Source organism: Dermochelys coriacea, chromosome 2, assembly GCF_009764565.3.
Source record: "Dermochelys coriacea isolate rDerCor1 chromosome 2, rDerCor1.pri.v4, whole genome shotgun sequence".
Lineage (NCBI taxonomy): Eukaryota > Metazoa > Chordata > Testudines > Dermochelyidae > Dermochelys > Dermochelys coriacea.
In genome coordinates this window covers 16,028,123-16,159,142 of record NC_050069.1, presented here as the reverse complement: position 1 = coordinate 16,159,142, position 131,020 = coordinate 16,028,123, and the positions used below count along the sequence as shown (strand labels likewise).

The window sequence follows — 131,020 nt, the reverse complement described above, 5'->3', positions numbered from 1 at the left end:
CTCCCCATTCTGGAGGGCCACAATCTAAAGGGGAGGACACGTGACCGCCCCATGTGTCTCCGCTGCCCAGTGACGCACCCCCCCGCTCTATGCCTAGCCCGGGGCTGCCACAGTCTCCTGGCCCCATGTTATTGGGGGGGGGGGTGGCTCTGTCCTTCTCTCCCTGCGCCTTCCCCTACTCTTTCCGGCAGCCGGGCGGGGAGTGGGATGGGGCCACTTCTGCCTGAAAGAACCTGGCTGAGAGGCAGCGGCAGCCCACTCCCTGCCCGGGCTCAGCTGCTTGGGATAGGAGCTAAGCATGCCAGGGGGAGGAGGAAGTGGGGGGGCCCTCCAGCTCACTTGGCCCCTCTCCTGGGCATCTCAGATCTGGGTCACGACACCCCCCCCCAGCTCAAAGTGTAGACATACGCCTAGAGGGAGTGCCTTACGAAGCAGGTGTGCCTAAGAGCACTGCCTCTCCTCCCTCCAAAGCTATGGTTGGGGCCAAAGCCGAAGCAGAGTCAGGACCAAAGTCAGAGGCTGAATGCCAGAGCCGAGGGTTGTTACAGAGTTGGAGCCGGAAATCGGAGCCAAGGGTAAGACCCAGACTACTTGGAGTCAGGGAGGGCAGGAGCGAGGCTGGGTGCAGGGCAGGCGGGAGGCTGGAGCACAGCTTGGAGCCAAACACAGGAAGGCAGAGAATCCATAGGTGTGGGCACTGAGCAGCCACTGACCTTCTGCAGCTGCTGGGCTAAGAGCAACCACCTGACTGCCTTAGCCAATCAAGTGCTTCTGCAGTGGCCCAGCTGCTCTCGTTGGCTGCCTGACGACTGGGCAGGTACAGCTGCTGGCCCTCATTCCTGACAGTTGAATAATATCTGGGGCAGCTAGCCCATCCCACAGCTCACGCTGCAGTGGCTGCCCTCTATTTTTAGCGCGCTCACTCGATCAGAGCTAGGGCGGGTATGTCTCCTCGAGCTGGGAATCACACCCCAGCTTGAAGTGTAGACATGCCCTAGTTCTGTAGTGTCGTCATTCCCTAGCTCCATCTGCTCTGCCGTTGCCCAACAGCCTGTGAAAGCTCATACTGTCTTAGGGTTGGAACTGCTCTTGTGTATCAGAGCTTCTGAAAACCAGGTTCCAATAATGAACCCATAACACTAAATTACATACCTCCATTTTGTGGAGATTCATAAGTTGTAAATGACCCTAATTAACTTATTCTAGACACTATAATGACTAGACCCACCTAGCTGGAGTTAAGCAAGTGCATGTAGGGTTATTTGACTCTAAATGACTGTGTTTTGCAGAGGTTGTGTCTGAGCTAGAGCATTAGTTCAGTGTGTGAGTATGAGAGACACAAGTGATATATATTTTATTGTTTCCTAGTTCTGCAGCATCTGAGGGGGGTGAAGCTACATTAGAAATCCCATAAACCATCCATAAAAGACAGTTGGCAGAGAAAAGTCACAGCAGCAGCCAGTGCACTTGGATAATGAAGGTGTGTGGCTGACTTGTGGAAAAGACAGCTTCTGTTGATTTCTTCTTTTGTTCCAAGATGCTGCACTTCCTGGTAAGGACTCACACAGAAGATCACTTTTAGCCTGAACATGAAATTCCTGGGTTGTGCTTTGGGCCATGAAAAGGAAGAGAGGCGCTTACATTGCATTAAAATCCCACAACCTCTTAAAACCTCTTACACCACCCCAGTACTGATTGCTTATATTATGTGGGCCTTAGGCCTTTTCTATACTTCAAAGGGTTTGCCAGTATAGATATACTGGTAGAGCTATACCGGCAAACCCTTCTAGTGGAGATGCAACTTGTATCTGTGAGAAAGTTCTTTGGCTGGTATAGCTTAAACAGTTCCCTGAATAGAATCAGCTAGGCCGGCAAAAGACCTTTTCTGGAATATAACTGCGTCAACATTAGGGCTTTTGCCAGTACAGCAATGTCAGTTAGGGGTGTGGGTTTTTCACACTCCTAACGGACTCAGCTATGCTGGTAAAACTTTCTAGTGTAGGCCTTATTCTCCACTGTTTTACACCCTGGGTAGCCATTCCCATCTGTGCTCAGTGGGTATAAAATGCTACTGTTCTGATTAGGTCGTGTTTGACATTCATTTTGTACTAGTGTACACGGTTACACAGGAGGGCACTACAATTTAGGTGACCACAACCAGGATGCTGACCTAGGAAGCAGACGCTTACAATGGCTGTGCCTTTGCACATCCTCTGGACCTAAATCTAATAATATAACAATGCCTGTGTTATATGCATATGGGGGTGGGAGTAGATGGGTCATTACATAAAGTAAAACTATTTCCCCATGTTATTTTTCCCCCCACCCCACCCCCCACTGTTCCTCAGACGTTCTTGTTAACAGCTGGAAATGGCCCACCTTGATTATCACCACAAAAGGTTTTCCTCCTTCCCCCCCTCCTTCCTGCTGGTAGTAGCTCATCTTAAGTGATCACTCTCCTTACAGTGTGTATGATAAAACCCATTGTTTCATGTTCTCTGTGTGTGTATATAAATCTCCCCACTGTATTTTCCACCAAATGCATCCGATGAAGTGAGCTGTAGCTCACGAAAGCTTATGCTCAAATAAATTTGTTAGTCTCTAAGGTGCCACAAGTACTCCTTTTCTTTTTTACTGAATCGATTAACTGAATCGATTTTAAAATCCACCTTTAGTTAAAACAGCATAACTTGTAATATAGACAAGTCCACAGTCCATATATGAGACTTTCACTGGCCTTTTAAATGTGATGCAAAGCAAAAGTAAGCACTGTACAAAAGAAATCCTGAAGAATGACTGCAAAGTATTATGCACATAGAATAATACAAGAACTGAAATATTTTCCAATATTTTGATACTCATCTTTATTTAGCAAAGATAACCCCATAGTAAACAAAACATATAAAACTCTCAGTCTTCATCCTCCTCCCCTCTTTGACAGTTTATTATTTGGACTAAAATATTATTATAATCATTTATTTGTGACATCACACAAACATCCCCATGACAATTGAAATAATACTTCATGGAGGATTAAGGGAATTTTCAGAAAGAGTGAGTGTTTCATGTGGGAACAATCAAATGTTCACTCCAGGCATCTCTATTCTTTGATCTTAATTTATTTGTGCCAGTATCTTTGATTTGTTTTACAAATTTAACATAGATGGGTGGGATGGAAAGCCACTTAAAAATCTAAAATGATAATGTGACCAGATGGAAATATTAACTTTAGAAAGTCTGAGCACTAAAACTAACTGTTCTGGGTATTTGCCTCTTAAAGTACTTACATAAATCATATTAGTCTTTATGAGGATTATTTTTTAAGTGTGCAGACTTTCAGAAGCATCTTCATCTCAAAAGGTAGCACATAGAGCAGATGAGCATGTGACTGTAAACTGGGGACTCCAGAGCTCAAATTCCAGCTCTGACTCTGGCTTGATGGGTGGTGTTGGACAACTCAGTTGCGGCCAAATTTTCAGAAATAGCCTCTATATTTGGGTGCCTAGTTTTAAACAGGCTGATTTTACAGAAGTGCTGAGCACCCAGAACTCAAATTAAAGGAGGCTTGCCAACTTTCGTGAGCCTTGTAAAATTTGGAGTTTTTCTTAGAGCCCCAGCTCCTGGAGGCAAGGGATTATGTGAGATCTCAGCTTTCATTTAAAAGAAAAAGTAAGTTTCTTGCCCTTCTAGTTTCTGATAAAGTCCTGAAAACATGAACTGAGTACACCTAAAGACTCAGAAACCAGAAGGCAACCAAAAAGAACCCAACATTTATTATAGGAGTTGCTGCACTCTATAAGTTAACACAGCATCAGCAAGGCCAGGAAGAAAGAAACAATGCACAACAGAGTTTCAGTCTTAGCCAAAACTCAGTGTAGCTTCAGCCAGATTTTAAATCCAAGGCCTTGTTCCTGCATTGTGATCTTTGTAAGTAGACTGCCATGAATGCATGGAACCCCCTTGAAGTCATTGGCTGCAATGGGGTTCCATGGAGAGTTGGCAGTAGTCCACCCATGCAGATCACAATGCAGGATTAGGGCCCAAGAAAATATTCCTGACATCCAGACTGCAGGAAACAAAGACAATGATTTCCCTAAATTCAAAAAGTCAAAAAAGTCAAAAAAAAAAAAAAAAGAATTGGAGGTTCTTGCAGCTCAAACATCTCAAAGAGCAAAAAACAAATTCCTTCCTGGTTCCTTTGGTGCTGACTAGACTCACTCTTTCTGCTCAGTTTCTGATACTGATTTATGCTTATCTAGATTTTCTTCTACTGCAAGCCACTGGGGGTATGGATTGCATCATACTCTATGTTATGTACAACTCCAAGCACCCTGCATAACAAGATCCAGTGCTTGGAAGATAGCCAAATTTAGAGTAAAACAAGGTTCAAGTATTTTTACAGGGAGGGTAATTAACCATTCAAACAACCTACCTGGCTATGTGGTGGATTCTCTGTCTCTTGAAGTCATTAAATTAAGATGAGCTGTCTTTGCAGAAGATATCTTCAAGCTCAGCCACGGGCTTGATGCAGGAACCACTTGGTGAAAGCCGCTGGCCTCTGCGATGCAAGAAATCAGACTAGATGATCCTAACCTAAAGGCCTCTTCTGGCCTTAAAAATCTATTAATAACATTCAAGTCCATCAGACAGTCATCAACAGCGGGGATCAAACCTGGGATCTTTGCATCTTAATGCATGAGCCTCTATTGCCTGAACTAAAAGACCCATGTTTCTTAGACAAGGCTGTAGCATCCTCATCGATCTATAGTTGGCCTAGCCACCACTACTGGGGGACAGAGTGCCCCACTGAGTAGGCATAGTTTACAACATTCCCTACATATCTTTAATGAGATGCCTGCTACTAGTTAGATCATCTGGGAGCCAGATCCTCTTTTGGGTGCTTCACTTCCACATTCTCACATGAAGTGACAGGACCTTATAATTGCCTTAATCAGGGTTTTAACATGCTTGCTTGCTAGGCAACGGACAGGGTTCCTCCACCCCACTCTGAGCACTTATATTAAGCTGAGAATGTCACGCCTGTGATGTGTTTTGAAATGGATCTGCTAAAACAATCAACAAGACCAAGTTCTATCTGCCTGAATAGGGTTGGGCTGAAGATCAGTAAAGTAAAAACAACAGGCCCATCTGCATGTGAGCAGTGAATTCTTCATGTAGCACTTTAACTCACCCAACCAGTGTAAAGGGTGTTACAGAGAGATAAAGGGAGTGAGGTGTCTGTTCCATCTGCTATGGCAGAGATTAGTGCATTGGCTTGTTTTTCCTTTCAGTCTCCACAGTGAGAGGAAAATGATGAGAGAAGAAATATTTCCCCTTCCCCTCAGATTCTGGCTGCAGCCAGAACCTTCCCCTGTGAGATGTCGTAACCAATTAATTCTTTTGGAACAACCACTTTAGCAATGTTGACTCCCAAGTTTTAGATGCTTATCTCTATGCTCTTGTTTTTACTTTTTCAGTTTCATTTGGGTTTTTCAGAACATATTTTTCTATTCATTAAGGAAAAATGGATACTTTCAGTCCAAATGGCATTTTTTAATCTGAGATTAAGGGAAATACAAACAAGGAATTTTAAAAAAGAAAGAAGAAAAGCAGCCGTGTTAGTCTGTATTCGCAAAAAGAAAAGGAGTACTTGTGGCACCTTAGAGACTAACAAATTTATTAGAGCATAAGCTTTCGTGAGCTACAGCTCACTTCATCGGATGCATTTGGTGGAAAAGCTGTAGCTCACGAAAGCTTATGCTCTAATAAATTTGTTAGTCTCTAAGGTGCCACAAGTACTCCTTTTCTTTTTGCGAATACAGACTAACACGGCTGCTACTCTGAAACCTGCCATTAAAAAAGAAAGACTCCATGAGAGAGCACAGCATATGTTTCCTCATTAACATGCTGCATTTATGCTGCATCACAAAATAGAGAGCCTCACCTCAGACAAAAAGAAAAGGAGTACTTGTGGCACCTTAGAGACTAACAAATTTATTAGAGCATAAGCTTTCGTGAGCTACAGTTCACTTCATCGGATGCATTTGGTGGAAAATATAGTGGGGAGATTTTATAGACACAGAGAACATGAAACAATGGGTGTTACCATACAGACTAACAAGAGTGATCAGGGAAGGTGAGCTATTACCAGCGGGAGGGTTGGGGAGGGACCTGTTGTAGTGATAATCAAGGTGGGCCATTTCCAGCAGTTGACAAGAACAGTAGGAGGGGAAATAAACAAGGGGAAATAGTTTTACTTTGTGTAATGACACATCCACTCCCAGTCTTTATTCAAGCCTAAATTAATTGTATCCAGTTTGCAAATTAATTCCAATTCAGCAGTCTCACATTGGAGTCTGTTTTTGAATTTTTTTGTTGAAGAATTGCCACTTTTAGGTCTGTAATCGAGTGACCAAAGAGATTGAAGTGTTCTCTGACTGGTTTTTGAATGTTATAATTCTTGATGTCTGATTTGTGTCCATTTATTCTTTTATGTAGAGACTGTCCAGTTTGGCCAATGTACATGGCAGAGGGGCATTGCTGGCACATGATGGCATATATCACATTGGTAGATTCACAGGTGAACAAGCCTCTGATAGTGTGGCTCAGACAGACTCCTTAGACATTTAAAGGTGCAGTACAGAGAAAAGTGTTACATAAGTGCATACAACACAGTTTTCCTGTTGCAGGATCTTATCCTGAGGTTTCCCATGTAGAATTTTTTTAAACAGCTAGTTATTTTGATGCCCATGGAAGGTTCAGCTTGATGGTGGTGGAGAATGCAGATCCAACATGTTACACAGTCCTCTAACTGCCTAATAGGTCGAGCATGGCTTCCTCAGCACCAACCAAACCGCCAGGAAGCCCTTGTAGTCTGTATATCCATTCAGTCTGAAATCTCTCTGTAGCTGTCATGCTGTATTTTATAGGACAGACAGGTCTCCACTGAGAATTTGAAGACCTCCGCTCATTTCACAGAGGCCACCAAATGGCCCACAGTAACATTGCTAACTGCTGCCCTGAAGTGGATTTGCAGAGGCAACCAAAGATGAAAGATCCCACGAGTGAAATTTGCAAACGCATTTAAGTGACTCAGCAGCCTAATAGGCCAGATTTCCAAAAGATATTTAGGTCCCTAATGATGCAAAGAGGCACCAAGGGGGATTTTCACAAGTGCCTAAAACAGGTAAAACACCTAACTCCCACTGACTTGAAAAACCCAGTAGGTGCATTTTAAGTGCCTAAATACCTTTGTAAATTGTCCCTAAATCCTATTTTCCAAAGTGACTCAGCCCAGTCCAGTGCCCTATCTACTAGGTAACTATTCACATATTGGTATGGTGCCTTTAAGAACTGTCTGCCAAAGTGGACTGTCAGTAATACATTCTTATTGCATAGGAAGGTCTGTAGATGTTCTCTAATCTCTGCTCAGAGCAGACGTCACTCCACTGTAACGGCGAGACTTAAATCAGGGTTTCTTTGATATATGATAAAAAGTTGGGTGAACTCAGCACTGTTTTGCGAAGACACAACTTTACATATGCTGCCTAGACAAATTAACCTTTTGGCTATAAGAGAGCCTTGGATATAAAGAAAAGGAGTACTTGTGGCACCTTAGAGACTAAAAAATTTATTTATAACAAAATAAATATAACAAAATAAATTTGTTAGTCTCTAAGGTGCCACAAGTACTCCTTTTCTTTTTATGGATACAGACTAACACGGCTGCTACTCTGAAACCTTGGATATAAAGGTTTATTTCCAAAGAAAGAGTTCTGCAAAACAAAATCCCCATGGCAATGGACAGGTATCTTATGGCTGAGAGATTCTGAACAAGCAGCAGATTAGAGACTGACATCATCCTGAGCCGATCTCGTAATTCACAAGAAATCATTTATTTGATTTCTTTCACCTCTTTTTTTCTTCTGAGCACATGATGTCCTTGAATTAACACTATTTGCAATTACTGGTGTACAGCTCTTCAGCAAATTATTCAGGATCTGCATGATGGGCAGAATTCATCCCTTGTGCAGAGGGTCTCTGCAAGGCTTATGAATCCCGTAAATTTCACATAAGCCCCAGAGGCATAGGTGAGGGCTCAAGCCGGATTTGTGTTGTGCTGGATCTCTGCACAGGGGTGAATTTCATCCATTCTGCAAATTCAAATTTTTCAGTTGCATATACAGCTCCTAAATAAGTCTCTAGCACTTTTGCTTGTAGAGATAGCCTGGAAAAACAAAGCCAGTATAAATTGATACAAGTCAATTGCTGCAGTAAAAAAAATTGTCACTAATTTCTCTGTAAAGGTCACAGGCTATTTGTGGTCACCTCCTGTAACCATATTGCCATGTAGAGCTGGCACTTGGGTCCCAAAGAACAGTCCTCATGTGGTAATTCCAGATCTCTTGCAGAAATAGATGCAGCCCTACTCAGGGTGTCACTACGCTCATTATCAATGTATTTTAGGTGCATATATGGCCTCCATCATTGTAGTATCTGAGTGCCTCATCACAGCTTTCCTGAAATGTAAGGAAATCCTAGTACCACCATTTTATTGATGCATAACTGAGGCACAGAGAGGCTAAGTGACTTGCCCAAGACCAAATAGAAATTCTGTGGCAGAATTAGGATTTGCATGCCAGACTCTGGCCAGCATCCCAGCCACCGGACTATCCGTCCTTCACTTTCAGCCAGATCCTCTGCTGAGCTGCTTACCAGGCCTCCAATGGCAAGCAGGGGCAACTCAGAAATGCAATATGAGTTAGCTTTAACAATAAACAATTAATTTAAATAGCTAGAGTGGGAGCCAAAATTCTGCTCCTAGGTGCATATGACTCAGATTAATTTTTGTGGAGGATCCAAGGGCAGAAATCAGTCCTAGAATTATAAATGCACCCATAAGTGCCGACTTCCTCTGTTCCTGGGGGATGCTCGAGCCCTGCTCTGCCCCAGGCCCCTCCCCCACTCTGCCTGGCCTACACTCCACCCATTCCCCCAACTTCCCACCCCATTCCTGCCCTGTCCCAGGCCTCACCCTTGCTCTACCCCTTCACCCCAGCCCCTGCCCTGCCTCTCCTCACCCCTGCTCCACCCATGTCCCACCTCTTCCTGCCCCTGGCTTTTCCCCCCATGCCTCCTGCATGCTGCTGAACAGCTGATACGCGGCATGCAGGAGGCACGGGGAGGGAGGGGAAGGAGCTGATTGGCAGGGCCGCTGGCAGACGGGAGGCGCTGGGGGGAGGAGCAGGTGCTGATCCGCGGGGCTGCTGGTGCGTGCTGAGCACCCACTATTTTTTTCCCGTGAGTGCTCCAGTCCCGGATCACCCAGGAGGTCAGTGCCTGTGAATGCACCAACCTCCAGGTTGGTATGTAACAGAGTGTGGAGGGAGTGCATCATGTGACTTGGACCCATCACTTCCTCTCCCTGATGAAAAGCAGCAGAAAGAGAGAATCCACCTGAAAATCTGCACAGCTTTGTTCAGCAGGCAACTCTGTTGAACCTTCCCTCCTGAGACAAGGGGCCAGTGCACTGTGGAGTAGGTAGGGAATGAGGTCTCCAAATCTTGAGTTGGGCCCGGATCTAGAGAAAAATTTGCTGGGGGCCTAACTGATTGCTGATATAGAGATCCAGTGCTTCGGTGCTTCCCTAAGTGACCTCCCTGGCTTAGTGGCGATGCTGTGGTTGGCTGTTCCACGACTGCCTGTAGTTAGTGACTCATCTGTGGAATCAGAGCACACCGAGCAGCAGTAAAACCCACATGTCGTTGAGTAGAATATGCTGTGAAGTGTAGCTGCACCTTGGGCGTGTGTCTCCTGAGCAGGCTGTATTAGTATTAATACATCTATCATGGGCCATCAGCATGGCTTGAACCTGAGATTTTCAGCACCAAAAAGACAGGCCTCGCCTACTCAAGCTAAAAAAGTATCTCCATATTCTAGTGGCAGTACCAAACTGTTATTGCCTCTGTGCACCAATCACTGATGGGAGACATGCCACACTTAGCCAGTATGAAACACACTCCCTAGCCAGGCAGATCTAAATGCCTGCAGTTTGCATGAGAGAATGTGTCTGCAGCAGCCATTATTTGACCCAGAAATGACTGGAATGATTACAACTTTTCTAAAAAAAGAAAAGGAGTACTTGTGGCACCTTAGAGACTAACAAATTTATTTGAGCACAAGCTTTCGTGAGCTACAGCTCACTTCATCAGATGCATTCAGTGGAAAATACAGTGGGGAGATTTATATACACACACAGAGAACATGAAACAATGGGTTTTATCATACACACTGTAAGGAGAGTGATCACTTAAGATGAGCTATTACCAGCAGGAAGGAGGGGGGAAGGAGGAAATTCTTTTGTGGTGATAATCAAGGTGGGCCATTTCCAATAGTTAACAAGAACATCTGAGGAACAGTGGGGGGTGGGGTGGGGGGAGAAATAACATGGGGAAATAGTTTTACTTTATGTAATGACCCATTCATCCCAGTCTCTATTCAAGCCTAAGTTAATTGTATCCAGTTTGCAAATTAATTCCAATTCAGCAGTCTCTCGTTGGAGTCTGTTTTTGAAGTTTTTTTGTTGAAGGATAGCCACTCTCAGGTCCGTAATTGAGTGACCGGAGAGATTGAAGTGTTCTCCGACTGGTTTTTGAATGTTATAATTGAAAATGGGTGTTCTGATCATTGTGCTTCTTCTAATTATCATCTTAATTCTCAGGCTTGTTCCTTGTAAAAATGATATCAATACTGGCTGTGGATATTTCTGTAAAGGTGCCCACAGCCCAAGTACAAAGACACAGAGCTGGCACTTTACCTATCCTGAAAATAGCTCTGTCTCTGGGGTTTTTTTCTTTTCTTTTCAATTTATTTTACTCTCTCCAATTTTTGTGCCTTCTGAATGTAACTTTATCTAGTATCTTATTAAAATGGCAGGACTCTAATAGCACGACAAAGAGATTTCTAAACCATTTACCAATGGCTATGGTTTATTAAAACATACCAATTCCTAGGGTATCTAGCGCTTTGTTCTCTGCCTTCAAAATGTTGCAGCAGCTGCCTTTTTAGCAAACATTCTGCATTGCTTGCAATTAGTCTAAAGTTGGGCAGTTAGACCAGTGAAGGATTCAAGAAGTAGAGGATGATAGATGAGCTGTAGCAACTGACAGGGACATTATTCCATCTCAATGTTTCAAATACATCATACAGCGCTCGAGCGATCATGTTGTGGCTTCGGTCTCTCGCTCTCTCCACACAGCCTAGAAAAAAAAATGTAAAGTATTAACACCTCATTTTGTGGACTTACAAAAGGTGTCAATGAATAGATCAAGCATGCCCAAGGTATTGACATATTCACATTGTCTATGGATTGACAATAAGCCTGGATAGGAAGAAAGTTACTAGTGGCATCATGGCAGACTTTAATGTATTTCCAGTCCACCTCCTACTCACCAGTATAAAGCTGGCAATGTCTGGACTATGTAAAACACACCAGGGCAAAATCGGACACATCACACTCAGCTGAGAACAAATATTAAACTTCTGCAGCTGTCACCTCGGTGTTGCTATCTTGTGGTGGAATGATGTCACATGAGTCTATCAGAACCACTGTCACATCTGTCTCCATTTCTCATAGACTCATAGATTTTAAAGCCAGAAGGGACCATCGTAATCATCTGGTCTGACCTGCTGCACATTGCAGGTCGCAGAACCTCACCCACCCACTTGTGTAATAGACCCCAACCTCTGGCTGAGTTACTGAAGTCCTCAAATCGTGATTTAAAGACTTCAAGTTACATAGAATCTATTTACTGTAGTTTAAACCTGCAAATGACACGTGCCCCATGCTGCAGAGAAAGGTGAAAAACCCCCAGGGTCTCTGCCAATCTGACCCAGGGAAAATTCCTTCCCAACCCCAAATAGGGTGATCAGTTAGACCCCGAGCAAGTGGGCAAGACCCACCAGCCATACACTTGGGAAAGAATTCTCTTGACCTTGGTATCTGTCTTCTGACTCATTTTGGTAATTAATTTTGACTCCTGCCTTTGACACCTTTGACTGACCCAGCCGCATACACCTTGGCAATTGCACTTCATCTTGAAAACTTTAATTGGAATTCCCTGGAACAGGTCCAGCCAACAAGCTTCCATTGCCAGTGGGTTCGAACTCTCCTTACGGTGCCTAGACATGGGAACAGATTAACCACAGTCCCTGAGCTCAAAGAACAAGGAATAAAAAGGAAACAAGAAAAAGCCAAGAATGGAACAGGACTGATGAGAACTGAGGACAAATCCCCCATACATTTCTGAAGCATTTTAGCTGCACCATTCCAACTGGCTTTCATGGGAACCCACGGGCCTCAGGTAATGGTTTGAGAATGTACCCATGACTGTCTAATGCAATGTTATCCATCCTAGTTACAATCCTGCCTTTGTTGTGGTCTGTACCATGAGGTAATTCACAATCGTGCCATTAGCCAATCAACTGGGAAAGAATTCTCTTTAGTAACCCAGAGCCTTCCCCAGCTACTGTCCCATCACCGGCCATTGGAGATATTTGCTACTAGCAATTGCAGATTGGCTACATTCCATTGTAGGCAGTCCCATCATCCCCTCCATAAACTTATCAGATTTAGTCTTGAAGCCAGTTAGGTTTTTTGTCCCCACTGCTCCCCTTGGAAGGCTGATTCAGAACTTCACTCCTCTGATGGTTAGAAACCTTTGGCTAATTTCAAGCCTAAACTTATTGATGGCCAGGATATATCCATTTGTTCCTGTGTCCACATAAATAACTCCTCTCCTTCCCTGGTATTTATCCCTCTGAGTATTTATAGAGACCAATCCTATCTCCCTTTAGCCTTCTTTTTGTTAGGCTAAACAATCCAAGCTCTTTGAGTCTTCTCTCATAAGAAGAAAAGGAGTACTTGTGGCACCTTAGAGACTCACAAATTTATTTGAGTATAAGCTTTTGTGAGCTACAGTTCACTTCATCAGATGCATTCAATGGAAAATACAGTGGGGAGATTTATATATACAGAGAACATGAAACAATGGGTGTCATAGTCATTCTGTAATCAACCAATACACCTAGGTTTTTCTCCTCCTTTATTGCTTCCAACTGATACATCCCCAGCCCAAAATTATTGTTGTTAGTCCCTAAGTGCATGACCTTGCACTTTGCACTATTAAATTTCATCCCATTTCTATTACTCCAGTTTTCAAGGTTGTCCAGATTTTCTTGCATGATCTTCTTCTCCTGTGTGCTGGCAACACCTCACAACTTTGTGTAATCGGCAAATTTTATTAGCACACTCCCACTTTTTCTGCCAAGGTCATTAATAAAAATGTTAATGAAGATTGGTCTGAAGATTGATCTCTGAGGAACTCTACTAGTGACCTACCATCAGCCTGGCAGTTCATCTTTCAGTGTGACCTGTTGTAATCTCCTCTTTAACCAGTTCCTTATCCACCTTTCAATTCTCATATTAATTCCTGTCTTCTCATGTATGGAACTGTATCAAATGCCTTGCTGAAATCCAGGCAGATTAGATATATTGCATTTCCTTTATCTAAAAAATGAGTTATCTTCTCAAAGAAAGAGATCAGGTTGGTCTGGCATGATCTATCTTTGTATACCCATGTTATATTTTATCCCAATTACCATTACCTCTGTGTCCATAACTACTTTGTCTTTCAAAATTTGTTCCAAGACCTTCCTTACAATTGAGATCAAATTAATAGGACCATAGTTTCCAGGACCACTTTTTCCCCTTTCTTACAAATGTGTACTATATTAACAATTGTTGAGTCATAAGGTATGACCCCTGAGTTTATGAATTCATTAAAAATCCTTGATTTTTTGTTTGCAATTTTATGTGCCAGTTCCTTAATATTACTGGATGGAGATTATCCAAGTCCCTCCATTTCTGTACCATCTCTTCCCTTATGTCTTTCAAAACCTACTTAAACATCTTTCTGAAACATGTATCTGGCACCAAGACAACATCCTTAGTCTCATATACTTGTGATGGGTGGGAAGCTCTGTTTGTGAGAGATACAACCACATGATTTGAGAGTGGATATCATTTCTTGTCCCATATCTTCAAGCTTCTGCTGTGTGAGACACATCCAATATGACTGGCTGTGCTGCTGGGCTTACATGCTTTCTCATGAGTATTGCCAGTAGGAGCTTGATGTGTAGACTGGTATGTGCATTTCCAATACAAGTCCCCTATCCTATTCATGCTTTTAATTACTGTGCACAAAATATGCTGTGAAATCCTGGCCCCTTCGAAGTTAATGGCAAACCTCCCATTAATTTAAATGGAGCCAGGATTTCATTCGTGTCCCATTAAGCTGTCATCATAGACTTGATATTACCATGCAGTCTGGGGAAAGGAGAATATTTGGATAGGACTTTGTTCATCATGAGTTCCTTTGAGATGACCCGGAGTGTTTTATCTGTCTTGCTGCTGCCAGAAATGCTCAAAATGCCACCAGTAACTTCTGCAGCAATTTATGTCACTTCTGCAGTGGAATAATTTATTTGGACAGGGGTTTCTCAGTGGGATTGTTTGTATTATGATAGTGCCAAAAGGCCTCCTCCAAGTTTGGGGCTCCATAGCACTAGGTGCTGTATAAGTACATGAGAACCAGTTCCTATAAAAGAGTTTCTGATCTGAACAGAATAGTCAGACAAAGGGTGAGAGCAAGCCTCCTAAGCTCCACTTTGCAGATGGGGGAATCTATATTTAGACATGTAGGGTAACATTTTCACAAGCACCCACGTGATTCAGGAGCAGAAATCCCACTGAAAATCAAAGGGGCCTATGTTCCTAAGTCACATAGGCATTTTTTGTTGTTGAAAATTTTAACAGTAAATAGGCAGCCTGAATTTAAGCACGGCTAAGCACCCATTGCTCCTTCTGAAGGTGTGTCTACACAGCATCTGGGATGGTGCCTCCCCATGCAGGTAGTCAGACATGCATTGGCTCTGCTTGAGCTAGCTTTGAGCTGGGGGGGGGGGACGTGTCCCAGTTGTGGAGAACAGGGAGATGGTTTAGAATAGCAGTGTAAATCCCAGTGAGCCCTTTTTAGGCCTTGGGTCAAAAGCATCTAAATGAATTAGGAACCTAAGTCCCATTTTCAAAAATGACATAGGTACTTGGGTACAGATCCTCAAAGGTATTTTGGTGCTTAACTCCACTGAAATTAATGGGAGTTAGGCATCAAAATACCATGGATGATCTTGGGTCTATGGGACTTAGCCTCCTAAATGCTTGTCACTTTTGAAAATGGGACCTAGGCTGCTAAATCACTCAAGCATCTTTGAAAATTTTACCCCTAGTCTGTGCTGGAGATTAGGCTGGTTACAGCAATTTGTGGTCGGTGAACTAGTGCAGCCCCTGCAGAAGACAGACAAAGGTACTCCCTAGTGGAGTTTATGCCAAAGTCAAGCTACAGTAAACTTCACTGCAGCAAACTGCACTTTATAGCACTAGGGGCTTGCATTGGGGCAGTCACACTGGCTGCTGGCCATTGGTTGCTGAGATCAGACTAATCCCTATTGTAGGCACAGCTTCAGCCAAATACAGTGACACTGAAGAATCAAACCAAGCACCAAAGGGAAAGAAAAACAGGTGAATGCCCAGCAATGGCAAACTTCAAAGTTGTGTGATGAAGTGTGCCAAAATCCACAGAAGGAAATGTGTTTGGTTTACCAAAAAGAAAAAAAAAATCCCTTGTGAAAACCAGTAACAATATTAGCAGAGTCAACAACATCTACAAAGGGGAAAAAAAACCTTGCTGTGATATCTCTATGAAGGACAACATCTTAAGAGAAATTCTGATGCTTGTTAAAGTCAGAGTCCGATCAGCATTCCAATTTACAGAAGCACAGGGACAAAAACGTTACAGTAGAGATACAGCTAAATCTTTGAGTTTTAATGACTATGTTCATCAGAGGAGAGAGTGAGCCAGAAAAAATCCTCTTTACGATCCTATAAATTTAACAGTGCTTGCGAGATGAGAAATGTTGACTTATAAGTTAGGATGCATAAAAGCAAGTATTCATTTTGTATTTGGAAGTTTTTATTATTTTATACTGCATCTATTTCTTAATCTCTGCCTGATGGAATTTATCAAAGGATGTTTTATCGCTGCAAATCAAAAGCTTGAAAAACCCCCCACCAACCAACCAAACACTCGCATTGTCCCACCATTTACAACATGTGTTTAGAACGATGCATTGCTGTGACTTTCCTGGGCTCATTTGAACTGACTTCAGCTTTGAGGTCAATCCCAACGGCTGCTTTCAAGTGTGTCTTGAAATAAATCCCCCTCTTATTTGGTACTTTGAAATTGTTCTCTCAGAATTCAAATCTCTGGTTTCTTCTGTTACGTTGAAGAGATACCAGGCAGGTGTCTGGTGGCCATATGCTACTTTATGTCTATCCAATTCTGTTTTAGCTAGGTTGGGGCAGGTGCATCTTAGAGCAACCTCAGAGCGACTTTACATTGCAGCCAGCCACAATGACCACCAAAGGGCTGTTCTGGCAATGGGGATCACTGAGGTACAGCAGCACTCTGGTGACATCCCCTTTCCCTGACCTTGACATGCTCCCTGCATTGGGGATTAGAAGGTAGTTGACGTGGGCCTGGCTATATACTGCCTGGGGATTCCATAACATTAGTGAAATCCCTAGATAACTGATTACATTGTCTTGTCTGGCTATTTGGCTCCACCAGAGCAGTATATAGCAGCCTTGGGGCAGAGGGAGTGCAACATTCTCTCTTTATTTACTTTGGAAACAGTCCTGGTTTGGGTTTTTTTTCAGCATGTTGAAACAAGACCTGTTCTTGCCATTGTGCATTTTTAAGCAACAGCTTCATGGTGTCTTATTCTGACCAGAGATTTTGACATATCCACCTTGTTAGGCTGAACTACCTAGCACTTGCTGATTGATAAAATCCAACCCAGTATCCTTTCTTCTCTTTTGATCTACCTTTTTTCACAGCCCACTTGTTTACTGCGTCATATAGGTGCTGAATCTTTATGCATACAAGATGAGCAATTTTCAGATGTGGGCAGGCATACATGACATTTTAACAAGCGTTAATCAAAGGCAATGCAATGTGATTTTGTACCCTAATTAAACATAGTTTTACACTAATAGCCATTTTACAGCTTCTTCACTTGCTACAGAGCTGACTCATCAGTGGATTCATTGGTTAAGTTGCTTCTCACTGTTTCTCACTGATTTCTGGCCAAATCGTCTCCGATGAACTGGAAACCCTGAAAGTTTGCAGACAGCAGTTTTCATCTCTCTGCCTTAAAAGGCCCCCAAGCACCAGGAGGAAGGGGAACCCAAGTCAATTAGGGTAGAGAGGCAGCTTTTGTATGCTATGCTTGGCATCATCAGAAACAGGACAGAGGAGAAATCTCATGAGGCAGCCTGTTCTCACTGGCAAAGTTGTGGACCCAGTAATTTGGAGACTTTGTATAAGGTAAGAATTCTAATCTTTGGGGGCTTATCCCATTCAAATGGAAATTTGGAATCTGAGGTTTGCCATCAATATGGAAGAAAGGAACACAGCTAGCAGAAAAGGCTAGCACATGATCACACAGGATCCTTAGCTGTGTTTTTAATCTGTTGTAAAATAGAGCAACCCCAGGGCTGCTCTGACATGCCACAGATAGTACAGATTAGCAGCAGGATCTGGGGAGTGCAATGGAGAGATGTAAGCCATATTTGTGCAGTACCCCTGACCTGCAGTCCATGGCAGCCAGCCTCTCCCTAGAAGCCAATCTGGACTTCGTAAGTGTGCTCTAATTATATCCTATTTGCTTACACATAAAATTATAAATTTTAAACCCCCCACAACTTGATTTCCTTTCCATCCAAAGCTGTCTGCTTTCAAGCGATCCCACTGCTGTACAGGCAGAAATTCAGGTCACAAATCACAAGCATTGACACATGAATCTCATAATCAGCAACTTGCTGCTAAAGAACAGGCTTGTTTTATTCCTTACTAGTTCTTTACATGCTCAGCATTGCACTAGGTTTACTTTTCACTTTAGCACAGTGCTAGAGACAAGTCAAATCAGTATGAAGTAGTTCCAGCCCCCATTGATCTGCTTGCACAGTGTTTCCTCTTCCACACCTTTAATACCATGAAGGGTCTGATCCTGCGTGGGACGTCGGGGCATGCAAAGACTGCACAATGGAGCCCTAAACATTTAGGGCTATATGGTGGCTGGAAGCCACTCCCTCCATGGGGAAGAGCAGAGCGCAATAGACTCCCGGGGGGAACTCTGCTGTATTTAGCTAGGATTCCTGAAGAGGTTGAATCAGGCTGCCCAGCAGTGGGAGCAGCATTACCCTTTCACAGCACCTTATTGGATGGGTTCCATATTCAGCAAGTGTAAGGACTGGGGATTGTGGCTGGCCTTGGGTGAGAGCGCAAGGTGGGGGGAAGACGGCCTCTTTCACAATCTGGTCACCTGCTAGGCACAATCTGGCTCCTCCTCGTGTACAGTTATCAGGATATTTTGGGGTTAGGCAATGGCAGTCCAGCAGGAGACGACCCATACCGGTTGGAGGTAGAGTGAGGGCAGCTGGCTTCAGCAGTGATACTGAGCATGCTCATTCCATGTGAGCATGCTCAGTACAAGCCAAGCAGCAAATTGGGGGGGTGGGGATATGTGACCCTCCCACATGCATCACCTTTGTCCAGTCACCCAAACCACCCCCTCCATGTAGATCCAACATTGCTTTTATTGGAGAGTAAAAATAAAAATAATTCAAAGTGAGATAGCGAGAGAGAGGTTTAACTGAAGTAATGCGGGTGCACAAATTGAGTAATACAGTGGTGAATCAAGCCCACAAATAGATCTTTGTGGTGAGTCAAATGCTGCTTTCAGTTTAATCACCGTAAATCGGGCATATTTCCACTGATTTGAGTGAAGCTATTATTGGATTTACACCAGCATGTCTGCGAGCAGAAACGGACCCTTAACACAGGGCCCGAACAGGGCCCAGAACTGAATCCAATGGGAGTTTTGCCATTGACTTTGATGGCAGCAGGATAGGGCCCACAGTGCAAAAATATAAAATAGCATAAAGACTGTACCAATTATATACCAGCCGGGCTTGATCCCTCACTCGTGTGAATTGACAGAGCTTTACGGAAATCAATGGAGCTATGACAATTTATACCAACTGAGGATCTGTCCTTTTCAATGTTATTTTGATAGAGAAGTGTTTGGGTACACTGTAATAATGGTATTTTAATTTGGGTTTGTTCCTGGACAGCATATGCCTTGCTTAGTAACATATTTTCACTGGACAACGTAGCCCCCAAGACTCTTTCAGGAAGAAACTGACTTAAAAACTGGCAGAAATCAACAACTCGGGAATGCCTAAAATCCTTCCTCTCTGAATGTGCTGCTTGGAGCAATCCTGCACGGCTCCTGAGGCAGAGATACTAACCCTACCAGGCTTTTCCATCTCTGATCTCTAAGCACCTGTGATTCTAATGTCCACAGCCCTGAGTGGCTGCTATTACTCTACCTAACAGACAGCATTCATTTTTCATTCTCAGTGGCTGCAGAACTAAGCAACAAGATAGTTGCCTCCAGGACTGTACCAAAGTTCAGCTTCAGAAAGGCACATCCATCCATCTTCATTTGGTGGCAACAGTGGATATAGGAGCGTTATCACAGATTAGCAAATCTCTCATAGATGGTTAGATTGTGCCAGTCAGGCAAGGCAGAGAGAGGCAATGTGCAGCCATATGTCCCAGGGAATGTTCTAGGTGGAATTATACCTCAGGGAGACATAATTCTTCCCCAGGCTCCAGAATGTACATAGGGAGTGCATGGGCTCCACTGTGTTTTTGGAAAGTGTCAACTGCGCCATCTGCTGCTCTTGGCCAACTCTCCATGGGGATGGGGCCATGTCCCCTCCATACACAGACTCTGGGCCAACATATGCTGGTAGGAATGTACACAGGGAGAAGTCCCTATGTTCCTCTCACTCAGGAACTGCAATTGTCCTTGGTCATTGCACAGAGGGAGAGAATAAAGGGGCCTTGTTGTTCCCACAGATCTGTGCAAGGCGTAGGGTAGTTGGGCCCCTGATATTATTGGAAGCATCCCCATGAAAGGACTGGCTGGCCATCTGTCATCATCAAGAGGAATAAAGGTTGTCAGAGTGAATGCTGCATAATGTGGAGGATGTAGACATAACTGTGACCCAGATGCCTCCAGGGGACGGTAACCGTATGTTTACCTGGATGCAGGATGTCCCAGCCAAAATGGGATATTAAAATCTACTGTAAACCTGCTGGGGGCAGTAATGATGCTCATGCAGATCTGCTGCTCAGCAACAATAACTCATTGACAGGGACCTTGCATAATTGTGCACCTAAAGCAAACGGAATGATGTAACAACGCGGGTGTTCCGAACACAGCTGGCTGGGAAAAGGCTATTGTTTCCTGTGGAAAAAATTGACAAAACCAAAAATGTTTTTGTAAAAAAATTCTACCAAAAAGCTGGGTTTTCACTGAAAAACTGAAACTGCCAAACTTTCAGTGTTCAGCAATTTTTTTGTTTTTCAGGGTTTTGTGAAAATAATTTTTTGTGTGTTTTTTGACAAAACTACATTTTTAATGAAAAAAAAAATGATGACAATATGTTGACCAGCCAGCCTGTGTGAAACCAGTCAGTGCAGTGTGAAAGGAGGGAACAGAGGTCAATGAAATTACACTGATTTACACCTGCTGAGAAATGGGCCCTAGATGGTTAGGCAAGCTGCCCAGACCTCTTGGGACTCCGCATGACTTCCCAGGGCACTTCTGGTATATGTCTTGCTTGTGATCAGGCTAAAACTACAGAACTGGCTCTCATAATATTTCAGCACTTCAGTTTGTGCTCAATAGTCCTGAAGGTGCTCAGTGAAAGGAAAAAAATTAAGGGAAATTTTTATAAGAAATTATTTTTGAACTTTAAAATGGTTTGTATTCCATTCCTTCCTATGCCATGGCTATCATCCTGGTATCTGAATGGTTTGGGCTCACAGTCAGGAGCTGCTGCTTTAATTCAAACCAGTTTTTCCACCCCCAGATGGAACTTCCTACTTTGGAATTGTAGCCCAGTTGGGATCTATTATCTTAGTCTGTAAATCTTCCTACAGTTTGGAAAGGTTAGAAAGTTATTGAAGCTAAAGAGGAGCACAGATCCAAATCTTGGAACTGAACAGCTCTGAACTCCGAGAGAAAGCGAATGAGCATGGTATCACTATTTAGACTCTAGACAGATCTGAACATCATAGCTGTCTTCCTCTCTGTATAATGGGATGATACAAAATCTGGAGCTGACCACCCCTACATTCAGATTCAGGTCTGAATTTTGTGCCTTGGGGTCATCTTTAATCATAGCAGGTGAAACCACAAATGGTGGGCATAAGAAAGTCCCAAACCCTTCTTCTCTGGCACTTGAGTAGTGGCTATGTCCTGTGACACCACCAATGACAGCAGTAAGACTATTGTGCATTGTACTAAGACACCATTAACTTTTGTTATTTTGTGTCATTGCAATATGCACAAGTGCTAAGCAGAGGGTGCAGGTGCAAGTTTCTGGATATGCACCTATTCCTTCCCGGACCCAACATCCCCCATGTCAAAGGCTGTATCCCAAATCCATATGATATGCATATAACCCCTTTGTAAAGTGCTTAGAGATCTATGGATGAAAAGCCCGATATAAGAGCTCTGTATTACATTATATAAAAGGCACAAGTCAAAAATTAGCATAAGCAGGTGGGAGCAGGGCAGGGAAATGGAGGCAGCAGCCACACCCAAGAAAGGAAAGTAGAAGTCCATATGTGGGACAACTCTAGATCAGGCATATGTAACTTGCAATGCTAACTCAGCACTGAAATCAAGCTGAAAAGTATTTAAAAGCCATAAAGACTGATGCATGTGCTCTTTCAGACGGGAAGGCAAATTGTGATTGAGCTCAAAACATTTTTTTTTTAATTCAGGCATTACACATTCAAAAAGACTTCAAGTTCCTTCCAGGTTAACAGTTTGTAATTACAGTGCTGTGGCATTTAATGCCTCTGTCGCATATTTATTTCCTCCCATATTTCTTGCAAGTGTTGCTGATGCACAATGAATGGAGCAAATCATTCTTATGAAAGCAAATTAAATGGAAAACACAGTGATAATAAGGTTGGAGGAAGGTGTTTTGTTTTGTTTTAAACTCAGTTGGCATTTAACAGCTAATTTCTCAAAGATCATAGTTTTATTATAGGTTGCAGCAAGCTAAAGTTAGGACCTGGATTGATTGAGCCTTATTTTTCACTACTTGGTACAACACTTATCCTATTCAGTGCATAAAAAGAGTTTTTGGCCATGAGTCTTATTCTGCTGCATCTTTTCAGTGTGTAATTTCTCTTATTAGCTGCAGGCACTATGAGCAATGATCATGTGGGCAAGACAGAAGAGATTTTAGTGAGAGAATAAGGAGTTGGCACGGAGTAACATTCTTTCTCATCTACACAAAGATAGGTCACAGTGTTACCAGCTAGTATGGGCACAACCTTCCCTATAAAACAGGGTATGGAAAGTGGTAAGGATAGGATCGTCATACACTAATTGAAATAAATCATATTTCAGGCAATCCTGTCTTTCCACGGGTTTGGTTTAATGACTTAGGGCCTGATCCTGAAAGTATGGCACTGCATTATTATTAATCTTAATAATACTGAGCTGACAACACCTACTGGGCTTGATTCTGATGGCATGTACAGCTGTGGTGTTCCTGGCATACACACAGAGAAGTTAGATAAAAACATAATTAAACTTGCTGGAAGGTTGCGATGTAAATCTACTTTATTTGTTAGTATTCAGAATGATAACACACAACAACCCAAAAACAGAGAAAGACAAAGCAGGCTGCTCCCTAAAACAGAGGTGCAACTCAACCCAGTTTACTCTTGACTATCTGCAGACAGACAGCAGCTAGGTCCCAATTGCACTGTTCTCTACGGAGACCGCTTGCCTACAAGCAAGACCTGGAAAAAACCCTGAAATGTAACAGAATTTACAATACACAACAACGTAATTAAATTGAGAATAACTCCTCAAACTTCAGTGAAGTCACCTATGTAAAACCGGTATGAGATCAAACATCACTCCCATTGCCGTCTGTGCAAGTTGAGACTGTTCAGCACTTCCTAGAATTGGGCCTAAGGTGCTTGAGTAGAGGATTGCTATGGCAACAAGAGTTACTGATGCAAAACCTCCCAGCATGAAACTCTCCCTCACCCAGACAGTTGTCAAGAGCACTGGGTGGGGGCAAAGCAAGAGAACTTTTGTGTTTCAGAGCAGCTGCAGAAAGGAAGGGTTAAGTGCCAGACTATGTGGTCCTAGGTGAGCAGCTTGGACTAGTGGCTTTCCCAGATGGAAAGTACATGAGCTGAGGCAGGAACAAGGACCAGTGTGTTTTCTGAGTGACAATCCAAGAAAAATAGAGGCCTAAGAGCTTGTCTATACTAGAAATGCTTTGCTGGCATAGCTCTGACTATGCTGGCAGAGCTCCCTAATGGAGATGCAGTGTAAGCTGACAGAAAGAGGAGTTCTGCTGGCATAGCTACACCACTTCCTCAGATGATATTAGTTAAGCCAACAGAAGCACTCTTCTGTCAGCATGGCTGAGTCTACGTGCTGGATTTTGCTAGTGTAGCTGTGCCAGAAAAACTCTGCAGTGTTGTCTAAGCATAAGAGAGCTGCTTTACAGGGACAGGGTTATCTTAGCTAAGGTTTGTGCAAGAGAGTTTTGCTCATGTGCTGGTTGACACCACCCATGTTGAAGGAAACAGGACTCATGTACAGTCCATACAATAACAAATCACACTAGAAAACACTCTTACTCTACAGCACTGATTTCTGCTTCAAACTAGACACTGACCTGGCAGGCCCAAAATCCAGAACCACTTGGCAAACAGTTTTATCAAGTGGCAATAGCTGTTCCATAGTTAAGATTGACACTTGCTTCCTATTATAAGCCTGATTTGCATTTTTTTTAAACCTCCCATTTCCCCAAAAGGAAACTGATCTTCCTGAAACCTCACATGCTACATAAGGAATTTTCAGGGAAACTGGATAAAAATCAGAAAAGGAATTTGTAACAGTCAGAGGGAATTGAATTTTTGCTACTATTCTGCACTTATTTTTTTTACTTACTGCCTGAGCAGCTTGTCCTAGACAGTCCTCTTTTTCTGTGGTTTTCTAACCTTGCTGTGGCAAAGTTCCTGGTAGTGTTTCAAGGAGGCTAGGTGGGAGGTATGGAGTGTATAGACCATATAATTCTTCATCTTTTCTTCTTGCTTTTCCAAATTTCCACTGCCCATCCCCACACTGGACCTTGCCCTCTAAAATTTGCAACAATATATGCAAAGGTCGAGAGGACAAGTTACTTGGAGAAAATCTTATTCTCCGGGGAATCTGAGAAACATATAATTTGTCCCCCACTAGATCAGTGGTCCCCAAACATTTTTTCCCATGTCCCCCCTTACTTGGTCGACACACCCCTAGGAGCCCTGGTTGGGAGCAGGAGCAGAAGCAGGGCTGCGATTGTGGCTGGGGGCTGCTGTCAGGAGTGGGGCCAGTGCTACAGCGGAGGCCTCAGCTGGGAGCTGGGTCATGGTTGGGGCCGGGAGCAGAGCCATGATTAGGAGCTGGGCCAGGAGCCTGTGGCCGAAGCTGAAGCCTGGGCCAGACCTGTGGCTGGGGCTGGAGTAGAGTGGGGGCGGGGGTGAAATGGAGTTGGGCGCAGATCAGGATTGGGTAGCGCTCCCTCCTCGCCCCTCATGAGGTCTGGCCCAGGGCCCACCACACCCCTCTGAACATTCCTCCATGCCCCCATACAGGGGTGCACCCCACAGTTTGGGGACCACTGCACTAGATAGATGTGAGGTCCAGCTAGCTCAATATCCTGTCTCCAGCAGTCGGCCAGCACCCGATCTCTGTTCACTTCTTTCTCTTCCAGCTAGGAATTAGCCCACTCCAAAAACAGCTCAGAAGCCTGGACAACATTTGGCCTTTTGCCAGTGTCTCATGATAGCAAGGCATAGTTATATCAAAAGCCCGCATCCTCTCTCTCTCACTCACATACATTACCCAGATGTTCGTAAATCCAGATTTCCCTTCCATCTCTTTACCTTTTCCTGTTTATAGAAGCTGTTGGTGTGTACAGTCAAAAATGCAACAGAAGCCAACTTTCCTATCAGAGTAAATGAGTTGAAATGATGATTCACAACAGGGGGAAAAATGTACTTATTAAAATCCAGCTCTCTTTTTCTATAGAAAAAAGTCCCCCTGGAAAACCCTGTGGTGGCTGGCTGGGTGCAGAATGGAGGGTATCTGCTGAGTCACGGAGGGAAAGGTAATTGCTATGTGCTTTGGCAGATGCTGGGCTAACTTCACTTTTTTACTTGCTGAGCAGCAGAGTAAATAGAAGCAGAAAAGCTGCCTAAATTGCCAGTGTGTATACACAGACTTTTTGTTTGTGATGGTGAATTCATTAATCAGGAGGCTCAGTTGCAGCTGCCCCCGTGCTTTCACACTGCAAGGAAAAGATACCAGAAGAGATACCTCTTTCCCTGCTTTAATTCCCTGGGGAAGAGGAAGCAGTCAGAATATTAGCACTTTATGAGCACAAGGAGAGCTGCTTAGTGCAGCTAGTGGTGCTGTATGTGAGAAGGAGGTGAAGTGGGAATGACTGTGAAAACAGGGCCAATGTCTTGTCCCTGTGCTCTGCCCTCCTCCAAACACTCCTTTTCCTTGAGCCCCTCAGTTCCAAGCCCATGGTGCATGTCTCCCCAGTGCACACTTGCTGGCTCCAGAGGCTGGTGTGCTGTACTTTTGTAAGGTCCTTATCCTACAAGGTGTTAACAAAGGCTCTAAAAGTGCAGTAAGCCCTCCTGCTCAACATCCTCCCCACGCTGAGCCATAGGCTTGGTCCACCTCTCACACTGTTTTTACTCCAGGGAGTTCAGTAGAACAGCTGGTTTACACTAGTGCGGGGTTTATACTAGTGCAGGGTCAGCGTCATGCCCTAGGTGCTTGCATTTGCACCTCACAGGCAGCATGGCTCTGTCACCCTGACCCAGCTCTTCCCTCTCAGCACCCCTCTGACTCTACAAGACAGAATACAGCCCTCAGAGGACTACTCTTTAACCCTTTAAGCACCTTCTTGGATCTGCACAGCTCATCCCATTTGAACAAGAGATGATCACTCAAGTCAAAAGATACCCGCAGTTGTATGTGAAGCTTGAGAGGAGACCTGCTTCCTGTTTGGATCATCTTGAGCTCGGGTGACCAGATGTCCTGATTTTATAGGGACAGTCCTGATGTTTGGGTCTTTTTCTCACATAGAAACCTATTACTCCCCACCTCCTGTCCCAATTTTTGACACTTCCTATCTGGTCAGCCTATCTTGAGCATTGGTAGGAAAACCCTAATACAGTGTGCACAGATGAAAAATAGGGACACTTCCCCCTGCAGCCCTCTTATTCTTTATCCTTAATGCAGTTTTCATGTTTCTATGCATCACTTTGATTCCTGAGGAGGCCCAAGATTCCCTTGTGCTCCCCTGTCTGTTTGTTGTATTCACCTGTTGTCTCTTGTCTTACACTTCAGTTATAAGCTCTTTGGGGCAGGGACCATGTTTCTATTAGGTGTGTACAGCCCCTAGTGCTGGGGTCCTGATCCCAGACTGAGGGCTCTAGGTGTTAATGCAACAAAAATGATAAATAATACTTAGTGATGGCTTGTGACAACCACAAATTATAACCTCCCGCACCAAAGAGATATCTGACTTGTAGCGAGGCATTCACGAGGCTGGGTCCACAGCAGCTGCTTCCTGAGCTACACAGCCCAGCTCCTGATTATTAGAGGATGTCCCCACAACAGGAAAGGTGGCCCTGTTTTTGGGTAGCCTCTGTAGCACAGATGTCACGCTGCTACTTCTTTCAAGGGTACTTATCTGGCTGCCATCACCTTAGTATCCAAGCACCTCACAGCCATTAATGTATTTATCTCCCAACACACCTGTGAAGTAGGGCCCGGCTATTATCCCCATTTTACAGATGGGGAACTGAGGAACAGAGGGGCTGAGTGACATGCTCAAGGTCACACATGAAGGCTTTGAATTGAACCCTGGTCTCCCAAGCTAATATTCTAAGCACTGGCCCATCCTTCCTTTCTTTATTCTCACTTCTTCCCCCCTCCAGTTTGTCCTTGAAGAGGGATGAACAGCCCGCCCACACCATACATACACTCACTCCTCTGCATTTCTTTTCTTTCCGAGTTCTCTATACCACCTTTCAGCCATGACTTTGTATTGCCCCAAACCATACAGTGAGACAATAGGCTTGTCTTCACTGCTGAAAAGGTTGTGTTTTCCCTCAGGGTAACCGAGGGTGTGTCTAAAATGCAATTAGACACTGGCCCATGCTATCTTACTCAGGCTCATGAGGCTAAAGCTAAGAGGCTGTTTAGTTGGGGTTCGGGCTGTAGCCCGAGCTGTGGGACCCTTCTACTTCGCAAGGTCCTAGAACCTGGCCCTAGCTAAACCCCAATGTCTACACTGCAATTAAACATCCCTTTAGCCAGAGCTCCTTGGCCTGAGTCAGCTGGTTTTTAATCACGACGTAGACATGCACTAACACACATGAACTAATCCAACGTAAAAACACAATGAAGACCAGGCACTTTAGTTCTAACATGAGGTAAAATTACCGAGGTCAACCCTATTCTACTGTCTGGGGCTAACCTGGGTGTGTTTACCTGACGATAAAACAAAAGTGCCTAGTCTACAGTGTGTTTTTACCTTAGGATAGCTCAGGTTTGTTACTTATCCTGAGGTATTAGGATATAGATATTCAGGCCTGTCTGCAAAGGCCTAGACTCTAAGAATTTAGGTGTATTCTTATCACTTGGCTAGTTACAGAGGTATAAAAGAAAGAATCAAAATCACTGTCTGCCAGTGTCAGAGCCTTCGCTCACTGTGCCAGTCTGAGGCCCTGTTCTTAGGCTAAGATCTTTGGCTAAGCAGCAGAGGCAGCCATAAGCTGGGAAGCGGACCGGTCACATCCTCACATCCCAACCTAGTCACATTGAAATAAGGTGCTATTGGGCTGTTAGGATACAATCCTGTCCTGATCATGCCTATCGCCTCCAGAGGAAGGGAAGTGCCTAGAAGATGTAAAAGGAAACTTAGTTTGATAGCATCCTGTCTGGCAAGAACTCACTTATCAATAGCTGGGATGTGAAATCCTCATTTCTGTGTTTGTTCTATCACTGTAGTCCCCATTTCCCTATTGTTTGTCTGCATAATCTCTGTCTGGTTCTGTGATTGTTTCTGTCTGCTGTATAATTAATTTTGCTAGGTGTAAATTAATTAAGGTGGTGGGATATAATTGGTTAAATAATCATGTTACGATATGTTAGGGTTGGTTAGTTAAATTTCAGTAAAATGATTGGTTAAGGTATAGCTAAGCAGAACTCTGGTTTTACTATATAGTCGGCAGTCAATCAGGAAGAAAGGGGGGGCATGGGACTAGGGAATTGGAATCATGTTTTACTAAGGGGGAGGAAATTGGAATCATATTTTGCTAAAGGGAGGAATGGGAACAGGGACACAGGCAAGGTTCTATGGTGTCAGAGCTGGGAAGGGGGACACTAAGGAAGGAAACTGGAATCATGCTTGCTGGAAGTTCACCCCAATAAACATTGGATTGTTTGCATCTTTGGACTTTGGATATTGTTGCTCTCTGTTCATGCGAGAAGGACCAGGGAAGTAAATGGGAGAGTGAAGGAATAAGCTCTTTTGAGGTAAAAACACAGCTTTTTTAGCAGTGAAGTCAAGTCCAATTGCACAGAACCCGGGATTCCTGATCCCCAGTGCCCAATCCTATAGTTTTTACTTGGGGTCTAGTCCTACTGAAGTGAAGGGCAGAACACACAGACTGAGGAGTGAGTATGGACTATAGCAGGCCCTCTGTGAGCTGTTGGCAGGGGTCCATGCCATTCCTGTTCTTGGAGGTGCATTTTTTTGAACAGCATGGCTTGGAATTAATTGTTTTAACTCACACATAGTTAGAGCATGGCAGGTGAAGTGTTATTTCCCCTCCACTGAACAACAGTAATCCATGGTAAAGATAAGAAAGGGTCATATCTCTCTGCTCTAGGTCTTGTTTTGCCTTGTTTTGTGGAGCACACTTTAGCTTGCCTAGTAGATTAAGCAAAAAAATGTCATTTATTTTATCAGTCGCAATTGCACCTGCAAGGCAAAAAGGCTGAAGCAAAGCAACAGACCAAAAAAAGTCATTTACATTAAACTAGAGATGGACCCCAAACCAACCTCCACAAGCAAAGACCCTCAACTTGGGGTATTTCCAGTCTGGTTTGGAATTTGGTGGCATTGGAATATCAATCTCACAATCCCCTGCTCTAACCACTAAATTAGACAAACTCCCTCCTTAAAACAAAACCTACTGGGCCAGATTCTTGGCTGTTGTAAATTGGTGTAGCTCCTTTAGAGACAAGGATCTAGATGACTGTTCACTAGCGGTGGAGCTGCAAATTGACAAACAAAAAAGGAATGAAAGAGCCTGCAACATTCTGACGGGAGTTCATCAAGACTGTGCAAGTTGCATTTCCTCCCATGGAAAAAGCTTGGGCCAAAATGTCACATCCATCCTACCTTCCAAACATATCTCCTTGTGACAATTTCACTTATACAGGCTTAAAGATATGCAAGTATGCTGGGAAACATTGGATTCCACATTCATTATTTCTCACCATGCACACTGCTGTATCTCCTGTTACCGCCTCTTTGTATTCCACTTTTTAAATGTGTGGTGAAATTCCTCTTTGTGAGCATGTCATGAATATATCGTCCATAGGTTTCCCTTTTCTGTTACTATAGCGTAGAGGGAAATATATTACAGGGAAAGAGAAATATTTCCCTTCTCCTGAGGATTTTGCAGGCAGTCTACTTCATTTGACTCAAATCACTACCCTCTTCATTACGTGGATATATGCAAACCCCACTGAAAAGCAATGCTTCACAAAACCCCGAGTTAGTCATTCTGCTATGTGCTTTGTGCGCTAAAACTCCTGATGCAGATAAATCCTTTGAAATCAATGGATCAGGTCTCTTAGTAGTTTTTCTAATTTATTTTTATTTATATTACAGTAATTCCCCCCTCCCCCCGATGAATCTGGACCCCATTGTGCTGGGCATTCTACACACATGGAATAAAGAGATAGTCTCCACTGTGAAGCATTTACACTCTTCATGACTATGTCTTTAAACACTACGCTCACCATGTGAATTCCTGGTTGATTTGGTTCCATGCACGTTCATACTCTGAGTCATACATAAGTGTTTCAAAATATTCAGAAGCATGTTTTTCCTCTAGACCCGCATTATTACATTTTTCAACAGTTTACTCTCGGAGTCAGTAGCATGAGCAAATCTTACATCAACCCAAGTGGCACATGACCTTTAGCTTTTTAAAATTAGACTTTCTATCAGTGTGATCTTTAAGAGGCAAAAAAAGTTGTTCAATTAAACTTAATCTCCCAGTTAAGCTGTTGCTAGGGTCCCTTTTTCTGCTTCAGTGCTGCCCTGTGTCTGGCTGATTGTGCTTTGGTCTAGGCTCCCAAAACAAAATGAGCACATAGTTGGACAGCAGAGTAGTCTGGCAGAGTACTGTGCTGTCCAACTATGTCCAACTGTTCAGCACTAACTTAATATTTTGGATGGTTTTCAAAACATCTCTTTATCTTTGACATTATGAGCCTGATCCACAACCCAGTGATTTAAATGGGAAGATTCCCAGCGTACATCTACACTGCAATAAAACACCTGCAGATGGTCTGTGTCAGCTGACTTGAGTTTGTGGGGCTCGAGTTGGAACCCCTCTTGTGGGATCTCAGAGCTCAGGCTCCCGCCGGAGCCTGAGTGTCTGCACTGCAATTTTATAGCCCCGCAGTCCAAACCCCATGAGCCTCAGTCAGCTGTCCTGGGCCACCCACTGATGTTTTATTGCAGTGTAAACATACCACGTTGTCCTTGGAGATCTTCGAATCCGACTCTGGGGAAGTGACCAATCAGACAGAAGCATTCTGAATGACAGCTCCCTCTCAGATTTCTATTGAAACATGCTCTGTAGGTAGCATTTTTTCCCCCATTTTGGTGCTGCATTCAGAGGTGGAGTTTGTTTCTCTGATTCCATGATGAGGCAGTGTGAACTAATGATCATAGCAGGAGAATGAGAATCAGGAGAGCTGGATTCTGGGAAGGAGCAATTCCGGAGGAATAAACACAAGCTTGACACTCAGCCAGATAAGTGAACCGTTGGAAGACAAAGCCAACAGCCAATTATAATAACCAGCAAGATTCAATGACCAAGTGAACATGCAGACCCCAAACACCATGTAGTTGTAACATGGGCAGATCAGATGTACCTTGACATACATCCGTGGTCGGTCTGTCTGTCTTTTAAATACTTTGGCAACAGCTGTATAGCATTTCGTGCCAATATGTCTCGTTCGTCTGAACTGAATGAACTATGTATTCTCTTAAGGATTGTTTTCTTATTTGCTGCCTGAATACTTTAGATTAAAAAAAAAAATTGAAAAACAGAAGAATTTGATAAACAACAGCCAGAGATGACATAGAATTAAATGATATAAATAGGAGGCCATGCCTTGTCACCTTATATTAAAATCAGATATTAGACCAAACCAAAACTGCTCAGCCAGTGGAAAGGGGCTTAAAAGTGGGAAGAAATGACACCTGAGAAAACCTGCTTAACAAAGGGCCTTCCCAGCCAGTGAAGAGGTGATATAAGGGTTCTACACAGACCTGCTCCCAATCACTGGCATAGTGGGTGAATTGGGTGAATTGGGTGCTGGGAGCATGGTCGGAATGGATTGCATTACAACTATTCTTTGCTTTCCTGGGGAGGAAAAAGCAGAGTGTAATTTAGAGCAGCCTTGAGACCGCTCTGACTTATACTGGGGATTGGGCACACTTCAGCACAATCCCAAAATTTGGGAAACAACAAAGGGAATTGGGAAACACCTTTGGGCTGACAACAAAGGTGGCTTTGCACCCCTTCTTCCTGTCATCCCTGCCCTAAGTACAGGGACAGAGTAACAAAGTCTGTATGAGTCGGGGCAGATAAGGTTCCAAATCTGAATGCTTGACCCCATCTTAAAGCAAATCTCAGGCTACAACCTGCTGCCACCAAGTTTGTGGGACACCTTCAAGAAAAGTAAAATAAGAAAACACTTCATGTTAAAGGGGTTTCTACTCTCATCCATTTTACATTGTGTCCACACTGGGAAAATGCACTGTGTTAAAAAACAGTTTAACAAGATGATTCTGCCCCCAGTGTGGTCAAGGACATCTTGAGAAATGCATTACATGGTGCTTTCTTGTGACAGCTGCTATCTTGGCTAGCCCTGGGATTCAACCAGGCACCTCCAGAGCTAAAACATGAGTCTCTCTTGCACAAGCTAAAGAGTCAGGGCATGCTGCAAGGCATGTGACAGATTCATGTGCTCCATGGATGGCCATAGATGAGGACACCTCAGACACTGACCAGTGGATTAGTTTAACGTGTTTCTAAACGTGTCTTTGTCCATACTGCAGGCAAAAGTCGTGTTTAATGTTCTCTTTGTTAGAATTTTAACACAATGCATTTTCTCAATTCAGACAAGGCCCAAGAGTTCATAGCAGGACGAGAACATTCCAACCAACATGAGGCAGCCAATCTGGCAGAAGGAACTTAATTAGTTAATTAATTTTTACATGCCAATCAAAGAATAATCCATAACACTGCATGGCATGCGGCTGCATCTAGAGGCGTTTCCACCCCACCCCACCCCTGCAGATGGGAGGCTTTGTTCTCACTGCTGCTACCCCCTGAGGTTTCTACCAGGCATGGAAATGTTCATCTCAGCCAGGGTCCTGTAGGAGGCCTGCTGACAAGAGCTACTGTGAGCTTAAACTGCGTCAACACATTCCCACAGCTGCTTGGGTCATGACCCCCCTTTCCAGTCAGTGCAACACCCTTCTGGGGTCATGCTGGAACTTTGGGAGGCCATCAGTTCCCCCTTAATTTGAGCACTGTTTCCAGGGGCTAGGAAAATGAAGAGAGAGAGAGAGAATGGCTCCTGAATCTGCTGCTGGATCTCTGCCACTGAGACAAGCTGAGGTAGGCTATCCAGAAACCAGCAACTTGAATGACTCTGGCCAGAAAGAAAAATCGTACTTGATGCAGAAAGGCAAACAAAACTGCGGGTTTTGAGAAGGCAGCAGGTTTCCCCTCTCTGGAGGCTATTCTTCTCCTCCTAACATAGATGCTGGAACTAGGTGTCCTGGTGGTGCTGTGGCCGCACCCCCTGGCTTGGTTCAATGGCTCTCAGCGCCCCCAGTATAAAAATTGTTCCAGCTGTCCTGCCTCCCAAGGGATTTTTCTGACAACTACAGGATCAACGAGAACAAATCACTTCCTTGATCGCTGTAGAGAATATATCCCTCTTCAGATACACAAATCACCAGAGGGTCTCAGCACTGCACCCCAGGACAGAGCATTCTGAACCTGTTGCTAAATGGAATTTCTTCCTGTTACATTTTGCTCTTTGAATACTAACTTAACAACAGCCAAGCTCTCTGAGTTACAGCAGAGAGAGTTGTGTCTGCTGGAAAGTACCATTTACGATTAATCTGCAAGATGCTCTATAATTTAAGGGCCAAATGTTGTCCGTGCTTTCCTCTTTAAGTCAATGGAAGTTACATGGGTGTAAATCAAGCCAGAATTTGGTCCAGGCATTATAGGAATGAAGTCTAGGAAAAGAATTACAGTGATGCAGACAGCTGCTTGTAGAGCTATGATAAAGTTCTAGAGGAACTTCCACTTTGCTGAGATGTCTTCTATGATGGCCAACGTAACATCTCCCCATTTCTTGCTTGCTATGTAATTTGTATTGTGGTAGCATGTAGGGAGCTCCCATCATGTACCGGACCCCATGCTATGTGCTGTCAAAATACACAGTCTCTGTCCCAAAGAGCCTCCAATTGGATGGATTCTCTAAAGTAGAAAATTACAGTGGCAAAACTCCCCAAACCCTAGTGTGGACACAGTTAAACAGGTATGAAACTGCTTATACCAGGTTAGCTTCTAATATGAGAAGCAGAAAACTATACAGGTAGAAGGCACCTTTATACTGATATAACCATGTCCACATGAGAGGTTAAACCAATATAAATACATTTGTAATATATCACCCCCGAAATGACAGATTTATCCCTGTAGAATTTTTCTAGTGCAGACCAGCCTTAAGGCATGTTTTTTTATAAGGCACTTCAGCATATTGTATCCCAGAGTCAAAGGGATCAGCAAGAGAGGGGAAGGATGGCCTTGTGGTTAAAGCATTAGACTGAAGGTATGTCTATGCTCAAGCTGGAGGTGTACTTTCCAATTTGGGTAGATGTACATATGTTAGCTTTGGCTGAGCTAGCGACTAACTATAGAGCTGCACAGGCAGTGGGAGGGAGCTAACTTCCTGAGTAAGCACGTAGGACCCTGGGTGGGACTGTAGTCAGGGGTACATGCTGAGCTGCAGGAGGCTGGGTTCTATTCCTAGTCCTGCCAGAGACTGCCCAGGTGACCTTGGGCAATTCAATTCACCCTTCTTTTCCAATTGGGAAAATATTGCCTTACTTTACAGGGGCATCAAGGCTAAACATGTCCATATTCCTGAGGAACTCTGGTACTAAGGTTATGAGCACCATGGAAAAGTCTATAAATAAAAGCTGTATTAGATCATCTGGTCCATCTTCCTAGTAAACCCAGCACTGGATTTCATACTCAATGCCAAAGAAGCCCACTTGAGATTGTCAGTTCTCCTTCTCCTGAAGACACTTAGCATAACTATTCTGAAGTAACACAGATATGGCCATATGCTGCTCCCAGTGAAGTCAGTGGAATTTTAGGCATGAACTTTAACAGGAGTAGGATCAAATCCATGTGTAATGTTTTTATTTCAATGCATTGTTCACGATTTTAGCTAGTATTTGTATTAGCCATACTCAGTGTCCTACTCCTTATGCTCATGTTGTTTTACAGTAAGGGGAAGCTATGTGATTTAAATACAGTCAAAAAATAGGTTGCTAGAGGTGAAGGTCTGGCTTTATAGAAGTGTTATATCCCATAGCTCACAATCCTCCCATTAAAAAAGAAAAGGAGTACTTGTGGCACCTTAGAGACTAACAAATTTATTTGAGCATAAGCTTTCATGAGCTACAGCTCACTTCATCGGTTGTGTCTGATGAAGTGAGCTGTAGCTCACGAAAGCTTATGCTCAAATAAATTTGTTAGTCTCTAAGGTGCCACAAGTACTCCTTTTCTTTTTTGCGAATACAGACTAACACGGCTGCTACTCTGGATCCTCCCATTGGATTCAAGTGGGCAGACCAATGTGTCCCTGCAAAGTCCCACTGATCTCAGGTACTACATAGGGATGGGGATCTACCCAGATGATTCAGCTGCAGAATCAGGGCCTACATTTTTGAGTGTCTACTAATTCTGGGTGTCTCAATGTTTGGGTGTCCGGCCTGAAACATGTATGTGCCCTCAGAAACCAAGACACCAAATTTAGTGGACACTTCAGAAAATTAAGACCTAAGTAGCTTCTCCAAGGCCACATGACAAATTAGCTGCAGAGCTAGAAATAGAATGTAGAGATCCTGACCTTCGGTCCCCCATTCTAACCACTGGCATACACCCTTCTTAAAAAAAAAGCTACCAGGTCAGATTCTTGGCTGTTATAAATTGGTGTAGCTCCATTAAAGATAAGGATATGGTTCACTATCTACCAATTGCTGATCTGGGCCAAAGGGATATAAGTATAACCACGTATGTATCATTACAGATAATCAAATGATTTACAATGTGAATATAATAGAACAGCTCGTGGCCACCTGATAATTCATTAAAATCACCATCCACATATGATAACCACTCAACAGCATACAAATAATCCATAATGCGGAAAAGAAATTAACTCACTAAGGCAGTAAATCAAAGCAGCAGCAAGTACCCCTTTCTACCCCTCCCGAGAGCTCCTATCCTCCTCTCTGTTCAGAAGATGGTCATCTTAGTCAGTAATGTTCTGCCAATTGCCTTCAACAGCTTAGGTAGCATCCTTGCTGTAAGCCAGGAATTCTCAAACTGTGGGGCACAAACACGTTTTCAGGAGTCACAATCATGCTCCTTTTCTTTGCGGCTATATGGGAGGTGAATCCCAAAACATTTTTTATTGTAACAAATGGCCCCAGTATAGCCTCCTTGTGGAAAAGAGCCACACCAAGCCACCAGACAGCACTGCACTGAATGACAGCAGCACTAATAACAAATCGTTTCCTTTGCTTACATCTGCATTGCCTAAACCAAAGCAACACAAGGCGATAATCTGGTCCTCTAGTGGATGAAATTCCAGAGTGAAGGCAGAATAGATTATTGCCAATGAGGAAATTGGATTATTGCTGAGGAAAATAGAACACCCCTTCCATTATGCCCTGTTAGACTGAGGATTAAACGCAGCTCACACGCAATGTAGCAGCATGCACAGTTTGAGCTAATGATCAATGGCACAAGCTGGTGTAGTCTGATGTAAGATGAAAGAGTAGTTTAGTGATTTGTTTAATACATAAGAACATAGGAACGGCCATACTGGGTCAGACCAAAGATCCATCTAGTCCAGTATCCTGTCTTCTGACAATGGCCAGTGCCAGGTGCCCCAGAGGGAATGAACAGAACAGGTAATCATCAAGTGATCCATCCCCTGTCACCCATTTCCAGCTTCTGGCAAACAGAGGCTAGGAACAGCATCCCTGCCCATCCTGGCTCATAGCCATTTACGAACCTGTCCTCCATGAATTTATCTAGTTCTTTTTTGGATCATGTTATAGTCTTGCCCTTCACAATGAAGGCAGAACAGGGGCACGGATTCAAGAGATGGGCTAGGGAAGCCATCTGTAGTTTTGGTTTTGATAAACTTCATCTATCAGGTTTTGGCTTTGCCTGACCAATCCCAAAATCAGGGGTGCATCAGCTTGTGGTTCCATTTTATCCAAACCACTCATGATTGGGATGTCTCTTAGATAGAATCTTTCATTTAAAAAAGAAAAGGAGTACTTGTGGCACCTTAGAGACTAACAAATTTATTTGAGCATAAGCTTTTGTGAGCTACAGCTCACTTCATCGGATGCATTTTGTAGCTCACGAAAGCTTATGCTCAAATAAATTTGTTAGTCTCTAAGGTGCCACAAGTACTCCTTTTCTTTTTGCGAATACAGACTAACACGGCTGCTACTCTGAAACCAATCTTTCATTTGTGACCCATCTCTAATGGAGCTCAAAAGCTACTGCACATCCATGCTCTAAAGCATGTTATTAAAGACCTGGATCAAAATAACATTTTCCTTTCCAGGCCATTGACACAGCTGTGCTTGAATGTTTAGTCTTGACAGCCCACGTCACACTGAAGTGGTCCTATGAGCACTCACATAACTCTAGTAGTACAGGACAGGCAAACCCATCCAGACCACATTCCCAAGATCCAGAGGAAGAGTGTGTGCGGCTCTAGGAGACTATGTGACTGGTGTTGTATGGCTCTTCTAAATATTAATGTAGTGCCAGGATGGCAGCAGTGAAATCCTTTGTTTCAGCTGTGGACTACACACACAGCAAGGGAAACAGCAATGCAAGCTTTCTCCGAACCATGGCAATAATGTGCCTCAACTCTGAGCAGAAGGGACTACCTCTATGGGTTTATCTTCACTACAGAATTAGCTCAGGCTCTTTCTTGGCTGATGCTTCTAACTTGGCCCCTGTTCACACACAGAAGCATCTCACAGATAGGTGGTGGTGCTTTCAGCCCAAGCTAGCTGGCTCACCCAGGCTAAAACCAGAGGCTGCTTTCGTTAGGGCTGGCAACCCACCCACCATAGCTGCGAAGCCACTGGTAGACACCTGGGCCCTGCCTGTGCTCTGACTCTTCTTGTCCCTGCTCTACCTCTTCCCCGAGGCCCGGTGAGTCCCTTCTCTCCTCCACTCCACCCCCCCCCCGGAGGTCTCCGTTGCTCACCGCATCCCTCCTCTCCTCCACCCCCCCTCCGCTGTGAAACCGCCCCTCACTTGCCACGTCCCTGCAGGCAGTGGGAACCTCGTGGGGGAAGGAGAGTAGAGGAAAGGAGGGATGTGGGAGCGACAGGCGGCGGGGGCCTTGTGGGTAAGGGGGGGAGTAGAGAAGGAATGCAGTGAGTGGTGGGGCTGAGTGGGGAGGGGGCTGAGCAGGAGCCAGGGCAGGGCCGTGTGTGGAAGAGGCAGGACAGGGAGTTAACCTCCTGCAGGGAAGCTTCACTTGCTGCCCATACCACCCACTTTCCAGTGAGGATGCCACGTATGCCAGTTGAGTGTTGATAGTCTTCCAGTGCCGTCCCACAATTCCCCCATGTGACCAGAAGGACAGACAAGTTTTCTCACAATTCATTGAGAAAGAATAGCAGAGTGGCTCAGCTTACTGCAGCACAAAGAACTGAGGGATATGTCCCCAGAAGTCCCAGCAACACATATAGGGGAGTGCATCACCAGTGAGGATGTGGCCACTCAGGTAGGGCTTTGCAGCCCTTTGCAGGATGACCTGGGTCCTTAGGCCCAGGTACCAATCATCTGAGGTAACTTTGCAATGAAGACATACCCTAGATATTGCAGAGAGTAGTTCAGTCTCCATGCACTATTTGGGAGGGTATTGAGCACCTTCAATTCCCATTCACTTTAGTGAGAGTCGAGGGTGCTAAGCACCTTATAGTAGCTGCTAGGCACTTTGCACAAGACCTTAGTCCTTGGACTATGGGCTAAGACTGCCAGCCACAGAACCTATTACTGCCACCAATGGAGGTAGCTTTATGTTGTGGACACCTGTCCATGGGAACGGCGGGGCTGAGACTTCTCTCACTTCACTTCACATGGGTTATTATATTATTAAGGATGGGCGAACAGGGTGAGGTGAAATAAGAACTGCCCTCAGCTTTCACCCATCCATTGAAATGAGGCTCCAAACCTTATTTCAGTGAGTATTGCTTAGGAAGATCTGTGATCCTCTCAGGAAGCAGATAGAGTGAAAAAGGTTCCCCTCCTGGGATGCTCACTATTGTGAAGTCAGGAACAAAGTCTGTACAGTACATCCTCATTCCCACACCCCATGGTTTTCAGCCACCTTTCTTTGTTCCTTTCCTTCCTTTATATTCTACTCTGGGAAATTTGTTTCTCTCTCTCTCAAACATTTGTCAAGTGGCACAGAAAGTTTTTTTTTTCCTGCAAAGGAGGACACACACAAAGGATCAAACAGCAAAATAAAATCTCTGGGAACCATAAATTAGATTAAAAAAAAGCTCAATAATTTATCATCTAAGTCCATTCTCATAGCACATAGATGCTGCTTGGGGATGAAGAAGAAAGGGATGCAAAAATACAGCTGATGAAAGAAATTAATCAAGCCCCTTTAATGACACTCAAGCATAGTGATCTCCAAACAATGATAAACAATCATCAATCTGATGGTGTGTTTTATTAAAAGAACCCCAGCTGAGGTGGCAACTTACTTTATGTTCCAAAACATAACTTCCCTGCCCTGCCATAACTTCCTGAAACATACAAACCCCCTTTCTGCCTAAATTTGCCATGCATGCTCTTTAGCCAGTGCAGACTGCTTTTGGAACTTTTGAGGTCGCCCAGAGAAGGTATTTTAAAGTTTTGGGACTTTCAAAAATGGGATGGAATTACCTTTTTTGGAAATGTCTTCTAATTTGATCTTTTTGATTGTTTGTAATCAAAAGCCTTATCTAAATTAAAGACTTGGGCTAGGGAACTCCAAATTGTCTTATTCTGCAGTCCTGTTCATACTATAAACTACAAGGGATCACCCTTTGGTGCAATAACAATAAAGAGGATCATGGGCATCGTTCACCATGAAAGATAGAGTAGACAAATTACACAATGATATACTCTTTATTAACCCAGCAATAATCAGCTACTTCTATATTTTCCTGAAGCATCAATATGGCTAGAAAGGTGCAAATATTTTCTGTGAGACACTTACGCATTTAGAGCCAAACTGTCCCCTCAGTTCACTGGGGCTGTACAGTGCATTTGTGAGGAGACCTTAGTCTGTTGATTCTTGTGTTCTTTTCTCCCTTCCACTTGTATTTGAGCGAGTGCCACCTATCCCTCTTCTGCCCTTTCTTATCTCATTTTTTGTCACTGTGTTAATGAAATAATTTTGCACAACCTTCCTGCCATCCAGAAAGTGGTTTGGCTTAAGAACAGCCTGTTTCAGGGCTCCAGTTGCTGGATATTGTGGCTTATTTAAAGGTACCCGTAGGCTTGCAATGGGGCCCTGAGAGAACACTTTTGTTGAGCTGCTTCTGTTAAGAACTGGCAGGCTAGCCAGCAGAGCCAAAATTAACCCGTGCCCAGCACTCTCTGAAATAGGTATCACATTCATTTTATAGATGGGTAAATGGAAACATAGAGAGATTGGCTGACTCACCTAAGATCATACAGTGAATTAGTAGTAGAACTAGGAATGGAACCCAGCAATCTTGACTTCAAGTAGCCTTTGCTAACTCCTAGAACATGGAATACATTGGTTATATGTTTCCTGAAATATTATCCATGTGAAAGTATGATACATAATCTAGATAGTCAAAATTTCCCTCAAACAGCCAATTTTCATGACAAATAATAGTGTAACCAAACCCATCAGTGTGTGTGGCTTGCATCCCACGCTGTGCCAGCTCTACAGCAGATGCGAGTCTATCACAGTCCACGCAGCCCGTGAGGCTGCCTCTTTAGCTCACGCTGTAGCGACTTCAGCTTTTATCGCTGGAGTCCCTGGTTCAATCCCCAGTGTATCAGTCACCCTGGTGGTCATTACAATAGCAAGTGTCTTACATCTATTTCCCTGTGAAAAACATGGCCTAATGATGATGAAAACCTGCAGCAGTTTGATAACTTTTTGGACCCATGGGTGGCAAAGGCAGCAACTCAAATGGAGAGGTGTGGATAGGAATCACCCGACTCATGTACGGCGTGGATGATTTTTTTGAGGTTGGATAGTACGACTTCACTGTTTGTTTGAAAGGCATTGGTAAAAGGTTTATTTGGGCTGTGGTGTGCTCACAGAGCTGTTTATATAACCTCGCCTCTCAACCCCACTTGCATTTAGTTAAGGGGGTGAAGCGTTACTCCTGTTTGTTAGTATTTTGAGACACATTTGCTGTTTTAACCACCACTTGCCCCCTCACTCTTAGGTTCTTCCTGAGAAATTTAGCTCTTTGTTTTTGAACTGTGTTTGCCATAGGGTCTGGCACTGGTCATCTTGTCAGACTACTCACATGTGCTTCCCTGCTGGTTAGCGTTGGCCTTCTGACTCATTTTCACTTAACCTTGAGGTTTGCTTAATTCTTGATGGAGAATTATCTAATGCTGGAAAATAAGGGCTTCCTGGCTTGGGAACAACATGGCAGTGTTCCACTTCCATCCAGTATATTCCTCTATTCCAAGAGATCTACTCTGCAGAAAATAATAAAAAATCCTGCTATATCCTTTACTTCTCCTCAAAAAAACATTTTATTTTTCTTTGGGGAGAGGGGTTGCTGGACAGTTTCTTTCCTCCAGTCCCCTCTTTTGGAACAACATAATGAATGATGGTCTAGTGTCTAGGGGTTTAGCGTAGGGGATTTGCCACCATGACTGCCATGTCTGACTCTGCTACTGATTTCCTGGGTGACCTTGGACACATTTCTTAACTACTCTGTGCCTCCACTGAGGTGATGAAAAACTTGATGTTAAGTGCTCTGAGATGCTAAGAGGAAAAGTGGAATAGGAGTGTGTTAATATAATTTGAAAATTATATTAAAAGGAAAGGTGATACCAAATGTTGGAAATTTTTGGGGCCAGTTGTGCAATGCTTTATACATGGGAATTGGATTTTTGATGATGGGTTCTTTTTCGGATCTCCACAGGCTATTATCTTATGCCCTGAAGTATAACATGTGTTCACGCTTTTTATATTAGCTTTCAGAACTATTAATATTATTAGCAGTCATAAAATCAGGTTTTATCTGACATACAGAACACTTGGCTCTAGGAACTCTGTTAGAATATTATTACTATTCTGCAGAAGCTTAAGCTTAATTGTCCCTCTCCCTTGGAAAAAAACAAAAGGAAGCACATTATTTCCTCTTTGAAGACACCTTTCCTTCATAAGAATGATCGTCACAACACTGACACCCTTTGCTATCCCCCTAACCCACAACCAATTAAAATAGATGCCCTAAACTCAGCAGAGTTTTCACCCTGAAAATGAAGTGCTACTTTGTATTTGTTAACTGTCTTCAAAAAGTCCATCACGGACTTTTCTGTTGCTATTAATTTTACATGGAAGGTTCTCAGATACCATGGTGCTGGGAGGCAGTATAAAAACTCAAGAGAGATAGTTTGATAGATAGACACATTTAATGCACTTTCCAGTATATTTCCATTCCAAGAAAGATTATACTGTGCTGGCCAGCAGCCACTGAAGAGAATAGTATCAGATAACCCTGCCCCACAGATGTGTCCTGTTTCACTACCAGGTCAGATACTCAAGCACGTGAGCTTAGAAATTTCTTTCTAGGTGAAACTGATCCGTGTGCAGAAAGTCAGACCAAGACTTACGCGCTACTTAAGCTCTCTGCACAGAAGTGAATTTCACGGTCTATGAGTATTTGTGTGAGTCAAACATGACGGCTGGACTGTTTGTGGAGGTAAAACAAATACAAACAGGTTATGAGCCTGATTGTGGAATGTGAGTGGATACTCGCTGGAATTTGTGGGTGTATATGGACCAGCTGGAATTAGTTTTATTTGGAGAAAGGTTATAAAGGGCTGGGCAGGCCCAGTGAATTACGTGTGTTACTGATGTTCCATGTAAGTGCTACTTTGCTGCTTACAGAATACTTTATTTTAAGCTTCCATAAAAAGTGTCTTCATGTATTGTTTCTCATGACCTGGCTGTTGGGGTATGTTTGTTACAGGAGTGCTATATAAACAAGATAGACCTGTATATATTTATAGACGCAGCTAGTTTATAGAGCACCATCTACTGACCCAGAATATATAGTATTGGTCACATGACGGCATAGGCGCCGACTCTGTGGGTGCTCCGGGGCTGGAGCACCCACGGGGAAAAATTAGTGGGTGCTCTGCATCCACTGGCAGCCAAACTCCCCTCACCCCCACCCCATCTTTTCCTCCTCCCCTCCCCTGAGTACGCTACGTCTCCGCTTCTCCACCTACCTCCCAGCGTTTCCCCCCCCGGCCGCTACCTCCCAACTGTTTGGCAGAGTTAGCACGCTCCGGGAGTTGGGGGGGGAGAAGCGGGAACGTGGCGTGCTCAGGGGAGGAGGCAGGGAAGAGGCGGGGCTGGGACGGGGATTTGGGGAAGGAGTTGGAATATTGGCAGGGAGGGGATGGAGTTGGGGTGGGGACTTTGGAGAAGGGGTTGGAATGGCAGCTGGGAAGGGGTAGGAAGAGGTGGAGCAGGGGCGGGGACTCATGGAAGGGGTGGAGTGGGGGGGTGGAGCCAGGGGCAGAGGAGGGTCAAGCACTCATTGATGGTAGGATCAATAAAGTTGTTACACACTGCAGATGGCTTCCTTATTAAGCAGCTCTTCCCAAAGTCTCAACAACGTATACTTGATGTAAGTCTTTAGAAAACAAAATTAAGTTTAGCATAGCCTTGTAGGCTAATCACAACTGACCAGAAGGGATGTCCACCAATCAGTACTGCTAGCTTGCAGTTGTTAGCTGTCTAAGGCCTAGGGTACACAGTTCAGCACATCTGAGTCCACCCAATAGAATGGTACCCAAATGCATGAGCCAGTTCATTATAATCTGTTAATTAGAAAACACGTATTTTTGTTTAAGGTGATTGATAGTTTTTTAAATAAGAGGAAGATGACAGCTGGAAAATAGTGCAATGTATCCAGTTATGGGGCAATGAAAATGATTAGGGGACTGGAGCACATGATTTATGAGGAAAGGTTGAGGGAACTGGGATTATTTAGTCTGCAGAAGAGAAGAATGAGGGGGGATTTGATAGCTGTTTTTAACTACTAAAAGGGGGTTTCAAAGAGGATGACTCTAGACTCTTCTTAGTGGTAGCAGATGACAGAACAAGGAGTAATGGTCTCAAGTTGCAGTGGAGGAGGTTTAGGTTAGATATTAGGCAAAACTTTTTCAATAGGAGGGTGATGAAGCACTGCAATGGGTTACCTAGGGAGGTGGTAGAATCTCTTTCCTTAGAGGTTTTTAAGGTCAGGCTTGACAAAACCCTGGCTGGGATGATTTAGTTGGGGGTTGGTCCTGCTTTGAGCAGGGGGTTGGACTAGATGACCTCCTGAGGTCCCTTCCAACCCTGATATTCTATGATTCTATGATTCTATTAATGTGACAATTAGTTGTAGAAATGCAACCGATCATAGCTACTGCTGCCTTTTGTCAAAGGAAGATCTTGTATGGACTACATACTTGTCAAAGGTCAGGTGTGGAGAATGGAGTCACATGAAAAGAGGCCTAGTGGGTTATGTCAGATGATGTGTTCAAAGGATCTTATAGTTTAGACATTGGTCTTAATTGTTTTTTATTATTTATTGTTGTTATCCAGTTCCCAGAGCTTTGGAGGGGCACATTTTCAATAAATCATATTCAAAAATTAAAATTTAGTGGATGACCTTCTGTTTTTTCCATGTGGCACAAGAGGGCCTAGCTTCCTTCATACTTTGTACCCATGGCTCTATGGTTGCGGAAAATTCTACTTCAATATTATACTGTCCCTGCGTGCTTAAGGGTGTGTGTGTTTATCTGTGTGTGCACGCATGTTAATGTGGAAGGACTCCCTCCCTCTGACGTCACATTTGTGTTCTGACTCATCTCTATGGCTACATCTAAAGTCCAAACTAGAGGCTGGATTCCCAGTTCATGTACCAATAAGCATGCTATCTTGGTGAGAGCTGGTGCAAGCATAAATAGTATAGCTGAGACAGCACAAACAATGGCAGCTGTATGTGTACCTGAGCTGGGAATCACACCCCAGGTCATAGTTTTTGCAAAGCCTTGGTCTCATGAGATTACGCAATGCTTAGTGCAAGTCTCCAGGTGCTGGAGAATCAATTTCTGCAATGTGTCACATCAGCTCATGTCTGGCACACATAGATCACTGGGAAGGGCAAAATTCCATCAGTAGGAAATCTGCCATCCTGTGACTGGTGCACTATATTATATGAGGATATTGATATAATAGGCATAACAGACCCTTGGTGGAATGAGGATAATGAATGGGACACAATGAATGGGCTGTTCCTAGGGAGGTGCGGGGCCTGGGGCCATAGGCGTGGGAACTAGAGGTGTGGGAGGTGCGGCAGCACCTCCGGGCTCCCAGCTGCCAGACCCACCCCCGGGGTCCTGGCTGCTGGCCCTGCGCACCCAGGGTCCTGACTACCAGCGCCCCCGGGTTCTCGGGCACCAGCCAGTCACACCAGCCCACAGGGCCCCCCAAAGCACAGAGTCCTGAGCAGTCGCCCCAATTCACCGTACCCAAGGGACAGCTCTGGACACAGTAATATCAGGGTACAAAATATATCAGAAGGACAGAACAGGTTGTGCTGGTGGGGGAGTGGCACTATAGGTAAAAGAAAGTATGGAATCATATGAAGTAAAAATCTTAAATGAACCAAACTGTACCGTAGAAACTCGATGGCTAATAATTCCATGCTCTAATAATAACCATATAGCAGTAGGAGTATATTACTGACCACCTCACCAGGATTGCGATAGTGACTGCGAAATGCTCAGGGAGATTAGAGAGTCTATTAAAATTAAAAACTCAATAATAATGGGGGATTTCAACTTTCCCATATTGACTGGGTACATGTCACCTCAGCACAGGGTGCAGAGATAAAGTTTCTTGACACCTTAAATAACTGCTTCTTGGAGCAGCTAGTCCTGGAACCCACAAGAGGAGAGGCAATTCTTGATTTAGTCCTAAATAGAACACAGGATCTGGTCCAAGAGGTGAATATAGCTGGACCAGGCGTGGCGAGTTATATCTCCACGTGGTGCCTTAGCACCAGCAATATTCAGAGCCCAGGGGCCTAGCTACACCAATATTTGGTGCCGTGTGTCCCCTCCAGCCCAACCTGCCACCCCCACACCTCCCCTGAGTGTCCCCCGGCCCCCTCTTGCTGCCACCAGCCCCCCGCCCGCCTCCCCAGGCTCCGGAGCAGAGCGTCCCTGCCTCTGCCTCTTCCATGCAGCTCCATGCTGCTTCCCTGCAGCAACTGCTGCCGCTGGGTCCCAGCACCCCCCACCTCGACTGCCAGGGCAGACTGACTCTGAGCCTGCCCTTCCACCTCAGACCCTTCCCTTTTCCGGCAGGACCCTCCACCAGCACAGGGCCCCCCCCGTCCACAGTCACCGCTCCTGCCCCATGCTGGGCAAGGAGGCAGCCCCATTCCTCACCCCCAGTGAGGATACAGTCAGGGGCAACACCAGGGGAGGAGGCGCACGCAGCACCCGCCGGCACCCACCACGGGGGAGGCGAGGAAAATTCCTGGACCTGAGAGGGGCCCTAGGAGCACATGCAGTGACAGTGGTGGGGGTGAGTGTGCTGCTGGGGGGTCAGGAAAGGGGGCTCCTCCCCCAGAGCTCACTGCTGCCGGCAGGGAAAGGGCTGGGGGGGAGACCTCCTCTCTGGCCCTTGTCCTGGAGCAGCCTGCCTGCACCCCAAACTCATCCCCAGCCCTGCCCCACCCCAGAGCCCACACCCCCCGCCAGAGCTTTCACCCCCATACCGCACCCTCAACCCTCTACCCTAGCCCTGAGCCCCTCCAACACCCCAAACAACTTATCCCCAGTCCCAGCCAGAGCCCTCACCCCTCCTGCACCCCAACCCTCTGCCCCAGCCCTGAGGCCACTCCAACACCACAAACCCCTCATCTCCAGTCCCAGCCAGAGCCCTCATCCCCACACACCCCAACCCTCTGCCACAGCCCTGAGCCCCCTCCAACACCACAAACCCCTCATCTCCAGCCCCAGCCAGAGCCCTCATCCCCCCAAACCCCAACCCTCTGCCCCAGCCCTGAGCCCCCTCCAACACCACAAACCCCTCATCTCCAGCCCCAGCCAGAGCCCTCATCCCTCACACCCCAACCCTCTGCCCCAGCCCTGAGCCCCCTCCAACACCACAAACCCCTCATCTCCAGCCCCAGCCAGAGCCCTCATCCCTCACACCCCAACCCTCTGCCACAGCCCTGAGCCCCCTCCAACACCACAAACCCCTCATCTCCAGCCCCAGCCAGAGCCCTCATCCATCACACCCCAACCCTCTGCCCCAGCCCTGAGCCCCCTCCAACACCACAAACCCCTCATCTCCAGCCCCAGCCAGAGCCCTCATCCCCCACACCCCAACCCTCTGCCCCAGCCCTGAGCCCCCTCCAACACCACAAACCCCTCATCTCCAGCCCCAGCCAGAGCCCTCATCCCTCACACCCCAACCCTCTGCCCCAGCTCTGAGCCCCCTCCAACACCACAAACCCCTCATCTACAGCCCCAGCCAGAGCCCTCATCCCCCCACACCCCAACTCTCTGCCCCAGCCCTGAACCCTCTCCAACATCACAAACCCCTCATCTCCAGCCCCAGCCAGAGCCCTCATCCCCCTGCACTCCAACCCTCTGCCCCAGCCCTGAGCCTCTCTAACCCCACAAACTCCCCAGCCCCAGACAGAGCCCATACCCCCCACACTCCTACTCTCACCCTGAGCCCCTCCCACACCCCAAACCCTTCATTCCCAGCCCCAGACAGAGCCCTCACCCCCTACACCCCTACTCTTGCTCTGAGCCCCTCCCATACCCGAAGCCCCTCATCTGCAGCCACACCTCACAACCCTCACCCCTGCACCCCCTCCCTCTGCACCCCCTCCCATTCCCAAACTCCCTCCCAGAACCTATACCACCTCCCTCCGCACCCTCTCCCTCCCGCAAACTCCCTCCCAGAGCCTGCACCCTGCACCCCAATCCCCTGCCCCAGCCTAGGGCCTGCACCCAAGACCTCCTCCCCCACCCAAACTTCCTTGGGCAGGTGGGAGGCGGAGTTTGGGCAGGGGCGGGTTCTGGGCACCACCAACATTTCTACAAACCTGCCACCCCTGAGCTGGACCCCTTGGCAATAGCGACCATAATACAATTAAATTTAACATCTCTGTGACAGGGAAAACACCATAGTAGCCCAACACTGTAGCATTTAATATCAGAAAGGGGATACACAAAAATGAGGAGGTTAGTGAAACAGAAATTAAAAGGTACAGCGCCAAAAGTGAAATCCCTGCAAGCTGCATGGAAAATTTTTAAAGACACCATAATAGAGGCTCAACTTAAATGTATACCCCAAATAAAAAAAACTATTAAGTGAACCAAAAAAGAGCCACAGTGGCTAAACAACGAAGTAAAAGAAGCAGTGAGAGGCAAAAAGGTATCCTTTAAAAAGTGGAAGTTAAATTCTAGTGAGAAAAATAGAAAGAAGCATAAACTCTGGCAAATGAAGTATAAAAATATAATTAGGAAGGTCAAAAAAGAATTTGAAGAACAGGTAGCCAAAGACTCAAAAAGTAATAGCAATTTTTTTTGAGTACATAGGAAGTAGGAAGCCTGCTAAACTGCCAATGGGGCCACTGGATGATCAAGATGCTAAAGGAACACTAAGGGACGATAAGGCCATTGCAGAGAAACTAAATGAATTTTTTGCATCAGTCTTCACAGCTGAGGATGTGAGGGAGATTGCAAAACCTGAGCCATTCTTTTTAGGTGACAAATCTAAGGAACTGTCCCAGATTGAGGTATCATTAGAGGAGGTTTTGGAACAAATTGATAAACTAAACAGTAATAAGTCACCAGAAGCAGATGATATTCATCCAAGAGTTCTGAAGGAACTCAAACATGAAATTGCAGAACTCCTAACTTAGTCTGTAACCCATCACTTAAATCAGCTTCTGTACCAGATAACTGGAGGATACCTAATGTGACGCCAATTTTTAAAAAGGGTTCCAGAGGTGATCCTGGTAATTACAGGCCGGTAAACCTGATTGCAGTCCTGCTGTCAGGGTGCCAATGCCTGAGATGATCTAAACTAAGCTATCTATCTAAACTATCTAAGCTATCTAAACTACTATATGCCACAAGGGGCCACAACAATGGTTCCCGTAACCCACCCAGCAATATTGTTAATCTATCCAACTATACTCTTAGCCCAGCGGAAGAATCTGTCCTATCTCGGGGCCTCTCCTTTTGCCCCTCCACCCCCACGAACATGATACAGTTCTGTGATGACCTAGAATCCTATTTTTGACGTCTCAGACTCAAGGAATATTTCCAACACACCTCTGACCAACATATTAACCCACAGAGACCTTCCTGCCAACACTACAAAAAGAAGGATTCTGGGTGGACTCCTCCTGAAGGTCGAAACAGCAGCCTGGATTTCTACATAGACTGCTTCCGCCGACGTGCACGAGCTGAAATTGTGGAAAAGCAGCATCGCTTACCCCATAACCTCAGCCATGCAGAACACAGTGCCATCCACAGCCTCAGAAACAACTCTGACATCATAATCAAAAAGGCTGACAAAGGAGGTGCTGTCGTCATCATGAATAGGTTGGAGTATGAACAAGAGGCTACTAGGCAGCTCTCCAACACCACTTTCTACAAGCCATTACCCTCTGATCCCACTAAGAGTTACCAAAAGAAACTACAGCATTTGCTCAAGAAACTCCCTGAAAAAGCACAAGAACAAATCTGCACAGACACACCCCTGGAGCCCCGACCTGGGGTATTCTATCTGCTACCCAAGATCCATAAACCTGGAAATCCTGGACGCCCCATCATCTCAGGCATTGGCACCCTGACAGCAGGATTGTCTGGCTATGTAGACTCCCTCCTCAGGCCCTTCGTTACCAGCACTCCCAGCTATCTTCGAGACACCACTGACTTCCTGAGGAAACTACAGTCCATTGGTGATCTTCCTAAAAACACCATCCTAGCCACTATGGATGTAGAAGCCCTCTACACCAACATTCCACACAAAGATGGACTACAAGCCGTCAGGAACAGCATCCCTGATACTGTCACGGCTAACCTGGTGGCAGAACTTTGTGACTTTGTCCTGACCCATAACTATTTCACATTTGGGGACAATGTATACCTTCAAATCAGCGGCACTGCGATGGGTACCCGCTTGGCCCCACAGTATGCCAACATTTTTATGGCTGACTTAGAACAACGCTTCCTCAGCTCTCGTCCCCTAATGCCCCTACTCTACTTGCGCTACATTGATGACATCTTCATCATCTGGACCCATGGAAAAGAAGCTCTTGAGGAATTCCACCATGATTTCAACAATTTCCATCCCACCATCAACCTCAGCCTGGACCAGTCCACACAAGAGATCCACTTCCTGGACACTACGGTGCTAATAAGCGATGGTCACATAAACACCACCCTATATCGGAAACCTACTGATCGCTATTCCTACCTACATGCCTCTAGCTTTCATCCAGATCATACCACTCGATCCATTGTTTACAGCCAAGCGCTACGATATAACCGCATTTGCTCCAACCCCTCAGACAGAGACAAACACCTACAAGATCTCTATCATGCATTCCTACAACTACAATACCCACCTGCTGAAGTGAAGAAACAGATTGACAGAGCCAGAAGAGTACCCAGAAGTCACCTACTACAGGACAGGCCCAACAAAGAAACAACAGAACGCCACTAGCCATCACCTTCAGCCCCCAACTAAAACCTCTCCAACGCATCATCAAGGATCTACAACCTATCCTGAAGGACGAGCCATCGCTCTCTCAGATCTTGGGAGATAGACCAGTCCTTGCTTACAGACAGCCCCCCAATCTGAAGCAAATACTCCCCAGCAACCACACACCACACAACAGAAACACTAACCCAGGAACCTATCCTTGCAACAAAGCCCGTTGCCAACTCTGTCCACATATCTATTCAGGGGATACCATCATAGGGCCTAATCACATCAGCCACACTATCAGAGGCTCGTTCACCTGCGCATCTACCAATGTGATATATGCCATCATGTGCCAGCAATGCCCCTCTGCCATGTACATTGGCCAAACTGGACAGTCTCTACGTAAAAGAATGAATGGACACAAATCAGACGTCAAGAATTATAACATTCAAAAACCAGTTGGAGAACACTTCAATCTCTCTGGTCACTCGATCACAGACCTAAGAGTGGCTATACTTCAACAAAAAAGCTTCAAAAACAGACTCCAACGGGAGACTGCTGAATTGGCATTAATTTGCAAACTGGATACAATTAACTTAGGCTTGAATAGAGACTGGGAATGGATGAGTCATTACACAAAGTAAAACTATTTCCCCATGGTATTTCTCCCCCCACCCCCACCCCCCTCTGTTCCTCTGATATTCTTGTTAACTGCTGGAATTAGCCTACCTGCTTGTCACCATTGAAGGTTTTCCTCCTTTCCCCCCCCCTGCTGTTGGTGATGGCTTATCTTAAGTGATCACTCCCCTTACAGTGTGTATGATAAACCCATTGTTTCATGTTCTCTGTGTGTGTATATAAATCTCTCCTCTGTTTTTTCCACCAAATGCATCCGATGAAGTGAGCTGTAGCTCACGAAAGCTTATGCTCTAATAAATTTGTTAGTCTCTAAGGTGCCACAAGTACTCCTTTTCTTTTTCCCTGTTATATATTAGTTAGACGTTTGGTGGTGGCAGCAATAAAGTCCAGGGGCAAAAGGTATAATAGTTTGTACCTTGGGGAAGTTTTAACCTAAGCTGGTAAAAATAAGTTTAGGGGGGTTTTCATGCAGGTCGCCACATCTGTACCCTAGAGTTCAGAGTGGGGAAGGAACCTGGACAAGGGGTAAACAGTGAGGTGGCAAAATTTGTAGATGATACAAAATTACTCAAGATAGTTAAGTCCCAAGCAGACTGCAAAGAGCTACAAAAGGATCTCTCAAAACTGGGTGACTGAGCAACAAAATGGCAGATGAAGATCAATGTTGATAAATGCAAAGTAATGAACATTGGAAAACATAATCCCAACTATCCATATAAAATGATGGGGTCTAAATTAGCTGTTACCACTCAAGAAAGAGATCTTGGAGTCATTGTGGATAGTTCTCTGAAAACATCCACTCAGTGTGTAGCAGCAGTAAAAAAAGCAAACAGAATGTTGGGAATCATTAGGAAAGGGATAGATAACGAGACAGAAAATATCCTATTGCCTCTATATAAATCCATGGTACACCCACATCTTGAATACTGCATGCTGAGTGGTCGCCCCATCTCAAAAATGATACACCTTTACCCCAATATAACACTGTCCTTGGGGTAGAAGACAATCTTACCACATTATATGTGAAACGCGTTATATCGAACTTGCTTTGATCCACTGGAGTGCGCAGCCCCGCCCCCCCTCCCCCCGGAGCACTGCTTTACTGCATTATATCCAAATTCGTGTTATATCGGGTCACATTATATTGGAGGAGAGGTGTATATTGAAATGGGAAAATGTTCAGAAAAGGGGAACAAAAACTTATTAGGAGTATGGAACGGCTTCCGTATGAGGAGAGATTAATAAGACTTGGACTTTTCAGCTTGGAAAAGAGACGACTAAGGGCAATACGATAGAGGTCTGTAAAATCATGACTGGTGTGGAGAAAGTAGATAAGGAAGTGTTATTTACTGCTTCTTATAACACAAGAACTAGGGGTAACCAAATGAAATTAATAAGCAGCAGGTTTAAAACAAACAAAAGGAAGTATTTTTTCACCCAACACAGTCAGTCTGCGGAACTCTTTGCCAGAGGATGTTGTGAAGGCCAAGACTATAACAGAGTTATAAAAAGAACTATATAAATTCATGAAGGTAGGTCTAGCAATGGCTATAAGCCAGGATGGGCAGGGATGGTGTCCCTAGCCTCTGTATGCCAGAAGATGGGAATGAGTGACGGGGGATGGATCACTTGGTGATTACCTGTTCTATTCATTCCCTCTGGGGCACCTGGCATTGGCCACTGTCAGACGCCAGGATACTGGGCTAGATGGACCTTTGATCTGACCCAGTATGGCCGTTCTTATGTGCTTATAAAAATTTTAGACAGAGGGTAGACTTTTGAAAAGTGCCTAAGTCACTTAGGTGTCTTCACTTTCAAAGTAACTGAATCCTTGTCTACACACAAAAGTTGTACCACTACAGTGGTATAGTTAAAGCTGTACAATCCCTTTAGTGTGGATGCAGTGATACCAAGACAACTTATTCCTGTACAGAAAAAGGAATAAGTTATACCACAATAAGACATCTTTATGCTGCTTTAACTGTGTCCACACCAAGAGTTGTATTGAAATAACTGTATCAGTAAAAAAAAAAGGCACACCCCTAACCAAAATGATTTTACCAGTACAAAAACTATGTGAGGACCAAGTCTTAGCCTCCTAATACCCAAGTGACTCATGAAAACAGAATTTAGGTTGCTAAATCACTTAGGTACTTTTGAAAGTTTTACTCATCAATTTGGGTCTTCTTCCTTTTGAAGTGCCTCTCCTGTTTCTCCCCTAATCTTTGTAAACCAGCTGTTCTTTTTTGTTGTGATGCAGAACATATCCTGTGGCTTTAGCATAAAAAATTAGCATTTAACTATGGAGGACTCACAGCAGCCATGATTTTAGTGTGACTGTACCAAAAGAGCTCTCCAGAATGCAGAACAGCTGGATACAATCCAAACGCAAGAAACTGCTGAATGAAATGTTGAGAGATGATTGTGGAGAAGTGGGAAATATCTATATTATTGTGTGTGATATTGCATATGCCTTCGTGTGTTTGTCTGTGATGGGCTACTTGGTAGATCAAAGGGGCTGTTAGAGAAAACAAGCAGAACAGGTAAAACAATGGCCTAGATTAGGAGAATCCAGGTACTTGACACAATAGCCAGGTTTATAGCCATGAAGCGGGATTCCTCAGCCCCAGCCCTAGTTACATAACTGTTTTGCTAAAGCAGATGATTTGGAGATCAAAATACAATGATCTTTTAAAAGATCTGTCCTCCAGAAAGGGAGAAGCAGAAAGGAAGAGGCAGAAAGGGGTGCCAGCTGCTGCAGACTGATATTGGGCTTGTCTGCATAGCAGGTTACTGCGGGGCAAACCAGGGTGTGAATCTACAGCACATCAGGTAGCTGTGCTGTGGCATCTGACAGTGTCCACACAACAGTTATTGCACAGCAAGCTGGTGCACTGTAAATTCACACCCTAGCTTGCTGTGCATTAACTTGTTGTATAGAGAAGCTCTGAGAATCTGGGTCTGCAGCAGGATTTCGACAACTTGGTCCCCAAGATAGGGGCAGGGGAGACAAAGCTAAGTCACATCTGTCTAGGGGCCAGAGAAAGGGAAATGCCAAGTTCAGGTAAGACAGTATGTCTATAAATCTCTGTTATATTAAGTCAATTTCATGGGATGCTGTGCTTTTGGCAAATAAATCTTGTTTTGCTTTGAAGAAGCTGCTTCTGTGTCACTGCATTCTGTACAGTCCACAGGCTCCCGAAGGGAAACGCTTCCAGATGCCAAGCCCATGGGGCCTGCTAGGGATCACAGGGGATAACCCAGAGACCCACTCAGGGAGTGGTTTGGATTATGGTGTCTTACCTCAAGGAGCAGTGCAGGCACATGCCTGTCACTTTAAAGGGGTGCACTCGGGAGGTAAGAGGGTCTCAGAAGGAGCAACCTCCCCAGGGTTGATGACAATGATGCTATCAAATCTATCAAGCACTCTTTAGTAAACCACGCTTTAAGCAGATATAACTACTTTAAAATAGCAAACAACTCCTATACACTATGAAGCATGGCAGGTCACTATTAGCGATGGGTTTGAATTATTTTGACAAAAACTTTTCATTGGAAAATGCTCAGTTGACAAAACCAAATTTTGTCATGTGTGCATAAGGGATGCCTGCCCCAACATAGCCAGGTCAGGGTACAGACTTAGGATACGGGAGATCCAGGTTCAAATCTCTGCTCTGCCTGAGAGCAGGGACTTGAACCTGTTATGACACTGCACCCCATATTCTTCAAAATGATATTATTATAATATGATTATGGCATAATAATGATGCATTTTATGCAAGATGGGTCATGTAAAGTGTCATTGGAAAAGTTATGATTTGCTGAATATGATTATCCTATTTCTATGCATGTATCATTTTTGTATCTGAAGTTAGGAATATTGACTACGTCTCTGTATTTCAAGTGTAGTTACACCTGGGTAAGGTACACTAGACAAGATGCTTTCAGTCTAGATCAGTAGTCACCGACCGGTAGATCACGATCAACTGGTTGATCCTGGAGCCTCTGACAGTCGATCTCAGTCTCAATCTAGGGTTGCCAACCCTCCTGCAACCAAACCGGGAGATTGGCCACTAACAGTCTGGTAACAAAGCAGGGCTAAGGCAGACTCCCGGAAGCAGCGGCACATTCCTGCAAACCCTAGTCAGGGGGACCAGGGGGTCTCCATACACTGCTCTTGCCTGCAGGCACTGCCCCCACAGCTCCCATTAGCCAGGAATGGAGAACCGCAGCCAATGGGAGCTGCGGGGGCAGTGCCTGTGAACTGGAGCAGTGAACAGAGCCAGCTGCCCCTCCTCCCATGAGCTGCTGCCAGAGCAGTTACACTCCCACAGCCTGCCTGAGCCCCGCTGTGCTGCCAGAGCCTACACCCCAAACCCTCCCATACCCCAACCCCTGCTTCAGCCCTAAACCTCCTTCTGCACCCCAACCCCCTGCCCCAGCCCTGAGCTCCACTGCACTCAAATTCCCTCCCAGAGTCCACACTCTGCATCTCCTCCTGCACTCCAATGCCCGGCCCCAGCCCTGAGCCCCCTCCCGCACACTGCATCCCCTCTCACATCCCAACCCCCTCCCAGAGCTTGCACCCCACACCCACAACTGCACCCCAACCCCCTGCCCCAGACCCCTCCAAGATCCTGTACCCTGCACCCAAACCCACTACCTGAGCTCTGAGCCCCCTCCTGAACCCAAACTCCCTCCCAGAGCCTGCACCCTGAACCCCCTTCTGCATTCCAACCCCCTGCCCTTGGCTCAGCCCAGAGCCCCTCCCACACTCTGAACCCCTTGGCCCCAGCCCAGAGCTCGCACCCCCTCCCGCACCCCAATCCCCTGTCCCAGACTGGTGAAAGTGACTGAAGGTGATTGAGGAGCTATGGAGTGAGCAGGGCAGAGCATCAGAGAAGGGGTGTGGCAGGGGCATGGCCTCAAGGAAGGGGCCAAGTAGGGGGCAGGCCAGGATGTTTGGGTTTGTGTGATTCCTGTTATTTCTACATTTTCTTTGAGGTAGATCCTAGGTTGCCCTTCAATTCAAAAAGTGATCTTGTGCTTAAAAAGGTTGGAGACCACTGGTTTAGACAGTGAGTGGGGAAGGGCCTATTCGGGGCAATGGGCCATTGGAAAAAACAATAGGCCTTAGGAGAAGCTTATCTCCCACCTTAGGAGCCTTCCTGAGAACACTACAGACAGCAGCCAATGAGTGATAGCTGCTATGTCTCTACAAGGACATGTAGTGAGACCATCTATCCAAAATCAGTATTTTTCCACAGAACGGAAAGCTTTGGGAAGAAAGAGTTCCCACCATATGTAAAAGCTATATAAAGCATGGAGTGACATCAACTGGAGTTCTTCACTCCCCACACAAGAAGACTCCTAGAAGCACCTGAGGAACAAAGATGGAATTGGGAGAAGAGCTGGATACAGGCTAACGGGATTTTAGCCTGTGAATGAAACACTTGGGGATTCCAAGCTGTAAAGCAAGTGCAGCTTGCCCCTTAAGAATCTGCAGCCTGCTTGTATCATCTGTTAGGGTGAGAATCTGCTATTCATATCCAATCTATTTAGTATATTAAGTTTAGTTTGCATTTTTTGTTTATTTGCTAGGTAATCTCCTTTGATCTGTTTGCTGTCACTTATAATTGATTAAAATTTATCTTTTGTAGTTAATAAACTTGTTTTTGCTTTATCTAAACTAGTGAGCTGGAGTGAAGTGTGTGAAAATCATAATTTAGGGGCAATAGGCTCTCGCATATTCCTCTCCACATTGAGGGAGCAATTTTATGAGCTCACACTGTACAGTTCCCTGTGCAGCACAAGATGGTACAATTTGGAGATTATACTTCAGAGATGGTGTATGCCTGAGGAGCTGGGATTAGCCTTCTCATGCAGTGGCTGGTCAGAGAGCCTGCCTGTAACTGTAGCTGGGTGAGCCCCTACCTGTATGTGTGCTGGTGAAAGTGCAGGCTGAAGGGCTTTGTAGCTCATCACAGCAGTACAGTGTAAGAGGGAGCCCAGGTAGCTGTGTCAGGGGGCTCAGTGGTACCCCAGTTCCAGGTGGCACCCGGGGGAAACCCATCACACCTGTGTCTCCCATATCCCAGGTGAGAGCCAGCAGATTATTGCCTACACTGCTGTAGAATATTCTCTTGCACGCACATGTGAAAATTTTCAGAAGCTCTCAGTTTCATCCCAATATGGAATGGGAATTTTTTTTAAATCCCATAACTTTTTTCAGGATGAGGAAATTGTTTCCCAACTGGCGCCCGTCACAACTTCTTGGGTGGATTTCTCTAAAGGAAGTCAGAAGTCTGACACTCTTGCCTTTAAACTGTATAAGTGCAAAATGGAACAAAGTGGTCATTTATATAATCTTAAAACTCTGGAGCAGAAGTTTTCCCATGACCTGTTTATTTTGCTACACTTTGAGCAATACCAGATTGACTGTCAGTAATGCAGGGAAGCCATGTGGTGCTGTTGGTGCCAGCAGCAGTCCCCGGAAAATGTCAAGCAAATTAGGGCCAGTCACAGATTTCAGACTGCTATCATTACCACAAAGTGTGCATGGGCTGAAGCCAAAGGCCCAAAGCACCCTACCAAATAGAAGTGTTTAGTGAAAACATTGCTTGAAAACCAATTTAGCTCTTTAGGCAGTGTTCCCAATCGTGCTTCTCAGATGTTCCCCTCCTTTACGCTTCCTGTCTTCAAAATAATCCTTCCACCCCCTTCCTAGCCCTCTGCTAACCATATTATGTCCATGAACTCAACAGGGATACTGGTTTTATGGTTCATTACAAGAATTTGTCACACACCACATCGCCTGCTACCCTTAACTGCCCACTTTAAATCCCTTTGTATAACAGTCTAACTTTCAGTTGCCCACTTCATTTCAAGGGACCTCCGACAACATGTGTTATCCATTATGCTCAAGGATCTGTCCCAATCAAGGATGTCCTTCCCCAGACCTGAAGAAGAGCTCTGAAACCTGCTACCTTCCACCAACAGAAGCTGGTCCAGTAAAACATATTACCTCACCCACCTGGTCTCTCTCATGTTATGTTCATGGCATACAAACAGAGAAGGTAGAGTATTCTGGGTTTTTATCTTTCTTCACAGTTGAAACATAACACTATTTTATTTCTTAAAATTGAGAATTTTAACACAAGAACCAAAAACAGAGAAACAAAGCAAGCTGTTCCCTTAGGCAGAGAGGCACAGCTCAGTCCACCTTGCTCCAGGCTGGCTCTTTGAAGAGTGCCTGCTGCTAGATCAGGCCAGATCACACACTTCCCTATAAAGCCCTCTAGCCTGCAAGCAGGACCAGGAAACCCCTAATTCTTAAAGTGATAGCTTGTAACTTTAACGAAGTTTTATACCAAATCCACTGCTACGAAGGTTTGGTGAGACCACTAGGATGTGCTGTGCTTTGTAGGAGGAAAGGTATGTAGGAACAGAGAGGAATGCCTGAGTAAATCTCCTTTCTGTCATGAATGCCACCCTAGCATACCTCTCCACTGCCAAGAAGCACCTCCTTCTTCCTGGCCCTCAGAGTAGTTTTTTCTTGCTGCAGGTTCTTTCTCCCTATTCTTCAGACTGGAAATATGGGCCTACAGCAGAAGAAAGCGGTGCAAGTTTCCTGGAATAGATCCCAATGTTCCTTTGCGGGAAGCAGCAGCTAGCTCTGGAGAAAGTGAGGCTGGCCAACTGCTGTTTGCAAATAGCTCTTCAAAAAACCATACTAGGGCTTATGAAAAAGGCTTGGGGTGTGGTAGGAGGCCTGATTCTGAGGAGAGGAAACTGGACCAGAATAGGTCATATGCTGCATATTAGGGGGTTGGGCTGCAGTGGGTCTGCAGACCACATGTGATCATTATTAGAGCGTGGTGTGGGAGGGTTTTGGTGTCTGCTGGCAAGCGTGTCTGATCTGTGGGCAATCACAGACCTTACTGAAGCTGATGGGCATCCTAGCCACCTTTCATTCAGGCTAAATGAGTAAGCAATTAAATGCCCCTTGGCTTAGTAATAGCTGAAACCATAGTAGCCATTGCCCAAGGTATGGACCAGTAAGGCAAGGCCAAAGAAGCTGAGCCACATGGCCTGAGGGGTTTCCCTGGGACTGCAAAATACAGGGCCTGGGGAATTGATCTGATTGCAGCTGTCTGTCTGTGTGTGAAAGGGTCCAGGAGGCAGACAGAAAGTGAGACAACAAGATAAACTGTGAACATGGCCCTGGGAGGAAACCAAGACAGGCAGAGCTTTTTTGGGGAAGAATACTGACTGGAAAGGCAGGCTTGGAAATTGTGAGCAAGGAAACTGCCCCTTTAGTTGTTCCTATTGTCTTCAGGGAAACAGGACTTGATACATTCTTTGTAAAAAACAAAAACAAAACAAAAACACGATTGCATCAAAGAAATACCTGACTAGTATCCTCAATTTCTTAGGTGAGTTACCCAAAGTCATCCAGCAAGCCATTGGCAGAGCCAAGAATAAAACCCAAATCTCCTGAGTCCCAATCTAGTGCTACATCCATTAAGTCACCCTGCCTTTCATAGTTGGCAGGTACATACAGTAGAGGGGCTTTCTTGCCTGAGATATTGATATTCTAAGGTTTTTGTGGGAGAGGGGACAGAAATACCATGCACTAGAGGGAGAGAGGTTTCCAAATGGACTTCAGCCACCAAAGCAGGGGAGGTAACTCATGCTGAGGTAATTTACCCCACAATAGTAATAATTAAAAATATTGTGATACATAAAAACTCGTCACTAACACCAACTAACAACTTATACAAATTAGCTTTCTTTGTGTTCCTACCGTAATAACAACAGATGGGTCTGAAAGAAGGAAGGAAACTAGAATTCTGAGTAAATGTCCCTTCTGGGAAAATATTTCTATGAATATGAGGTGAGAGCAAAGCAGTCTCTTAATGATTCCTTTTTTACCCCTTGAATTCTTGTTTGCTGGTTTGTTTGAGGTTTCCCTTCAGAAGTGCATTGCCAGTCTTCACACGGTCTCTTGGGCTTTGATGGCATTGTCAAGGGGATGAAGCAGGCTCTTCTACAGTGCTGAAGTAACAGGCTTAATGCTTTGACACAGGCTACCTAAGTGCAGAATTAATTGTTATTGGGAAGGGACAGACATTTATACAAATATACAAAAACACCTTCCAGGCATGGTCTAGATCACACATAGTCCTCCCTCAGTGCAAGGGACTGGACTAGATGACCTGTTAAGGTCCCTTCCAGTCCTACATTTCATGATATCCAGTTTGGGCAAGGTCTTATTTGTTTTCCTCTCTAGTCCATTGTTTCCTGTACCTTTATTCCATCCTCCTCCATTCTACTTTGTCCCTTTATATTATCCTTTCTTTGATCTCTTTCCATTTAATTTCTCTGCCTCTTTCCTCTGAGCCTTTTCTTTGTCTCTATTCAATTTCTCTCTCTCCCCCTCCTAGTGCCTGCCAGTTTCTCATTCCTTCTCCTTGCCTGTGCTAACTTTCCTTTTCTTCCTTTGCTCTTCATTGATTTTTTTTTCTGTTCAATTCCTCCTCTCAGCTTCTTTTCTGCGTGTTTTATATTCTTAATCTCCCTAGACACAGCCTTTCCTGCGGATGCTGCCTCAGTAGCAATTCTGACCTCCCTACGTAGGAACCAGAGATCAGGGTTTGACAAAACACATGTAAAAGACATCTTAAATTTAGATGTTTCCACTTGTGACAGCAACCAGTTCAATTTTCTCAGGCAACTTGGCTCATTTTAGCTGCCACAGGAGATGCCAATTTACCTGCTGCTGTCCCTCTCATCTTCTGATCTGAGCCTTCAGTGTTTCCTAGCCTACCTCCTCCTATGCCATCCTATGCTGGGCTATCAGGGACAGGAGTCATTCCATTTCTTTTTACTGACTCCATGGCACAGATCCCATTCCACTTCTGTTCTGAAGTTGGGAGGCATCTAATTAGGCAAAATGGACTCCCCCCTATATGTAGGAGGGGGAAGGACTATGAATGACTGGAGGTACATATAGGGCTGGAGTCTTACATGGGGGACATGCATCTCATCGGGAAGGACATGCTTGGGATGTCATTCACAGAGAGCCTGGGCAGATGGTAACTGAACACAGAGGAGAGGGTCATGCACAGAGAGTGAGCTTAACAGAGAAGGCTCTGCAGTGAAGAAGCATATGTGGGGATGCACCTGGGGAAAGTCCAACAAGCAGAAGTCACACTATTTTGTAGCAGGCAGCTCTTAACTGATGAAAGTGCATCAGTGGCTTTGATTTTCTTCAGTTTCTTCAGTTTTTCTTCTATATGCAACTGTGTCATTTCAGCTCAACCTCAGCTGGCCCTTATTCTTCCCCATTGCCCCAACTGCTCCAAAACTTTTAAGAGCATGGGTGATGGGATGGGACTGTCTCACCACACCTCCTGCTTCTCCATGTACATCTGGCTTTCCCTTCAAGACTCTTCGTGGCATGTTTTTTTAGAGCTGCCATAACCCCTGTCAGGAATGGTCCAGGTTTACTTGGTCCTGCTTCAGCATAGGGGGCAAGACAAGATGACGTCTCACAGTCCTTTCCAGCACTACATTTTTATGAAATATGAAGTTCCTACACCAATATCATCCTCTGCTCCCATTTAATGGTCACATACATTCACCACACCCAGGAGACATTGTAAATTTGGAGATTTGATTGGAATGATAGACAGACAAACCCCTACTATCCCAGAGAGGTCTCTAAATATTGGCTTTTGGACAGCAAGCCAGCCTCCCACCTGTAAACTGGAGGACTGACTCTTACATTTCCTTCCAACATAGGGCCCCAGATCATACCAACTCTCAGTTTGTACTCCATCCACCACCTGTCAGGGCCCATACATGGGCAGTCTTATCTAATGGTCAGAGCCCAGAGTGGAATCATGGTGGTGGTCAGGAGTCACACCAAGGGTCAAACCAGAGTCAGACTTATACCAAGGGTCAAACCAGAGTTAGCACGAGGGGGCAGGAACAATGCAAGAAGGCAGGGACTTGGTCTTAGGGGTCTGATGATCAGCAACCAGCCCAATAAGTAGCTGCTCAGACCAGGAGTGTGGCAGGAACAGGAACTTTTATTCTAAAAGGTGACCAATCAGCAGTCTGTTGCTAGCCAGCTGATCCTACTGAGTTTCAGGTGTAGCCCCTGTTTGAGGGGTATCAGCTGCACTTTCCTTATCTGACCTTGCAGTATAGTGGCATAACTAGGGCCCTACCAAATTCATGGCCACGAAAAAATGCGTCACGGATTGTGAAATCTGGTCTCCCTCTGTGAAATCTGGTCTTTTGTGTACTTTTACTCTATACTATACAGATTTCACAGGGGACACCAGTGTTTCTCATATTGGGGGTCCTGACCCAAAAGGGAGTTATGGCCGGGGCGGGGAGGGGTCACAAGATTATTTTAGGGAGGTTGCGGTATTGCCACTCTTACTTCTGCGCTGCCTTCAGAGCTGGAAGGCCGGAGAGTGGCAGCTATTGGCTGGATGTCCAGCTCTGAGGGCAGCGCACTGCCAGCAGCAGTGCAGAAGTAAGGCTGGCAATACCATACCATGCTATCCTTACTTCTGCACTGCTGGTGGTGGTGGCTTTGCCTTCGGAGCTGGACTCCTGCTGCTCTCCAGCTGCCGAGCTCTGAAGGCAGTGCTGCCGCCAGCAGCAGCTCAGAAGTAAGGGTAGAAGTACTGTGACCCCCCCACCCTGCACTCCTTTTTGGGTCAGCACTCCTCCAATTACAACACCATGAAATTTCAGATTTAAATAGCTGAAATCATGAAATTTACTATTTTAAAAATCCTATGACTGTGAAATTGACCAAAATAGACCGTGAATTTGGTAGGGCCCTAGGCATAGCATGTAATGCTCTTGCTTAGCACCCTAGTGGGTCTGGGTTTGAGGATCACCCCCTCAAACACCCCCCCCCCGCAACACTCTCAACAAGTAGGAGATTACACTGTCTCCTATTCACCCACTTAAGGCCAGACATCAATTTGTACCATAGTATCATACAAATGTAAGCTTTAGACAGCTGTTTCCCCTCCAATACCACATTCACATGGAGTATGTGCTGGACTGACACTTGATATAGACTGAAAAGGTGGCTGTAGGTCATATCACTATAGACAATGCTGCTGTCATTCATGTACACAGGAAAGACTTATTTGTATCACAGTTGTCCCCCTAGAGGCCCCAACCAGGTGAAGGCCACATTGTGCTTGGCATTGTACAGACATATAGTAAAATTCCCTTCCTTAAAGAACTAACTCCGACTCTTTAAGGGAGCGGGGTGAAAGTAGCAATCCCCCTTGCCAGCATCTGGTACCCTGAGAGTAGGAGGGGATGAGAGTTGCAGCTGGTTGCTCCTCAGAGACAACTTTTCCAAATTTTTGGAGTATTTGAATGCAAGATTTTGATTGGGATTAGAGAGGGATGGAAAATGGAAAATCTGTTCCAACATTTAGATTTGCTGTTGTTGTTCCAAACTGGAACAAAAAGCCAAAATTTTGAAATTTCCCACAAAATGAAAATTCCAAACTTTTTTGATTTGGGACCATCAAACTATTTCATTTCAATAAGGTCAAAAGGTTTCATTTGCATGAGGTCATTATAATATCACATGATATATGTTACCTACATCATTAAATATAATGCATAACCCTAATATAAACATTTTAATATAAAAATTGAAAGGAAATCAATTGAAATGAGAAAGGTGAAACAAAATGCCATCGCATTACTGAAATGAAATGAGAAAGATGGGAAGATTCATTTTCACCTTTTCCCATGAAAAAAATGCCAAAATTGACATGTGCCTATGAAACTTTTTGTTGTTAGCAAATCTGCAATTTCTGACAAGAGACTGTGCCATCAAACAATGTACGATCAGCCATAGTTGGGACCTCTCTCAAATAGAAACATCCACAGCAATGGATGTAAGACAACATTCCTCTGTTATATAAACATGTCCATTCCCACATACACACACATTACATATTGCATGCCCCATACCTTTGGATAACGAAGGCATTCTCATTGAATGTATGTACAGAAGTAGCCTTCCACGTTACACACTCTGCAGGGTCTGTGTGCTGGCAGGCATGGTGGGGAGACTGACAGCTTGAATTATGACTGGTGTATAGGCAAAAATTACGTAATTTACTATGGCATGCAGGCTGGCAACAGACACAGTAAAAACCCTAAACCGACTGCAAAGAAATCCAGATAAGAAGGGATCAGAGAGACATTGTCCGTCCTCTGTTCTCTCCAGTGTTCTAATAAACAATTGCTCTCCCTTAAAGAAATGTCTGTCCAGTTTTCCTTTTAATTTACAATTTAAAACTGTAGTCTGCCCTTTTGTGGCATTTCTTGCCTGTTTGAGACATGATTTAATATGCTCATTGTTAACAGCTGGAAACAGACTGTGGCAATTTGAGTGCAACTGGCTCCATAGTCATTTCTTTTTCTTTTCTTTAAAAAAAAAGTCTGAATTTAGTATTTAAAAAAGGGGCAAGCATGACAGCCCTGCAGATTGAAATCCTCTTTCTATTCACAGGAAGAGCACAGTGCAGACAGCAGCAATACAAACAACCCTGGCCTGGAAGAATCCTCTCTCCTAAAAGGAAGAAGTAACTCAGTCATCTTGGCCTCTCTGTGAGACTCCCACAGTTTCTTTGATGTGGTCAGGTGTGTCTGCTAAGCACTGGACTGAGAGCAAGAGCTCCATATGCTAGACATTTGAATACATATTGATTAAATACAGGGGGTGGGGGAAATTGTAACAGATTTTGTTTATTGGTGCAATAAATGAACATGACACAAAGGGCCCAGTAGAGAAACACTGTGGCCAAGCCACTCCTCAGATATATTTGGAGAGTGGGTGTCCCCCTGTCCCTATCCAACTGACTGCTGATGGAGGGGAAAACCAGGCAATCCTCACTGGTATACGGCCATGTCTACACTACGGTGGCTATAATCCTATGCTGGCATAATCCTGGAATGTAGACACAGCCTGCAGTGACAGAAGAGGTTTTTCCATTGCTACAGGAACACCACTTCCCTGAGTTATAGTACCTAGGTTGACAGAAGCATTCGTCCATTGACTTGGCTGTGTCTGCACCAGGGGCTAAGTTGGCATAGCTACAGCACTCCGGTGTGTGGTTTTTCACATCCCTCAGCTGCATAGCTATGTCAACCTAAGTTTTAACTGGAGACCAAGCCTAAATCATGCCACCTTCATTGGAGGATGGGTGTGGTCAGCCTCAGCTGATATGGCTCAGCTACTAAGGAAATAGGTGCTAATGTAAAAACCCAGATTGATATAGAGAAGGAAGCTCATTCATCAATCTATCCCAAGAGGAGAACCCTCAACAAAAGGTTGGAGGCAGATGATTTCAGCAAAATAAGTTTTTATTGCCATTTTTTTTTACAGAAAGAAAACACAAAGTAAAAGCTAGTTAAACACACATGTCCTTAAGACAAAAATGCATAGATGATTAAGGCCAGAAGTGACCATTATGAAGTTCTGCTTTGAGCTTCTGAGTAGCACAGGCCATAGAATTTCCTGGGGGCATAGACAAATTATTTTTATTTTGTGGGGGGTGAGTAGCTAGAGTTAAAAAGTAATGCCTATCAAATCTCACTTCAGTGAGTAGTTTTGTAACATAATTAAATTTGTCCACATTTAATAAAATGAGATAAATGAGTTTCTGTTCCAAACTCAGTATTTCCTTTATTTATTAATGCAAGCTCTCTCTATTTGTTGGGGAAGGCACTAAATCCCCCCCCCCCCCCCCATCCCTAGCTGTTTACACCCATGATTTAATCTAGTGGCTCCTGTATATAGCTTAATAACTTGCAAACAAGTGAGTTTAGAACTCAAAACTACTAATTCTCAATCCTCTGCACCTTCCTATAGGCCAAAGGCTATTTTGACAATTTAAAGTAAGAATTATAATAGAATCATAGAATTGTAGGACTGAAAGGGACATCAATAGGTCATCTAATCCAGTCCCCTGCACTGAGGCAGGACTAAATATTATCTAGACCATCTCTGATAGGTGTTTGTCTAACTTGTTCTTAAAAATGATGGAGATTCTACAACCACCATAGGTAATTTGTTCCAGCGCTTAACTACCCTAACCGTTAGGAAGTTATTCCTAATATCGAACCTAAATCTTCTTTGCTACAATTTAAGCCCATTACTTCTTGTCCTGTCATCAGTTGATAAAGAGAACAATTTATCACTCTTCTCTTTATAAGGACCTTTTACATACCTGAAGACTGTTATCACATTCCCCCCTCTGTCTTCTCTTCTCCACACTAAACAAACCTATTTTTTTCAATATTTCCTTGTAGGTCATGTTTTCTAGACCTTTAATAATATTTTTGCTCTCTTGTGGATTTTCTCCAGTTTGTCCACATCTGTCCCAAAGTGTGGTGGCCAGAACTGGACACAGTCCTCCAGTTGAGGCCTTGTTGGTGCTGAGTAGAGTGAAAGGATCAGTTCTTGTGTCTTGCTTACAACACTCCTGCTAATGCAGCCCAGAATGATGTTCACTTTTTTTTTTTTGCAACAGTATGCTATTGTTGACTCGTAGTTAGTTTGTGATCCACTATACCCCCCACAGATCCTTTTCTGCAGTACTCCTTCCTAGGCAGTCATTTCCCATTTTGTATTAGTGCAACTGATTATTGCTTCCTAAGTGTAGTACTTTGCATTAGTCCTTATTACATTTAAATCAATTTTTTTCAGACCATTTCTCTAGTTTGTCAAGATCATTTTGAATTCTTATCCTCCAAAGTGCTTGCAACCCCTCCCAGCTTGGTAATATCCACAAACTTTATAAGTGTACTCTCTGTGCCACTATCCAAATCATTTATGAAGATATTGAATAGAACTTGACCCAGGAAATATCCCTGCAGTACCACACTCAATATATTCTTCCAGCTTGACTGTGAAGCACGGAAAAATACTCTGAGTACGGTTTTTCAACCAGTTGGGCACACACTTTGTAGTAGGTTCAGCTAGGTCATATTTCCGTCATTTACTTATGGGAAGGTCATGTGAGACAGTATCAAAAGCCTTACTAAAGTTGAGATATCATATCTACTCCTTCGCCTCACCCACATTCTTGTTACCCTGTCAAAGAGGGATATTAGGTTGCTTTGACATGCTTTGTTCTTGACAAATCCATGTTGAATGTGACTTACCACCTTATTATCTTCTAAGTGCTTACAAATTGATGGTTTAATTATTTGCTCCATTATGTTTCCAGGTACTGAAGTTAAAATGACTGGTCTATAATTTCCTGGGTTGTCTTTAATCCCTTTTTTATAGATAGGTACTATATGTGCCCTTTTCCAGTCCTCTGGGATCTCTTCCATCTTCCACAAGATAATTGCTAATGGCTCAGAGATCTCTTCATCATTCTAGGATGTATTTCACCAGGGCCTGCTGACTTGGAGACATCTAACTTGTCTAAGCCCTGGTCTACACTATGAACCTATGTCGATATAACTACATTGCTCAGGGGAGTGGAAAATTCGTACTCCTGAGCAATGCAGTTATACCGACTGAACTCCTGGTGTAGACAGTGCTATGTTGATGGGAGGGGAGGAGGACTACTTGGGAGGAGGAGTACTTACAATGACGAGAGGAGCTCTCATGTTGATATGGTAGCATCTTCACTAAGCGCTACAACGGCGCAACTGCTAACTAATTCTTAACCAAAGCCTGATCTATAATGTATTAATTATATTGATTACCTAAGAATTTCCAGTTATTACTTTGAGGGTTGACAGGTTGTTCTTTCCCTATTTAAGCCTCAGATCCTATCCCATTTACACTGTTGTTCATTATGTTTGTTGTCCGATCACTGCTAACCCTTTTGGTGAAAACTGAAACAAAAAAGGCATTTAACACATCGGCCATTGCTGCATTTTCTGTTATTGTCTTTCCCTCCTCATTGAGTAATGGGCTTACTCTGTCCTTGTTCTTCCTCTTGCTTCTAATGTATTTGTAAAATGTTTTCTTGTTACCCTTTTTTGTCCCTATCTATTTTAATCTTGTTTTGTGCCTTGGCCTTTCCAACGTTGTCCCTGCATGCTTGTGTTGTTTTTTACATGCATCTTTCATAATTTGACCTAGTTCCCACTTTTTGTATGATTATTTTTTTCCAGTTTCAGGTAATTGAGGATCTGTTGTTTAAACCAGGGTGGCCTCTTACCAAATTTCCTATCTTTCCTATGTATTGGGATAGTTTGTGCCCTTAGTAATGTCTTTTTAAATAAAACTGCCAACTCTCCTGAATTCTTTTTTCCCTTAGACTTGCTTCCCATGGGATCTTACCCAACAATTCTCTGAGTTTGCTAAAGTCTGCCTTCTTGAAGTCCATTGTCTTTATTCTGCTGTTATGCACCCTACCAGTCCTTAGAATCATGAACTCATTTCATTACCACTTTCACTCAAGCTGCCTTCCACTTTGAAATTCTCAACCAGTTCCTCCTTATTTGTCAGAATCAAATCTAGACCAGCCTCTCTCCTAATTGCTTTCTTCACCTATTGTAATCAAAAGTTGTCTCCAGTGCATTCCTAGAACTTGTTGCATAATCTGTGCCCTGCTGTATTATTTTCCTAACAGCTGTCTGGGTAGTTGAAGTCCCTCATCATCACCAAGTCCTGTGCTTTGAATGATTTTATGAGTTGGGTTTTTTTTAAAAAAAAAAACCCTCATCCACCTCTTCTTCATGGTTAGATAATCTCTTGTAAACCGCCTCCCATGACATCACCCTTGGTTTTTTACCCCTTTTAATCTTACTCAGAGATTTTCAACAGGTCTACCTCCCACTCCTATCTTGACCTTAGTGCAAGTGTATACATCTTTGATATACAAGGCAACACTTCCTCCCTCTTTTCCCTGCCTGTCCTTCCTGAACAAACTGTAGCCTTCTATACCAATATTCCAGTTGTGAATTTTCCCAGCCATGCATTCTCCTCCAGGATGTGTCTGTCTCTACCTGGGCCCCCACCCTTGACCAGAGGGATCATTGAGAATACTACCTGCACCCCCAACTCCCTCATCCATACTCCTAGAGCCCTTTAATCACTTCTGATATCATCAGGTTCATAACTGCAGTATCATGGAGTAGTAGTCAGAGGGGTTGATGATCCTCTGCCATCCTTCCATAATGTTTCAGATACAGGCCCATGGCAGGCAGGACACCTCCCAGAATGCCAGGTTAGGTTGGCAGATGGGTGCCTCCATCCGCCTTAGAAGGGAGTCACTGACCAACGCCACCACCCCCTTTTTTTCTCTGGGGAGTGGTGGCTGCAATCCTCCCAGCATTGGGGGTACATGGCTTCTCTTCCTTTGCCTTTGGGGGAGATTCCTCACCCCTCATTTCCAGAGCACAATACTGTTTCTTTTATTTCTATGGATGGTGGGCGTGGAGCAGGGGTGGCGCACTGCCTACTGCCAGTAGCCAGCAGCTGGCTTCCATCTTGTGAAGGAGCCATTTCCTCCCACTGGTGCTGCTACTGCAGTCTTCTCCAGCTGGACTGCTTCCTCAACCGTGGCAGTCTCCATATGCAGATTTTCAATTAATTCCTTGTGTGCATGGATGCTTCTCAGCCTAGCCACATCCTTCTGTAGCTCTCCCATTGGCAGAGCCGTCCCTAGGGTATGGTGAATTGGGGCAACCAGCCCAGGTCCCACGCTTTGGGGGGCCCCGCAGAAGGTGGGCGGGCGGGGTGAGGAGGCGAATGGGGAGCTGAGCGGCAGGCCTGCAGGTGGGCATGTGGGGAGGGGCAAGGAGGAGCCCCCTTACCAGAACCTTCCCCTTCTCCCAGTGCCTCCTGCCCACCAGTGGGCCCCACTGATCAGCGCCTCCCTCTCCCTCTCAGCACCTAGTGCGGATTAGATGTTTCACCTGTGGCATCAGGAGGCGCTGGGGGGAAAGAGAGAGGAGCGAGGGCACAGCGTCCTAGAGGGAGGAGGCAGAACTGGGCGAGGAAGAGGCGAGGCGGGAAGAGGCAGGGCTGGGACAGAACAAGGGTGGGAAGAAGCAGGGTAGAGGTGGGGCCTTGGGGAACGGGTGGAGTGGGGGCAGGGCCTGGGTGGAGCCAAGAGGGGGGAGCCCTCCTCCCGGTGAATTAGAAACTATGTCCCTGCACACTCCCTAGGAATTGCCCTGCCCATCGGCTCCCTGAGAGATTCTACCGGTCGGCACCTTTCACACAGGATGGTCTCTACAGTCTGGCTTTCTGTGACAGGGAAATGCAGGTCACAGTCTCTGCAAATCCATACCAGGACCTGGGCAGAGGCATCCATGGTCCAGTTCTGTCTGGGTGCAGGTACAAGTGGAGGAGCTCGGAGCAACATTGACCTTTCTGAACCATGCTGATTTTATTCTTTCTCCTTCCTACAAACTCCCTGTCTGCTGCCCCCTCTTCGCTAGCTCCCTTTGCATGCTTAGAGTCTGGCTCTTAAGCCCTTCTTTGCTAGGTAAGTCCTGCCCCCTCATTAACAAACGGGAAGCGTGATTGAGGATGATCAAGGGTGATGAAGGATCAAAGGACAGGAGGCTAGAGGTTGCTAATGCATACTCAGCTAGCAGGCTTCTGGCCCCCACTCCCACACAGTCCCCAAGAACACAATCCCCAAAAGACTACATGGTAAACTTTAAGCAAGCAAAAATAAATTGCTAGTCTAACACTGAATTGAAAGTGACAAATTTTGCAAGATCACCAGGATTTACAATACAGTGAACTATGTCTAATCTATCATCTATCTCACACCTTCCCATCTGTTGGGCACGGTGAGGTCATGTCCTTCTCAGAAGGAGAGACCAAGCATTTGAATAACCCCATTCCCTTAAATTATAACTTATCCCCTTCTTATGTAGTGATGTTCACTGTTGTATAATATGGTTACTGCCTACATGAGACATTTGCTTACGAGTGAATCATAAAGAATTCATCTGCCTTCTAATGTCAGTTTGTGCTAAACAATATAAGTGCCTGCTATCAGCATCCAGTATGACCTTTTGAGCATATTAAATTGTCTGTAAATATCGCTTTCTCCCAAATGTTAATCTGTCACTGTTTTGTGTTAGTAGAGATTCTATTAAAAACACATTAAAGAGAGCCAGACAAAAAATGTAAAACTATTTAATAAAAACGTTCAAAGTTTTGAGATTGAATCCTTGGTAAATGAAAACAAAGTGGATCCATTTAATTCACTATTTTTTTTCATTCCTACCTCCCACAAATTACTATTGAAAATGTTATCAGAATGAGGTGATTATAGAAATTTTTAAATGTATGGAAAACTGGGTTTTCTGGAAATGACAAATATTGACAAACTTGGAAAAAATATTTTAAAAGAATGAAATTTTTGCAAAAACATCTTGATACCTTTTTATGAAAAACCATGTTTTTTTTAAAAAAAATGAAAACATTTTATTTGAAAAAAATGTGGCCAGCTCTAACACTGAATCCTTCCTGATCATGCAAATGGTGATAAACACTATTACATGCACCATACTTCAAGACAGGGAAGTGAGCGGGAAGGGCTTCAGAGCTTGGGCTCCAGCCTGAGCCTGAATGTCTACACTGCAATATTTAGCCCTGCAAGCCCGAGTCAGCTGATCCAGGCTCTGAGATTTGGTTCCACAAGTTTTTTATTGCAGTGTAGACATACCCTGAGTGATTAGTCCTATTACAGACCTGCAGGATCATACTTGGTTTTAAAAAATCAAATGGTAAAAAAAACCCTCTAATATTCCTTGAGCTGAAGCCTATATACCAAATTCCAAGCCAAAGACTTTTAGCATTAGCATATACTCTTATAGCCAAGACTTTTCCAAATTCACTTGGCTACTGATTTTGGGTGCCCAACTTGAGAAATCTTAAAAGGGACCTGATTTTCAGAAAGTGATGAGGACCCACTCTCTGAAATCAGAATTCTTGAAAGTGTGTCATCAAGTGAGGCGCACAGAATTTCTAGTCACTTTTGAAGACCTTGAGATAGCACCTGTTATCCTAAATTAACCCTGTGATGAGCTATATCAGATGTTTGCTAATCCCTACTGGATACCCTACTGCCATGGCATACCCCACTGTCTGAAGCTGGCTTTTTGGATGAGAAGAACATTGAGGTCAGACCTCCAGGGGTTGCTTAGAGAGGCTTCCAGGATCAGCAGCTGGCAGAACCAGAGAGATTTGGGTCCTCCAGTGGCTAGAAGGGATGGAAGCAGGCAGAAGACAATCAGGCAAGATAAAAAAGGCAGGCTGTTTCTTTCAAAGGACAGTTCTGGGTGAGGCTGTGTGAAGGAAGGATGGCTCTACTGGTCTTAACTGAAGAAACCTGGCTTAGTCAGAAACATACCAGACAATATTTTGGGTTGCATCAGCAAAAGACAATGTGGACTTTAATGCCCACGTGGCCATTTTGAGTTATGTCCATTTATTTTCTGTAAAATGAAGGAAAGCCCATTTCATGGGATGCTGGAGCTAAGAGGAACCTGTGACAAACCCAAAGTGATTTTCAAACTGTATACTGAACGCAAACAAACTCACTCTGCATTGAAATACAGCCACTTCTGGCCTGGAATTTGGCATCTGCTTAACAGCAAGCAAAATTAGAAACCTTGGAAAATATGTAAAGATTAATAATGGAAACACTGAATTATTCATGAAGTGTCATTTCTGATTTGTGTCAAATTACATATTTGCTTTCATTCTTCCTAATTACCAATACTTCTTTGTGAAATGGAATATCTGGGTATATTTACTGCATGTCTAATGACATATTTACGTCATTCCACATAATTATCAATTTGTGCGACTATATTACTACCCCTGGAGATGTTTCTTTGAATTATTTGGAAGTTATAAGTCTGTAAAATGCAATGAATTTCATCAGTACTATTTTAATTAAACAATTGAGTCCAGTGGGTGATTTTTAGAGTTGTACCAGACATTTTGAAATTTTTTCAAGACAGGCAAGTGATTATTTTACAGTATGAATCAGCCTGCCAAATAGATTCTAAGTTTATGCTTTTACTTGTCTGATAAGGCCTCAAATCTGTGGTTTGAGTCAGAAAAATTAAGAGGGACAGTTGAAGCCATTTTTCTGTGAAGCCCCGTTCCACAGCCACTACTTCTGCTGAATAATATCTTACTTTGCAAATAGTCCAGTTGCAGTACTGATAACCTCAAGTGTTCAAAAATCATGAGTCGGGCCTCAGATAATTTATGAAATTGATTTAACAACTATGAGATTTTCAAAAATAGTAACTGTAGGGTTCTGTTTATTTGCCTTCTTGTTTTGAGCCTTTCAGGCTCACATTTTTAAGCTTTTCTCTGCAAACCAGTAAGATTAGAAACTCATTTTAAAAAAAAACTGAAAGCTGAAATGTTCACATAATCACATGACTTCAGGAGAAGGGGCTGTAAGTGACATATCAAATATCATAAGACGCACAAAATCATGAGTTGACAATGTTGCCATTGAAATCACTGGCTCTGACATTTTGTTTGTTACCACACAAATCGCAAATAAAACTCGGATGCAGAAGGCTGCTGAGCAAGTGTCATAGAAGAGTGGTTTGTGGTTCCTTGATCTTAGATCTGTTTTTTGGTAGAACTGGATGGGAATTTTTGAAATTCTCTGCACAATGAAGTGTTATGTTCCCCTACGGAGGGGAAGCAGATGTCTGGATCTTTGAGATTTTGAAAACTTTTCCCATCCCGACTTAGGGGAAAAAAAAATCAAAATCTCAAAAGTTTTTGTGAATTGATAACTTCCCCCCCACCCCCCCTCAGATTAGGTCAATCAAAATGTTTAGTTTCAATAAAAAGTTCAAAACACTTTGATTCAATTTCACCTTTAAAAATTGTGTTGACCCTTCTTTTAGTATAAATGAACTAAAATTTCAAAACAAAAAGTCATTTCAAACCAAAACCAAAACTTTTCATTTCAAAAATGTCAAAATGGGACATTTCAATAATTTCAAAACCTCTTCTTTTTCCAAAAATGTTTCAGATCAAGAGATTCATCGAAACCGCCCCCTTCCTGCAAACAGTTTCAGCTACAACGAATCATTTCATTGGAAAATTCCCAACCAACTTTAGTTATTTGCCATCCCCAGCATAGTCTATGATGTCTATTGTTAGCTCATAATAGCCCCCAAGAAGCTGTCATGCTGGTGGGCATCACATTCGGCCATGTCAGTGCACAGCCTGATACAACCCCTCTGCCACGGGGGGGTCAGAAGGGAGTTGTATAGAGTCAGTCATGGCAGTGTTCCCCCGTGATGGAATTTCCACCAGTCAGAGAGCTGCCCTCAGCACAAGGACCAGGACCTACCCCCCCACTCCCTATACAAGCTAACAAACATTTATATTGATCAAATAAACAGCTTGCCTGATTTTAATCTTGTACAGTTTTTTTAAAAAAAAGCAATTCTTTTTGTATAACTGTTTGCAGCCTGCAGCAGATTTTTAATGTTAAAGTGTTTATAATGGAAATCCCGAGACCGACACCTAAGTGCAGTATAATGGGTGACTCAGTGCTGCTCTAATTAATGCATTGAAAGACCTTTTCTAAAAACACTTGATACATTGCCCTTTGGAGATGCTGAAGTATGCACAGACTCCTAGGCTTCTCTTGGATTCTAGTTTCCCCACACCAGCAAATCTCCCATTGTTGCTCTACTACCAGTGCATCTTCCTCAGTGGCAGATGTGGTGGGAATACAAGGGCTTAGGCCTTCTACTGCTGCATCATCCAGCACTTCCCAAAGCAGGTCCAGAGGTCACAGTGATAAAGAGGTGTTAGCTACCAGTGGTGGTGCTGCTGCACTGGTGCTAGACATGCTGGAAATGCTAATGCACACAAAGCCCTGGGGAAGAGGAACTTCTCAAACTATTTAGTCCACATTTTCTCTTTGCCTCCACTCTCTCTCTCCCAGGCTTCATCCTTGAGACTGACTTTGCTCCCATTCAGCCCCCCTGCTTGGAAATGTGTCCAGGACCAGCTCCACAGCATGACCCATGCATGCCACCCCTACCATGGCACCACCTTTGCTGGAACCCTTATCTATGCTGTCAGCTCCTGCAGCCTCTTTCACTATGGCCTCCCCATGTCTCAGCTCCCTGGAGCCCAGCACATAGGCTCCTGCCAAGCTTCTAATATGTACAAAGAAACATGACTACATCAGTCTCATTCAGAAACAACTTTCCTGACTCCTCACTCACTTCAATATCATTTAAGAATTGCCCTTCTTACCACTGTTTCAGCTTCCTCCTAACACAGCTTGAGGGGAACCCTGGCCCTGGGGATGTCAATGGCAAAACACTCCATTTCTGCTGGTCACCTTGTTCCCTTTGCTGCTCTGGCATCTACATTCCTCCAGTCCATTCATACTCTCTACCCACTGGATGCCCAGTAGTCCCTGCAAGGTTCTCTGCCCCAGGCAGTATCACCTCTATGAGGGGAAGGAGCACGAGTAAAGCAGCAGCTGTGTCAGGGTCTTTGCACCTTGTGTGTACTGGGGAAGTGGGCCCTAGGTTAGCTCCCAATATGGAAGGGAACTTAGGGGGCAGGCTAGGGATTGGCTATAGGCAGGACCACTGAACTGTTACCACTGCTTTGGGTAACTCAACTGTCTCTCTCCAGGTACAGTCAGGGATAAATCAATGGGAACGCAGCACTTCCGTCTGATAAATGATTGATAAAGCAGGCATGCTCTTATCTAAAACTATTCATTAGATATTAAGCACATTAACCTCCACTCTCTCTCTCCCAGGCTTCATCCTTGAGACTGACTTTGCTCCCATTCAGCCCCCCTGCTTGGAAATGTGTCCTGGAGCAGCTCCACAGCATGACCCATGCATGCCACCCCTACCATGGCACCACCTTTGCTGGAACCCTTATCTATGCTGTCAGCTCCTGCAGCCTCCTTCACTATGGCCTCCCCATGTCTCAGCTCCCTGGAGCCCAGCACATAGGCTCCTGTCAAGCTTCTAATACGTACAAAGAAACATGACTACATCAGTGTCATTCAGAAACAACTTTCCTGACTCCTCACTCACTTCGATATCATTTAAGAATTGCCCTCCTTACCACTGTTTCAGCTTCCTCCTAACACAGCTTGAGGGGAACCCTGGCCCTGGGGATGTCAATGGCAAAACACTCCATTTCTGCTGGTCACCTTGTTCCCTTTGCTGCTCTGGCATCTACATTCCTCCAGTCCATTCATACTCTCTACCCACTGGATGCCCAGTAGTCCCTGCAAGGTTCTCTGCCCGAGGCAGTATCACCTCTATGAGGGGAAGGAGCACGAGTAAAGCAGCAGCTGTGTCAGGGTCTTTGCACCTTGTGTGTACTGGGGAAGTGGGCCCTAGGTTAGCTCCCAATATGGAAGGGAACTTAGGGGGCAGGCTAGGGATTGGCTATAGGCAGGACCACTGAACTGTTACCACTGCTTTGGGTAACTCAACTGTCTCTCTCCAGGTACAGTCAGGGATAAATCAATGGGAATGCAGCACTTCCGTCTGATAAATGATTGATAAAGCAGGCATGCTCTTATCTAAAACTATTCATTAGATATTAAGCACACACATGCAATAGGTTACATTCCAGATATAGCTACCCACAGTATGAGATGGTTTTGAGTCATCACCAGCTGGACTTTCAGGGGCCCTTTTTCCATCGAGCTGATGGGGAGTTTAAATGTCAGCTCCTTGCCCTAAGGAAAGCTCCTTTGGGCTGCTCTGAGGTATTTACTTTCACCTAATCTTTTATAGCTAATGCTAACAAAACGCATAACAGGTGGACGCTTTTTCCTTTGCCCGGGGGTACTCAACCCCAGGCCCTGCCCCCACTCCACACCCCACCCCGCCTCTTCCTGCCCCCACTCTGCCCCAGGTTCCACCCCCACTCCACACCTGCCCCCAAGGTGGGTGGTAGGTGCTGGGGGGAGCTGGCTGCTGATGGGTGCTAAGCACCAACTAATATTTTCTCGTGGGTGCTCCAGCCCTGTATGTAACCTAAAGTGCCTATGTAACCTAAAGTGACTCTTAGTGGGTCAGCATAACAACCTCCTCTGGGTCACCAATTCTAATTTCAGCGAACTACTCATTATCTCAAAACATTGCTCGTATTTCTAGCCAAAACAACAATAGGTCAGAGACACCTAAAACCAAAGGTCACTATTCACTCACTCTCTTCCATAACTTTCTGCCCCTCCTCCCATTCTAATTAACAAACTGCAAGTATGCAGCTGTCTGATCTTGTCTCACAAAGGCCTAAGATTATTCCTAGCTCTATGATGTTTGGTTTTCAGCAGGCAGTGGCGGAACAGACAAAATGGCTGACTGCAGTACGGTCAAGTTCTGGGGTACATGCAGGAATGTCAAAACCAGCACTTCTATGATTCCTGTGGTCAGGAGCCTCTGTGTAACTATTCTAGCCCACACTTTGCTATAACATCTGTGGAAGGAGTGAGCTTAAGCCTCAGGGGCTACATCTGTTCCACCCCCCTTAGCTCTCTTCATAAATCCTGAGTAAGTGGGCTTTGTCCAAGATTGTGAATTTCACTCTTGTTGCAAGAGCATTCTCCTCTGCAGCTCCTGCTCTCCAGAGCATCCTTCCTGTATGTCCCCTTTTAAAACTGTATCTGAAGATACAGCTTTTCTTTCTTACCTGTACTTAGAATCATAGAAGATTAGGGTTGGAAGAGACCTCAGGAGGTCATCTAGTCCAATCCCCTGCTCAAAGCAGGACCAACCCCCAACTAAATCATCCCATCCAGGGCTTTGTCAAGCCGAGTCTTAAAAGCCTTTAAAGATGGAGATTCCAACACCTCCCTAGGTAACCCATTCCAGTGCTTCACCACCCTCCTAATGAAGTAGTTTTTCCTAATATCCAACCTAAACGTCCCCCACTGCAACTTGAGACCATTACTCCTTGTTCTGTCATCTGCCACAACTGAGAACAGCCGAGCTCCATCCACTTTGGAACCCTGCTTCAGGTAATTGAAGGCTGCTATCAAATCCCCCCTCACTCTTCTCTTCTGCAAACTAAATAACCCCAGTTCCCTCAGCCTCTCCTCGTAAGTCATGTGCCCCAGCCCCCTGATCATTTTTGTTGCCCTCTGCTGGACTCTTTCCAATTTGTCCACATCCTTTCTGTAATGGTGGGCCGAAAACTTGACAGAATACTCCACATGTTGCCTCAGCAGTGCTGAATAGAGGGGAATAATCACTTCCCTCGTTCTGCTGGCAATGCTCCTAGTAATAGGAGCAGCCCAATATACCGTTAGCCTTCTCGGCAACAAGGGCACACTACTGACTCATATCCAGTTTCTCATCCACTGTAATCCCCAGGTCCTTTTCTGCAGAACTGCTGCTTAGCCAGTTGGTCCCTAACCTGTAGTGGTGCATGGGATTCTTCCATCCTAAGTGCAGGGCTCTGCACTTGTCCTTGTTGAACCTCAGATTTCTTTTGGCCCATTCCTCCAATTTGTCTAGGTCACTCTGCACCCCATCCCTACTCTCCAGTGTATCTACCCCTCTCCCCAGCTTACTTCTTAATGTTTCTCTTCACCCAGCTAAGCATTTTGGAATACAGTTGTGTGAAAAATGCTCTGCACAATGAAGTGTTATGTTCCCCTACGGAGGGGAAGCAGATGTCTGGATCTTTGCAGGCTGGCTTCTCAGTGAAGGAGAAATCAGCAACCCAGAGTCTGAGTATATTCCATTTGTTTTATTTAGCCACATTCATCAGTCTTGGAACAGAGGTGCTCAAAAATAGCATGCAGGCAAGCCCTTCTTTCAGGAGGGTCAGGACCAATGCTAAGTTCCCAGGGAGCACACCTTCCTGGCAGAGAGCAACCCGTCTTGCTTTTTGCACAGCTCCCTGAACACCAAACTTTGCATAACCAAACACCACATAGCACGTCTTCCTGAGACTGACCATTTGCTCACACACAGAGAAAAAACAATTTGAAAAACTAAATGGAACTATGCCATCTGCTTACACCTTTTGATAAAGTATTTTAAATTATACTGTTCACTTTGAGATATTTAGAGAAAGAGCTATCAAAGAGTTTACAAACATTAACAAATTAATTTCCATTACCTTTCTGTGGAGTCAGTACAATAAATGTTTAAACTCATTTTCAGTATTGCCAACCCCAAGCATTCAAAAAAAAAAAAAGTCAGGCTTCTCAATACCATAGGATTTTTGGCTTTAAAAAGATGAGATGGAGTTCTATTTGTCTTCTTGTTTTTGACCTGTTATGGTTCACATTTTCAAACTTCTCTGCCACTACAAGAACTAGAGACTTTTTAAAAAAATTAAAGCCGAGAGTCCCACATAATAGCATGACTCCAGAAGTTGAGGCTTTAGGACAAAGGTCACGAGAATGCAAATAGGGAAACTGAGGCAAATAGAAACTAAGGCCCAGATCTGCAAAGGGGTGAGCACATTTTTGTACATGCTCATTTTGCACCCATGCAATGCTGGATACATGCACCCAAGTGGGAGAGTTGCATGCACACATACCCCTGTGTAAATTAGGGGCATGCAGAAACGTGTATGTGCTCACTTCTGAAAGTGTGAGCTGACTGATTTGCCCAAGGTCACACACTAAGTAATCTTCCTCCTGTTATTGGCAGTATGCAAAAGGCCAGCATGCTAAAGGGTGCCCCTTAAGCGTTCTTCAGCCTCAGGAATTAATTGATTGTTTTTGTTGCAATAAACTATTTTCTTTGCATTAGTGGAAGTTAATAGTATTGTCTCAGTAGTGAAAGTCTGTTGTGTAATGGTTGTGGTATCTGTCTCTTCTGGAAGCTAACCCCTCTGTGACCTTCCTGTTTGCCTCCTCTGGTACTATCAGAGCATAAGCAGTCCCTTCCGGACAGCCCTGAGCCAAGTAGGGAGTCGCTCCTGTATTTTCCACTGAATGCATCCGATGAAGTGAGCTGTAGCTCACGAAAGCTTATGCTCAAATAAATTTGTTAGTCTCTAAAGTGCCGCAAGTCCTCCTTTTCTCCTGTGAGCAGTACACTTAAATAAGCCATATTCCAGTCAATAGCCAGCAGATCCAGGTTTCCTTCCTGGCACTCGTGTTAAGTCCATGCTGAGCCCTCTGATCCACCAAATGCACAGCGCTCTGGTCCAGATCCTCAGCTAGAGTCTCTCAGGCCAATTTACTCCAGCTGAATTCCTGGCCCCACGTGTCTCCAGAATCACAGAACGTTTGGGTACAATTTCTTTCTCCTCCAGGAGCAGGAAGCACTCTAAGCAGAGGTGAGCACAGGCCATTCAGAATGAGCCTGTGAGAAGGAAACATTCTCCTTCAGTAGAAAGCTGAAATTATTCACTATGACACTGTCACGTAGCTACACTTTTATAATGGGTGCTATATAATGAGTGCTATTCAGGAGAGCTGGTTATTATAGCCTAGCTAGGGGTTAGACACTGGTATACACAGAGCCAGTAATTTGTGCACTATGAAAGCTCCACTACGCTTTGCTGTTTTCCTAAGGGATTCAGAAAGGGAGTATGTTAAAAACGGGGTGCATCACGCCCAGGGGTGACTGGCAAAGTGCTGCTGGGGGTAATCAGCGGAGACTGAGGGCCTGATCCTGCAGATGCTGGCTGCTCAGCTTCTCTCAAAAGGCAATTTGTAGGAGTACAGGGCTCAATCCTCCTCATTACAATCAGTGAACATTTTGCTATTGACATCTATGGGAGAAAGATCAGGGCAGTAACAAGGCACAGTACAATGGGTTTAGCACGAGGAAGGTCCTGGACCATGTCTGGCTGAAGACTCAATATTCCTCAGTTCCTGTGCTTGAAGTGGGGATGGGGCAAAGGTAGCTTCAAGCCACAGCTGCACCCAGAATTCTCAGCTCTGCTTTAAGGCAGCTCTAAGTTACTCTCTCACTGCAATGGCCCTCTAAGAGCCATGAGCCAGCTGAAGATAGCTGGAACACACTGGACTCACTCCTCTCATTCTTGCCCATGGGTATGGAAGGCAGCATAGGTTGGGTCACCCCTTAGGCTGGGGGTAACTTCTGGGAGTTGTTCCTCCCCCTGGATGCTGCCAGTGTGGTATAGAGGGGCCTGGTTAGAAAAAGGGAGTCAGGCCCAACTAATGCAGCTTTAAAAACAGTGAATCCCACATTAATAAGGATGCATCCGAGGGTCCAGTGACTGCAGTGGGCAAAGAAATGAGCTTCCAGATTGCCTTCTTGGGGAAAACAGCTAATTAGTGATAGTTTGTGGTCCAATAAAAGATATTATCTCACCTCACCCACCTTATCTCTGTAATATTCTTGGACCGACACGTCTACAATGACTCTGCATCCTCCACCTTGTGTCTTAAATAACCAGACTATGTATGAAATTAAAGCAGTTACCAAGGAAAATACTGTGCTTCCCCTTCCAAACAAAAACCACATCCTGGTTCTCGGCAGAGCCATGCACGCTGACAGATTAAACACAAAGGACTTTGTCTCCCTGTGTGGCATGGGGTGCCCTCCTAGAGAATAGGGTCACTGGATCTGACATTTCCAAAGGGAGATAAATCCAAGTAATGGTAGACCATGCCTGCAGTGGCTGGCTGTCTCATCCCGTGTGGAGGTTAATAGTCAGGATAGGTAGGGGACCTGGCTGCTGATGTGCCATGCCCCGTGATTTAGGGGTGGAAAAAGAAACTTTGTTGTCAGCCTGTTTTTTTTGTGGAGCAACAGCGTGGTTTGGAGAGTCCTGGAGCAGGGTGCTCTGCAGGCTTCCTGGAATGACTGCGGCAAGGACGAGAACAAGGTCATATTTGTTGTTATAACTGGAAGGGAAGCGAAAAAGGACTGCGGAGGGGGAGAAAGGAGTTTGGAAAGGAAAACCTCCTCAGGTGAGCATAAGCTTTCATGAGCTACAGCTCACTTCATCGGATGAAGTGAGCTGTAGTTCACGAAAGCTTATGCTCAAATAAATTTGTTAGTCTCTAAGGTGCCACAAGTACTCCATTTCTTTTTGCAAGTACAGACTAACACAGCTGCTACTCTGAAACTCCTCAGGTGGAAAACACAAATACTGCATTAAGAAGGATTCAGAGAGGAAAGGATCTGAAAGTGAAGCTGGGAGAAGGTAACTCACTGACCCTCTAGGAGAGTGGTGACCATCATTTACACTAAGGCTTATCTAGACTGGTCTAAACACACCAGTTTAGTTATACAGTGCACCAGTGCAAAATGGGGCTTGCACTAGTACAACTGACCCAGCAACATATTGGTTCAAGCTCCATGTGCAGCATATCTACACTGGGGGGTTGCATCATTGCTATGTTAGTGTAGCTACACTAGGGGTTTGCACCCCATGAATGTAGGAGTAAGGTCTAGTGGATGGAGCAGGCATCCAGGTTGGAGAACAAAGCCAAGGGTCAATACCAGAGTCAACTGCCAGTGACCAAAGCCAGGGGACAAGCTGGAGTCAGAAGCTGGGGTCAGAGCCAGGACTAGTAACTGATTATTGGAAATGAGGTGTAAAGGCAGGAACCGGAGAAGAGGCAAGGCTCAAGTACAGAGGGAAGCAGAGGAGAGGCAGGACCTGAGCAGGAATCAGGAAGAGTTGGGTCCAGGAGGCAGGCACAAGCAGGGCCCACTACAGCCGCAACAGGGAGTCACCATGTCACTCAGACACACTTCCTGTGCCACCTCCTGGTTTAAATGCCATGATTGGACCAATCAGTGGAGCAGGGAGATCGTCCAGCCAGGGGTCCTGAGTGTGGTGCCTTGGCCAAGGCTATAGTTCTACTAGCTTCTCAGTCCACCAGGTTTCAGCAGACATTGGGTGGAGGCCAGGATACAGCAGCTGTCTGGGGACTTACAGACCTGAGCCCAAGACATGGGATAGTACAATGCAAACAGAGGCTGCACCTGCCGACTCAGCAGGATCAGCTGACTAGTAGCAGACTGATTGGCAGGCACAGGAAGCTTTAGGCTAAGAGGTGACCATTCCCCCACACCTTGTCTGAACAACTAGTTGTTAGGCCTGCTGCTGACCAGACCCTGAAAGCAAGGTCTGCCTCGGGGGAATTCTGTGCACAATATTTTAAAGTTCTGCATATTTTATTTATCAAAACACTATATAATCATACCAGTTTTGATTATTTTGGTAATTTATTTCAAAATACCTGTCAGCAACTATGCCTGTAGAGCAGACAAAAAAATTCCCCCAGGAGTAGAGAGTTAAAGAAACCCCTATGACAACCCAGTTCCTATCTCTCTGACCCCTCCCCTCCAGAGCCCAGTGGGAATGGGGGGAGGGCAGACACCCACACCCCCTTCCCACCAGAGCCTAGCTGGGGGGCCCCCCACAGCCCAGACACTTACCCTATTCCCCAGACCCAGTCAGGGGGCCAGACACCCACACCCCTCAGAGCCCAGCTACAGCCTCCCACCCCTAGCTCAGACACCCACTCCTCCTGTCCCCCAGAGCCCATCCATGGGGTGCCCCCCAGTCCAGACACCCACATCCCCTACCCCCAAGGGATCCAGAGGGGGGAACAGCCTGATGCTGGGTCCTAAGCTTGTGCAGAGATTCCTGCCTGCCGCCTCCTTCCTTCAGGATGTGCCAGGAACTGCAGCTGCTGGGAACCCTCCAGCTCCCTCCCTTCCCCAGGCAGGGTCTTCTATTTGCGAGCTGAGGAGTTGTGCTCTGCTGGGTCCAGTGGCCCCTACTGGCAGCTAGCCACTCTGCAGTCTATTTCTCTAAGAGAGAAAGAAAATTCTGAGCAGAACATTAATTTCTGTGCAAATTCTGATTGCACAGTGGCACAGAATTCCCCCAGGAGTAAAGCTGCTTGTTTCTGTTACCTCGCTGGTACCTAGTGCCAACTCCCTCACCCTAATTCTAGTCCAACTCTGGTTTGATACTTGGCATGACTCTCATTCCAGCTTGAGCCTTGGCATGGCTCCTGAATCTTACCTTTAGTTTTCTCATATTCAGCCTGGAGTCACACCAAAGGTCAAACACTTTCTAAACTTAAACTGGTTTCAGAGTAGCAGCCGTGTTAGTCTGTATTCGCAAAAAGAAAAGGAGTACTTGTGGCACCTTAGAGACTAACATATTTATTAGAGCATAAGCTTTCGTGAGCTACAGCTCACTTCATCGGATGCATTTGGTGGAAAAAAACAAAGGAGAGATTTATATACACACACACAGAGAACATGAAACAATGGGTTTATCATACACACTGTAAGGAGAGTGATCACTTAAGATAAGCCATCACCAGCAGCGGGGGGGGGGGAGGAGAAAACCTTTCATGGTGACAAGCAAGGTAGGCTAATTCCAGCAGTTAACAAGAATATCAGAGGAACAGTGGGGAGTGGGGTGGGAGGGAGAAATACCATGGGGAAATAGTTTTACTTTGTGTAATGACTCATCCATTCCCAGTCTCTATTCAAGCCTAAGTTAATTGTATCCAGTTTGCAAATTAATTCCAATTCAGCAGTCTCTCGTTGGAGTCTGTTTTTGAAGCTTTTTTGTTGAAGTATAGCCACTCAGGTGCAGCCTCTGTTTGCATTGTAATATCCCATGTCTTGGGCCCAGGTCTGTAAGTCCCCAGACAGCCACTGTATCCTGGCCTCCACCCAATGTCTGCTGATTGGGGGGCTGTCTCTAAGCAAGGACTGGCCTGTCTTCCAAGATCTGTGAGAGTGATGGGTCGTCCTTCAGGATAGGTTGTAGATCCTTGATGATGCGTTGGAGAGGTTTTAGTTGGGGGCTGAAGGTGATGGCTAGTGGCGTTCTGTTATTTTCTTTGTTGGGCCTGTCCTGTAGTAGGTGACTTCTGTGTACTCTTCTGGCTCTGTCAATCTGTTTCTTCACTTCAGCAGGTGGGTATTGTAGTTGTAGGAATGCATGATAGAGATCTTGTAGGTGTTTGTCTCTGTCTGAGGGGTTGGAGCAAATGCGGTTATATCGTAGAGCTTGGCTGTAGACAATGGATCGAGTGGTATGATCTGGATTAAAGCTAGAGGCATGTAGGTAGGAATAGCGGTCACCCAATCTGAAGCAAATACTCACCAGCAACCACACACCACACAACAGAACCACTAACCCAGGAACCTATCCTTGCAACAAAGCCCATTGCCAACTCTGTCCACATATCTATTCAGGGGACACCATCATAGGGCCTAATCACATCAGCCACACTATCAGAGGCTCGTTCACCTGCGCATCTACCAATGTGATATATGCCATCATGTGCCAGCAATGCCCCTCTGCCACGTACATTGGCCAAACTGGACAGTCTCTACGTAAAAGAATGAATGGACACAAATCAGACGTCAAGAATTATAACATTCAAAAACCAGTTGGAGAACACTTCAATCTCTCTGGTCACTCGATTACAGACCTAAGAGTGGCTATCCTTCAACAAAAAAGCTTCTAAAACAGACTCCAACGAGAGACTGCTGAATTGGAATTAATTTGCAAACTGGATACAATTAACTTAGGCTTGAATAGAGACTGGGAATGGATGAGTCATTACACAAAGTAAAACTATTTCCCCATGGTATTTCTCCCTCCCACCCCATCCCCCACTGTTCCTCAGATATTCTTGTTAACTGCTGGAAATAGCCTACCTTGCTTGTCACCATGAAAGGTTTTCCTCCTTTCCCCCCCCCGCTGCTGGTGATGGCTTATCTTAAGTGATCACTCTCCTTACAGTGTGTATGATAAACCCATTGTTTCATGTTCTCTGTGTGTGTGTATATAAATCTCTCCTCTGTTTTTTCCACCAAATGCATCCGATGAAGTGAGCTGTAGCTCACGAAAGCTTATGCTCTAATAAATTTGTTAGTCTCTAAGGTGCCACAAGTACTCCTTTTCTTTTTGCGAATACAGACTAACACGGCTGCTTCTCTGAAACCTGTCATAATTCAGGAGTTATTCTAGCCATTAAAAACACACTCTCTCACAATAGCCCCAGATGAGCGATAAGGCACAGGGGAAATGACACCATGCATGATTAATAATCCTTCTTGACATTTAGAAAATACATCACATTTTTAAGTGCTGCTCAAATATTAGGCCCAATAGTGCATTTCTGTAGGGCCCACAGATATCTTTAAGTGAAGCTGGAGTGATCTGGAAATCAGCTGTAAATCTTGCAGGCAGACACAGTCCAAACGTTCTGTCGTTCCTTGTAAGATTTACAAAGTTGGTTGATTGGCGCTTTCCTATAAATGAGGTTGTAAGTGACACACTGACACACCACTGCATTTTTTGACTTCAGAGAAGTTTCTCTATGTCTTCCCAGTTGTTCCTATATCACACTTACCTTGCCATCTTGGTCACTAAGTGAGAAACTGAGGGCGCTCTCTTTATCACTGGAAAAAACAAATCCCAGACTAGAATAACAGAGGAAAAAATAAATCCCTTTTTTCCTCTTGTCTATTGAGAGTTTATTATTGCAACAAATAGATGTAAATAATTTGACCAATGGTTTTGCTGCAGAATGCAGACAAAGGAGATTTTAATAATATTTTTCCCAGAGTGATTACCTATTATTGAACATAAGAACAGCCATATCGAGACATATCAATGGTCCATCTAGCCCAGTATTGTGTCTTCCTACAGTGACCAATGCCAGATGCTTCAGAGGGAATGAACAGAACAGGGCAATTATCGAGTGATCCATCATCCCCTGTTATACTCACCTAATATCTAGCAGTCAGAGAATAGGGACACCCAGATCATGGGGTTGGATCCTTGACCATCGTGGCTAATAGCCATTGATGGACATATCCTCCGTAAATTATCTAATTCTTTTTTTGAATCCTGTTATAGTTTTGGCTTTCACAACATCCCCTGGCAAGGAGTTCCACAGGCTGACTGTGTGTTATGTGAAAAAGTACTTCCTTTTGTTTTAAACCTGCTACCTATTAATTTCTTTGGGTGACCTCTGGTTCTTGTGTTACGTGAAGGAGTAAATAACACTTCCTTATTCACTTTCTCCATACTATTCATGATTTTATACATCTCAATCATATCACCCCTTAATTGTCTCATTTCCAACCTGAAAAGTCCCAGTCTCTTTAATCTCTCCTCAAATGGAAGCTGTTCCATAACCTTAATAATTTTTGTTGCCCTTCTCTGTACCTTTTCCAATTCTAGTATATCTTTTTTGAGATGGGGTAACCAGACCTGCACACAGTATTCAAGGTGTGGACGTAACATGGATTTATATAGTGGCATTATGATATTTTCTATTTTATTATCTCTCTCTTTCCTAATGGTTCCTAACATTCTGTTTGCTTTTTTGCAGGGCTGTCAATTAATCACAGTAAATGCATGTGATTAATGCAAAACAAAGATTAAAAAAAAGTCACTATTAATTGCAGTTTTAATTGCACTGTTAAACAATAATAGAATACCAATTTAAATGTATTATAAATGTTTTTGGATGTCCACTTCTTGTTCAGCCAATCGCTAAGACAAAGAAGTTTGTTTACATTTAAGGGAGATAATGCTGCTCGCTTCTTATTTATGTCACCTGAAAGTGAAAACAGATGTTTTCATGGCACTGTTGTAGCCGGTGTTGCAAGGTATTCACTTACCAGATATGCTAAATATTCATATGCCTCTTCATGCTTCGACCTATAGGCTCCAAAGATTCACATTGCTTTGTTGTTGAGTACAGTTATGTAAAAAAAAAGAAAATAATTCTACATTTGTGAATTGCACTTTCACGATAAAGAGATTGCACTACAGTACTTATATGAGGTGAATTGAAAAATACTATTTCTTTTTTTATCTTTTTTACAGTGCAAATATTTGTAATCAAAATAATAATATGAAGTGAGCACTGCACACTTTGTATTCTGTATTGTAATTCAAATCAATGTATTTGAAAATGTAGAAAACCATCCAAAATATAATAAATTTAAATTGGTATTCTATTATTAACAGTGTGATTAAAACTGTGATTAATCATGATTGTTTATTTAATAGTTTGATAGCCCTAATCTTTTGACTGCTGCTGCCTTGAGTAGATATTTTCAAAGAATTATCCACAATGACTCCAAGATATCTTTCTTGAGTGAAACAGCTACCTTAGACCCCATCAATTTATATGTATAGTTGGGAATGGGATTATCATAGAAGATTAGGGTTAGAAGAGACCTGAGAAGGTCATCTAGTCCAACCCCGTTTTCCAATGTGCATTACTTTCCATTTATCAACATTTAATTTTATCTGCCATTTTGTTGCCCAGTCACCCAATCATATGAGATCCCTTTGCAACTGTTCGCAGTCTGCTTCAGACTTAACTATCTTGGCTAATTTTGTATTGTTTGCAAATATTGCCATCTCACAGTTTATTCCTTTTTCCAGATCATTTATCATTTATAGTCTTATTCAGTGTGTGTACATTTACATTTTGGTGTGTGTACATTTAATTACTAAAAAAGAAAAGGAGTACTTGTGGCACCTTAGAGACTAACAAATTTATTTGAGCATAAGCTTTCGTGAGCTATAGCTCACTTCATCAGGTGCATTCAGTGGAAAATACAGTGGGGAGATTTATATACACAGAGAACATGAAACAATGGGTGTTACCATACACCTTGTAACCAGAGAGATCACTTAAGGTGAGCTATTACCAGCAGGAGAGCGGGGGTGGGGGTGGGCGGGAGAACCTTTTGTAGTGATAATCAAGGTGGGCCATTTCCAGCAGTTGACAAGAATGTCTGAGGAACAGTGGGAGGTGGGGGGGGGCGGTAAACATGGGGAAATAGTTTTACTTTGTGTAACGACCCATCCACTCCCAGTCTCTATTCAAGCCTAAGTTAATTGTATCCAGTTTGCAAATTAATTCCAATTATCAAGCATTCTTACAACTACAATACCCACCTGCTGAAGTGAAGAAACAGATTGACAGAGCCAGAAGAGTACCCAGAAGTCACCTACTACAGGACAGGCCCAACAAAGAAAATAACAGAACGTCACTAGCCATCACCTTCAGCCCCCCAACTAAAACCTCTCCAATGCATCATCAAGGATCTACAACCTATCCTGAAGGACGACCCATCACTCTCACAGATCTTGGGAGACAGGCCAATCCTTGCTTACAGACAGCCCCCCAACCTGAAGCAAATACTCACCAGCAACCACACACCACACAACAGAACCACTAACCCAGGAACCTATCCTTGCAACAAAGCCCATTGCCGATTGTGTCCACATATCTATTCAGGGGACACCATCATAGGGCCTAATCACATCAGCCGCACTATCAGAGGCTTGTTCACCTGCACATCTACCAATGTGATATATGCCATCATGTGCCAGCAATGCCCCTCTGCCATGTATATTGGTCAAACTGGACAGTCTCTACGTAAAAGAATAAATGGACACAAATCAGACGTCAAGAATTGTAACATTCAAAAAGCAGTTGGAGAACACTTCAGTCTCTTTGGTCACTAGATTACAGACCTAAAACTGGCAATACTTCAACAAAAAAACTTCAAAAACAGACTCCAATGAGAGACTGCTGAATTGGAATTAATTTGCAAACTGGATACAATTAACTTAGGCTTGAATAGAGACTGGGAGTGGATGGGTCATTACACAAAGTAAAACTATTTCCCCATGTTTATCCCTCCCCCCACTGTTCCTCAGATGTTCTTGTCAACTGCTGGAAATGGCCCACCTTGATTATCACTACAAAAGGTTCCCCCGCACCCCTCCTACTCTCCTGCTGGTAATAGCTCACCTTAAGTGATCTCTCTGGTTACAGTGTATATCGTAACATCCATTGTTTCATGTTCTCTGTGTATATAAATCTCCCCACTGTATTTTCCACTGAATGCATCTGATGAAGTGAGCTGTAGCTCATGAAAGTTTATGCTCAAATAAATTTCTTAGTCTCTAAGGTGCCACAAATACTTCTTTTCTTTTTGCGAATACAGACTAACACAGCTGCTACTCTGAAAAAGATCAAAGATGTGGGTGTACCATGGATTTATATAAGAGGCAGTATGATATTCTCTGTCTTATTTTCTATCCCTTTCTTAATGATTCCCAACATACTGTTAGCTTTTTTGATTGCTGCAGCATATTGAGTGGATGTTTTCAGAGAACTATCCATAATGCCTAGAAGATCTTTTTCTTGAGTGGTAACAGCTAATTTAGATCCCATCATTTTATATGTATAGTTGGGATTATGTTTTCCAGTGTGCATTACTTTGCATTTAGCAACATTGAATTTCATCCACCATTTTGTTGCCCAGTCACCGAGTTTTGTGAGATTCTTTTGTAGCTCTTCACTGTTAGCTTTGGACTTAACTGTCTTGAGTAGTTTTGTATCGTCTCCAAATTTTACCATCTTGATGTTTACCTCTTTTTCCAGATCATTTATGAAAATGTTGAATAGGACTGGTTCCAATACAGACCACTGGGGGACACCACTATTTACCTCTCTCCATTCTGAAAACTGACCATTTATTCTTACCCTTTGTTTATTATCTTTTAACCAGTTACTAGAAAAGGAGTACTTGTGGCACCTTAGAGACTAACAAATTTATTTGAGCATAAGTTTTCATGAGCTCATGAAAGCTTATGCTCAAATAAATTTGTTAGTCTCTAAGGTGCCACAAGTACTCCTTTTCTTTTTGCGAATACAGACTAACACGGCTGCTACTCTGTAACCAGTTACTGATTCATTAGAGGACCTTCCCTTTTATTTCATGACAACTTACTTTGCTTAAGAGCCTTTGGTGAGGGATTTGTCAAAGGCTTTCTGAAAATCTAAGAACACTATATCCACTGGATCCCCCTTGTCCACATGCTTGTTGACCACCTCAAAGAATTCTAGTAGATTGATGAGGCATGATTTCCCTTTACAAAAACCATGTTGACTCTTCCCCAATGAATCATGTTCATCTATGTGTCTGACTATTCTGTTCTTTACTATAGTTTCAACCAGTTTGTTCAGTACCAAAGTTAGGCTTCTGTAATTGCCAGGATCACCTCTGGAACCTTTTTAAAAAACTAGCATCACATTAGCTATCTAGTCATTTGGTACAGAAGCTGATTTAAATGATAATTTACAGAAGACAGTTAGTAGTCCTGAAATTTCACATTTGAGTTCCTTCAGAAATCTTGGGTGAATACCATCTGGTCCTGGTGACTTATTACCGTTTAGTTTATCAATTTGTCCCAAAACCTCCTCTAATGACACCTCAATCTGGGACAGTTTCTTAGATTTGTCACCTGAAAAGAATGGCTCAGGTTTGAGAATCTCCTCCACTACCTCAGCTGTGAAGACTTATGCAAAGAATTCATTTAGTTTCTCTGCAATGGCCTATCATCCTTAAGTGATCTTTTAGCATCTTGATCATCCAGTGGCCCCACTGTTTATTTAGCAGGCTTTCTGCTTCTGATACACTTCTGATACAAATTTTTTTGCTATTACTTTTTGAGTCTTTGGCTAGCTGTTCTTCAAATTCTTTTTTGGCCTTTCTAATTATATTTTTACACTTCACTTCCCAGAGTTTATTATGCTCCTTTCTATTATCCTCAATAAGATGTAACTTCCATTTTTTAAAGGATGCCTTTTTGCCTCTCACTGCTTCTTTTACTTTGTTGCTTAGTCATGGTGGCATGTTTTTGGTTCTCTTACTATATTTTTTAATTTGGGGTATACATTTAAGTTGAGCATCTGTTATGGTGTCTTTAAAAAGTTTGCATACAGCTTGCAGGGATTTCACTTTTGGAACTGTACCTTTTAATTTCTGTTTTACTAATTTCCTAATTTTTGTGTAGTTCCCCTTTTTGAAATTAAATGCTACTGTGTTGGGCTGCTGTGGTGTTTTCCCCGCCACAGGGATGTTAAATTTAACAATATTAGGGTTGCTATTAGCAAGCGTTTCAGCTATATTCACTAAATCAAGAATTGCCTTTCCTCTTGTGGGTTTCAGGACTAGCTGCTCCAAGAAGCAGTCATTCAAGGTGTCAAGAAAGTTTGTGTCTGCATCATATCCTGAGGTGACATGTACCCAGTCAATATGGGGATAATTGAAACCCCCCCATTATTATTGAGTGTTTTATGTTTACAGCCTCTTTAATCTCCCGGAGCATTTCACAGGTGGTCGGTAGTATATCCCTACTGCTATATTCTTATTATTTAAGCATGGAACTACTAGCCATAGAGATTCTATGGTACAGTTTGATTCATTTAAGATTTTTACTTCATTTGATTCTATGCTTTCTTTCACATATAGTGCCACTCCCCCACCAGCATGGCCTGTTCTGTCCTTCCGATATATTTTGTACCCTTGTATTACTGTGTCCCATTGATTATCCTCATTCCACAAAGTTTCAGAGATGCCTATTATATCAATATACTTATTTAATATGAGGCACTTTAATTCACCCATCTTATTATTTAAACTTCTAGCATTTGTAAATAAGCACTTAAAGAATTTTCACTTTTTAGCTGTCTGCTATTACGTGAGGTAAGTGAATGGGACTTTTTTTCATTTGCCTGTTTCTCATCAGGTCCTACCCATATTTTTTTTCCATCCTCTCCTCCTTACTAGAACATAGAGAATCTCCATTAATAGATCCTCCCCTAAGGAATGTCTCTGTCTGAACCACGTGCTCCTCCGCACCTGTCAGATTTCCCCCAGCCCTTTGTATAAAAACTGCTCTACAACCTTTATAATGTTAAGTGCCACCAATCTGGTTCCATTTTGGTTTAGGTGGAGCCCATCCTTCCTGTATAGGCTCCCCCTTTCCCAAAAGGTTCCCCAGTTCCTAATAAAGTTAAACCTCTCCTCCCTACACCATCGTCTCATCCACACATTAAGACCCTGCAGTTCTGCCTGTCTAACTGGCCCTGCGCATGGAACTGGAAGGATTTCAGAGAATACTACCATGGAGGTCCTGGTATTCAATTTCTTATCTAGCAGCCTAAATTTGGCTTTCAGGACCTCTCTCCTATCCTTCCCATGTTAATTATTATAAAGTTTTTTTTATATAGCTCTTTTAATCAAAATGCTTTACAATAGTTAGCTAACCATACAAACAACATTTGGAAAGATAATTAAGTGGTTCACTAAGACCCTCACCAATTTTCAAGTGATCCATGAAAAAAAAAGTTTGAGAACCACTGGACTATGGGTTGGACTGCTGTATTGTGTCCCTAAAAGTCTCCTCTCTGTCTCTCTTAGCCTCTCCAGTTTAGCCACTCTGATCTCAAGAGCCTGTGTTGTGTCCTTGAGGGTCATGAGTTGGTTGTACCACATGCACATATATATCACCTGCCCAAGAGGTAATCATACAAGCTGCATCCAGTGCAATAAACTGTTCGTTGGCTGGTAGAAGGAGAGCAGGCTGTTGGTTGGTACAGGCGGAGCGGATCTATGCTGTTTGAGAAAGCTTCCTGAATTAAGTAGGAAGTGAAGTAGGATGATGGTTCTTCCCAGCATATGGTGTTGGGTTCTGCTGTGGATTTGTAGGCACTCAGGTTTAATGAAGTGGCATACTACCCTGCATAGCTCCTTTAGATGGGATTATGTGGCTTCTCTGGAGGCCCAGAGGAAAATCCTTTTGGCCTGTAGTACAGCCTCAGCTGAAACTCCGGAGAAATTCACTGTGTTTCAGCCTGTCTCTTTCAGCCTTTGTGTTCTGCCATTGGCACTTCAGTTTCCATCTCTCTCGGTTCATCTGGTCCAGGATGTCAGAAAACCAAAGACGGCGATGAGTAGGCCAGTGGGCTTTATTCTTTCAATGAGTCTACTTGTGGTAGCAAGCACAACCTAGTACTAACTGTTCTCAGGATATGGCATTAAAATTTAATCTGCAGATCTGAGAAATCACTACTGTGATAATCACTAAAACCTAATTCCACAGTAATCAGATTCTTGCTCTATTTGATCAGTAGGTCTTCTGGTTGTGATGATCAGAAAGGATAGGCTAAAGGGCAGTAAGACACTGGACCAGGATTTAAGAAACCAGGCTTCAATTTCTGGCTTAGCCACAGATTCCTTGTGTGAGCATGAGCAAGTTACTTAATCTACCTTGTGCCTCAGTTCCCTATCTTTAAAATGGGATAATACTTCCTTCCCTCCCTCATAGGGAATGTTGTGAGGATAAATCCCTCAATAATTATGAAGCACTCAGTTGCTACAGTGATGCACACAAGTACCTACTAGGATAGGTTTTCCCCCTCTCTATAAAATATTGGTTACTGAACTTTCTCATCTTGTGCCTTGAGAAGAAGCATTATGCGTAAGCAGTCCTCCCAATTCTTCATGTAAGGATGTGTGAGTCTAGAACCTTGGATTGTGGAGGCTTAGGTGACCAGAGCACCCACATCACCACTGGGGAGCCAAGCAAAGCAGCACCAAACAGTTACTGGAGGGTTAGGCACCCCAAGAAGTACCGCCCTAAGAAGCCAGACTGACTGAACCCTGAGGTTGCCTGATTGGTCCACAACAGTTATTTAAACCTGGAAGTAGCCCCAGGGGACTGTCTGAGCAACAATGCAGACTCTAGCTTGTTACTGCTACAGACCTTGTCTTTTGCTCCCTCTTGCTCCTGACTCCTGCCTTTGAGCCCAGCCTGGTTTGACCTTGGTACCCATCTCCTGACTCAGCTTGGTGACTAGTCCTGACTCCTGCCTTTGACCCCAGCCCAGTTTAACTCATAGACTTTAAGGCCAGAAGGGACCATCATGATCATAGTCTGAACTCCTGCACATTGTAGGCCACAGAACCTCACCCACTCATCCCTATAATAGACTAATAGACCCCTAACCTCTGATTGAGTTCTGAAGTCCTCAAATCATGGTTTAAAGATGTCAAGTTACAAAAAATCCACCATTTACACTAGTTTAAACCTGCAAGTGACCCATGCCCCATGCTGCAGAGGAAGGCAAAAAAAAAAACCCAAAACCAAAAACCCAGGATCTCTGCCAATCTGGGGGAAAATTCCCTCCCAACCCCAAATATGGTGATCAATTAGACCCTGAACATATGAGGAAAACCCATCAGCCAGATACCTGGGAAAGAATTCTCTTGACCTTGGTACTTGTCTTATGACTCAGCTTGGTAATTAATCTCGACTCCTGCCTTGACCCCTGTCCAGCAGACAGTACTGGCCTGGCTGCCTACACTTGCAATTGCACTTCATCTTGAAAACTTTAATTGGAATTCCCTGGAACCGGTCCAGCCAACAAGCTTCCATTGCCAGTGGGTTTGAACTTTCCTTCCAATGCCTGGACATGGGAACAGATTAACCACAGTCCCTGATGTCAAAGCACAAGAAATAAAAAAGAAACAAGAAAAAGCAAAGAATGGAACAGGACTGATGAGAACAAATCAATCCCTCCCACATAAATTTCTGAAGCATTTTAGCTGCACCGTTCCAATTGGCTTTCATGGGAGGTGAGGAACGCACAGGCCTCAGGCAATGGTTTGAGAATGAAACTGTGACTGTCTAATGCATGTTCTCCATCTTAGTCACAATCCTGCATTTGTTGTGGTCTATACAATGAGGTAATTGACTATCATACCATTAGGCACTGCCCTTGCTCTCAGCTCATATCACAGCCAAATTATCCCAGGGCAAAACCCTCAACAGTAAAGGATATTGTTTAATTATGTAACTTAGGAATAGTGAGGGCCTCAAGTGAAGCAAATAGGGTCCATTTCAGCCCCAAAAGGGGAACAGCTTTATTACCATTACAAATGCCCCTCAAGGGCAATTTATAACATGCTAGTGCTCCTTGCCCACAGCTATGTAATTATTCAGCTTGATCTCCCTTACCATAATTCACCTGGCTATAAGAGACCCTTCAAACTCCCACCAGAGGAAGATCACTGCTTAGACATGATGCTGCACATCATGGACACACAGAATTTCACAACAACAGCAGAGCGAGACCTTGGTCCCTCCTGCTCTAAGGAATTTATCCAATGTCTGTGGAATGTCATTGATGCATTGACATCAGTAGGTTCTGGATCAAGCCCTATAAGCACGTTTCTCCTATTGGAGCTACAGAAGACTCCCCTACAGCTGTCACCAGCAGGGTGTCTATGATGGAGGGTTGAGTCCTTCTGATTTTCCCCAATAAAGGACATTGGTACACAGTTTTTGGAAAGCGTAGGGGACAATTTCCTGGTGCAAGTGCTAGGGGAGCCAACTAGGGGGAGCGCTTTTCTTGACCTGCTGCTCACAAACCGGGTAGAATTAGTGGGGGAAGCAAAAGTGGATGGGAATCTGGGAGGCAGTGACCATGAGTTGGTTGAGTTCAGGATCCTGACGCAGGGAAGAAAGGTAAGCAGCAGGATACGGACCCTGGACTTCAGGAAAGCAGACTTTGACTCCCTCAGGGAACAGATGGCCAGGATCCCCTGGGGGACTAACATGAAAGGGAAGGGAGTCCAGGAGAGCTGGCTGTATTTCAAGGAATCCCTGTTGAGGTTACAGGGACAAACCATCCCGATGAGTCGAAAGAATAGTAAATATGGCAGGCGACCAGCTTGGCTTAATGGTGAAATCCTAGCGGATCTTAAACATAAAAAAGAAGCTTACAAGAAGTGGAAGCTTGGACATATGACCAGGGAAGAGTATAAAATATTGCTCGGGCATGTAGGAAAGATATCAGGAGGGCCAAATCGCACCTGGAGCTGCAGCTAGCAAGAGATGTCAAGAGTAACAAGAAGGGTTTCTTCAGGTATGTTGGCAACAAGAAGAAAGCCAAGGAAAGTGTGGGCCCCTTACTGAATGAGGGAGGCAAGCTAGTGACAGAGGATGTGGAAAAAGCTAATGTACTCAATGCTTTTTTTGCCTCTGTTTTCACTAACAAGGTCAGCTCCCAGACTGCTGTGCTGGGCAACACAAAATGGGGAAGAGATGGCCAGCCCTCTGTAGAGATAGAGGTGGTTAGGGACTATTTAGAAAAGCTGGACGTGCACAAGTCCATGGGGCCGGACGAATTGCATCCGAGAGTGCTGAAGGAATTGGCGGCTGTGATTGCAGAGCCCTTGGCCATTATCTTTGAAAACTCGTGGCGAACGGGGGAAGTCCCGGATGACTGGAAAAAGGCTAATGTAGTGCCCATCTTTAAAAAAGGGAAGAAGGAGGATCCTGGGAACTACAGGCCGGTCAGCCTCACCTCAGTCCCTGGAAAAATCATGGAGCAGGTCCTCAAAGAATCAATCCTGAAGCACTTAGAGGAGAGGAAAGTGATCAGGAACAGTCAGCATGGATTCACCAAGGGAAGGTCATGCCTGACTAATCTAATCGCCTTTTATGATGAGATTACTGGTTCTGTGGATGAAGGGAAAGCAGTGGATGTATTGTTTCTTGACTTTAGCAAAGCTTTTGACACGGTCTCCCACAGCATTCTTGTCAGCAAGTTAAGGAAGTATGGGCTGGATGAATGCACTATAAGGTGGGTAGAAAGCTGGCTAGATTGTCGGGCTCAACGGGTAGTGATCAATGGCTCCATGTCTAGTTGGCAGCCGGTGTCAAGTGGAGTGCCCCAGGGGTCGGTCCTGGGGCCCGTTTGTTCAATATCTTCATAAATGATCTGGAGGATGGTGTGGATTGCACTCTCAGCAAATTTGCGGATGATACTAAACTGGGAGGAGTGGTAGATACGCTGGAGGGGAGGGATAGGATACAGAAGGACCTAGACAAATTGGAGGATTGGGCCAAAAGAAATCTAATGAGGTTCAATAAGGATAAATGCAGGGTCCTGCACTTAGGATGGAAGAATCCAATGCACCGCTACAGACTAGGGACCGAATGGCTCGGCAGCAGTTCTGCGGAAAAGGACCTAGGGGTGACAGTGGACGAGAAGCTGGATATGAGTCAGCAGTGTGCCCTTGTTGCCAAGAAGGCCAATGGCATTTTGGGTTGTATAAGTAGGGGCATAGCGAGCAGATCGAGGGACGTGATCGTTCCCCTCTATTCGACACTGGTGAGGCCTCATCTGGAGTACTGTGTCCAGTTTTGGGCCCCACACTACAGGAAGGATGTGGATAAATTGGAAAGAGTACAACGAAGGGCAACGAAAATGATTAGGGGTCTAGAGCACATGACTTATGAGGAGAGGCTGAGGGAGCTGGGATTGTTTAGTCTGCAGAAGAGAAGAATGAGGGGGGATTTGATAGCTGCTTTCAACTACCTGAAAGGGGGTTTCAAAGAGGATGGCTCTAGACTGTTCTCAATGGTAGCAGATGACAGAACGAGGAGTAATGGTCTCAAGTTGCAATGGGGGAGGTTTAGATTGGATATTAGGAAAACTTTTTCACTAAGAGGGTGGTGAAACACTGGAATGCGTTACCTAGGGAGGTGGTAGAATCTCCTTCCTTAGAGGTTTTTAAGGTCAGGCTTGACAAAGCCCTAGCTGGGATGATTTAACTGGGACTTGGTCCTGCTTTGAGCAGGGGGTTGGACTAGATGACCGTCTGGGGTCCCTTCCAACCCTGATATTCTATGATTCTATGATTCTATGCATGCACACAATAGCCAGCTTATATTCTAAGGCCACCATCAGCGCTTAATTTTGCACAATCGGAGTTGTCCCATGGACTTAAATGGAACTACTCATGGGGTATAAAGTTAAGCACATTTATAAGTCACCCAGAGAACACTTTATTTCAATTTCCATTCCCTCAACCACACTACACACACCTTGTGAAGGAGGGGAAGCCCATTATAGTATTTTAAATTAAACTTTATACACACACAATAAATGTATACACAATAAATGAAAAACTTTCATAGGTTAACTCACTCTCATGTATTATCTATTTAGCTCATTAGACTAACTATCCCTTTTGATTGGTTTCAGGATACTTTTAAAGCATGTCATGTTACTTGTATTGTTGTTCTTCAAAACATGAGAGTATTGTTATGTTGGAAGTTGGATGGCTCCCAGAGAGTCTGTCTTTGATCTATGGGGTAGTTTCAAATGTCCCTGAAGCTGATGGGCATCATATCCACCTTTCATTCAGGATAAATGAGGGAGCAGTTAAATGCCCTTTTGTTCAGTAATAGCTGAAACAATAAAAGCCATTGCCCAAATCAGACATCACCAAAACAAGGCTGTAGTAGGAGCTGAGCAGGGCTGAATGCAAATGCAGAGGTGAATAATATTTGATACAGTTGTGTGTGTCTGTGAGTCAGAAGCAGCCAGGAGCAAAAAGCCATCAGGAGACAAGAGAAGCACTGGTAGCATGGCCTTGAAAGAAAGCCAAGAGAAAACTTTTTGGGCAGACTGCTGACTGGAAAGAGGCTGGGAATTGTGAACAAAGAAACTGCCTCTTGTTTGATTCCTACTGTGTTCTGGGACACAGGACTTTGATACAATCCTTTTTATTTATAAAGAATGTACACAAAGAAATACCTGATTCTATCATCTATTTCTCCTTTTAATGGAAACAATTAGCAAGGCCCCAAACACTGGCTAACCAGTTGAACAAAAAATGGGTATACGTATTTCTTATGAAATGACGGTTACCTTTTGGTTCCTGTTAGAGCAGAGATCATCATTGATTCCTCTTAAATTAGTCAAGCTGAAAGAAAATTTAATGTACTTTTCATTATTTATGGCATTTGTTTGCTTTTTGGATTTTACGTATCTGGATAGTGAAAGCAAACTGGTGATTTCCCTTCCTTCTTTCTGGTCAGTTTCACTTATTGATTCTCATCCTGATACTCTCTTGTACAATTCTGCTATGTCTGGATTTTAATTGACATATAGGAATATTCATCTTTCAGTGAAACAGGTATTTTGATTTAAACCTTTTAAATAGGAACATTTCTATCCATATTAAGTTTCCTGACCCCCCTACTTTTTTAAAAAAAATCTAACTTTGAGACCCAAAATCAGTTGGCAGTGTCTCTTTAAATTCATTTCAGTTTTGTAGTGACAGTAAAATGGTACCTAATGTACAATAGCTGCTCCTTTTGCATAATAGATTCATAGATACTAAGGTCAGAAGGGACCATTATGATCATCTAGTCCGACCTCCTACACAATGCAGGCCACAGAATCTCACCCACCCACTCCTGCGAAAAACCTCACCTATGTCTGAGCTATTGAAGTCCTCAAATCATGGTTTAAAGACTTCAAGGAGCAGAGAATCCTCCCACAAGTGACCCGTGCCCCATGCTACAGAGGAAGGTGAAAAACCTCTAGGGCCTCTTACAATCTGCCCTGGAGGAAAATTCCTTCCCGACCCCAAATATGGCGATCAGCTAAACCCTGAGCATACGGGCAAGATTCACCAGCCAGATACCCAGGAAAGAATTTCTGTAGTAACTCAGATCCCACCCCATCTAACATCCCATCACAGGCCATTGGGCCTATTTACCATGAATATTTGAAGATCAAAGATAATGATGAGGTCAAGGATTTTGGCTCCAATTGCTTCTTGATTAACATTATGTTGATTGCTTTATGCTTCTTTTAATCTTGAAGAATATTTCTTTTTTGCCACTTTATTCTTCTCTGTCCTTTAAATATCATTGCCCTTTTGTTTTCTTTAACAGTCATCATGTGATTTGTTTCCTTTTCCCCTATTTCTTCTGCTATTATGTAAGTAGGGGAATGGTCTTACTGCTGAGGGGAACTTTCCTGGCTTCTGTACTACCCCAGTGGAATTGGATAGCAAAAGGATCTGAGTCCTCATTCCAATTCTCTTTACCCGCATGCCCACCTGACTTCAAGGACTCCGCTTCCATTCTCCCATGCAACAGAGTCCTCGTAACCCTGATAAGGCTGGGCCCTGAATTCCTGGAAGGGTTAACCCCCAGTCTCCTTGTGGTCACTTAGGACAGGAGCTAGGGTGTCCCCACACTAGGGTACTCTCTCCTCACTGGCCACTTCCCTGACTCACTGATCACTACATTAAGTTGAAAACAATACAATTTATTAAACAGCAACTCTAAGAAAAGTCAGGGAAAAATGGAAAAGGCTAAAGGAACGATGGACCCCGCCCCCTGGGCATGGGGAACACCACAAACAACAGTCTCTGGGTCTTAAGAAACATTCACCATCTGTTCCTCACACGTTCCAGGTCTCCCCCCTAGGACCTGGCTGCACTGAAGTGATACTGCCAGTAAGACACCTGCTCTGGTGGCTGGACCCTTCTTCCCAGCATCAGCTCTCCTGTAAGGTTAACGTCCCCCTCCTGCCCCCTGGAGTCCAGCCTGCAAGGCTGTTTTGCTTGGCGACATCACTGTCTGCTTGGCCCTCTCTGCCCAGGGTCCCACCTTGCTTTCACCAGCAGCTCACCACACTTGGCTCCATGGTTACTTGTGGCATGGCCAGAGTCCGCTATCCTAGCTCTGGCCCCACAGCTCCCCATTGCAGCTGAGCCCTGGCTCCTCATCAGCACAGCTGGACTGCGCTGCTCCAGCTCCCTGGCTCTGGGCTCTTCCAGCTCAGCTCAGCTCAGCTCTGCCTGCTCTGGCTCAGCGCTGCTGCTGCTCTGCCTCCAGCTCAGTTTGGCCGGCTGCTCTCTCCTTAGCTCTGCCCTATTCTACCCCTGGCAGCCCCAAGTCACATGAAGGACAGGCCCTGGGCTCTTCATTCCCTCATTGGCCTGCCTGCCCTGTCAATCTGGTTGACTCAGAGGGTGGGCCTCTCTCCATTGGCTTTGGGGATTGTCATTCTCAATATCTTGATTTCTCTTCAGCCCTTCCCCTTTTTCCTGGTATTGGGAAAGGGCCAACTAAAAAAGAACCCACTAAATTTCAGTAAGGGACCAACAGCCCCCTTTCATATTCATTAATCTTGGTAAAGATGTATCAAATTGAATTTTCTTGTAGATTAGAAACGTTTGTTTATTTTCGTTGGTTTTAGAAAATAACGTTTAAAAAATTGTCTGACTTCACTAGTTCTTACAAAACCTGTAAAGTAAGAAGACATGATCAGTGGAATCTGATCAAATGGAAAAGAATGCAATCTTTGTATTCTCACAGGAGAGCCAAAACAACTCCAGGGATCAAATTTAACCCTAGTCAACCTCCTTTGGCTTCAGTGAAATTACACCAAAGTTGAATTTGGCATCACAAACACTTTTTGGGATTCCAAATGTTCTCTGAAAGCAGACAGGACTTTTTGTTTTTTTAAGAAATGAAGAAAAAAAATACAATCTCCATAAGTGTCTAAATAACATCCCTTCAAGAGAATTCGGGTTAAGAGAACATCAAAAGTCTTCTGCGTTGGGATTTACAAGGCTATATGTATGGTTATACTCTGTTCACAGTCATAACCTTTGCTAAAAGGCCTGAGTCAGTGCAGAAGACTTTAGAGACCTTGCAGATACTGCTGTCTTCCTAATCCAACTATCCAATGGCTCTTTATGACATGCATTATTATTATTTGTATTACCATAGTGTCTAGGAGGTGCTGTACAAACAAACACTGCTTTTCCTGTATTACCTCTCAAATCCTGAGATTATTGAGTTGTTTGATCCAGCTGGCCCTCAACTGAGATTTCTCCTGGGTAGGACAGACAAACAGATCTTTGTTCTTGTACAAATGTATCATTCTGTTCAAAGTCAGTCTCTCTGGGAATTTATTCCCGTGTAGGCACTTCTGTAATCTTCATTGCCATAGAAGATCCTAGGGAGGCAGAGAAATATTATCGTCCCTGCTTGTCCAGCTAAGGGAATTGAGGGGCATTAACTAAGTGAGAGCTAGAAAATGTTGGCCCAGGGGTTTGTCTAGATTGTGGCTTGTCTTGATTACAGCCAATGGGCAGCTACACAACTATAGACTTTGGTGCAGACAGGCAAGTGGAGTACACCCCAGTTTGTAGCCAGTTAAGACTGGGCTCTACTATTCTGAAGGCAGGAGCTATGCTTATTTGTATCTGACCAAGAGTATGGCTTTGTGTTGGAATGCACTCTATTGTAAATAAATAATAATTTGCACAGAAGTAGAAGGGAACAGGAGGAAACGTTACAGAGGGGAGAGAAATTTGCCCTGAAACTTCAGGGAAGACATCTTCCACAGAACCAAAGTTAAATGCTTGCCTGGGATCTAGTGGTTTCTGTCAGTGTAGATAATGATGTCACAGGGATGTGTGAAACTGGTTCTGGAAACTAGCGGCAATGTTGGAGGGAGGAACTGGCTTTCCAGGAACATCCATACATGCAAGATTTGGCTGCATGAATGTTTGTGTAAAGTGAACAAAAAGAGGTACAAATGTGATTGTGACCATTGGTGTCTGGAGGGGCCACGCTGAGATTGCTCAATCAGGTCAAACTGCAAAAGAATAGGGGAGACGATCCCTCAGACTGGTGGTTAGTCTAATAATTAGATTCACCAACCCAGCAACAAAACAGCTTCTGCAATAGCTTACTGGTTACCTAGAAGCCAAAAGCACAGCTCCCTTAAAGCAATCCCGCCTTAAACTCCCACCCAGACAGACAGCTCAAATCTGATGAGGATTACTGAAAATCTTGTTCCTCATATATAAAGTTGTACCAATCCCAAGAGATTGGACACATTACCCAATAGGTCAATGACTATTTGAGATCTTACTCAAAGATATGCTTACAGCCAATTCTTATTAAGTAAACTAAGATTTATTAAAAAAGAAAAGAAAAGAGAGAGAGTATTGTGGTTAAAAGATCATTACACCTACAGTTATGAATAGAGTTCTTAGGTCAGTTTCATAGTAGAGATGGTGAGCTGCTGAGTTGCAAAATCCTTTCCAGAATCAGTTCCATTCACTATAATCCAAATAGGCAGTTCATGTATCCTTCCATAAGGATTAGTCCAGGATACCTGGAGACCTCAGTTTTATGCCTCAAAACCTCCCCTGAGAAGGCTCAAGAAGATTTAAACTACAGGATTGGGGTCCTAGAATTCTTCTTTAGATCTCTTGCAAGCTATCGATAGCCTCTTGACAACTGGGCAAAGAACAGGTTATATAAATTGTGGCATTGAAGTAAAACTTCCAATTTCCTATGTGTACACTGGTAATTAGTTGCATTCATCAGTATAAAGTAATTGTCCATTAAACAGATTACTACTAACCTTAAAGAGACATATAGATAATGACATAGACAGTTTACTGAGCTATAGACAGTTTACTACTAACTTTAAAGAGAAATATAGATAATGATATTATTATACACAAATTTAATCTCAATGTTTATATTCCCTTTTGATCTCTGAATCAATAGAATACAGACTAACGAGATAAGTAAACAAATACAATTAGTATTACCTCTAATTCTCGAACAAAACAGGTTTGCAGTTCAAAGCTCTAGTCTATTTAACATGCCTTTGTCAGCTATTTGTAAGGAATGGCCCTAATTACCCTTCATATATTTTTCTAATATGTCTTTAAAGGTTGAATTTGGGTCATTTAGCCTGCTAGTTGCTTAACCCTTTCTGGCTCAATGTCACAGTAATGTCAAAGCAAAATGTCAATGTCAAAACAAAATCCCATTTAGAAATCCCCCAAATGCCTGAGCCAATGCCTAAAGACTCCCACTGACTTCAGTGGGCTTAAACCAGGCCTTTTATTTTTGGCAGCAGTATGACCAGCTTTAAGCTATTTAGGGCATAAGCTCTTTAGGACATGACTTTTTTCACTATGTGTTTGCACAGTGCCTAGCACAGTGGGGCTCTAAACTCGGGTATTACTATAACACAGATAAAAGCAAGTTCCAAAAGGAGACTTGCTTCCACCTGTGAGAGAGCTTGTGTTGATATTGACCTGTTTTCCAATTTTCCTAAGTGTTATCTTTCATTGCGTGGTTCATGGTTCCGAGTCTGAGCACCCCCAGTGAATTTCCAGCCCTAACATGAACAGCAAATAGCATTTTGTTCAATAAAACATTATGTTTTGAGGCTCTGAATCGCTATGCTTATATTCCTGGTGCTGTAAAATCTCTTCTCTGGTTGACTAATGTGTCTATAGACTTTGAACTCTGTGAACAGATTTACTGAAGTTTTATTATGGTTCATGAAGAAGAAAACATTAGATTAAAATGTTACTGCAGAAAGAAGATGCTTGAATGCATTGTAAACAGTAAAACCCTGGGGAGAACTGTTTCCTGGAAAGAAGGGGGATTTCTTGAATCACAAGCATACATAGAAATATTTTTCAGGAAACAGCTGTTTATTTTTCCCCTGTGATTTGGTTTAAATACTTTTTAAGGGCTTGCCCTCACTTCTCCTGAAGTCAATGAGATTGTTGCCATTAACTAGAATCAGAGCAGGATCAGGCCCCATGACAATAACCCAGCATCTGTTCACAATTGTACTTTGTCATAATTTTTTTAAGAACTAAAGGGTTCAAAATACTGAACCATGATAGCAATAGGAATTAGCCTTGAAAACGATCACAGGGTTTCACATTCCGAATATGGAATATGGCTTCTACAAAAATGGTGAACCACTTTCCCTGCTGATCGGTATTGCTATCATCGTCAAAATGACTCCCACTTGGGCAGCTTCTTGTTCCATGAAAAGCTTTTCAGGGACTTAGCAGTCTGTTGCACCCTGTAGTGGGGCGGTCACCCCATTCTGGCCCTGAAGGGGTTAAAACAGCCCTGGAAAAGGAGTGCCCCTGGGAGCCAATAGGCTAGGCTGATTGGGGAAGCAGCTGCAGCTGGGGCCACATCCCAGTCAGGCCACAGCTGACCCTATAAAAGGCCTGTGAGCCAGGAGCTGGTAAGAGTCTCTCTCTAGCTCTTGAGAGAGAAGGATCTGGTTGCCTGAGAGCTGAGCAGGGTACCTGAGTGGGGCAGGGCTGGGGAAAGGCTAGAGGAACTGGGGAGCTCCAGACTGGAGAACCCCCAGGCTGCAGGCCTTGCTAAAGACCGGGAAAGGTACTGGGGTTGCAGAGATGCAGCCCAGGGTTAGGCAAAGACAGCAGGTTCAGCAGCTTGCTGATGATGAGTGGTTTACAGACTGCAGTCTGCCCCAGTGAGCGAGGGTTAGATGGTGACTGGCAGTAGCCACTGAGGCAAGCTGGGGATAGAGGGTTGGGGCTTCCCCTGGGTGGGGAGACCCAGAGTGTGGGTGTATTGCCAGGGGGCAGCATCCCAAGGTAAAGGGGCACTGGGGTCTGGGAGGGACACAGGGCCAGCGGCAGGTGAGACACCAGCGTGCAGAGGGTGCTCTGGGCTGGAAGAGCTAATTCCTGGAACGACCAGCAGGAGGTGCTGTGCCAGTGACTCATTGCCTTGGTACGCGCCCTACTAGCTGCATTGTTGAGGACACCCCTTTTTTCCCAGTGGTGGATTTTAATATTCCCTTCCATTGACCTTGTGTAATGCTCCACAAGGCATTGTATTGGAGGCTATGTTGGATCAAAAGAGCAATGGGAGTAGTGCAAGTAGGCTACTCAGAAGTAGCTTCATGGTGTTTAGAATTTTCTTTAGAAAAGAGGACCTCAAAACAGCTGCTTGGGGGGTAGGTCTCAGGGACTCCAGGGCACTTGGAGCAGTTCTCTGGGGGGCAAAACAAAACACACACCGGGGTGGAGAGAACAGGAGAGTACCTCTGCCCCTGGTGCACTGGTTAAGTTTAGAGGGAGGCTGCCCAGCATTGGGGGAGAGAGAGGCCGGTAGCAAGTGAGGCAATCAATGCCAAAAAAGAAGAGAGACAGTAAGTGGGAAGCCAGTAGATAGGGACTCCAATAGTCAAATTGCATCATTGAAGGGTGCCAGGAGCAAGGCTGAAAGGGAGAAAGTCCAGTTCAGGAGGGGCAGGAAAGACCAAAATAGAAGGGATATCCACAAAAGGGACAGTACCTAGAAAGATGAAAGATAGAGGTATAAGGGGAAAAGTTAAAGGAAGAACTTAAATAAGAGGACAAAACTAAAGAGAATCTAAGTAAAATGTAAGAAATTATTAGAAAAACATTGTTAGAAACCTGTGAGAAAACTAAAGTAAGAATGAAATGTTATGAAAATTAGCTATAACAAAAGATAAACTATAATTAAAGAAAAATGGGTTAAGAATCAGAGATGAAGTGAGCTGTCATGAAAATAAGGAAATAGTAAGGACTGTGACACAAAACATCTGGACAGCATCTTAAGATATGCAAGGTGAGCTGGCAGGAATAGAGAAATTATGAGAGAGCAAAAGGACTGCAAATCAGAAAGGAGCAGAGTGATAATTGTTCAATCAAGAAACCAACACATTGCATCAAGGAATACAGGTCTTTAGCTGGAATTCAAAATGGTAAACAAAGATTGCACAAGAGGATTGTTCCAGATATAACTAAATATCCTAAGAACTCTTCCTCCAGATTGTTGGCTTACAGAGGCTGAAAACTGAGAAACTGAAACTCCAGTGTTATGTTCCCATTTATGTTCAAGCGCATTGTATTATCTAATTACAAATTCTGTTATTTCATAAATGTAAATTACCTCTAAAGTGAGTTTAATTAAGATAATAGTAGTTAATATACACTAAATAACAGTAGCCATTTACAGTGTAACTGAGCAATAATTCCTGCTAAAACCAACTCTGATTTACTTGTGATTATTCCCTGCTTAACTAATTTCTGTTTTACCTCAGCTGACTGAGATATAACAATTTGGCTTCAAGATTGCCTCTGCCTCTCCTCATTGTTCTGATTCAGAAGACCTCTCCATCGTGCTCATTACAACTTGCTCACTACATTTCTTAATTCTCCAAATGTGTTTTCTTGAAGTCTAACACCCTTGTACCACTGCATTTTGTGAGCTCTTTCCTTTATACATGGAGCTCAAGTAGTTTGTACTCCTAGATTCAACTTTGTCTACTCTTCTCATATTTTATGACACATGGTGTCCTAAGGTTTCACTCTCAAAGGTAAATTACTTTCAGATTACCTACCATTCTAATGTTTTGGAGCTGTTCTGCAGTCTCCCTTACTCCCTCTCAAAATTTGGTGTCATCTCAAATGTCAAAGAGGTATAAGGTACCTTTCTCATTTAAATTTCAAGGTGCTGGTATTGTTCTTAGGATTTGCTGTGCATCTTAGCAAGCTTACTAGGTTGCAGTGTCAGAGTAGGCAACAGAGCTGAGCAAAATACATTTATTTTTAAAGTTTCCATTTCAAGCTCTTGACACTTCAAAAAGCTTAAGACAACATCTAGTACAGAGATGCCAACCAGACACATAAATTAAATAGACTTATTAAACTCCACCTCATACCCCACATCCAGTCTGTCAGCACAGCAGCCCGCAGACCAACTGTCATAGTTCAGGCCAATTGCACCTGTATTTCCCCTGCATGCTCCACCCAGGGCACCCTCTCTAGGCTCCCTGATCCTCAGCCATCACCTCTCTTGGCGAGATACATGGTTTCTCTCCGTCCTGACTAGGATTTTTCCAGACTGCACTGTTCCCTGCCTACACTTTGATATTCCCAGGAAGTCAGACTGCCAAAACAGACCACTGTTTGTGTAATGCCGACAGACTCCGGTCATCATCGGGCGGGATTGAACCTGGGAACTCCAGAGCTTAGTGCACTGGCTGTTAGCTATGGCTGTAGAGCAAACTCATTAATCTCACTCTCTAAGTGGTCTTGGTGCCACTAGATGGGAGAGAACACCATACCCAGGAGGTGTTTGGGTTACATTTGCACTCTGCTTTCTGTCCAGAGGCTATGAACAGCTGTAATTGCCAGCAGTGATATGTTACCACACAACTCTTTATAAGCAAGCAATTTTATTCTTAAGATTAAAGCATTACAGAGTAAATATATTTTAAAAAACCCTAAAGAACCTAAATGCATGTTAGAAAGTTTTCCAGAGATCATGCCCCCCAACCCAACTCCAACCTTGGGCTCTGGTATGTGTGAGTCCTTCAAAACTCACAACTGGGTTTTCCCTGTAGTTACAAGTTTACAACTGTCTCAGATTCAGAACCAGAACCAACACAAATAGTTCAGTCTTTCCTTTATACTGCTTGGGCCTTTGATCTTGGCCTCATGTAACAGGCGATCAGCAGACAACAGCCCACTCCTCAGGGCATAGCTTCCAAAGGCTGGGATTTTGCATAACTGGAGGTGGGGATTTTACATTCACCTCCCTCTAGGTATTTCCCAGGAAATCCACCTCACACATATAATCCCAAAAGTCCACTCTTGTCATGACATTGTTCAATATAGTCCTTCAATCAGCCAAGCCTCACCTCACATCTCTCCCCTGAAGAGGTTACATACAATCCTGCCCACAATAATACATAAACTTTGCATTTCATACAATGGACCCCAAAAATACTTAGACTTAATTCAATATGTTTTTTCAAGAATATTGCAGGAAATTGCCTTATTTGTCAGATCAACTACTGCTGTGTTTGTGTGGCCCTGGTTAAGTTACTTCACCTCTCTGTGTCTCTGTTTCTTCTTCCACACTTTGTTTATCTTGTCTGTGTAGTCTGTGAACGCATTGGACCATGTGTTTGTACAGCACCTATTTCAGTGGTGGGAAACCTGTTGGGGAATCTAAGTGTCACAGTGTCGGGATAATCATCCTTTATTCATTATTTGCATTATTTGTCTAGAAGCCCATTAGGTTAAGTCAGTGGTGGACAACCTGCGACCTGCTCTGCTTCCCACAGCTCCCATTGTCCGGGAACGGAGAACCGCAGCCACTGGGAGCTGCGGGCAGCCGTGCCTGGGGACAGTCAATGTAAACAAACTGTCTCGTGGCCCACCATCGGATGACCCTGATGGGCCATGTGCAGCCCACGGGCCACAGGTTGTCCACCACTGACCTAACCTAATGGGCTTTTAGGCAAATAACGAATAAAAGTTGATTATCCTGACACTGACACTCAGGGATTCCCTAACACCAGGGAAATCCCCATGTAGTTGTCTAAAGCATCTTTCAAGGCTCCTTTGCACCACTACAGCAGCACGTAGGTGAGTTATCATGGGCCAAAATCTGTCCCAATGACTACAAGTCCTACAAAAAAAATCCCAGGAATGTTGAACCCCAAGTAAACTAGTTTGTAATACAGCAATGGAATTTTGAAGGTGACTCTCCCTTCCTTGAGAGAGGACAAAGGGGGAGATGAACTTGAAGAGCAAGTGTGATGTCCTTTAGCTCTTGCTCTCACTGCATTAAGACTCTGTGGAGAAGATGAAGACGACGACAAAACAGGTACCAAGAATAGGCCAGTCACTTTCATGTTAAAGATAAGACTGATTGTGCTTAATACACTGCAGGAACACTTTGAGCACAATAAATCCTTGTGAAACCATGAGTCTATTATCAGCAAGGTCAGTAAATGTTAGGGGGGAAGCTACCACAAAAGTGGCACTCACACAGGTTCAGGCTGCCTGGGGCCTGATTTAAGTTTTTCCAAAGTTTCTTTTTTAAAAAGGTGTGTGTGTGTGTGATAGGTCCAGGGTATAGCCACGCACATGCTACATCTGACAGATTGTTAAGGGTCCAGATTCCCACCTGGAATAAATTGGTGAAAACAGTGTTTCTGTTTCTTTATTGATTCACTCTAGGTGCTGAAGGGAAGTGCAGAGGGTGCTAATGGAATAAAGAAGGCTCCAGGGGAGACTTCCATGATGCTTTCTGGACTGCTCCACATGGGCAGACAGCAGCAATACAGTGTACAACACTTGGTATAGAGCATAGTCTCAGTGTTGGCAGTCAGGATTTTATTACAGAGCTCATTATATTTGATATTTTTGTTAAAGCCTCAGCTCTGGGAGTCATGTGATTACTGAAGGCTGAACTGCTCACTTTAAAAAAAAAAGGAGAAAGGATGAAATCCAGCCCAAATGAAGTCAATGATAAAACTCCCATTGACTTCCATGAGGCCAGACTTCATTCAAAGGTTTGAGTTCTCCGGGTTGTGGTATTTTGGCTCCCAGCTGCAGGTCTATTGGGCAGTGATAGTCCCAGTGCGGAGGTAGGATTTCTGCATTCTTCTTTTCAAAAACATCAGTGTAGTATTGGTATATTGAGGGGAGTCTGGATGTAGCTTCAATGGAAGGTTGTTCCTGGATAGTCACCCCCACCTGAGTCTCTCAAGGTTTGGATGCTGAAACAGGATCTACTGATCCCCAACAGTGCTGTTGACAAAACTCTAATGGAAAACAGATCTCTCGTGCTTGCCGCGAAATGAGGTTATGGAGGGCCAGCCAGGAGCTACTGAGGATCGGGGAAAGTGTGGAGACTGGATCATGACAAATTGTAACATTTCTCAGTGCCCCTGAATCACAGCCTTCAGGGGAGTTGTTTCCTCTGTTACTGGACCAGAAGACAAAGGGGAACCACCAATAGTCTCTATAAGGTCAGGAGTGGCCTTGCATTGCAGGGGAATCTACAGCATCTGGGCTGCCTCTGCATCTATGAAGCAGCCAAGTTGATGAGGACTTGATTTTGCAGGGGCAGCGCAGGTATATGCAACTGGACTGGCACCTGCGAGTGGTGAGCCTTCAGGTGAGGCTCCAATTGTATCTCAGTCAGGAATGAAGTGATGGGAAGCTCTTTTCCCTGACTCCTTGGAGTTCAAATGGGACAGGCAGAGCTGGAGTGACCTGACTTGTTGCAGTAGAAGCAGAGACGGTGCTGGCATTATCATTTCTTTTCTACGGGCGTAAGCCATTGACAGCTCACATCCATCTGCACTGGCTCAGCAGGAGGGAGTGGTGAAAAAGTCACCACTGGGTTGAGGCATTGCCAGACCCCTGTTTTTCCCTTCCTTTGCTCCTGTACTCGATTGCCTGTACAGATGGCAAGATCCACACTGGCATCCAGAGGGCATCATGGTACCCTGCCCCTGTCGGAGCTTCCTTAGGGCAGCTTCCACCATTTGAGTTTGGTGCAGGTCATCAAAGAATACCAGCAGGGTTTGGAGGAAGACCTCCCAGTTTGACAGTACTGGGCTGTCACATTCCAAGAAGGTGGAGGCTCAGTCTAGAGCATCCCCGGACAGCAGGCTGGTGACAAGGCTCACCTTTGCATGATCAGTACCATAGGACTGGGGAACAGGGTTGCATAAGCAGTGTCTGGAGTACAGCATTTTCATCACACAGCTGTGTGACTCGCTCCTGCGGTAGCTAGTTTTCTGAGGTTAGCTGGACGACCTGGGTCTGCAGAGCATGGCTGTCTGCCTGAAGGTGGAGGCCCACTCAGGCATGTCCAGTGCTCCCAATGGGTTAGCCAGGTACATTCTGCTGTCACCAGGCCCACTCTTGTGGCCTAAGTGGTCCACACAAATGGTCATGATTGGGGCATGGACAGTGTGACCTAGTGGTTGGAACAGGAGTCGGGAATCAGACTGGTCAGATACCAGGTCACAGTCTGAGACAGGCCAGAGGGAAAAAGCAAGAGTCAGGTATCAGGAGACAAGCATTGTCAGGTTGCCCAGAGATCAGGCGCTGCAGTTTCAAGCAGGGAGATCCCAGTCGCATGGACATCTTCCTGTTCCAGTGCTGGGTTTATATTGAAGCTGTGAACCAATCAGGACCAGTGTTCTGGCAATCAGATTCCAGGACTGGAGTCCTCTATCAGGACTTGACTTCTATATGGCCAATTTATCGCAGGTTTCAAGTTACTAAAGCCTAAGAACTCTGTAGACCACTGTTCAAGACCCATAGTCCCCAACATACGAGTGTCCATGACTGATGGCCTCTTAGCCACTAATAAAATGTCTAATCCTTTTGTTGAAACTTTCTATCTGCCTGAATGACCACCTTTGGAACTCACTGCTGCAGGATTTTTTTAAAAAGTCCAAAAAACCTTTCCTCCATCCATATGAAATTTTTAATTTCCTCTAAATCACTCTAGGAGAAAAGAGAGATCAAATCCTTTAATGTTTAAAAACTATGCTGGACAGTCATCTGATATCCAAGTATTATTCTTTTATTTCTGAAACAAAATGAGTTGTCCTCTCAGATCATTTTTGTTGAATACATCAACAGAAACAAGAAATGGTTCCCAAAATAGCAGCACTCTGCAACCACTGTGTATTAGATCACAGCAATGTGGCATACAGTCTGCTTCCTTTATCTGAGAACAAACACCCGCTGTTCCAAACTGACAGCTTGCGTCCTGTGTATGGACAAGAGTAAATGTGTATGCTTAATTGCAGTGTCAAATTACATTGGCTATAATAGAGTCAGGTTTTGCTACTTTGTAACTTTTTAGCTTCCCTGGTACACAGAATTGCAGAAAAATATAATATTGCAACTCAGGACGGAAGAACATAATACGTGAAAATGGCTTCTCTTCTTTCCTTGGCTATTTATAAGTTGTTTAGAACTTCCAGGTAGAATTTTAGTGCATACACAATTAGAAGTGTTTCCAAATGCTTTATTGGCAGTAGGGGCTTCTGATATTCTCAGAATAGTCTATTTCTAATCAGACTAGCACTTTTCATTCTTTGGAAGGGTAGAAAAAATAAAACGAGCTGGCCTATGTAATTAGGCCTGTCTGAGATTAAGAGCAGGGGGGGAAAATCACTAATCTGTTCAATGAATTGCTAGCTGCTCAGTCAGTACTAAGTAAATTACTTAAAAATGGAGGTGGGTCTGAACCGACCTCCTGATCCAAACCCCATGAGGTTCAAGGACATTTGGAATCTGCACCAGGGTGTCAATTCTGCAAACAGCTCTGTCTTTGTAATGGGACAAACCAAATGTTCAGGTCTAAGCACTGCTGAAATTCTGGGGTGTTTGAAATCCAGGTCTGACTTTTGTAGCTTGGATTCATCTCCTGAACTTCTTAGTTTTCTTTTTCTTGAGGCCAAAAAAAAAGTTGATGAATTTGTGATGAAGGACATGTTTTTTGTTTGGGAAGAGCAACATAAACATTCCTTTTTGTCTTATGCTAAAGTGATTTGAATCCATTAGCTAACCAGCCACAGGGGTTTGAAGGTGTGATCAGGGCAAGGTGCTATTTGTGGATGGAGATAACAAACAACAGAGACCCTTGTGTGGAAGAACTGTAGAAATGCTAAGTAATATATAATATTTTATTACCTATTGAGTCTGGCTTGTGAGCCCAGCATTGTATAAGCATGTCAAAGGCACGGTCCCTACCCCATGGACTTTCCTCTAAAAAGAAAGTACCTCTGTCATAGAAAATTGTAAAGGCCTCAGACTGGTGAGATGTTGGGTAAGTGAAGGTGGTGCTGTGCCATACGTGAAATGCATTTGCTAACAGATGCCCGGCAGTAGCAATTCCATGGAATGTACGTGTTGCACATTGAGATAGTTACTTGAATAAGCACGTTCATTGATTTATCTGGCTTGGAGTAATTAAACTAGGGTCCTTGGAAAGCTATGGTTGCATTGCATGGCTGTTAGGCTATACTTAGCAAACACCACCTGGGGAGAAATGGATACAGCCCCTCGGTCAAAATTACAAAGAAACAATGCAACTGTACACAGAAGTCTATAAAACAGCAATGAACAATTTTCCTGTGGCTATGGCTGACCGGAGAGCTGCATGCAAACAGATGCTTTTGAATAGCTCTCTTAGCATTATTGAACTTCGATCCAGCTGTTAAAAAGAACAAAGTCTTTCATGGGATTGCTTCACTCACACAACCTCTAGCAATCTGATACATCGGGACAGCTCTGGACAAGCAGCTGAGCAGAAAAGCTGCGGTTATATAAGAACAACATGCCACTGCTTTTACGTCTGAATACTCCCTGACAAGTCTGTGCAGCAGCTTCAAGACACTTCATGAGAAATCTTAAATGCTGGCAGATCTGTCTGCCTAGATTCTTGTTTTGGGCCCATCACCATAGCAGATGAATCACAAGAACAATTTACAGGTTTCAGAGTAGCAGCCGTGTTAGTCTATATTCGCAAAAAGAAAAGGAGTACATGTGGCACCTTAGACACTAACAAATTTATTAGAGCATAAGCTTTCGTGAGCTACAGCTCACTTCATCGGATGCATTTGGTGGAAAAAACAGAGGAGAGATTTATATACACACACACACAGAACATGAAACAATGGGTTTATCATACACACTGTAAGGAGAGTGATCACTTAAGATAAGCCATCACCAACAGCAGGGGGGGGAAAGGAGGAAAACCTTTCATGGTGACAAGCAAGGTAGGCTAATTCCAGCAGTTAACAAGAATATCAGAGGTTTCAGAGTAGCAGCCGTGTTAGTCTGTATTCGCAAAAAGAAAAGGAGTACTTGTGGCACCTTAGAGACTAACAAATTTATTAGAGCATAAGCTTTCGTGAGCTACAGCTCACTTCATCGGATGCATTTGGTGGAAAAAACAGAGGAGAGATTTATATACACACACACAGAGAACATGAAACAATGGGTTTATCATACACACTGTAAGGAGAGTGATCACTTAAGATAAGCCATCACCAACAGCAGGGGGGGGAAGGAGGAAAACCTTTCATGGTGACAAGCAGGTAGGCTAATTCCAGCAGTTAACAAGAATATCAGAGGAACAGTGGGGGGTGGGGTGGGAGGGAGAAATACCATGGGGAAATAGTTTTACTTTGTGTAATGACTCATCCATTCCCAGTCTCTATTCAAGCCTAAGTTAATTGTATCCAGTTTGCAAATTAATTCCAATTCAGCAGTCTCTCGTTGGAGTCTGTTTTTGAAGCTTTTTTGTTGAAGTATAGCCACTCTTAGGTCTGTGATCGAGTGACCAGAGAGATTGAAGTGTTCAGACTCCAACGAGAGACTGCTGAATTGGAATTAATTTGCAAACTGGATACAATTAATTTAGGCTTGAATAGAGACTGGGAATGGATGAGTCATTACACAAAGTAAAACTATTTCCCCATGGTATTTCTCCCTCCCACCCCACCCCCCACTGTTCCTCTGATATTCTTGTTAACTGCTGGAATTAGCCTACCTGCTTGTCACCATGAAAGGTTTTCCTCCTTCCCCCCCCTGCTGTTGGTGATGGCTTATCTTAAGTGATCACTCTCCTTACAGTGTGTATGATAAACCCATTGTTTCATGTTCTCTGTGTGTGTGTATATAAATCTCTCCTCTGTTTTTTCCACCAAATGCATCCGATGAAGTGAGCTGTAGCTCACGAAAGCTTATGCTCTAATAAATTTGTTAGTCTCTAAGGTGCCACAAGTACTCCTTTTCTTTTTGCGAATACAGACTAACACGGCTGCTACTCTGAAACCTCTGATATTCTTGTTAACTGCTGGAATTAGCCTACCTTGCTTGTCACCATGAAAGGTTTTCCTCCTTTCCCCCCCCTGCTGTTGGTGATGGCTTATCTTAAGTGATCACTCTCCTTACAGTGTGTATGATAAACCCATTGTTTCATGTTCTGTGTGTGTGTGTATATAAATCTCTCCTCTGTTTTTTCCACCAAATGCATCCGATGAAGTGAGCTGTAGCTCACGAAAGCTTATGCTCTAATAAATTTGTTAGTCTCTAAGGTGCCACAAGTACTCCTTTTCTTTTTAAGAACAATTTAGAGATTATTCACTTCTCATCTACTAAATCCCTGCAACAACCCTGGTAGTCAAAATGGCCCCCCTACTTGAGATAGATGTCTGGGATTATGGCTTTCAGATCTAGGCCCCAACAGAGCAAAGCACTTGCACACTTGTGTAACTTTAAGCATTAGTAGTCCCTTTTGAAGTCATGCGGCTCTTTACATACGTAAGTGCTTTGCTTGATTGGTCCCACAGTGAACTTGAACTTTGCCGTTTCACTTACTATTACATTAATTAAGGATGGAGGAAAGTGGAAACAGCTAAAACTTTCCTTTTCAAGGGAGCACAAGTGGAGTATGAGTATTTCCCCAAAGAGTCACCGTGTTTAGGGATGGAGAAATAGGTTTGGATAAAAAAAAGAGGCCCATTTCCTCAGAGCTTTCACTTATTTTCAGAAGCAAATCTCAGCTGATATTTCTTTTCAGATTCTGAAATATATGAACTGTCGCATTTGGAGTATTTAAGAAATATGGCAGCAAGTTACAAAATAACTGGTTTTATTAAGAGAAATTAATTCAACTGATCTGAGCTGAACCTGCATAAAGAAGCTGGAGCTAACTGCACTATTGTCTGGAGCCAGAGAAACTCCGCAGTGTTGAGTGACAACACACTTATCCAGTGAAACACATGATAGAAGCATTACATCGTTGGGACAGTTTTTATCCATGACAGTTTTGTTTTAACTACTGATTGGAGATCGATTTGAGAAATCTGGCATCTCGTGCCACACAGATAATGTGTTTTTCATTTTTGTACATCTTTGCATCTCCAGATGCTGATGAGAACTGGAACCAGAGTGCCACAATATTTGAAGAAAGGCTGATTTTGTGAGGTCTCCAGCCCACTTTTGCAGGCTCAGAGCTTGTGTATAGCTCAGAGAAGCAACCAAACTTTTGGATACTACCAAAACAGCACTAAAATGTTGCAGTTTTGCAGCTCACAAGCTATGACCCCCCTATATACTTGAGACAGCAGCTTTAAACAGAACAAGTTGATCTTCAAAGACTTCATATAGAATAACTACAAATCCTGGAGTTGACTTTAGATAAGGTATATCCCTTTCCTTCAAAATGGGAGCCTGACCCTCGGTAATGTTCTGTGGTGCCATCTGAGCATCAGAGGGGATGGAAGAGCATTTCCAAGCCTGCATTTGCTGAGTGCATGGTGGGCAGGCAGCCCAGGCTCCTAAAGACCCAAACATAAGCACCTGCCTTCATTTTCAAGGATCTTCAAGACCTAGACTCATCCAACTTATTGTGTCTCATTCACTATTGAAATGTCAACTCCTGCCCCAATTCTGGCAATGATGCAGCCTCTATCGCCCATCTGTTAAATCTTCAAACAAGCACCTTCATGCTTTCTCCCATGCTGCCCTTCACTCTTGGGAGACACCCTCGAAGGCACCTCATCCTGCTACAAATCCCTCCTTAAAACTCTCCTTTTCCATGAGGCCAAGAAAAAAACCTTGACAACAGTTTGGCTGCTGGTGTGATAAGACCAGTTCTGATCAATATTATCTCCTTGTTTCCTTGTATTCCCCCTTTGTCTGGAGCAATCTGTTTTCTCATCTTATATTTAGATTGCATGCTCTTTGGAGCAGGACCATCTTTTTTATAGCACCTAGTACCAGGGGGTTCTGGTTCATAACTAGGGTTCAGAACAGAGACTTGAAGCTGGGTCTCCCACATCCTAGGTGAGTGCCCTCACCCTAAGGCTATTGGCTATTTTACAGTCAGGTGTGTTCTCTCTCTCTTTCTATCTCTCACCTCGCTTACTACCCCCAGACCTGAAAAATCTTTCCCGACAAAAGTTTTGTCAAAACCAAACATCTGGAAAGTAGGGCTGGCAAGAAGACAAGAAATGTTTTGATTTCAATGAACTTCCATTTTCTGATTGAAAAAAACCTTTCCTGGAAGAATTCCTAACCAGCTCTAGCTGAAAGCATCTATGTGAAGTGAAAAGGGTGTCTCAGGCCTTTTACAAGAAGTTGGTAAATCTCACTAGTCCTGATATGAAACCGATGAGTTCCACTAGGTTTTGCTTCAGTTGTTCATGGAATGTTGGGTTTTCATGAAGCTGTGACTAAACTAAATCCCATGGGCTTGAGCCACTAAAACCATGCAATCTGAAATTGTTGGGTTTCACATTGCCCTGGATTGAGCTTCCTCTTACTATGGAGTTTCCTATTGTGTAGAGTAAGTATCATCATTTGCTAAATCTGTTTTAATGAGCTCTTTATCTCAGTCCACCACTTAAGATCTTCGTGTGCCTTTCTTCTACTAGAGATCACCATATAAACCACTGGGGCAGGGAATAATGAGTTTACTATTTTCAAAAAGCCCCCCATGTAGAGACAGGCCCACCTGGTACATTGGGTTCCAGCTGAGGGACCCTATAAGCAGCAGTGCAGATCTGCTCAGTCCCCATCTCTGTTGCTGTTTCCCTGGGCTCCTTCCTATGATAGGGGTATTCACCAGTGCTGAAGGGTCTAAGCTGGCAAAAGAGGCGAATTAACCAGAGGCTGCACCTGCTTGGGGACTACAGGGTGATGACACTAATTGAGAATAAGAGCAGGAACAGGAAAGACTTCTATAAAGCCTAGGAGCTGAGGCTCGAGGGGATGGCAGTGAAGTGAGCCTGCAGTCAGGCTGCCCGATACAAGGAGGAAAGTAGGCGCCTGAAAAGGGCAGTGTAGAAGCAGTGGCAGTGGATTGCTAGCAGAGGTTCAGGGCCATGAATCCTCAGTGGAGATAGGCACCTCCTTCCAGCCCAGAGTTGGGTGCCTAACTCCATTTGACAGCTACTCAAACAGAACTCCATTTCACAGACAGCTGCAGTGGCACAGGAGCTAGCAAACGGAGCTCTAAACAGGGGAGTTTGAGTGGGAGTTCTGTTGGAGGAGAAGGTAGTTGTACTTGGTTTTGTATTTTTAGTATTTGTATTTGTGTGTGTGTGTGTGTGTGTGTGTAGGGGTTTTGTGCTGGGAGAGCAGCTGAGCCTGATTAGGGGGTGGGGCTTTGTGCTGAGAGAGCAGCTGAGCCCTGCCTAGGGGGTGGGGCTTCTGACTAGGGGCCCTATAAAGGTAGCCAGCCAGTCGTGCAGCGGCACAGACAGCTGCAGCGGCACAGGAGCTAGCAAACGGAGCTCTAAACAGGGGAGTTTGGTTGTGGTGCTTGTTTGGGGTTTGCTTTTGCTGGGGTGTGTGTGGTCTTTTTGGTGTGGCTTGTGTTTCCCAGATTAACAGGATTTAGGTGGGAAGGAGATGACAGATACAGAGGCAGCTGTGGGAGTCACTCCTGCAGTGAAAGACACATTGAGGATGACTGGATGTGGAAGCTGTGGTATGTACATGATCCTGGAGGGGGGAACCGGTAAGAGTTTTGTCTGCATGAAATGCCGTTTGATAGAGCTGATGGAGGAAAAGATCCGAGGTTTGGAGATGCAGGTGGAAAGTCTGGTTGAGTTTAGGAAGGGGTTTGAGCAGATGATGGAGCAAAGATATGAGGTATCTGAAGGGAAAAGCTCAGACTCACAGATGGAACCAGGGCTGGGGAATTTTGAGGGGAGACTGGATGAGGAAAGTGGTCAGTGGAAACATGTGACTCAAAGAACCAGGCAGAGAAAAAGATGGGCTAGTGAAGGAGAAATAGAGCTTAGGAACAGGTTTGCAGAGTTGGAAAATGAAGAAGGGGCTCAGCAGGTAGTTGCTGAAGGTGGAAGGGTAAGGAAGAAGAGAAGAGAGACTAGCCCTATAGAAAAAGGGGAAGAGTGAAGGGAGACTACACCAAATATGAGCCCCAGGAGGATACAGGATGGGTTGAAGAAGATTGTAAGGGAAAATAGGAATGGAAAGAACTTGCAGCCAGAGAGAACAGGGGAGACACTGGAGAATAGCACTGTCACCAGGAAAAGGCAGGTCTATGTGATCGGGGACTCTTTATTGAGAAGAATAGACAGGCCTGTAACTAGAGCTGATCCTGAGAATAGAAGGGTGTGCTGTCTTCCGGGTGCTAAGATACGGGATGTAGACCTGAGGTTGAAAAGGATCCTAAAGGGAGCGGGAAAGAATCCCGTAATTATCCTTCATGTGGGAACAAATGATACGGCTAGATTCTCGCTGGAAAGTATTAAGGGAGACTATGCTAGGCTGGGGAAGACGCTTAAGGAAATTGAGGCTCAGGTGATCTTTAGCGGGATCCTTCCTGTTCCTAGAGAAGGGCAACAAAGGTCTGACAAGATTATGACTGTCAACAGATGGCTTAGGCAGTGGTGCTATAAGGAGGGCTTTGGGATGTATGACCACTGGGAGGCATTCATGGACAGAGGTCAGTTCTCTCGGGATGGACTTCATCTCAGTAGGGAAGGAAATAGACTTCTAGGATCGAGGCTGGCACAACTGATAAAGAGAGCTTTAAACTAGGAATTGGGGGGAGATGGATGGGAGATGTCCAGAAAATCTCCACGCCAGATTTTAGCATTGAGAGGGAAGAAGATGAAGTAAGAATGGATACAGCCGTGGGTAGGAGAATGTATATAAGGAATGAGGGCGGTGTAGATACTAGTCTAATAGGTTATACTGGATGTAGAATGACTGTGCCTAATAGGGTACAAAATGTGAGCGAGGCCAAACAGCAAAAATTAAGATGTTTGTACACCAATGCGAGGAGTCTAGGTAACAAAATGGAGGAACTAGAGCTACTGGTGCAGGAAGTGAAACCAGATATTATAGGGATAACAGAAACATGGTGGAATAGTAGTCATGACTGGACTACAGGTATTGAAGGGTATGTGCTGTTTAGGAAAGACAGAAACAAAGGTAAAGGGGGTGGAGTAGCATTGTATATCAATGATGAGGTAGAATGTAAAGAAATAAGAAGTGATGCAATGGATAAGCCAGAGTCCGTCTGGGCAAAAATTACATTGGGGAAGATAACTAGTAAAGCCTCTACTACGATAGTGCTTGGGGTGTGCTATAGACCTCCGGGATCTAATTTGGATATGGATACAGCCCTTTTTAATGTTTTTAATAAAGTAAATACTAATGGAAACTGCGTGATCATGGGAGACTTTAACTTCCCAGATATAGACTGGGGGACCAGTGCTAGTAATAATAATAGGGCTCAGATTTTCCTAGATGTGATAGCTGATGGATTCCTTCATCAAGTAGTTGCTGTACCGACTAGAGGGGATGCCATTTTAGATTTAATTTTGGTGAGTAGCGAGGACCTCATAGAAGAAATGGTTGTAGGGGACAATCTTGGCTCAAGTGATCATGAGCTAATTCAGTTCAAACTAAATGGAAGGATTAACAAAAATAAATCTGCAACTAGGGCTTTTGATTTCAAAAGGACTGACTTTCAAAAATTAAGGAAATTAGTTAGGGAAGTGGATTGGACTGAAGAACTTATGGATCTAAAGGTAGAGGAGGCCTGGGATTACTTTAAATCAAAGCTGCAGAAGCTATCGGAAGCCTGTATCCCAAGAAAGGGGAAAAAATTCATAGGAAGGAGTTGTAGACCAAGCTGGATGAGCAAGCATCTTAGAGAGGTGATTAAGAAGAAGCAGAAAGCATACAGGGAGTGGAAGATGGGAGGGATCAGCAAGGAAAGCTACCTAATTGAGGTCGGAACATGTAGGGATCAAGTGAGACAGGCTAAAAGTCGAGTAGAGTTGGACCTTGCAAAGGGAATTAAAACCAATAGTAAAAGGTTCTATAGCCATATAAATAAGAAGAAAACTAAGAAGGAAGAAGTGGGGCCGCTTAACACTGAGGATGGAGCGGAGGTTAAAGATAGGCATGGCCCAATATCTAAACAAATACTTTGCCTCAGTCTTTAATAAGGCGAAAGAGGATCTTGGGGATAATGGTAGCATGACAAATGGGAAGGAGGATATAGAGGTAGATATTATCATATCAGAGGTAGAAGCGAAACTGAAACAGCTTAATGGGACTAAATCAGGGGGCCCAGATAACCTTCATCCAAGAATATTAAAGATATTGGCACCTGAAATTGCAAGCCCATTAGCAAGAATTTTTAATGTATCTGTAAACTCAGGAATAGTACCGAATGATTGGAGAATTGCTAATATAGTTCCTATTTTTAAGAAAGGAAAAAAAAGTGATCCGGGTAACTACAGGCCAGTTAGTTTGACATCTGTAGTATGCAAGGTCCTGGAAAAAATTTTGAAGGAGAAATTAGTTAAGGACATTGAAGTCAATGGTAAATGGGACAAAATACAACATGGTTTTACAAAAGGTAGATCGTGCCAAACCAACCTAATCTCCTTTTTTGAAAAAGTAACAGATTTTTTAGATAAAGGAAATGCAGTGGATCTTATTTACCTAGATTTCAGTAAGGCATTTGATACCGTGCCACATGGGGAATTATTAGTTACATTGGAGAAGATGGGGATCAATATGAACATCAAAAGGTGGATAAGGAATTGGTTAAAGGGGAGACTGCAACGGGTCCTACTGAAAGGCGAACTGTCAGGTTGGAGGGAGGTTACCAGTGGAGTTCCTCAGGGATTGGTCCCAAAACTGATCTTATTTAATCTTTTTATTACTGACCTTGGCACAAAAAGTGGGAGTGTGCTAATAAAGTTTGCAGATGATACAAAGCTGGGAGGTATTGCCAATTCGGAGAAGGATCGGGATATTATACAGGAGGATCTGGATGACCTTGTAAACGAGTAATAATAATAGGATGAAATTTAATAGTGAGAAGTGTAAGGTTATGCATTTAGGGATTAACAAGAATTTTAGCTATAAGTTGGGGACGCATCAGTTAGAAGTAATGGAAGAGGAGAAGGACCTTGGAGTATTGGTTGATCATAGGATGACTATGAGCTGCCAATGTGATATGGCTGTGAAAAAAGCTAATGCGGTTTTGGGATGCATCAGGAGAGGCATTTCCAGTAGGGATAAGGAGGTTTTAGTACCGTTATACAAGGCACTGGTGAGACCTCACCTAGAATACTGTGTGCAGTTCTGGTCTCCCATGTTTAAAAAGGATGAATTCAAACTGGAGCAGGTACAGAGAAGGGCTACTAGGATGATCCGAGGAATGGAAAACTTGTCTTATGAAAGGAGACTTAAAGAGCTTGCCTTGTTTAGCCTAACTAAAAGAAGGTTGAGGGGAGATATGATTGCTCTCTATAAATATATCAGAGGGATAAATACAGGAGAGGGAGAGGAATTATTTAAGCTTAGCACCAATGTGGACACAAGAACAAATGGGTATAAACTGACCACCAGGAAGTTTAGACTTGAAATCAGACGAAGGTTTTTAACCACCAGAGGAGTGAAGTTTTGGAATAGCCTTCCAAGGGAAGCAGTGGGGGCAAAAGATCTATCTGGTTTTAAGATTCTACTTGATAAGTTTATGGAGGAGATGGTATGATGGGATAATGTGATTTTGATAAGTAATTGATCTTTAAATATTCAGGGTAAATAGGACTAATCCCCTGAGATGGGATATTAGATGGATGGAATCTGAGTTACCCAGGAAAGAATTTTCTGTAGTATCTGGCTGGTGAATCTTGCCCATATGCTCAGGGTTTAGCTGATTGCCATATTTGGGGTCGGGAAGGAATTTTCCTCCAGGGCAGATTGGAGAGGCCCTGGAGGTTTTTCGCCTTCCTCTGTAGCATGGGGCATCAGTTACTTGAGGGAGGCTTCTCTGCTCCTTGAAGTCTTTAAACCATGATTTGAGGACTTCAATAGCTCAGACATAGGTGAGGTTTTTCATAGGAGTGGGTGGGTGAGATTCTGTGGCCTGCGCTGTGCAGGAGGTCGGACTAGATGATCAGAATGGTCCCTTCTGACCTTAGTATCTATGAATCTATGAGGGATCATGGCATTTTTTATTGCCTAGCTTGAGCAGTTCCCACGCTCAATGTGTTGGTTTCTATTAAACTCCCCTAATAGACTGTAGGGAGTCTGGGTTATTAATTCCACTAGACAACAGCATACCTAAGTCGCATTGATGCACCTAGGTCTGAGTGGTGTAGAAGATGGCAAACTTTGGTCCAGGAGTTGTAAAGCCCTGTGCATATTAAAGCATCCCATGAATGATTATTAAGGTATGCACAACAGTGGAATAGCCATTTTTTCCCAGTGGAGATGTGCTAAGTGTGGTATTTTATCATAACTTTCAATAACCCTTGAAAGTACTGTCAGCTCCTCCACTCCATTGAATTAGCAGCAATTATACTTCAACTTATTTTCCTCCAAATAGGCTGCAGAATTTGCTTCATTCCTTTTTGTTTTCCTTAATTGAAAACTATTGTTGTAGGGTTCCCCTACCCCCTCATATTTTATATTCCTTTTCTACCTGCCTTTTTCTTATTTCAGGTTCATGCTCCCTTGCTCTTGTTCTTGACCTTGGGTAAAATAACCATGTAGCATATATTCTCTGGATTTCCTTCAGTGTTTTGCATTCCTTTGAGTCCCCTGTGAGTCTTCTCTTTTCTAAAGAAGAAATAACTTAGTTTCTCAAGACTTTTTAAATAAAAATTCTGGTGTCCCTCTACTACAGTGCCCTTCTGCAGTGTCTCTTCTACATTTCTATGTGGCGAGAGTTGTGCATAGCATTCAGATGTGGCCGGTCCCTTACACAGTGCTAGATATTTGATCTTATTGTATCTACAACTCAGTACTGGGATTGTCCCAGGTGGCTGGAAAGATGATTTAGGATGCAGTTGACTTTGCATGGAAAGGTGTAAGTTACTTGGTGACAGAAGAGCAAGTGGAAGACCACAGCCTACACCTCAACGTACTATAATTCAACTCCACCCCTTTCCGAACTTTCGGGAAGCTCAGAAACAGCTTCAAAGTGGGCTCAACTGGAACACAAGGTTGGAACACATCTCTTCAAACTCTGGCACAATGTGGATCCAGATCTGAATCTAGTTCTAAACTGCATGGTGCAGGCCTATCTGTTCTCAGAATAGAACTCCCCACAACACACAACTAGTAGGTTAGAGATTGTAAATACAATAATGTTCTTAGAGTAAAAGGTAGCTGCTAACCCACATTTTGAATACAGTGTATTGAAGACCAATATCATGCAGTGAGTGCAGCAGACAGCAAATACAATTATATCAGGTCCCGCAAGTTATCGTTATAGCCACTCTCCTAGAAGAAGCTCAAATGTATGTGGCATGTTCACTGAGTGAGCATTTCTTGCCTTGAGTTGCACACAGTCAAAGGAGAGAGAAGACACAGGGCAATAGTTTAGGTGGAGAAGAATGTGAGGAGATTTCAGGTGAGGAAAACAACGTAGCAAGAGGAATAGGTTTTAAGGAGGGAGTTGGAGGAAGATTTCCTGGACAGGTGCTGGAAGGCAACGTGAAAGCAAGTGTAAGGACAAGAAGAGTTGGAGGAGATGAAGGGAACTGGAGAGAAGACTGAAGAACTATGTGGGGGCATGTTAGGTGGTGGTGTGGGGGAGAGGAAATGACTAGAGATGCAGCTGGTGATGAGAGCTGGAAAGGCTTTGAAGGTGAAGAGCTTGAATCTGACATGGCAAATAGCCAGAAGCCAGACAAGGGACTCTAAGAAGGGCAAGAGACCAACAGAACTTTAGCAGCTGCAATCTGACTGAAGCCTGGAGAGAGGGTGGGAGTCTGGAGAGAAGAGAGGGTGGAAGTAATAAGAACAGAGGGAAAAGGGGTGGGATTTGGCAATGTTAACAAGAACTTGGCTGGGGGAAATAAGGGGAATAAAGAGTCAAATATAAATATTTCTTCCTACCTTACCCTCCTCTGAGTCCTCCACCTCCTTCTCTCCTCTCTACTCCTCACATTTCCTTCTTCACTCAGGCTGTAGCTAGAGAGAGCTGAAGGTACAGGACAGGCAGTAGGGGTTGGCATTTAGAGGGAAAGGCCGAATGGCTGTTCTTTGTTTTGCTCAGATATGCAAACAGAGTATCATTTACAGACACTACCCAGTCATCATACATCATGTAGGCCAACTCCATTTGCCATGCACTAAACATGTCACATGCATTCGTATTTGTCAGTAATCCTACCACAGAATACATGTTAACCTTTAAAAGCCAGTCATTTGTTATGAGAAGACATGGGGCTTTGGCTTTATTTTGACTTTCCCACTGTTATAGAGGCAGTCAAATTACTTCTTTATTTAAGCAGCACTGTGAACTGCACTTTATATCATTTTTATAAAATCCAAGATGAATATGTACATGCTCTGAAATGACCCCCCACCTTAATAATGATCTAATTACTGGATGTAATTCTGAAAAAGATGGCCATTTTCTCCCAGCGCATTAGGACACTCTGGCTCTAGGCCTGCTCAGCTCTTTGGCTCTCGACCAATTTAAATAAGTTCTGAGCGCAGCTTGCGCTGTCTCTTATCACTGGGTGGCGGTTCACATCGGCAGAGGATTTTCTTCTCCTTTTCTTTTTTTTTTTAAAGATAGAAAATGAAAAGAAAAAAGCGTGAAAGCCCCACGGTTGCCGTCATTTAAATTCCTGCAATGCTCCGGAAATTGATGGGGCTGGATGGGTGATATCAAGGGCAGAACTTGACCCTCGGTTTTTACTGCAGACGAGAGCACGTTGTATATATCGATTCCAGGGAGTTTACTCACCCTGTTTTTGCCAAGTGTTTGCAGCCAGGGTATGGTTAGCGGTGTAATGCCATTGCTCTCAGCCTGGAGCAAACTCATAGAGCCAGAATGTGTGATTCACATATTGCCTCGGCTTGGAGTTGTGCAGAGCTCCTGCACGGAAGCTACAGGGGTGGGAAAAGGCTTTAAGACGTGATCCAAACTCCCTCCATTCCTACCTGGAGGCTCTGCCCTAGGCACCCAGCCAGCTTTACGGGCCAGGGTGAAGGTGGGAAAGATACCTTTATCAGTCTGTCTATTAATGCAGCCCCTTCTCTTGCAGTGCTGTCTGAAATACAGTCCTAACTGTCCTGCACTATGTTAAATGAAGGCACATCTGTGTTACCACTGCCCCCACTGCTTGAGTCCATGCCTGGCAATGAAAATATTCCAATAGGAAGTCAAAACGACTGCAGAAAATGGGGACACCTACCTGCTCATTGCCATATTAAACACACCCACAATGGGAGCTCTAGTGGTATGTCCTTCCCTGCAGAGTTAGCCCAGGTGATCAAAACTCAGGTCTGAGCACTTGGCTAGCCTAGCCTGAGCAGCATCACTGCAAAGCTCTGCCTGAGTGACCTCATCCCCACTGCTGCTGCACTCCCCCAGTTGTGTATTACTAGGACTTCTGGGGCATATCCCATAGTTCTTTGGGCTGCAGTAAACTGAGCCACTCTATGAGTCTTTCCCCATGAATTGTAGGAGAACATGTCTTTCCTTCTGGGCAAGGGGAATAGTGGGAAGGCAATGGAGGACGACCTGCACTTGAGTGGCTTAACCTGCACCTTAACTGCAGACTGCAAAAGGGGGCAGGTTACCAGCCTGAGTGAAAGTGGAACCCGTGCTCTAACTTGCAGCCCTAGCTGGGCCAGCAAGTCCAGCACCACTTAACTCAGGTGTGAGGGTTTAGTGGGTGAACAGGAGGGCTTTGGGGGCAACATGCAGGTAAGAACCCGACCTAATTCTACAAGGAAGACATACACCTAGAAAATGAACCTCTGAAGCAACAGATAGGACTCTGAACACAGCTGATGGACCACACAAGCTTTCTACTGCTAACCATAGCCCTGATTTTGCAAACCCTTCTATGTGGATGCAATTTGCAATATCAAGGTCCAGACTTCTAACAAGAGAGTTACACAAGTTGTCCCAAATATTTCTAATAGACTGTACAAAGAAAGCTCCATTTCTGTTTTGTTTGCCTACATGTGTATATGCCTCAGTCACATCAATATTGTTAGTTATGTCTCAGAACAGCATGAACTTGTGGGAGATGATCACAAGCTAAACTGGTGCTGTCAGGTGGAAATGACTAAATACAATATTCCCCTCACGGCCTTCAGCAAAAGAGAGCTTGTATAATAGTGATGTGGTTTTTAACTCATGATGAATAGAAAAGCGCTTCCTTAAATGGTTTAACGGGGTGATATATTTAATTTAAGGAAGTTTTAGGGTATTATTTACTGCATGCTCAATGGGCATAACTTTCTAGTAACCTCCAAAAAAGGTAATTCATTTTAAGAAACAGTGCTCTTTCTAATTTAACTAATTCACACACACACACACACACACACACACACACACAATGCAAAAGTCTGTAATATTTAACAGAGAAGAGAGTTCTTAAAAAGGACTTTATGTTGAAGCCTCAGAATTGCTCATAATCCCCTTTGCACTCCGCACTCCTACCCCTCTTTAAATCTGGTTGTCTCTGTGCCTAAAGTTGGGGACACCATCCTCACAGAAATGGATTACAAGGACTCCTTTCAGAGCCTAGCAATTCCACTCCCTATGGTGCAATTCTGCTCTGCAAAAATGGTGTTACAGGGTTTCATATTTATTCTCTCTCTCTCTCTCTCTCTCTCACTGATTAACTGTGCTTATGCTACAAGCAAAGGACATTTTTTCTCAATGCCAGGGCTTTCCTCTCTTCCTGCCCCTAAATACAAAATCTGTGGACAATTAAAATACAACACCCTGACCACTAAACTCTACATCATTTTACCACCTAATGCAGGTGAGTTTGGACATGGTAACATTCTGTGGCACAGACCAGCCTTAAGGATGTTGTGTTGCTAGATCTTGTGCAGCCCTTTGAAAATGCAGATGAACAGGGGCCAGAGCTTCTCTACTCCTTGTTTCCTCATTTGAAATCAATAAACAGCAATCTGGCTCGCTCTATTATTTCAACCAGTATTTGTGCCTTTCAGAAAATAAACTTGTAGTTAGTTGTATCGGCTGTACCACACTAAGGGGACATGGGCTGATTAGAACTATGTTTTTTTTTAATTGACATTTCCACACTTCTTGTTAGTCCTTTGTAATCAGCTATTGTCTTTAAGAGATCATGATTATAAACAAAAATTGGTTACAAACGTATGGGACTTGCTAACTCATTACCACTAATTAAAAGCATTGTTAGTACAGGCCCAACAGCTGGCATACACCTACAGGGCTGTTTCCCATTTTGTTGCAGTTGTTTTTTTCTTTAAGTTGTGCATGGGAGACATCCAAATCTTTGGTTCCTTTAATCAATGTTTGTTTCCATTATGAAAACTGGTTTTGTTGCGGTGATAGTGTGTATAAACCCCACACTGTAGCAGTCACTGTGGGATGAATGGCTGGAACAGTTACTTCCTCAGCTGTGACTAAGTGGCTGACTAGCTAGAGAGGTTGGGGACTATCACAAGGAGGTTCCTCCAGAGTAGCCTGGCAAGGAGCTACCCAATGAATGGATCCAGAGGCCCCATGGAGTAGCAGTAAGATTGCTGGACAATACCAGAAGGGATGTTTATTTCCCTTCTTCTCTACAAGGTGGGGAGGAGAAGGCCAGACTTCTGGAAGCCCATATTGTCAGGCATTGGAGAGAGAACTATAGGGAAAAGGAGTAGCTGTCAGAGATGTAGAGAGCCATGGGCTATTAAAAGGCCATGGTACTACAATAACCACTTAGATGAGATTTGAAGAAATGGGCCCCTTCACAGTTGCCATCAGTTTAATGAATCAGGCCGGAAGAACTGGAGGGCAAGAAGTAGATGGTCTGGTGGTTAATGAGGTCAGCTGATATAGATTCTACTCCTAGTTTTTCAAACTGTGCTTTGTTCACTCACTGTGACAATTGTTATTTAACATGAATTCAGGTTCTTTTCTATTCCCAGTTTGTCCTGTGTAATCTTACGCAAATCGATTTATTTGTGTCTCCATTTCCCTAGCTGTAAAATGCGGACA

General features: G+C 44.0%; 1 long non-coding RNA gene across 1 annotated transcript; it reads right to left on the bottom strand.

Annotated features, from left to right (window-relative positions):
* Nucleotides 1–10,570: 10,570 nt before the first annotated feature.
* On the bottom strand, nt 10,571–64,771 carry LOC119850926. Its single transcript, XR_005291078.1, has 3 exons — nt 64,678–64,771; nt 60,583–60,741; nt 10,571–11,258 (listed from the first exon to the last, which is right to left on the bottom strand). It is a non-coding gene; the product is annotated as an uncharacterized LOC119850926 (long non-coding RNA).
* Nucleotides 64,772–131,020: the final 66,249 nt, after the last annotated feature.